At 34.2% G+C, this 144,179-nt stretch overlaps 6 protein-coding genes and 1 long non-coding RNA gene across 9 annotated transcripts; 2 read left to right on the top strand and 5 right to left on the bottom strand.

Moving 5' to 3' along the window:
- Positions 1 to 22,506: 22,506 nt before the first annotated feature.
- On the bottom strand, positions 22,507 to 24,813 carry LOC126713195 (NAC domain-containing protein 43-like). Its single transcript, XM_050412882.1, has 3 exons — positions 24,426 to 24,813; positions 24,007 to 24,275; positions 22,507 to 23,427 (listed from the first exon to the last, which is right to left on the bottom strand). The coding sequence occupies exons 1-3, from the start codon at positions 24,607 to 24,609 to the stop codon at positions 22,651 to 22,653; spliced, it is 1,230 nt and encodes a 409-aa protein (XP_050268839.1). The 5' UTR covers positions 24,610 to 24,813; the 3' UTR covers positions 22,507 to 22,650.
- A 32,596-nt stretch (positions 24,814 to 57,409) lies between these two features.
- LOC126713194 (uncharacterized) lies at positions 57,410 to 58,339 on the bottom strand. Its single transcript, XM_050412881.1, has one exon. It carries the CDS (start codon positions 58,155 to 58,157, stop codon positions 57,561 to 57,563), a length of 597 nt encoding a protein of 198 aa, XP_050268838.1. The 5' UTR covers positions 58,158 to 58,339; the 3' UTR covers positions 57,410 to 57,560.
- Positions 58,340 to 86,894: 28,555 nt separating this feature from the next.
- On the bottom strand, positions 86,895 to 87,692 carry LOC126706300 (uncharacterized). The gene has a single exon (XM_050405716.1). The coding sequence runs from the start codon at positions 87,589 to 87,591 to the stop codon at positions 87,082 to 87,084; it is 510 nt and encodes a 169-aa protein (XP_050261673.1). The 5' UTR covers positions 87,592 to 87,692; the 3' UTR covers positions 86,895 to 87,081.
- A 2,098-nt stretch (positions 87,693 to 89,790) lies between these two features.
- LOC126713193 (uncharacterized) lies at positions 89,791 to 92,947 on the top strand. Its single transcript, XR_007651298.1, has 4 exons — positions 89,791 to 90,125; positions 91,095 to 91,185; positions 92,270 to 92,367; positions 92,688 to 92,947. It is a non-coding gene; the product is annotated as an uncharacterized LOC126713193 (long non-coding RNA).
- Positions 92,948 to 118,721: 25,774 nt separating this feature from the next.
- LOC126713191 (alcohol dehydrogenase-like 4) lies at positions 118,722 to 123,331 on the top strand. The gene is made up of 10 exons (XM_050412880.1): positions 118,722 to 118,964; positions 119,065 to 119,201; positions 119,324 to 119,373; positions 119,790 to 120,118; positions 121,087 to 121,169; positions 121,511 to 121,586; positions 121,796 to 121,857; positions 122,033 to 122,128; positions 122,747 to 122,908; positions 123,007 to 123,331. Exons 1-10 carry the CDS (start codon positions 118,907 to 118,909, stop codon positions 123,115 to 123,117), a joined length of 1,164 nt encoding a protein of 387 aa, XP_050268837.1. The 5' UTR covers positions 118,722 to 118,906; the 3' UTR covers positions 123,118 to 123,331.
- A 511-nt stretch (positions 123,332 to 123,842) lies between these two features.
- On the bottom strand, positions 123,843 to 133,728 carry LOC126713190 (polyadenylate-binding protein-interacting protein 11-like). 3 transcript variants are annotated; one of them, XM_050412877.1, is made up of 12 exons: positions 133,462 to 133,728; positions 132,753 to 133,257; positions 132,407 to 132,514; positions 132,251 to 132,295; positions 132,074 to 132,146; positions 131,868 to 131,980; positions 131,715 to 131,774; positions 131,576 to 131,623; positions 131,413 to 131,481; positions 126,193 to 126,315; positions 124,310 to 124,371; positions 123,843 to 124,197 (listed from the first exon to the last, which is right to left on the bottom strand). In XM_050412877.1, exons 2-12 carry the CDS (start codon positions 133,227 to 133,229, stop codon positions 124,140 to 124,142), a joined length of 1,236 nt encoding a protein of 411 aa, XP_050268834.1. In that variant the 5' UTR covers positions 133,230 to 133,257; positions 133,462 to 133,728; the 3' UTR covers positions 123,843 to 124,139. The 3 variants fall into 3 exon arrangements, with proteins under 3 accessions (XP_050268834.1, XP_050268835.1, XP_050268836.1); XM_050412878.1 differs by having other exon boundaries at positions 132,407 to 132,511; positions 133,462 to 133,727; XM_050412879.1 differs by lacking the exon at positions 126,193 to 126,315 and having other exon boundaries at positions 133,462 to 133,725.
- A 4,446-nt stretch (positions 133,729 to 138,174) lies between these two features.
- LOC126697119 (uncharacterized) lies at positions 138,175 to 139,662 on the bottom strand. The gene has a single exon (XM_050393971.1). The coding sequence runs from the start codon at positions 139,660 to 139,662 to the stop codon at positions 138,175 to 138,177; it is 1,488 nt and encodes a 495-aa protein (XP_050249928.1).
- Between the last annotated feature and the right edge of the window lie 4,517 nt (positions 139,663 to 144,179).

Genomic DNA, 144,179 nt, shown 5'->3' with positions numbered 1-144,179 from the left:
TAAAAAATATATGATACTAAACCAAAGTCCTTATATAAAAAGACTTCACGCTCATTTTATAAAAATAAAATAAAACCCTTGCTGCCTTGTACTCTAGTAGCACACAACTTCGTAATTCAAGTATAATTAGGACTCACGTGTGACTTATTAGCCATGGCTCTTACAAGTTCATTAAAGAGCTTTGATTTCACATGGCTGGACTTTGGTGCCCACGTGCACGGTGCACCCAGCAGTTAAAGATCATCCAGAGACTTATGGGCCATAATGTAGGTTGCTTCAATATGAACATCTTGGAAGATGCTGACTCACCCTATCATGTGATGTGTGTGTGAGGGCCGAGGGAGAGAGAGAAATGAAAGTTGCTTATCTATAGCATTCACCATAATCCTGCTTGTTCTCCACACAATTGAAAATGTATTGGCTTGAGTATGTACAAAAATTTTACTAGCAATCTTTTAAGCAAAATCTTGATTTAAGGAATTAAAACAAGGTAAAAGCTCAGATAGACTCGAAATCTTGCTTGAACTTGAATTGGTATTCAACACAGTGGGATAGCTTTTTACTCTCAATGAAGAAAGCATCTGTCGTAGGAAATGCCTAGGATGAATGTACCATAAGAATTACTAATATCATATTGTCCTTTAACTTTTTGGTAGAGAGCCACCATTCAATTTTGCAAATACCACGTAATTTACCATTGTGGCTCGTGTGATTTGTTTATGGCATGGAATATCATTATGTTTTTAAACCCATACTAAACAAGCAGCAAAGTTAAACTTAAAACAAATGCAAACAGTAATCAGTAATGGATAATACAAGGATGATTAATTAATCCTTGAATTGGCTGAGAATTATTTCCCATTCAAGAATTGTTGTTCATATAGATGTGCACTTTTTGGTTGTGATCATACATACAAGCAATAAGGGATACAGAGCTGCAAGACTAATTTGATACCCATTTTTTTTAACACTACTGGGCCAGCGAATGAAGCTCCAGGCCCAGATGAGGATGCCCAAGAAGGACAAGAGAAAAAGGGACTGAAGGGCCCACCAGGCCCAAAAATGGCCGACACACATTAAGAAAGTGGAAGCTCACGAAAAAGAGCTTCAGCAGAACGGCCCAAGGAATTGAACCAAGCCCAAAAGGCCCAATACTTTTGATATAAAAGATTGGAGGCTCTGAGCACTCTCGAAAATAAAGGGAAAGAAGGAAGGACGAGCACGAGCACGAGCCACAGAACACAAAGAGGGTACATGAGCATCAAATTTAGTTATGGGCATCAAGCGGCGAAAAGAAAAGAGTATGTCCTGCTATTTCGCATCCCAGATTCGGAGAAATAAGAATTAGCGGGAAAAGAGTACAATCCTGGATTTGTGTACTTCAAGAATGGATTAATGTACCGTAAGAGGAAGAGAGAAGCTGAAAGGCTCTCCAATTTGTGAATAAATAAGGGTAGACCTCATTCATAAAAAACAACACAACAACAAGAGCTACACAACAATAGTGAGAATCATCAAGATTAGTAGAGAGAATTATTGAGGTCGAGCCAGGAATTTTTGTTTGGATATGGGCCAAGTTATGACACTAATATATTTATTAAGACAACTCCCACACATGTATATATACACAGTTTTTTATTATATATATATACACACACTTTTTTATTTGATTAGTTATATATATACATACACCCAACAAAAAAAAAAAAAAGCTTAATATTTTAAATCAAAATTATGTTTGATGGCAATTTTTCATAAAATAAAATTCATTTTTTCCATTTTCATAGTGAAATTCTTAAAAGTTTCATTTTAAATACAAATGATCAAATTTTATACTAAAGTAAGTAAAAAAATCTTTCAATTGAACTAATGAAATTTTCAAAAAACATGAATGATAAAAAACTTGGAGGAATAAGTTAGACTTCAAACATATTTGAAGTTATCTCGCTCGAACTCATTATGTGGCAACTAAAGACACATTTCATGTGTAGTTTTAGTGACAAGATTTTTTTAATGAGTTAATGACTTGTTAAATCACCACGTAACGGGTTGAAAAAGATAGATTCAAATATTTTTTATGCCAAACTTTATCAAATATTTAACAGATATAAGAGCACATTTTACAATAAAAAAATATAATTGCAAAAAATAAAGTTATATCTCTATAACTATTAGACCAATTATTTTTTTTAAGAGCATCATTGGACTAATTCAAATATTTGGGGGGACCAACTCTTATTTTGTAGACTAAATTTTGAAAACATTAAAATAATTATATATATTTAAAAATTTTTCAAAATTTGGGGGTGGGGGGTGGGGGGATGGCCCCCCACCCTTGTACATATCTCCGCCCCTTTCATAGCAGAGTAGTTTGGAAGAGTAGAGAAAAGAAAAACCCTTTGGCAGAATATCCTAGCATTCAATATGGTTAAGATTGACTCAAGTTCCAAACTGCATAATTTTGTGCTAACTCAAAGCAATAAGATTATGGGAGTTGGGGCTGAGTTTTTTCATGACTAACTCTCATTCTGCAAAGGGATATCTCTTTTACTTGTAGTACATGTATGTGTTAATGTATTCATTAGATACTTATTAAAAATATATGCTGACTCTGCTGTGAACCAACGATTATTGGACTGTACTGTTGTATTTTACTATCTGTGTCGGAGTGTTTGTTTTGCTACAGACTGATAGCAGAGCCCATTCTTCAGTACGTACCAGGCCCAATTCCAATAGGGCCTATTCTGTAGAACGAACTAGGCCCAATTCCCAACCCCACCACCCTTTGTCTAAAAAGTATTCACAGATATTCTGACAAGTGAATTTTGACAAAAAATGCCCCCTTCACTAATTAAGTACAGACATGCTGCTTAAGCAATAAAACCAGGGAAAAACCACCCACAAACAAAATATAAACACCACAAAGCAACAACAACAAAGACACAAGCTATTGCGTCCAATAAAAAATGCATCTCTACTCAGTTTTCTCTCCATTTTGGGTAGAAAACATTTTGGTGGGCTCAGAGAGAAAATACGTATTTTCCTTCTTCTCCCCCCAACCAAACATACTCCAAAAAAGTTTTCCTTCCCATTTTCTCTCCAAAGTTTTTCATCCACCCTATTTCACCTCTAAACAAACACACCCTAAAATTAGACTGAATAGTTTTTGAGACAAATTCATTACTAAAATTCATTGTTCAATAACTAAAGTCCAACATTGTCAAAAGAGACAGTAACGATCTAAACTATGATATTTATTTTGATATTGATTGTTTCAATATTTTTAAAATTAAAAATTTTAAAATACATTATATATATATATATATATATATATATGAAAATAGTCCAATTAATATATTTCTAATTCATATATCGCTTTATAAAATATTAAGTAATATTACATTTTACATTTGTGTCTAGCTCCAAAATGTGTTGAGTCAGCCATATATTAGGCCCTACTTTTGCGGACCATGAATTTGAGCAGATTTGAAAAGAATTTGTTTGAAATTGAATTGAGGTAATCAATAGAAATGACATTATTTAGAATTTAATTTTTTTATAAAAATTTATATTTAAAATACTCTACGTGTGTAAATTAATTTCATAGCAATGTGACCATGTTTTGCATAAAATGAATTTAACATGAAAATGTCATAGTTGATGTTTCACGATTTTATATGATCATAGTATTATTAGTACAAATAAGTCAATTCAATTGAGGCTAAAATTGTTTTAAAAAAAAAAATGTTAAATTGATGGTTTTGCAAGGAAGCGTTCAACAAGTATTATCTTTGGGATATTGGAAGAAACTAATTATCACTTTAAATTGTCACCTTAGGCTTAGGAAAAAAAATGTGTTGAGTTGATCCTAACATCGGTACATCCTCCACACGATGGTGGTGATGATGATGGGTTGAAGTTGGAAGGGAAGGGGAATGAAAATCCATTCAAATGACTGAAGTATGTAGAAGCGTGGAGGAGGAAGTAGAGTTTTGACAAAATAGACAAGTGCATGTAATGTATTATATTTTAGGGGGCCTTAGGCCATTGCCTAAATGACCTAATGGCTGAACCTCCCCTGAATGGTGTTGCCTCCACTTAATTCGATTCGTCTGAACTATAATTGGGACAAGTAAGCAAGAAGAAAAATGCAACAATGGCGCTGGAAATGAAAATCATTTCCAAAATCATTGTAGAGGAATAAATTCCAGGTGTACCAACCTAAGTTTGGTATCCCAAACCCAAATTTGAACACTTTTTGACTTTTAGTGAGAGAGAGAGAGAGAAATGTTAGGAAAGAGAGGGTTTTTTGATTTTTGAATTTGTGATTTTTTTTTTTTGCTGTTTAGTGTGTTTCTTTCTTCTTAAAAAAAAGTTAAACAATGTGTGGCTAACTAGGTATCCAGACTCATTCTCAAATACTGAAGATATGTGTGTGTTACACAAGACTATAACTCATGCACTATAAGAAATTATGTTAGAGATTATCCAAAAAGCCTACTCTAATATAATCAAGCTCATCAACTTTAACGATAAACCAATTCCATTTATAATTAGAGATGAAAATTTTGTAGAGGAGTTGCTAATTGAATCATATATGATTTATGACATATTATTTTGTCTACCTCGTTTTGTGTACCAAAATCTCACATTTTTTAGAAAATTGAAAGGTTTACCGTTTTAGTCATGGAATAATGGGAATGTTTAAAATGTTGGAATTCATCTGAATTGGACGACAAATTATCCAATTTTTCATGTTTAAGGTCAAAATGACCAAAATGCCTCTGTTGATCAATCTTTGAGCGAGTTGATCGATAGTCAATCTAAGTCAAATTTTTACCCAAATAATAAAATTCATTTTTTATGTTAAGATTAATTTTTCCAACCAATGTTCAAAATTTTGATTAAGTGTGACTGCAATTAACCCATATTTTGACCAAAAAAGATTTGATTATGATAATTTTTAGCTTATGTCATAGATAATTTAATTCCCTTCAATTTGACAAATTACGGGTCCAAATTGGAATTAAAACGAGCAAGATATCGTGATAAAACTAAAAAATTGCTTTCCCATTAAATTTGGCAACATGCCATTAATGTTTAATGGGAAATGTTAACAGATGCCCTAAGGGTAGGGACGGATTCAGGATTTCAAGCTAGGGGGGCTAGAGATGAGTGAAAAAAAAAAAAAAATTCAAATACATATCCATATAGTATTAAGAAACTTTCAACCAAGACAAATCACAAAAATCATTGTTTTTTAATGATAGGGATCAACACAAGTATCACTCGTCCTTAAGTTGTCGTCCATAATTTAACCATGCCCATATCAAGTCATCTGAGAACGAGAACCTATACAAACACTTGTCTATTGATAACCGAGTGATATGATGGAGTTCTTCATGGACGAGTTTATCTAGACGAACATACCCAAGGACGATAGAATTGTACTTAGTACATTCTACAAGAAATTCTCCAAAGGTTCTACATAAGCAAAACACGACACGTTGCTTAATACGTGGAAGGAATTCCATACACTTCGTTCCACATACCCCATTTTCTTCATTAACCACCAATATCACCCACAATGGTGATAGGTCCCAAACAAGTAGACCCACGTCAAACTCTCTATAAAAGGAGCAGGTCCCATCTCCTAAAGGTAAGTTCCAACTATTCATTATTTTCCATTTTTGTGTCTTAGAGAAAAAACTGACTTAACCGTCGAAGGGTTCTTGGCCGGTTCACATTGGTCACCTTTGATTGTTCTTTCTTTCTTTTCAAGATTCATAGCCATCATCATAGTTCGAAGCATTCCAACCTATTGATTTTCATGCATCATCATTTAATATACTAAGATGCAATCATCTACCAATAAAAACAAAAGACATAAAACACTATTGTTTCTGTCACTCACCTAGTCTCACTATCGACACTAAGAATTTATTATTCATTACCAATAAACACTTTTTCTAACTTTACCATTTTTAATCCTGTTGAATTATTGTTCCTCTTTCTGTCATTTGTCCCTATTATTGCCCAACTACCAAAAAGTCAACTCACAAAGCCAAAAAGCTATAAAATTAAAAAAAAAAAAAAAAAAAAAAAAAAAAAAAAAAAAAAACCACAAGCATAGATTCATATATTCAATTCACAATCACCATAATCACTCATCAGTAAAAACACAAACACCACAAGCATAGATTCTGAGATTCACAAACATTATATTAGGTTTTGAAGGATAGATTAAATACTTAATTGAGTGTGAAGTGTGAACTGTGAAGTCTGGAGCAACGAAGTTGAGCTGGGCAGATTGATCAACTAGCAGCAAGATGGGTCTCGCGTGGCAGTGTTAGTGTGGCCGCTTGGGTCTACGTCAGGGCAACGAAATGAGTCTCGCGTGGTGGTGGCGTGGGCAAGGAGATGGGTCTTCGGTCTTACGTGGTGGTGGAGTGGGCAGCGGCAAGATGGGTCTCGCCATCTCGAACTCTTGTTCTCTATCGCCTCTTAGTTTCTCTTTGTATCGCCTACTCTCTACTCTTTAGGTCTCTCTGGCCTTTTTCTCTTTGTCTTGCCTCTCAATTTATATATTTATTTTTCATTTGTTTTTCCATTTGGACTATTGGGTTTACAATTTTTTGGATTTGCATTTTTTTTTTAAAGATTTATATGGATTGGGTTAATAATTCATGATTTTGGAGGGGGCCAAAGCTACAAAATAAGGAGGGCCCAAGTCTTTTTTTTTTTTTTTTGGTGCTTGGGGGGGCTCGGGCCCCTGCCTGGGTCTGTCCATGCCTAAGGGCATTGGTTAACGAAGTATTTCTAAAAAATTTTGATTGGAAAAGAAAATGGTAATAGGTTTTTATTTTTATTTATTTTTATTTTGTTTTTACAGTTTTTTATATTTTCCATAAAAATGACATTAAAACTTTCTTAAAATTTTCGTTAACAGGATTACAAGACCCATGCTAAATATAGTTCAATTTATTGAATTATAAGTTTTTTTTTTTTTTTTTTTTTTTTTTTTTTTTTTTTTTTTTGTTGAGAATCTTATTGAATTATAAGTAAACAACCTTAGAATGACTCAAATAAAGTGTCGTTGAAAATGTCTTGTGATGAATTTCATTTTGGTGAGCTTAATTTGCTAAAATTCCATTTAATAAAAATCAATTTATTAAAAACCCCAAAAAATTTACTTTACTAATATTATTTATTAAACATCGCTTTCCACCTTTATTTATAAAACTTGATGCTCACTCAATTTGAAAGTTGGAGATAAAGTATCCTTAGAAAGTAGAAGTCATAAGCTTTCCAATGATGTCTAGTTTGATCAAAACATAGGTTGGAAAGTCTAAAAAGATTTAACGGAAAAATAGCCCGAAGTTAAGGAAAACGCATAAAAATGCACTTTTGGTACTAACTTTGCACGCAGATTCTTAATTGATCATGGATGTTGGACTGAAAAAGCACATACCTTCCTGAGTATTCCTTGACATCCCGGAACAACGGCTTGAAAAAAGGACTCCCGGAATGAAATCAGTGTGGGCAGCCAACTTTGGAGGCTAATAATTTTTAGCACGATGCTCCAAATGACTCGAGGTTGGAACCTATGAAAAGTACGCTGTGAGATCTTTCCGTAGACACCAGCTGCGCATGTGGTCCACAGCTTTTTATTTGAAAGCTCCCGCTCCTCCCACCCCTATCTGCAGCAAACCTCCCACACAAACGAACTTAAACCATAAGAGAAAATCTAGTACCGTAACTTATCTCACAAACCTTTAACCACTCCAGCCAACCCACTGTTTTGAGGCTTAAACCATCAATCCTAAGCCTAATCCGAAATCTAAGGGCCTTTGAAACCAAAAATCTCAAATCCAACGCTGACTTAAACCACAGGATTTCCCAAAACTATCCCTCAAGCCATGCTCCCACTTAACAATCAGTAAGCCAAACTGCCAATTAAGCCTAATTCGAAACCCAACCTACACTCATTCAACTAAAACTCAGCCCACTCCACTTTACGCTAAACCAAACTCAAAGCCCCAGTCCTTAAAAACTCCATCAGTCCACAATTTAGGAGAACTAGCTAGGATTCGAATCACCACTCTCTCGTTGTTTAAACTATTGAATTATTAAAAAAGAAGAAGTTATACATAAGATAATGCTTAAATGTATATTATCATAAGTGAAATTTCTAAATTTAACAAAAGAAAAAAAAAAGTGAGCTATGTATATCATCAAAGAAAAAACAAAAACTTGTGTGTGTTTGGTTTAACTACATTCTAAAACTTAATTAACTTATTTGTTTTTGTGCAATTTTTTAAAAACCTCACTTTTTATAATTGGATAAAATTTAAATACAGGTGTAGTTCATTAATTTCCTCAATTAAATTCAAACATCTAGTTGCATAGACTAATAAAATATAATCATTATTGTCTTTTCAAGTGATAATTGAATTCAATTCCCTAAGTGTTTAAATTTAATGGAGGTTTTTGGGCCAAATGACTAAATTTATAATAGGACACGTGCCGAGATAAGAGGAAGCCACATGGGAAGACTTTGCCAACAAAACTTACAACTTAGAAATAGTTTGATTAAAGATTAAAGCCAGAGAGGAGACAAGTCACATTAACCCATTGGAAATAGTGTGATCTTAAAGAGTGACAATTACTTTGAGCAGTTGCTTTAAGAAAGACACGTGCCAGACATATGGAGTATTAAGGTAGCAGTCACCTCGAAGTGGTTAGGAGAAGTTACTTAGCCTCAATATGTGCAGGATATTTAGCAAAAGAAAGGCATATATATATATATATATATATATATATATATAGCCTCAATATGTGCAGGATATTTAGCAAAAGAAAGGCATATATATATATATATACACTAAAATTAAATAAAAGTAGAAATTATATCTTGTATTTATATATATATATATATATATATATATATTTAGCAAAAGAAAGGCATATATATATATATATACACTAAAATTAAATAAAAGTAGAAATTATATCTTGTATTTATATATATATATATATATATATATATATATATATATATATATATATAAAAGGACACGTGGCAAGGAAGACAAAATTAAATGTTAAAGCCTCAAGTATAAATAGAAGAATTATTGTACAAGAAAGCACACAAAATCATACATAAAACTCTAGATATCATTCATAATTGTATCAAGTAGTTTGTGGGCAATTTGTAGGAGCATCATTTTGTTGCTTTACTCTCTAAATTTTGGTTTTAGAAAATTTGTTGGTGATGCTCTAAGAGGCTTTATACTTGTATCTTTGTATTCGTGTTCATAATTTAATTAGGTGTTAATCTTGTGAAGTAGACCGTTGCTTTTCCTATAGTTTATTTTACTTTAAGTAAGCTTGGTAACTTAGACTTGGTAGAATAGGCATCGTAATTTAGGCACTCAGCAAATTAGGACCGTCTCATTCTCATTACTAATTTGTGCATTCATAAAAAGTCCTTTTAAGTTAGGTGTTTTCGAACTCCAAACCTTAATCTTCAGAGTCAAATATTCACTTTGAGTTAGTATGAACCACTTCAAGTGATTTCAAATATAATTAAAAGACTGATATTAATATAAAAATTTGTTTCTATTCAAACAGAGGAATGTAATATATCACAGCTAAAATACTGTATTTAAGTTTTACTCTTTATAATTTAACTGTACCTATTTTCAGGTAAACAAACAAATAAAATCTACATTTTTTTTTTTTTTTTTGGCGGGCCTAGAAGGGCAGATGCAAAATGCACAGGTTTTGAGTGGGAGATGGACAAGCTTTCGTTATTTCTGCATTTGACATTGTTGCTTGATATAGCCAATAAATTATAATGAGCATTTTCAATCGGTTGGACGTGGACCCTTCAGTCATCTCAGATAATTGATAACCAGATTTAAGATTCCTATGACTGAAAACAAGTCCAATTCAACCTTGGATGCTGATAATTCGTAATTTAAGTAAGTAGTTGTCATTTCAGATGAACTCTTTCATTCAAGAATAGATTCCATTTTGTTGCTTTAATAATGCAATACATAATTGAATCCCCCAGCCAAAACCTGCAGTCACTGGTCCCAAACTTCGTTTCCTTGTCATCATTAAGTCAACTACAGGACAAAGGTATCTAGACTTTAATCACCATATGTAACACTTATACAATTGAATCCGTTGGTATGTTTTTCAAACGAGGGTTTAAACTTGGGTACACTTTCCAATCAATCCATCTTAAACTTCAATAATTATGGTACAAGGCCTCCATTCTTATCCCCCATTCACATGCCAAAAGAGACAAGTCTGCTCATGTTGTGTCCTAATTTCAACAGGAGTCTCCCTCAACAAAATATATTGTATTGGGAATGGACCATGAGAGAGACTGAGAGAGAGAGAGAGAGAGAGGATTGAAGGCCTCTCACATGAAAAAGAGTAATGGCCCTTGATTATGTGCTTAATGGTCATGATTGTAGCAAGGACATATTAATCATACCATGTTGAGACATTGAACATAAGTCTATTATAATATGGGTGTTTTACTCTATTGTGACACATCATTTTCTTCTTTTAATCCTTCCAAAGTAACTTAAGGTTAAATGAAAAAAAAAATTCAAGTACATGACATTTACGATGTCAATTGGTAAAGTAAAAAGTAAAGTAAAGCAATTCTAATGGAACATATGAGTTTTGTTTACTGAGACCCATATATGATATATGTCTATATTTAGGACCTTCGGCACTGCAGATGGCTCACTTGTTATGTTCTAATTCTAATACGAGTCTCCCTCGACAAATTATCGTGGGGTTGGGAGAGAGGTTAAGGCCTGACACATGAAAGTGACTAATGGCCCTTCATCATGAGTCATGTCACTAATGGTCCATGACTATAGCAAGGACGTCTTATCCGTATCACACTATACCACAATACACGGAAAATTATCTTGTGGAATGGTCTATAAAACACATTTGACAACATATAAGTGAGAAAGATGTCTCATGGACACTGTCCTATACTTTCTTGCATCAGACATACATATTTGGGGCCATTCAACGCTATTGTTGTGGGCTTGTGCCAGGTGGCAGCTCTAGAATATATATATATATATATATATATATATATATCTCTAAGATTGTCATTAGAAGCTTAAATTATACAAAATTTAAAAGGATAACTTGAATATATCGGAGTAAAAAAAAAAAAAATACACACACAAACACACAATTTCTTTCTACTAACAAAGAGGAAAAAAAATTGGACTAATAAGAAAAAAAATAAGAATTGAGAATGCTGAGATAAGAGTAATATAAAGTGAGAAAGAGAGTTTGAAATGGTAATAGGAGAGAGAGAGAGAGAGAGAGAGAGAGAGAGAGAGATGATATTTGCTACAGTTGCAAGCTAAGTCGCTAAAGAGAGCAAAATTATAGCAACTACAAAGCTAAAAAAAGCATAAATGCCGACATCGCTAAGAATAACTCACAACCACACTATTTCTCTCTGTAATCGTTTTAAGGAAAAATGAAATTAGAGATTATTTCTATGTAATGGATTGAATAAGTTACAAATTTAAATGATTAGAGATTTTTTTTTTTATAGGCATTTTGTTGAATAATTTGTTGACTTCTTGTTGTTTGGTTTAGTCTTGTTTTTGTTGTTATTTGGGCTAATTTTTTATTGTTATTATTTAAGCTTTTTTTTTTTTTTTTTTTTTTTTTGGTTTAAGGGGTTAAAGATTATGTTTGAAGAGACAGAATTATTTTTGGAGTAATGCTACGTTTATAACATTTTCATAAGAAATCTTATATGACAAACTGTTATCAGCGACTTAAAAAGTGATGTTAATATGATACCGAAACAAGAATTAATAACAGCTTATTACATAGGATTTATTGTGAAGTAATTGAGAAAATCTCATGAATGTAATATTATTCTTATTTTTGTTGAACCTAAATTCTTGTGATTTTTAAGTTAGGACGTTCAACATTTTTATTAAGTGATCAAAATAAATTAGTTTAGTATATAATTTTTTTTTTCAAGTATATATACATATTTTTACAAGTCAGGTGGTACCGACTTTTAAACATGAAGCTGCGCCCTTGCCTGTGGCTTACTTGGAGAACATGCCAGTGCCACAGTGAATTACAGTACTTTTCTGCTAGTACACGATAGCAATTTGATGTATCACTTTATTAGCTCCACTCTCTTCTGTTTGTATAATTATTTATGTGGAAATTTTTCCAAAGAACCATGATTAATAATAGCTCACAAAGATCTTACCAAAAAAGCATTTGGGTATTTTTTTTCCAGATAAGCATGATTATAATTTAGAAGGTTGCTAAAATCTTTCCCACTAATCATGTCTAAAAAATTAGCTAAGGGAAACAGGGGCCATACAAGGTTTGAACCGTCGGCTTTCTGGACCTACAAGTTGGAATAGGATGAATGATAACTCTCCATAACAAACCAATACATTCCCTTCTGTGTGATAGAGAGGAAAGTCGGTAAAACCTTTTTGGTCTTGCCCACCATCGAATAGTCGATTCATGCACGCTCACTTCAACAAATGAACTCATTAAGCTGTGGACATTGGTTATGGAAATTTGCATGAATTTTGTTTTTCATTCATATTATCCAAGAACTTAAAAAAACATATGGTGCATGTTTAGTTGAGCTTTAACATATATAATCTTCCAAATGTCAGAGACAAAATAATGTGTCTCCAATAGCAGCCACGTATAAATAATAAGATCATGAACAGAAGCCTAATAATACAAATATATATATATACAAGGACAAGAATAGATTTAGAACCTACGTACTTTGACTGTTTGAGATATACTCTACATATCTCTTCACTAGAGAGCAATAGAGGTCTAATCAAATATCAACACATTATTTCATATTTGTCTTCATATAGGAGTGTTGGTTGAAATTGTTTTGATTGCTTAATTTGGCACTTAATCCCATACTTTTGAAATTATAATATTTGTTGAACCATTTCCTTTTCTTTGTAAATTCATTTTTCTTGCTATTTAGGAATACCAAAAGTGTTCTTTTACCTAATGAGGGTTAACCATTATTGGCCTTTCGAAGGCAGTCATTTATTTTTATTTTTTTTAATTAATTTTTTTTTAATTTTTAAATGACAGAACCAGTCACATCTGATAGAGATATAATCACGAGCCATGGCATTTTCTTATTCTTTTTCATGCCAAGTCTATATCTTAATATCCTTTATAACACCATTAAAGAGCCTAATTTGTCTAGTACCTATAGTGTGGGAGTTATGTTACAATGTGATTCTATAGTGATGGAGACACATTTTGGACACTAGCGGGACAATTTGGCATGATATCAAAGATCACTATGTGGGACGCGTAATCCATTGATCCATTATACCCTATAACTTAAAAATTATACTTTATTGAGGTTTGTTTAGTAATTTGATATAAGATACACTTGCAAGAATAGTTTATAACCCTTTATATATATATATATATACTTGAAAAATGCTAAAAATGCTACATAAAACTTATAAATTAATGTGATAATGAACGTGATTGGTTGGTTTTAAATATCTTATAACTAAATTTTAAATTATATATTTCTAATTGATGACACATCAATTTATAAGTCCAGTGTAGTAAACTTGTAACATGTATAATACTACTCTATAGAATTACATAAAGAAAATAATAATTTTTAATGTAGTGTTTTTTTAATATTTTATATGTTTAGCTGCATGAATTTATATGTAATTTTTTTGATAAAAGAATGTATTTTGACACAAAATTTGAGTGCGTTTAGAAGGATGCTTAATATAAAATTGAAATATAGTTAGAATCTAAATGGGATTCTTGATTGAAAGTCCATAGATGTAAATTGATTTTAATTGACGTTTGTTTATTTAAAATTAGAACTTTTGTCCTTGCTCGGAAGTTGGCCGTTGATTCTCAATGAGTAGGGAGTTACAGAGATTGTATATTCTTTCAATCACATTACATTCCAAGATACATAACAATTTTTAAACAAGATAGCTTTCTTTTCATATGTTTTACCGTTTACGTGTTTCTAAATTCTATGGGGTCCGACTGGAGAAAGATTTGTTCTTGTCTTGTATTACTATTATAATAATACAATGGTGCATGAAACTCAATATTCCAAAACAAATTTTTAAAGACTAATTCTCTTGCAGATTGACCTTCTCATTATTAAATACCATAACAATAAAATCTCTCCAAGGTTTTTTATTTTATGATTATTTTTTTAAAATTTTTCGAAACCATGATGGCAATAAATTTACCTTAATTCCCATCTTGCACAATAATAACAAACACATGTAGGAAAACTATCAATAGATATATCACTCCCACATAAACTTTAGATGTTTCTCGTAATAATGATTTGCAAGTAAAATTAGTCTTCTCTTACCTCTCTATTATGACACTATGACATCATTGATGATAGGCAAGCTTGTTGCTGTCAAGGTTTTAAACAACAAAAATTTACCCAACATCAGTTTCATGTGTGATGTGTGGAAGCTGATAGTAAAAGCGGTTCGGTTGTGTCAATGACTTACCCGGAAAGGTAATCGAAATGGGCCCGCCCCACCAACAACTGCTAATTATAGATTATAGAAGTTATATTTACATATGGCCAATTATAAGACCATATCCTTTATCACGTTATTTTTTCACAAATATGATGTATGATAGATTATAATCGTTTGTCTGTTATTTTTGTATGAACTTATAAATTTTTTTTTTCACTATTTATAGTTTATCACATCAAAATTACGAAAAAAATTTGACACAAAATGATGTGATCATAGATTTTTTCTGTACGGACCTTAGAAATCAATTCATGGGTTGAAAACTTGCAATTGCTTGATGAAAATTAGGACGACCTGTCAACCGTGTGTATTAAAATAGTTATTTATAGACTTATAGTTGCAATCTGATGGAATGTACATGACAAAATTTTAAGAATCCCGTACACTAGTAGATTAAAAAGTTTTTTTATTTTATATTTTTTTAAATGTCAAAAAAAAATTCTTATTTGATTTGTCATGTTTGGGGCCAAATTGCGAATATTCTCGAGGAAAATAACATCATACCCAAATCCTAGCCCTGCCGGTGAATACAGACAAATATTCACAGCATCAAACATACTTTTTTTTTTCCTTTTTTTTTTCCTATTATTTTAATTACCGATGTAAATAACTAAAAAACAAATTCTTTAATTTCACATGTCCTACACCTATAATCATTTTGTATGTGTGTGTGTAAACTGTAAACTTCAAATTTTTTGAAAAAAGTACCACTGGACTATAAACCTATTATGCCATCACGGTGTGGTTTTAAACTTTAAAATTAATCTATAATCTATAGTGAAAAATATTAAAAGTAATACAAGTTTACTACATAAATTTTATAAAACTTACAAACTGATATGTCAATGAATGTAATTAATAGACATCAATCACCTTATAAATGAATATTTGATTCTCAAAAAAAAAAAAAAATATATATATATATATATATAAATAAATATTTAAATTGCATATGTACATATGATTGGTGATACATTAATTTGTAATCTCAATGTAGTAAAATTTGTAATATCTCTAACAGTATCTGTAGGGACAAAGTTTGGAGCCCAAGCCCAAATGTATGGAATCCTGGTCCAATAAGCTCAATACAATGAATTTTGTAGAGTATAGGTCAAAAAACTAAGTCTAAATGAGTTGGGCAACGGCTAGCATGGAGTTAAGAATCAATCAAATACAAATAAAAACTATTATGATCAGAGGACCTTCTGTCCGAGGAAACCAGAATTTCATGTGTATATATATATATATATATAGATCACAATATTAGGATTGTTTAGCATGCTACAGTACTCTCTCTCCCTCTTTTTTTGCCTCCTCACTTTATGGGGGCTCTTCCACATTATATAGGTCATTCCTGATCATCTGGACCTTACACTTATTGATCACCTAGATCCCCATTTGAGTACTCATCCCATCAGACACCCTTTTTAGCCTTTTGTAAGTTGCGGTAGCCAAGACAGCACTATTCAGGGGTCTTCTCCACATTAATGCGGTCAGAAAAGTAGCTGCAGTACATTTAATGTGGTGGTGACAGCTTTCCCTTAGATATTTTGAGTTTTCTTCCCTCTCACGTGTTCAAGAGATGTACTTCAATTGCTTGAGTATACACTTGGTCTGCGTTTATCGTGTCCGAGGAGGAGTTCCTCCTCGGACCTTCTTCCCTTTGTCTCCCACTGATAAGACTTGTAACGTAGATCATCTAAGCTGTGTTTCCCTCCTCGGACTTGTTAGTGTCCTCGGACATGGCCCAAGGCTCAATACATTATTGTGGATCCTAGCCCCCACAATATCCATCTATAATCTATAATATATGTATATATATATATGTTAGGTTTTAGATCCCTATAAACTAGATTGTTTAACCTAATTAATTAACCAAGTGAATACTTAGGTTTATTATTCAGATCTAGGTTAAAACAAAACAATCATATATATCATGCAAAGCAGCGAAAAAGTAAATAACACAATGATATGATGACCCAAGAAAACCAAACCGGTAAAAAACCTGGGGAGGATTTAACCTAATTGTCTTCAAGGTAAAAAAACAAATCCACTATAAAGAATCAAAGTTTACAATAAGACTTAGACCACTAATATCCTATTGCTACCATATGTAGAACTTACTGACACAACCACGTGCAAACTCCGAATCCACGGACTCCTTCTCTATTAGGCCTTTGCAACACAAACACCCACACTTGTGATAAAAAACACAAACTCTCCTGTTTGTGACTCCAACACCACCCTTGAAGGTTTAGATATTCAACTATTGTTGATCTTCATGCAGCAACTTCAGATCTACCGGTTTTAAAAATATGAAAGTGATATCCGGTAGTGATTTTGATAGTGAAAGACACAGAACCTTTTAGATCTCATAAGAGCACCTCCAAAGTCATAATAAAATATGCTTAGGGTTTCCTTTATATACTAGAAGAAGTAGATCTGAAACCCTAATCCTTTTTGGGCTAGAACTGTTGTTGGGCTGAACTTAAAATTCTGCAGACTTGTATTTCGATCGGTCAAGCCTGTTTTTCGATCAATTGAACCAGGAAAATTCTAAAATCTTCTTTCTACAGCTTACTTGTTCTTGAATCTTGACTTGAATCACCTTGAGTATTGTCTAATAATACCTATAGACTCTAGGATCTATATTTAATTTAGAAAAGTTTGTGTTTACGATTTGCCAATTGTTCTAAACTTTTAGAACCTAACAATATATATATATATATATATATATATATATATATATATATAACCAAAGACATTTGATTTTTTTATTGATCTCATAATATTTTGTTACATAAGTTTTTAGGACCTCGTAATTTTATACATCATTATTCTATTATTTATTTTTTAATTAATTTAAAATTTTATTCTATATTTAAACATTCCATTAAAATTTTTCCAAATAAATTTTTTCTATAAATGGTATAATAAATAGTTCTATATACAAATATGTGGGGGCCAAAAACAACCGCTAAGAAGATAGTGATAACAAAGATGACTTACACAATTGATTTATAAAAGTAAGGGCAAGAATTCCACAATAGGAGATTTAAACAATAGATTGTAAGATAATAAGGAACAAAAAGGTTTTTATTAATGTAGGAATATCTTTCTTGAGGTACAAGGAATAGGATTGAAAGCTAAAAACTCTTAGACCTATTCTGCTATCACAACTTTCTCTCTCTTGTTCTTCTCTAAGGCTTTTCTCTCAATTTTTCTAAATCCTCTTTCCTGTTGCCCCTCCTCTCTTTTTATAGACAATTTCCCCTTCTCTCTCTCCCCAGCTGTCTTGTTCTTAGCAGGATTTAGGGGATATTTGTCCCATCATCCCTCGATTCTGCCATTCATTCATCATGAAATAGGACTTTAGGGGTGTTTTCACATTTCAGGCCAATCAATCAGCATATAATGTGGAAGTGATTATGTGAAAACGACTCATTAGTATGGATGTAACTGCCCCAGTGGTTCTTATCTCTTCATAGCATTTTTCGAGGTGAGCTTGATGGAAGGTGGCATCTCAGTCTAGAGGGGAACTGGTCGCCCATGGTTCCTTGCATATTTGATAGTGGACCTTGGTAATAGTGGTTGGTCCAAACCTCCACGGGATCCGCCCCAGGGAGTTATCTTTCATTCCACAGACCTCTTTACTCATGTCCACACCTTTGGTCGGGCCCATCTTTTAAGAAATGATTTGTTGGGCCCTTGGCTTTCTCCCAGAGACTTGAACTCCGACCATTACCCCCCACACCTCATAAGCATTTATATTTGTAGAGTGACCATCGCATTAAGGGTGTGCAGTGGTATCAAATTTAATTTTTAGACAAAAATAAAAGAGAAAAAAAAAATCATGTTTTGTTAAAATTTTCTTTCACGGGTTATCTATTGATAACTACAATAATTATTAAATTTCATATTTTGATATTAAGAAAATAAGACTACTAATAAACATCGAAATCATTAAATTTCATATTTAGGCAAAAAGTTAAAGAAAAAAAAACATTATTTTGATAAATTTTTTCATACATTACATGGATTATTGACTAGTTTTTCTTATTTGCAAGACACATAAGTATATAATTTTGTTTTTCTAGGAACATCCAACGGGTATGTGCCACACCTTTGTTTGTTATTTACCTTCCGGCTAGCTACATTTATATAAAAGTTTTCTTGTGAGTTGTGCTTTGGGCATAATAGTTTCAAAATAATTTCACAACAAAATCTATGTGGCAAGTTTTTATTGGACCTTATATGAACCTACGATTAACATCACTTTTTTATTTATCACCAAGAATTTGTTGTAAAAATACTGTATCCCCTAGACCCTCAAGCACTTTGTATATGGGGAGGTGTCAATTCAGCTACAAGTGGTGGACAACTCACTCAACAATTAATAATTACATTATAACATTAAAAAAAAAAAAAAAAAAAAAAAAAACAATATCATAACATGAAATGAAGAATGGTATTCTTTATTTTTTTGATAAGCGAAGAATGGTATTCTCGAGAACAATATTTGTCGATGCGTTGAGTAACTAGAGTTCCTCATACGGAGTATTACATTAACAAGGTTAACACCTTTTCAAAATAAGTTAAAGGTCCTATGAGTTTCTACAGTTCAGAAGTTAATTCCTGTAATACAAGAATAATGTCACGAGTTTTTTTTTTTTTTTTGCTGAATAAAAAAGAGGATTTTCGGTGTGGACTCATCGACCTCACGCCACGTAACGGTAATGGATAATATCACGTGTACCACACAGGCCTTGCTGGAGCTATCGCTCGAACCGCTTCTATCCAATGAAAATCTTTCCATGATATATTTCTTAATCTTTGATATCTTTAATTTTAAAAATTATTGGATAACTCTACAAGAGTACACAATCTTAGTTCTATTTTAATATTATTATATAGTGTATAGCCTATTATGGTTCCAAGGCGCCCCCAAATTAAGGGAATCACCCTAACCACAAATTAAGGCGCCCCGAAAAATCCTTGATTGGATGCTTACATGACCACATATGGTGAAATATTCATTTCACTCTATATGAGATTTGAGACGCTGACTCTTGGACAAAGTGAACTATATTAAGGCAACCATAGGAAACTTCTCGTCAACATAGCTTAGGCATGTTAGCTTGATCTTAAATAGGAATTAGGGTGCCAAAAGGTGTATTCTTATATAAATGAAACGCCATTAGGATTTTAACCTAGAGGGATTAAAATAGTTGTTAAGTTGATAGGATAAGAATCAATGAACTGGCGCGCTTTCCCACTTGAACTTCACATTGTTTGTGAGGATTTTTAGTAATGAGTCTACTGCATGTGTGACACATCATATCAATAACCTTGCTTGGTTGTTTTTATTTATTTGTTTTATTTCATATATATATATATATATATATATATATGGTGATTGATCAAGATAAAATGATGCACAAAGGTATCATTGGTGCGTAGGTCGTCGACCATAACTCTTAATTAAGACTTGTGATAAAATTCCTATATATAATCATTCATCTGTATAAATTAATTTCTTGTAATTCTTAACTTTTGTTAAGCATCACAAATTCAATCAAAAAGGTTTCAATTACATACATCCTCACTCAGAGTGTTTGACAGCTAGCTACCCTGTGAAGTCATACAAATACAACATACCCATGATTATTATTTTATTATTTTCTTAGTATAATCTACAATGATGTTTTTGCTAGGTGAAAACTGATTAGCCCTTAGAGAGATTCTGGCTTCTAGTAGATGACAGCAATTTCCGCCTAGGAGATCCACAATTATTCTAAATAATTACGTTCTCATCATTGTGTTAAAACAAATATTGACTCCGAAAGGTGGTAAACACATGACTCCCACAAATTTGACCTAGTGCTAGTTCAACAATACTTAATTAGGTCCTCTTCTTCCTCATTTCTTCCATATATAGCAGGGCAACAGTATCAGTGCGATTAGGCAGGCTGAGTGAGTGTTGGGTGAAATTTTTTAAGATCAAATTGGTAAAAAAATATGTTCCACTATTTTGTATACCAAGTTGTATTCATACATACTATACGTTCCAGAATTGTTATTGCATGTAGTTTAGATTTGTGTTATGCAAACCTTCTTTACCCAAGGAAAAAAAAAAAAAGATTTGTGTAATACGGCCATCTTCATATGTATAAAAGCGTGAGATTTCACACGTAAAGCTAGGTTTTTGCACACGTAAAGCTAGGTTTTGTGGTAGCTAGTGCACAAACGAAACGAAGCATCCTACGCTAGATGACAAATTAATGTCACATTAATTAATTGACAATCCCTCTTTAAAGCTTATCTGCAAGTTAGAAGTGAACATACAATATTAGTCAAACTTAACATTCTACGCAACATCGATCTCTTCTCAAATTTGGGAAACTTCTAACCGACATATTTGTTACAATCGTTTGTTTGGGATCATATAATTACCTGCAACGTATTAAGGTGCAATCCTTAAAATGTGATTTAGTTTGTCTAATTAGAGCTTGTCACCTCAATTTTTTTTTAAAAAAAAAAATCCGACGCAGCTCTGCCTCACCTAATTACTACCCCAAACTCTATCTTCCTCTCTATTAACGCTGCTAATTCTCTCTCTCTCTCTCTCTTCTTTGTGTAGCTTGCTGGTCCACCTTTCAGCTTCAAGCAAGACTTCTCTTTCAGCTCTCCAACAGTTGGATTTGAATCGAGCTAATGTCACCGTGGCCAATCAAACCATCTCACACCAAACCATACCCCAGCTCCCTATCAAAACACAACAAATAAACCTCCCATCAAATTCATGCAAGCTTGTGGCCATCCTCAATCATCTCACACGCCAAGGGAGGATTAGGAAAATTCTATTGATATATTGCAGCTTTCTCTACACCTCAACTGCCACCCTATTTCTATTTGTCTAGATGTGATTCACTCGAGTTCAAGTGCTCGCAACATTGGTCTTGATAAACCCCAATTTATTACTTCGCCTCTATCAAGAATACCTAAGCCCTTTACTAAGGTGAAGTTGAGTTGGATTTTTGGTGTTTCCATATATAATTGGTTGAGGTGAAGCTGAGTTGGATTTTTAACTGAGATAACGAGCTATAATTAGACTAATTAGATCACATTGTAGAGATTGCACCTTAACACATTGCAATGATATATAACCTCTATTTTTATTGTCATTTTGGAATATAGCTCAGATATTGATTGTACACACATGATAAGCAAGCATTTATGCATTTAGGCAGGTACTCTGGGCAACTTTCATTAGATCGTAATCCATCAATCAAACTGCATCCTTAAAAGTAATTACTTTCTTGGTTATCATCAATTAATCTTGATAAAAAAAAAAAAAAAAAGTAAATAAAAAAAGGGGGGTTGGTTTCTTCTTGGACTCCCCTTCCCCCACAAAGTAGAAAATAAGATAAAGATACGATATGTCTCCTTATGATTCTCGTGCTTCAAATATACATGATGCATCTTATCTTACTTTTTATATTTTGATTTATTTTCCTTTCTTTTTGAGATGAGTATATCACATCTTACTTGGTAAAAGGTGGTCGCCTTTCCCACATCTTTTATTGGTACGCACGTTAGGTGAGACCCAAGGATCTCTCACTCTCGTTGTCGACACCACAATAACATATTGATCCTTTATGATGACTTCTTACCAATAGACCATGCCTAGTCGTCACAGATTTGTTGGCAGTGTTAATCGTGGGGGAGAGGAAACACCAAATCTGGCTTAAAAGTCAGCATAATGCCATAATTAACTTGTCAAGCTTTTCAATATAGTTAACGAATTATAGTTAGACTCCAACCACGGAGATATGATTAAAGGTAGAAAGAACATTTCACAGCACCTAAAACAGCTGACTTCTCTAAAAACAATAATAAAGCCACCACCTCTCAAATATGTCACCTTATTACTTATTTGAATACATGTTTTGCTGTTTATACTACGTACATATACCTAGACTTGGCAAATACCATTATAGTGATGTACTGATCAATAGTACGGTTATACAGACAAGTGGGACAAAGGGTCTGATGAAGATGGTGATGATGATTTTGTAAAGCTCCATATATCATTCTCGGTAGTATTGTAGACGGGTGAGATTTGACCTAGCCGACTGGTACGTAGGTCTGACAATTGTACATCATCATGATGAGGAGGACAAAAGCCCATGTTGGGGTCACTAAAGCAAGATAATTGCTTGGATGTCTCTTCTTGGCCATTAAGCTGAGAAGCTACCATTCGATCAAAGGCAACCCAATCACTGAGCCTAGTTTTTGGGTCATGATCATGAACTGGGGTCATGTGAGTATCACAGCCACTAGCTTGGTTGGTAGTAGAAGGTTCAGTTTCATTGAGCATTTCATCAAATGCTTGATAACAAGCTTTGAAATTATGGTCTTGATGATCAAAGGGAGAGTTATTGATGGGAAGTGAAGGAAGGTTTGGACTCTCCAGCCGTGGGAGATGCATGAACCTATCATGAAGCCCTTCACTGAAGTTGCTTGTTTGCTTTGCAGTCAGAAATCTCAAGGGGTTACTGTTGTCAGAGATGTTAATATTGTTGAATGACTCGTTTTCAAGCTTGCAAGTCCTTCCCATGTACATAAGTATTTGATCCAAGACCTCGTCATTTCTTGAAGCTAGTAGCTCATTGTTGGAGTCCATAGACATAGAGGAGGTTTTAGGACTCTCTAGGGCCTTCTGATAATTCTTCTTTTTGAATACACGGCAAACCACCCACCCATCTTCAGCCATTGACTCTCCTACTGAATTAGAAACCTGAAAGCACATAACATATTTTAATAATGGAAAAATATTTTTGTCTTTGACAAACAATACCCAGAAAGGGAAAAGGAGAAAGCAAAATCTTAAAATTGCTACCTAATTTACTACCAAAAAAAAAAAAAAAAATGGTTTACAAATTAAATTAAAGTAACAAGAATGTGACCTATGCCTCCCACAAAAAAGAAAAAAAAATGTCAATGTGACCTATGCCTCTTCAACAGTATAATAAATAAATATCTCAATTGATTTTTTTGTAATTTAGAAAAATACTAAAACTACTACAAATTAAATATTTATAAGTTGATGCGACAATTAATGTGATTGATAAATTTTAACAACCTAATACATTAATGTTTGAATTATATTTTTGTATTGAATGACGTATTTGTTTATGAGTATTACATGGTACAATTTTTAGTATCTTTACACGTTATTTTGTAAGAATTATATTATAAAATTTATAATATTCTTAACATTTCTTGAAGAAAATTCTTTCATGTAACCATGGGTATTTAGATGATCATAGAATTAGTACCATATATATTAAAAGGCATATGGAAGAGAATGGCTTACGTTAGTGTCATGGATGTTTTCATCTAGCCTGTACTCATGCATGATCCAATCTGATTTTTGTCCATGTGGAGCTCTTCCCTTGTAGAACACTAGGGTCTTCCTCAATCCAATTCTTTTAAAGCCGCTATAGATGATCTTATCTCGGCCTGTAGCCTTCCAAAACCCAGCTGCTGTAGCACGATTTGTTCGAGTCCCAGTCGGGTACTTTTTATCTTTGTGGCTAAAAAAGTACCAATCATTCTGTGGGGTGGATCCAATCTTGCATTTCTCTACAAAGTTCAAATGCAAAGAAGCAATGAAATTGTTAATCATTAAACAACAACTAAGTTTTAGTCTTAAATTAAAACAGGTCAATCAAAGTCGACTTCATGTACACTGCTAATAAATCAAGGAAGAAGAAGAAGAAGAAGAGGTAGTACCTTGAATATCCCATGGCTCGAGCTTGTTAAGATCAACTTCACGGATTACATCAAGGTCAATCTTCTCATAGGCAACTTTCTTCCTCAGATAGTAGTGAAGAAGTTCCTCTTCTGTGGGATGAAATCGAAAGCCTGGAGGGACCTGAGATTGACCATTTATGGACAGATTCATATCTTCTGCCATTAGCAGGAATTGTAGGACAATTCTAACAATGGAACAAGCAGGGGTCCAATTCTCCTACAACACTAAAGGCCTTGAAAACTAAATCTCTTCAAAAATTTAGACTAAGAAACAAAAGCATTGGTACAGAAAGGAAGAGAGAAAGTAATAGGAGGAGAAATAAAGTACAATAACTCGATGTGGGGATATGCGTAAAGGGTAATGCAGTCATGATAATTTATAATGGTAGTAGGACATGGGAAGGGTCCAAAAATGCATGAAAAGCTTTGGTATCATGGCCATTAGTGTACTTAGTGTGGGGTCCAAGTTCCTCGAGAAGAACCAACCACCAAAGACAAGAGACTAGAGAGAGAGAGGGGGGGAATTGTGGGTCCCAATGTATAGGTAGTAACAATAGAGCCACCCAAAAATGCGTTAGAGAGGCAACAAAATATATTGTGAGAGCAGGGGGCACGCCTCCATCTTAACTATGACCCTTGACCTTAATATCTGAATGAAAAGCACCTCTAAAACCACCACATTTCTAAAAGAATCTCTCTCTCTCTCTCTAGCTCTCCCTAGAGATTACTCGTTTTACTTGTGCAACCAACTCAACTCGAGGACAAGGGTCTAGAAAGAGAGAGATGATGGGGTCGGAGGCACTGAGCTTTCATGGTCCCGTGTGGAAAGAAAGACATGATGGGTTTTGTGGAGACTTACATGAGTTTTTATCTCCTACTATCACTTTATTTTACACTCTGATTGCACCCACCAAATGCTAGGGAGGGTACGTACGCACCATATACATTTTTTGTTAATTGGTACAAAAAAAAAAAAAAAAAATGAGTGTGTTAATCAATACTATTGCTAAAATTGGCACAATGAGTCCAAGGTACCAAACAAACTGTGGAAATTTATAGTAGATATATTGAGAAATCCTAGTTAGTATAATTGAAGCAAAAATGGAATGCACATGGCAAACCCTTCAGAGCTGCTTTTGCTAGAGTGACCCAAATGAAGTACAAGCACCCACTTAAAGGACCAATCTTTGCATAGTCTAGGTAATTTCTTTCCATGACTGTACATTGAAGCTGCTGAACCTTTCATTCGCTAAAAGAAACCATTTCAAAAAGTAGTGCAGCCAAAGCCAAATGATACATTATCTACCCGTTAGACTTGACCACTGAGACGTACTGTTTTCTAATACCCTCTCTTCTGTTAGGTGTACGGGATGAAAAGAAGAATTTAATCAAAGATTAGGCTTTGAGGGACGTTTTAATCAGTGACTTTAAGAGAGTTTCTTCTCTATACGAAACTTAAATGTCATCATCACTATTAATAAGTAATTTGTTTTTAATTTCTAGACTTTGCGCATGAAGCTCACCAGCAGCAGGTGATTCCTTAAAGCTAGTAAAGAGTTTGGTGTTAAGTAATAATATTGTGGGTGTGAATGGATAAAAGGGTCGAAAATGTAAGGCAATTTTGTTAGACCGAAAAATAATATGTACTTCAATTTTTCATCACCATTAAAATGAAATATAGCCCTCCCCACACATTCCTCATTCTCTCGCATGATTCATTTATGTATGTAGTTAAATTAGATTGACATCAGGATCAAATTATGTTTCCTCAAAGCAATGTGTATGCGTTGTAGCGATTTCAGTCGTCTTTTTTCTCAAAATGGAAGCTCAATATCGTGCCACCTGCACCCTTAAAAGGTAATCTAGACAAATGAACTTTGATCGTCAGGTCAAATAGAGAGGGGGGAGAGAGGAACTTTTTCTTTTTAGGCCTTTGCTTCTTCCATTTTTATATATTTTGCTAGGAAAAGAATAATGTAATTGACTTTGATTAATATGTTGAGAATTCTTTTTTTTTTTTTTTTTTTGAGAAATATAATTAGTGACCCCCTATTATATGAGAAGAAATGTGTAGATGGTGTTTGGAGACTTTTTAAAACATTCTACTAGGTTAAACTTGTCACCATAAAAAACTGTATATTTGCATGCAAATGTGTATCACATTGATATGATAACTTAACGATATACCCATATATGTTAGGTGTCGCCATTTGATTGATGTAATGAACAAATAAATAAAAAAGAAGGAATATTCACTGCTCGCTACAAGCACAATGGTGATGGGGTTTCGCTAGAACCATAATAAGAAAAACTGTTTGATTAACCTATGAGTGATGTCATATCTTGCCTATAACTTGCGCAAATTTGGGGTATTTCACTTTAAGGTTTCTTATATTGTTAATAGAAAGCTAAAATGACATGTTTGTCATGTAGAACCAAGTACGTACCAGCAATTAATTGAATAACTCTGTCTAGCTTAGGTCATTCTTTGCATCACGAACTAAATATAAGTCATTTAGCTTTTTATCTTTTTTTGGTGAAAAAAATAAATTAGTCATAAGATTTTTTTTTTGGGGTGAGAGTAATGGGCACCAAGAACTTCATAATTATCTGATTACATAGTACAGCAAATGAAAGAGCACCATGTGGGGTGTATCACTAATATATGTGTATGGTAGTCAATCCACGTTTTAACTACCTTAATCACAACAACTAGGTAGCATTCACCATGTGGCCAACACTCACTCATATTAGCACTGAGGAATGGGGGTTATCAAGTATTTGAGACTATAAGTTTTCACCGACATACTTTTAAGCCACTTGCCAATTATATTGGTGATGCTTGGGCTCTCTTTTTCTCTCATATTCAAGTAACGGTACCACTAAGCACTAAACATGTATATTCCGTTATAAGGTCTAGTGTCTTAACCCAAATCATGATGATGATCCTTATGCCCCCAAATTCTATGACTAATTATGGTTTTTTGGCGACAATTGATGGAACAACCACTTCTTACTAACCTGCACTCGACATCTCATCTTTCCTTATCATCTTACTTAAATGTTGTTGTAGTTGGTTGTAGTTGAAAATTATTTTATGTTTATCTAATAATTACCATTACATGTCTTCAAAATTTCATTTTTAACTCCAAAGTTGATCGAAATTAACCTATATGCTAATTTCCCATATAAAAAAAAAAAAAAAAAAAAAATAACCGTGTCACTATGGCTTTTGAATGACGTGTATTGTGACAACAAATATGAATTCCAGAGAGAGAGAGAGAGAGAGAGGTATGATGATTAGTGACATAAATAGACAAGCATTTTGTATAGTATAATTGTAAGGTAGACGATGTTGAAGTTTGCATGAGAAGCAATATGTTAAGTGTATCTTTAACAGTTAGGATGTCATGCTGTTGTTAAAAAAGCTTCGTGTTGTGTCATAATACGTGTATGTGAAAAGACGCAGAAATATCTCTCTCTCTCTCCATCATTTTTATTTTTATTTTATAGAGGTAAAAGAATAAAGAAAAAAGTTAATATGTATTATTTTGGAAATTATTTAAAAAAAATTATTAAAAAAGAAAAAAAGTAAATAATTTTTTATAAATTTTTCATATTTTTGTGGTATTAAAATTTTACTAAAATAGTTTATTTTAACAAATATCCTAAATGCATTCATTAACCAGAAAAAAAAAAAAAAAAAAACAAAAAAAAATTATCGATATTTTAATCACAAAGCCTTTGCTCTAAACATTTTGTTTCTACATTATAAGCATATATGGTGTTTGTTTTTGTTTATTTATTTATTTATTTTTTAATGTCAAGCGACACCTATCATAAAAGTTAATTTCATGATCAAATAATTGGTTAGGTCAACTCTTAACAATTTGATACAAAATTTATAGTATTCCTTAGCTTTTTTCTTAATTCCTTTTTTTACTCGGCTATTGAATAATCAGAGTTTCAAGAAGTGAACATGAAATGTTGATGCCTTAGGGAAAACATGAACATGCATGGACCCCATTGTTTCCATATATACCATATAAAATTAATCAATGAAAGACCGATGACTACAAGTATTGGGCCATGAAGTGTTACAAATATATAACACGACAAACCCTTGGTTCTTTTTCAGAAAGTGCATTGTGATTCCAATTTATAAATTGTTTCCAATCAGCCCAGCTGTCTTTGTGGTCTCTCTCTCCTTTAGGAAAAGTCAAGGGTTTAAACTTTAAACTTTGTTTAAGGGGTGAGGAGAGTTTAAGATTTGAGGGAAAACTATGAGTTTATTAGAAAGCTCATATTAATTGAAACAATTCTTTTACTAATTTAACAAAAGAAATCTAATATATATATACAATTAGAATCTCTGGATTTCTAAACAATCCCAAACATTAAGATAATTGCAAAGAGAAAACTGCCTTTTTAAAGCGAGGGTAACATCATAGCTTTCAATTTCAAACCAATGGAATCCTACTTTATCATGTTGCATAGGTAATTAGATAAATGTTGTGGAATTCACCTCCACGTAGTAATTGCTCTTGTCCCATCAGAGTTGAAAACTTCTGATGTTCATATAAAACAATAAATATTACTATCGAAGCATCCGAAGACGTATGTTTCTTACTGTACGTTACCTCAAGATCATGGCTGCTATTCTTTGAGTCATGTTGACGAGAGGCAGTAAATTAAGGTCATGGCCTCATGGGCGGCGCTAGCCATAGCTCAGGGGTTCAAATGAATCTCCAGTCTTGGCCAAACATATATATAATAAATTAAGGTCATGGCCTTATGGGCGGCGATAGCCATAGCTCAGGGGTTCAAATGAATCTTCTGACTTTGCCAAATATATATATATATATATATATATATATATATATATATATATATATATATAATTGTTATTTGTTTTGACCTTCTAAAATAAAAATTTGAACACTAATCACTTTTTTTTTTTCCTAAGCACAACTAAAATAACCTTAATATAATCCTCTTACCAATATCTTGGCATTTTTTAAATAAAAAAAAAAAAAAAAAGAGCCCAACAACAAATCAATTTAATCTAAAACCTTGAAAATAACAATGAGTTGTTGAATTTGAAGTGCTTTTAATTTGTTATTTGTTTTATATATATGTATATAAGATAATTTGTTATTTGTTGAGTGGGGGCTAGGTGCATGGGATGGGCCAAGAGTGATTGAGTGAAAAAAGAAAATGTTAACAAAATAAAAATTTTCTTAGTATCTATTTAGGAATAATTTATCTAATTTTTTGCTAAAAGTATAAAATAAGTATGAACTCACATGAGACCCGCAAATAATAAGAAAAAAGATGAAGTAATAAGTTGGCTTATAATCAAGACCCAAACACACTTAATACAATTACAAAGAATAATAGTTGTCAAAGTTGATTTGAATTGTTAAATATAAGAATTGTAAAGAGTTAAAACAAACTAATAGATAAAAGAATTTTGAGCAATAATAATTAAAGTTCACTTAGCGATAATAATTAATATGTTTACTGTATTTGAAAACAATGGATGATTTCCAAAATTTCATCTTTACAATAACAATTAGTATGTTCATTGTATTATGAAACTACATGCCAAATGAACTAATAGTTTATATTTTATTTTCTTGCTAATACTATGGACAAATTTGTAATAAAGAAACATCGTAGACCACAAGATTCATTTTTTTTTTTTTTTTATCTAAGATTTATCTTCTTATTAACCCTCTAGAAAAAAAAAAAAAAAAAAAATCCTAGAGCCTCCATTGATTAAGGTACATGCATTCATGTGTCCTATCATCAAATAAGCCAAAAGCACTAGGAGATTACAAGAAATGGAAACTATGAGGAGATTTCACTACTAATTAGGGATTAAGGGGCTTTTAGAAATTTACAAAAATGTAAGATTTATTTGACGAGCTTTTTCCCTACCTAACTTTTTGTGAATATTATACTATTTTTACTTTTTTGTTATATATGGATTTTGACAAATCAAATGTTGAATTACTTTCTCTCTATACCCTTCATACATGCAAAAAATTAAAGATCAATAATAATGAAATTTTTTTTTAGATCCATTTGTTAATTATGTATAAATTTAATGATTAAGTTCCAATTAAACAATTATGTGATCACATTTTTAGCAATTTAAATACCACAAACCAGCAAGTGACCAAAACATAAAGCAATGAATACAATGATATGTTGACAAAAAGGAAAACCCATAAAATAAGTTTTACTTAGAAATTATTTTGGAGTAGAAAATATGGGCAAAAGAACATCAAATCTTCCTCTTGAGCATATTAGAATTTTGTCATCTATGAGTGATTCCGACCTAGACTCAACCCACTTTTACAATGAATAAATAACACCAATAAACTTGAAATTTATTAAAGAAATATGTCAAGGAATGAGCCAACTTAAAAAAATAAATAAAAATTTAAAAAAAAAAAGCCTAAACAAGTAGACATTTTTTTTAGAAGAAAGCTAAACAAGTAGACATGGTTTCTAAAACTAGACCAAATCAGACCATTTGAGCTAATTAAGTTAAATGTGAATTGACCATCATGCTAGCCTTTTATTTTTGAAAACTGTAAAAATTTTAATCATTCTGAGAGAATCGCCTAAATTGAAACCGAGTGGGTGGTGGAAGGGGTGGGGAGGGGGGGTGTGGGTGTCAAACCAAAGACCCTAGCCATAAGAATTGATGTAGAATGGACAACACAATCTTTACTTGAGCATAGTGATTGTTAGAAGTCAACACGCAAGAAGTCTAGGAAGTAGCAAAGTACCAGTAAAGATCATTAGTACTGACATACAATAGAATCACATGAAATTTGGTGAGTTGAAAGGAATCATCATGTGGATAAAAATGCTTTAGGGTATTGGCAATGACCTATGTAGGGCTATCCATGATCGGGTCGGTTCGGGTTTGGGCTCAACTTGCAACCAACCCACCTAGATCGAGTGGAGCAAAAATAAACCTGCTGCCAATTGACACTAACCACAGGTCTAATCCTAAGAGAGAGAGAGGGGATGAAGGTTAGAGGGATGACATTTTTTGATGAGCTTGGATTTGGTTGGTACGAGTTTTGTCAAGTTTCAAAAACCAAAACAGTCACTCGACTTGCACCCCTCGATTTTTGATGTCGGAGACCCACCGTCGACTACTGGCTACTTGGATTGAGTCGATTTTGGCTAGGTGCTATGGGCACAAAGTAGTACGCCTCGGCCTTTGGAGTGGATTGTGGCGGAGCGTGAAAAATGGAGTCGTCACCTAGATTAAGCCTAGAAACCAAAAATGGGAAATAATTAAACACAATATATTAACCTAAATAGAGTCAAACAGAATCAAAGAACATGTGAAAAATGATTAAATAAATAAAAACAAGATTTTTGCCCTAATTTGGGTTCGGGGTGCATACGCAACTCAACTATGCGTATGCATGGTTGAACCATATGCACGCATACTCGATGATGCGTACGCATCCTTTAGCACAGAAACGAAAAATCACATTTTTATATATTTAATCAAAAAAAGATATAACACGTGAGATCAAACAAGCATGTTAGAAAACCTAAACAACTAAACTAACATGAAGCAAATAAAACAAACATCAAAATATACAAATAATCAAAAAACAAACCAAATAATATACTAAACTAACATAAAATAAATAAACATGTAAAACTTTACATAAAACCAAAATAATAAAACAAGAACAACTAAAATAGATTATAATCAACCCAAAATCATATTAACACATATCAAACGAATTAAGATCAACAAAAAAATCAAATAAAACAAATATAAAAATTATGTTAAGAAACTCAAGTGAATCCTACTAAACAAAGAAAGAACTCATGGGAAGAATACTTACCTTACTTAGGATTATGAGTTTGAGATTATTTAACTGACCTCTCAGTGCCTACAACACAAAGATTATATTGAGGGAACAAAGGAAATAAAGAAAACAATAGTTTTTAAGAATCACAACTCAAGAAAAAAGTTTAATTGAAAAAGGTTTTTGAAAAATCAAATTATTACATTAGTTTTTGTATTAAAACTAACAAAAGAGAGGTTTTGAATTTGTAAAAAAAAACGTGCTAAGGGGCTATGCTAGGGTTTTGAAAAGGGAAAATAGGGTTTTAGAAAATATAGAGGCCAAAAAATGACTCTCTCTAACTAGGGTTTTGATTGGAGACATAAGATGAGTATTTATAAGTTAAAATTAGGGTTTTTGGGGCTTTTTAATGGTCTTTGGATGTTCCCAAAGGTCTAAGGGCCGGCCCACATCAAAGCATGATGTTTTGAGCCCTTAAAATGGAGTTTTAAAATCCAGAAAATCAGACTGCTCAATTAGCCTAGCTTCAAATGGTCATAACTTACTTAATATAAGTCTAAATTAGGCAAAATTTGCATTCAAATTGAAGCCCAGGATGTCTACTTTCCAATGAAATAAATCTCACTCAAAACTTCTTTGTGAATAAAAAGTTATGGTCAAAATAGTTTACAAAGTTCATTTTTTAGTATCAATTTCAAAGCGATTTGAGCACTTTTAAGTTGTGATTTCTTCTAAACTATTGTGAGCTATTTAATTACCCTTGGTTGACATATGTCAAGCTCATCATTGGGGCCGGGGACCAAAATTGATTGACGGGTACAAATTGCGATGTTTACAAATGCCACTAGGTCAAATGGTTCCATTAGGTTGCAGGTTGGTCTAGATCTAAACAGCACTAGACCTATGCCACTTGTAGGGTAAATTCCTTTGTTTAGATCTTTAACTAGTCATTTTTACTATTTATACTAATTTTTCATTTTTGTTATAACTTTCAATTTGAAAGTCAGAATAACTTTTCTTATGTTTTGGGATGCGCTGAGATTGTAGAATTTGATTTTGCAATTTTTTTTTGTTCAAGCTTTCCTATGAGCACTTTAGGATTTTATAAAAACCCCTAGAAACCTTTTTAAGTGCATTGTAGCCACCATGGTAATTCATTTTTTTTTCTCATTAATAAGATTATAGAAGGCTTTCTCCATTATCTTCTAGTGAATTCCAAAGTTCTTCATGTGGATTCAATGAACCTTTTGTGAATTCCAGGGTTATCATCTTAAGGCAAACATGTTTTGTTTCTTGTGTCTTTCTACTACATCAAAAATAATGTCTAGTGTTATAACAGATAAATCACTTTGCTTAGTAGAGACATATTATTAACTATTATTATATTTATTGTGGTTTTAAATAATTAATAATTTTTACTTTTTATTGGGTCGGGTTCAAGTTACACCTGATTTAAACAATGTTACACACTCAATAACTTGTTATTAAATTCATATTGTAAAAATCCAACCGTTGGATTACATGTTCTATATGTTTTTAACATGCACACCAATTTTCATATCAATGGAATGTTATTTACCATTTGATCCATAATCTCATCTTTTATGAATTATTTTAAATTATAAAACTTGAATTTAAACAATTAATTGATGACACGACTATTAAACTTTGATCACCTTGAAATTCTGCAAGCATTTATAATATATGAAAATAATGTAATATAATGGTGAGATTTTTAAAATATAAATTCAATAAAAAATTATTAAGTGGTATAACATTTCTTAGATATCAACTCTCTTTCATTGTATTAAATATTATTGAATATAGTTTTAAAAAAAAAAAATTTATTTGTGATTCTAGAATTATATTTTTGTATGTGAATGTGTTAATTATGAATTTATTTTTAAAAAGTTTCTTCTATTTTAAATTAATATGTTTTATACTTTAAGGATTATTAAATGATGAGTGCAAAAATTGTCAGTGGTTAGGATCGTCCAGATGGTTTTGACGTAACCTGCAAAGCAGTAGAGAAAAGTAACAGATAGGTCACCAGCGTGGTGCTAGCTGAGGAGCCTCATGGTAAAGTTAGAAAGAGAGAGAGAAAGAGAGATAAAAGGAAAATTTTGGTTGATGGGAATATATTTCTAATCATGTCTCTTTACCTTTGGTTGGATGTGCCTTATATAGGCTTCTGCTTTCCTAGCCGTTGGAACCACCATTAATGGTGGTTTAATTTCATGTTTGGGTAACGTCTCTAACACTTAATGCCAAGATATGGAGATCTCTAAGTTGTTATCCTCTTTACTTCGTCCAATCGCAATGATTTAGGTATTAAAGGCCTCATTTATGGTTTGTTCCTCGTCCATCTCTATGCCTGGACGAACAATATCTTTGGGCTCATTAGTTGCCCCCCATTCCATGGTCGTCAAGCCTCTTGACGATCTAAGGGATGTGAAAGGTCGCCCCACGCTGGGCGTGGCTTTCGGAATTCCATTTCTGTCACATTTATGGCAATGTGACAGCGTTGTGGGCTAGTGGGCCACATGTCATGTTTTGGTTGGCTGGACGTGGGCACGTTCCTCGATGAAGCGCTTGGTTTTCCCGCGTCTTGGTTTTTTGGTGAAGGCTTTAAATACATTTTTCTTCTTACTTCCTTCCTCATTTTTGTTTTTTCTCCATTTCTACACTTTCTCCATTTTTGAGTCCTCTCCTTTCTCTGAATTCAAGCCGTTTTGCTTCTTTTCTTCTCAAGTAAAATCTTCCCCTTTTCTATGCCTGATTTTCTTTTGCTTTGTTTCGATTGGGGATTCCTACTTTTCTTTTCTTACCTTGATGTGTGACTATTCTGAGGTTAGGCGTCTTTGTCCTTCTGTCTCTTTCTTCTTCGCTCGTTTACAGGCGCTTCTTGGGTTTGTTGGAGGTTGCCCTGAGGTTAGGCCTTTTGTCTCTAGGGATAGTGCCTTAGGGTTAGTGTTGGCCGACCTTTCTCTGTTGTTGCTTCAATCTTTAGACTGGTTTCAGTTCATCCGAGAGATGTCGGTGGAAGTGAGGTCCAATGAGTTAGACATGGGCTTGCCGTCTACTGACAAAACTGTGGAAGTTGATACCGCCATTTCAGCGTTTTCATCATTAAACCCCTCATCCTCTTCTAAAACTGTGCTAAGAGCTTTCCATGCTCTTAACGAAGTGTGTTCCCCAGACGAGGACACTCTTTTTAGGTTCAGAGATAGATTCTAGCTTCCTGGCGAGACAAGGATTCTCCTTCCTTGCTCAGGTGAGAAGTCTTGCGCCTTTAACCCTAGAGAGATGAGTTTTTATAAGGCTACCTTCCTGAGTGGCCTCAAGTTCCCCATCCATCCTTTTATGATGGAGCTTCTCCATCATCTGGGCATAGCTCCTGGGTAACTTATGACAAATTCCTAGTAGATCGTTATTAGTTGTATGGAGGTTTGGATGATAGTAACTAAGGGTGATGTAATCTAGGTGGACGAACTTATGTATTTATATCTTCTGAAAGAGTCGAAAGAGTTTGGGTATTATGAGTTGGTGCCTTGGGATAGGAAAGCCAAGCTTATTAGGAATCTCCCTATATCATTCTGTTATTGGAAATCTAGATACTTTTTTTGTGTTTGGTGATGGTTGGGAGACCCCCTCAGAAGACTTCTGGGGCAATGTCCCCAGACTATAGCGTAGGTGGGGGACACCCAAACTTAGTGCGTTTTTCCTCTGTTCTTTTTCTTTGGGAAGTTCTCTTTTTGTTTCGTCCAGCTCTAACACTTGCTTTTTCTCCTTTCCTTTTAGCAAAGATTCGTTCTAAGTTGAAGAGTAGGTACAAGGGTTGTGTCAAGGGTGCTTTGGACTACGCGAAGACTATTGAGGATTTTGATGAGTTGATCGACCCTCGAACCTTGGCTCATCATTTCCTAGGTCCTGACCCTTCTCCTTACGTCTTGAGAGCAATAGCCAGGGAAGAAAAAAGTAAGCTTCTCCATTTATTTATTTATTTATTTTAGGAATCTAATGCTTATGTCTTCTCTATGTCGTTCCTTGCAAAGATGATGACAAAATTTAATCAGGAACTGTACGCCAAACTGAGGGCTACGAAGAACGAGCCTTTGTCCAACATCGGCCAAAATCGACCTAGGGTGACGAGGGAGGTTGTTGAGACTACTGTGTCCACTCCTGCTACTTTTAACCCCAAGGCGGCCTTGCCTGCTATTTCCATCAAGGAGATCACTCGTCCAAAGAGAGCTCATGGCGGTGATAAAGGGAAGGGTAAGATGGACTTTAGCGTCTGGAATGACGCTGCCACTGCCATGGGAAGAGTCCACAACGTCGTCACTCATAACAAGCTGAAAGGTTTGAGTGCCATACCTTCCCACAAGTTGGTGAGTCGTCATGTTCACAAGTTCATCCAGGTACTTCCTTTGTCCAAGTTTATTCCTGTCTTTAGACTTCTTCGTTTTTTGGAACAGTCCTTACCTTGTATATTTTTCTTTTAGGTGTTGGGAGAGATGCTCCATATTACCCCAGAGTATCTTGCCACCGAGGAGAGGGCCATCATGGCCAATTCTAAGGTGGACGCATTGGAGATAAAAAAGTCTACGTTGAGGAAGGAATTGATAATGGCAATGGACAATGGGAATCGATTAAAGGAGCAGGTTAAGGCTTTATCTAATGACCTGAAGGCGGAGAAACTGTTGACGGAGCAGAAATATGAGCAACTATGGGCGGCCAAGCGTGAGGCTTCTGTGGCTAGAGATGACGCAGTGCAAGCTTTCCAACTCACTGACAAGTATAATGGCATTCTCCTTAGCTGGTATTTCAAGGGTTTGGAGTTGCTGAAAAGGTATCTAGCAAAGCATAACCCTGGGGTGGATCTGGACAACTTGGACTTTGAGGTCGTGGACAAGGAAATGGAAGACGAGGAGGCCAATGCTACTGGAGATGCTATTCCTGTAGACGAGGAGGTTGTTGATGGTGATGACCCTACTACTTGATTCTTCCTACCAGAAAAATCTTTTTCTTTACATATATATATATATATATATATTTTTTTTTTTTTTTGGTGTGTGCCCTATGTGTTTTGGGGCTTTATGCTTTTGTTTCCGAACAATTTATGCTTTTGGTGCCCTATTTGTTTTGGGGTTTTGTGCTTCTAAACATTATCTTTATGCATGCTTCTCATTGTATTTCTATTTGTTCAGGTAACTGAGTGAAAGCACATTCTGTTTTTTTTTTTTTTTTTTTTTTTTTTTTTTTTTTTTTTTTTTTTTTTTTTTTTAAATTTCGCTAGTTGTCTTTCCCTTAAAAAGATAGTTTTAATGCTTAAGTGATAGTTTAGGCTCGTAATTTGTTGCGCTACCCTTTGGAGGATTTAAGTCACTGGTCTCGTTAAGTGAATTACATCCTTTGGAGGGTTTATGTCGTTAGTTTTGTCAAGTGACTTATATCATTTATAGGATTTATGTTGTTAGCCTCGTCAAGTGACGTATATCCTTTGAAGGATTTATGTCGTTGGCCTCATCATGTGACTTATATCCTTTGAAGGATTTATGTCATTTGGCATAATCCTATGTTAGTGCTTTTTGTAGAAGCTTAAGACTTGAATAACTCCTGAATAATTCCTTTATTGAACTGCTTTAGAGTAAAACAAGCACTTGGTCAATGATTACAAATGATTATACCCCTACTAATGATACCTCTTCAAGTGTTCAACATTCCAAGGATGGGGTAACCTGCTGTTGTCCATGGACTCCAGGTGGTAACTCCCTTGTCTCGAGTAGTGAGTGACTTTGTATGGGCCTTCCTAAGTTGGTCCAAACTTTCCATGAGTGGAGTCCTTTGTCGCAGGTGTAACCTTTCGTAAGACGAGATCTCCTATGTTGAATCTTCTGAGCTTTACTCTTTGGTCGTAGTATCCAATCATCTTTTATTGGTACCTTGCCATTCTTCTAGATGCTTCATCTCTCGTCTTGTCAAGGCAATCTAGATTTGTCCACAGTTGATCGTTGTTGGTCTCTTCATCAAAAAACTCTCTTCTTATGCTGGTGACTCCAACTTCGACAAGAATCACTGCTTCTGTACCATAGGTAATATTAAATGGCATCTTTCCTGTTAGGGTCTTGGTTGTGGTTCTGTAGGCCCAAAGGACATTTGGTAATTCTTCAGGCCATGCACCCTTTGCCCCCTTTAGTCGAACTTTGATGGCTTTTAGCAAGGTTCGATTGGTTACCTCCGTCTGTTCATTAGCTTGTGGGTGCCTACGTGACAAGGACTGATTTCGGATTTCAAGTTCTGAGCAGAATGAGCGGAATACCTGGTTGTCGAACTGCCTACCATTGTTTGATATGATCATCCTTAGTATGCCAAACCTACACACAATGTTCTTCCACACGAAGTTTTGTATCTTTGCCTCTGTGATTGTTGCCAAAGCCTCTGCTTCTACCTACTTTGTAAGGTAATCAATTGCTACAAGCAAAAAATTTACCTGTTTTTTACCTTGAGGCAAGGGACGTTCCCATACCTCTAGCACTTGTCACACCTTTTGACAAAGTTCTTGGCCTTCTTTTGCAGTGTTGGCCAGAAATAGCCTGCTTTAGTGATTTTTTATATCAAGGACCTCGAACCTGCGTGATCTCCGCAAATTCCTTCATGAACTTCTTCTAAGATATATCTCGCTTCATCCTCTTTGAAACATCTTAAGTAAGGGAGAGAAAATCCCCTTTTATAGAGCACGCCATTTAAGAGCGTGAATCTGGTAGCTAGCTTCTTTATCCTTCTTACCTCGTTTAGATCTGAAGGCAGGTAACCGTCCCTCAGGTAGGACATGATGGGTGTCGTCCAGCTTGTGCTTCCTTGTATTGCAAATGTATGGAATTACTTGATGTTAGGGAATTTCTGTAGCTCCAGTTTTACCCTAGCGGGTCGTCTTCGGCTTCTGACGATGCTTGTCTTGCTACTTCATCTGCTTTTGTGTTCAAACTCCGTGGAACTTGTGCAAATTTTACTTGTTCCTTGTCTTTGGTAAGTTAGTTTGTCAACTTCAAGTACTTCTACATTCTCTATTCCTTTTCATCATAATCCCCTTTGATTTGCCCGATTACTAACCTAGAGTCACTTTTCAAGAGTACATTTTTTGCTTCCATAGATTTTGCTAACCTGAGCCCTGTTAGTTTGGCTTCATACTCCGCCTTATTGTTGGTGGCTGGGAACTGGAGTTAGACCTTGTACTTCAGGATGTCCCCTTTCGGTGAGGTTATGACAACTCCAACCCCACCCCTTCCTTTTTCCGACGATCCGTCAGTTTGTATCGTCCATAACTCCGCTATGCTCGTCGAGCTATCTTCGGGCATGGTGAATTCGGCAATGAAGTCTGCTAACACCTGGGCCTTTATTGTTGTTCAAGGTTTGTACTCGATGTTGAATTGGCTTAGCTCAACTGCCTATTATACCATTCGACCTACTGCTTCTGGTTTGTTCATAGCCTTTTTGATTGGTTGGTCTGTCATGACAAGGATCAAATTTACTTGAAAGTAAGGGTGCAACTTCCGAGAAGCAACGATCAGAGTGAAAGTAATCTTTTCGATGCGTGGGTATTTCGCCTCTACTCCCTGAAAGGCTTGGTTGACGTAGTATACAGGGCGCTGGATTCTTGCTTCCTCTCAAATCAGGGCTGCGCTTACTGCTATGGCAGAGACAGCCAGATACAGGAACAGGTCTTCGCCTTCCTTAGACTGGCTCAATAGCGGCAGGTTACTCAAATATCATTTCAATTCCTAGAACGCCGCCTCGCATTCGTTGTTCCATGTGAAGGCTTGTTTGAGAGTCTTAAAGAAGGGGAGACATTTGTTCGTCACCCTTGAGACGAAGCGATTAGGGCTGCCACTCTTCTTGTCAACTTCTGTACTTCCTTAACGTTCCTAGATGAGGTCATTTCAAGTATGGCTTTTACTTTTTTAGGATTGGCTTCTATTCCTCGCTGCAATATCATGAAGCCAAGGAACTTTCTCGAAGAAACTCCAAATGCACACTTCGCTGGGTTCAATCTTATCTGGTACCGTCTTAAGGTCTTGAAGGTTTCCTCGAGGTCGTTCAAATGGCTTTCCACCTCTTTACTCTTGACGAGCATGTTGTCCACGTACGCCTCCATGTTTCTTCCAATTTGCGTATTGAACATTTGATTAACCAAACTCTAATAAGTAGCCCCTACATTCTTTAGCCCGAATGACATGACCCTATAACAATAGAGTCCTTGGTCGGTGATGAAAGCTATCTTCTCTTGATCTTCTTCTGACATTTGGATCTGATTATACCCTGAGAATGCATCCATAAATATTAGAAGCATGTGTCTTGCTATAAAATCAATGAGTTGGTTAATTCGTGGCAGAAGGAAGCTGTCCTTAGGGCAGGCCTGGTTTAGATCCGTGAAATCCACACACATCCTCCATTTTTTGTTTGCTTTTTTCACCATGATGACGTCAGCCAACCATTCTAGGTAGTATGCCTCTCGAATAAATTTGGCGGCCAGGAGCTTATTAACCTCATCTGTGATGGTCTTGTTTCTTTCAAGCGTGAAAACCCTTTTCTTTGATGGACAGGCTTTTTCTCTGGATCCACGTTTAGTCTGTGTTGAATGACGTCCTCTGAAATGCCAGCCATGTCCTCATGGCTCCACGCGAAGACATCTAGATTCCTTTTCAAGAATTCTGTTATCCCCTTCTTCATAGCAGGATCAAGGTTTGCTCCTATGTTTGTTACCTTTGTAGGTTCTCCCTTTACTAGTTCAACTGTCTCCAATGCCTCTACCGTCTCCGAGCTTTCTTCCTTAATCATCCATGTGTGGTTCTCCTTATATGTCATTACTGCTTAATAACATTTAAGAGCCAGGACTTGGTCTCCTTTGATCACTCATACCCCATTTTCTGGAGGGAATTTTACATTTAAGCAGTATGTTGAAGTTGCAACTTTCCATTGGTTGAGAGTTGGTTGTCTAATGATGATATTGTACGATGAGGGACAATCTACCACCAGGAAATCGAGTTGCCTTGTTATTTACTAGGGGTATGTGCTTGCTGTGACGGTCAGGGTTACTATCCCCTATGGATAAACCTTATCCCCACTGAAACTATCGAGGGGAGACTCAAATGGATGAAGCCTACTTGGTTCCATCTTCAACTATTGGAAGGTGAAGAGGTAAATGATATCGGCGGAGCTTCTATTGTCCACTAGAATTCTCTTGTTATTGAATCCTTCTATCATGAGCATGATGTCTAGAGGGTCGTCATGTGATTGCTTCATGCCTCGTGTGTCTTCTTCGAAGAAAACCATATCCATTGCCTCATTCCTCCTGTTTTTCATTGGTGGTATCATGTGGACACTATTGACCTGTCTTCGCTGTGACTTCTTGAGGGATCTAAAAGAGCCCCTTGTCATCGGACCACCGTTGATCATCCTTATCTCCCTTACAGTATTTTTTGGTCGTTCTTGCGACTTATCATCTTCTTTGGGCTTTTCTTCTGACCTAGTTCGATCTTCTTGCTTTGGTCGTCTGTACGTTTTCTTGACAAATTTTTGCAATCTTCCCTTCTAGATTAGCTCTTTTATCTGTTCTTTGAGATCACTGCATTCATCAGTGTAATGCCCATGGTCTCGGTGGAAACGACAATATTTTTTCTTGTGTCGGACATTGGGTGAACCACTCAATGGCTTTGGGCATCTAAGTTGGTGGTCGTCCTTAATCTGCATTAAAATTTGGTCAATGGGCATTACTAAGGGTGTCAAGTTTACCATTTTTCGGGTCTTGTCGTCCCTTCGCTTGCCCCTATCTGTGGGATGGGTGATCTTTTCTTTCCCTCTTCTAACCTTTCTGGTTATCCTGAAAACCCGCCTTGGATGTTCAAGGTCCATCTACCTCTATTATTGCCAAGATGTCTTCCGCATTCATGTACTTCTGAGCTTTTATAAGCAAATCTATCATTGATGCCGGAGGACTTTTAGTGAGTGCCACGATGAACTCTTTAGATCTCAACCGAGCTTTGAACAATGTCAATTGTACTTGGTCCTCAGCTTTGTCCGCTTCCAGCACTTCTCTGTTGAACCGCTTCATGTAAGATCTCAATGATTCTCCTTCTTCCTATCGGATCGTCAATAAATGATATGTTGGCCTCTTCTGGTGTTGTCCTCCTATGAAGTGATGCATGAATAGGCTGTTGAGTTGATCAAAATCATCAATGGAAGATTGTGCCAATTTACTAAACCACACTCGGCTGCTCCTTTGAGGGTGGTGGGGAAGGATTGACACACGATTTCATCCGGGGGTTGCTGTAGGCTTAAGGTCATCTTGAAGGTGGTGATGTGATCCAGCGGGTCCTTCAACCCGTCATATGATTCTAGCTACGATAGCCAAAATTTTGGTGGGAGGGGGCATTCGAGGACTTTCTGTGTAAATGGGGAATCAATTCTTCTCACCATCCCATCTAAATTTTTTGCTGTTTTCCCCTTCATTGTATTCCTAAGCTCGTCCATCTCTTTCCTCATACTCCTCAAGAGGTCATTGCTTGCTTCATCAGAATGCTTTGTTCTCCTTGAGCCATCTCCCCCTTGGCTGCCCTTCGGGTCTTGCGGTTCATCCTCATTCCTATTGTTTTTGGCTCTTCTCGGTGAACGGTTTTCTTCCTATTGCAACTACTGTCTCATCTCCTGGTTTTGTTTTGTCAGTTCTTCTACACTGGCCATGAGAGCTTGGACCTGCAGTGCCAAGGTAGCTGATTCTAGTTGCGCACCGAACTTCATCTGGATGACAATAAGGGTAGGGCAACGTAGGACTTAGAAAAAGAAGAAGTTTTTCCCCACAGATGGTGCCAAACTGATGAGTGCAAAAATCGTCAATGGTTAGGATCATCCAGATGGCTCCAACGTGACTTGCAAAGCAGTAGTGAAAAGTAACAGATAGGTCACTAGTGTGGTGCTAGCTGATGAGCCTTCGATGGTAAAGTTAGAGAGAGAGAGAGGGAGATAAAAGGAAAATTCTGGTTGATGGGAATATATTTCTGATCATGTCTCTTTACCTTTGGTTGGATGTGCCTTATATAGGCTTATGCTTTCCTAGCCGTTGGAACCACCATTAATGGTGGTTTAATTTCCTGTTTGGGTAATGTCTCTAACACTTAATGCCAAGATATGGAGATCTTTGAGTTGTTATCCTCTTTACTTTGCCCAGTCGAAACGGCTCAGGTATTGAAGGTCTCATTTATGGTTTGTTCCTCGTCCATCTCTGTGCCTAGACAAACAATATCTTCGAGCTCATCATTAAACAAAAAAATTATTCATATTTATACTTTATCAATTTCTGTTATCCTTGTAACAATCATGAAGATTTAATTGAAATTTTTTAAAATTTATTTAGATTTTTTTAGGTCAATTTTGATGTTGATTACCAAATTAAATATTTTTATTTGTATTTTAATTAATTAATTATTAATTAAGTCCGACATCATCAAGGTCCAACCATGGTCAAACCCTCATCGAACCTAAAAAAAAATTAACCTCTTCCTTTTTCCTGTTCTTTGAATATTCCACTTTAAAAAAACATTACAAATAACTATCTCATATATATATATATATATATATATATATATATATATATATAAATTAAAAAAACTCATTTTAATTTAGACACAAAATATGAATTTATTGATTGAATAATAAAAAACAAATAATATTTAATTAAAATGAAATTTGGATTGCATCTTAAAACATAAATAATGTGGAATGCAATTGTAGGATTTTCAAAATAATTATTAGCATGTATAGCCCCACCTCCTCTGCTTTATTCATGCTCAAAAGAAAGAATGATCCTCTAACTAGCATCTTGTGGCCGGAGAGAATTCGCATCTCTCTTTAAAAAAAAAAAAAAAAGTTTCGTTGTTACTAACGTTATACTTATTTATGGTCCTATATCATTTTAATTTGCTGAAGCCATGCCTTAGTTAAAAACAGTAAGCAAACTTCAAAAGTCTCAATTTGACTAAGTTTGTGAATGATCGTAGCTTGGGTTCGCGAACTTTTTTCAAAAGTGCATTTTGTAAAAGTGAGTTCAGAAAAATATTATTTTAAAATTACTTCTTCGATTCTTGTCTAGCTGGTGTTTTTTTTTTTTTTTTTTTTTTTTTTTTTTAAATGTTTGGGCAATTCTTTGTGTTCAAAGCATTTAAACATTCGCAAATCACTCTTCATACTCAGTGGGGGGAGCCATCTATATGGACGATGGGGTCCTCAGATTTTTATTTTTTTCCCCCAAATATTATATATATATATATATATATTTTTTTTTTTTTTTTTTTCTGTTTTAGGTTCCAGGAGAAAGGCTTCAAGCGCTTATTTGAATGCTCTCTCTCACCAAAAAGTTGTGCTTAATGTGCCTTGTAATGTATAGGAAGGTTTAGGTTAAGTACAAATATGTTTTATAAATCATATAATTCTAGTCCTACAAATTCAAAACAAATGCTTGAATCCCAAGTTTATATCCTAAAAAAGGACAGAAATAATTAAGTTTATCATTAATAGGAAAATCTTATTTTAAAGAACACTTGTTATGATTTTTGAAATAGCCTCTATATATATATATATAAACAAAGAAATAGAACGAGATCATAGGTGACCGCCAAATGGCATTCTGCTAGTGCAAGGTGCAGGCAAAAAATACGTACGTCAATTTTGACTATACTTCTGTTGATAAACGACTCTATTAGTGTTCAAAATGGGGTGCATTCCAAACCTCTTGACTTTCATGCCTTGAACCTTCAACCTTAAACCTCTGTTTTTGGAGAAGTTTATTAAAAATGCAGGTGCTTCCTATAATAATAATGCAGGTGCTTTATTGACAAGTTGATTCAAAATTATTTGCTTTAATAACTTTATTTAAACAATTATTATCAATTAAAGGATGCCTTCACGTTGCATAAAAAAATTGACAAAATTATGTGCAATGTGCCAATGTGTACACACTAATAATTCGAAAGCTTTTAAAGCGTGGCTGGCCCCCGTTTTTTTTGTTTAATATGAAAACTGTCACTCTGGATTAACATATCATATGTTTCTCCAAAAAAAAAAAAAAAGATTAACATATCATATATGATAAAATATGATATAGTAAATATTTATTGCATTCGAAGTGTTTATCTCTTTAACGGACGGTTTCCTCTTTTCTTGTACAAAATATAGCTTTTTATATCTATTTAAGCATTTCCTATTTCTTGTTATAAATATCTTATGTATCATGCCTATGCAATACTCTGCTCGAGACGGCCAGGTTCAGTCATTAAAAATAAAAGATATACATATATATATATATTGCAATCAACCATGCAAGATATAAATAGTTAAATAAAAAACCAGGCACACCTCCAACAATTCAATGAACGAACATGGTGTTATATTAAATGGTTTAATTTGCATTTGTAAGTCCCCTAGATATCCTTGACCTGATAAACACACACACATATATCTATATATACACTATGCAGTTTCTTTCCACATTATGCACGAAGGAAGAAGCACAAACCAAATTTATGTTTATCCACAATTCTTCTATTACGTTCATATATGATTGGACTTTAGGTGTCCTGAGACAAGGGTGCAAGCTAGCCCCATTTGACAGAGAAAGGATTAATTTGATTAAAGATGATTTAGCAACAACCCATGCTCCTGAAGTTTCTTATATTTAATCAAACAGTGAGTTTGTCTCAGACGAATCTTGATAAAGCAGCTTTACGCTAAAGTAACAGGACCATTATTAGTGAATGATTTAATCGAGGTCAAGATTTTATATCAGTAGGGACTGTCATTGAAGAGATATATGAAGCATGAAAGTTGCCCCAAAGGTTGGTACTGCCTAACATGCAACAGCTCGATCGATATAGCAAAGATGGGTCTTTGCAAGCACCAGTTGTGCTTCAAAATTTTTTGGATAAAATATTCACGTGGCTGGGGTTCCTCCATATCTCACGCAATATTATAAGACGGGGAAATTTTGCACCTTTCTTTTCGCTTTTGGCTTTTTTCTCGTTCCCATTGTGTTCTATAGAACTTTAGGTAAATACTAATTAATACCCAAAAGCATATTGGCATCACTTCAATCTTGATTGAATATCAATTCAGAGATATTGATACCACTAAAAGAGAGTTCTCATCTAACGTCAAAGATATAATATATATTATTTCATTTAAAAATTTTTAAAAAATAAAAAGGAGAAAGGAGAAAAGATTAGCATAAAAATATCTTAGGAATTCTTTTGGCCTATTCAATAATATTCTCTAGAAGGTGAAGGGCCACTTTAGATCAATCAAGCTTGATAGCCCTATTTCCTTCAATTTTTCTGACTGGTAAGGTTAAGCGCTATATATGGACTTTACCCTAGAAGTTATTCACTAGCCTATCTTCAACTTTTTCAATTGGCGAATATTAAAAAAATAAAAGAGAGAGAGAGAGGGAGAGACAATTAGACAATATACAACCATCTTCCTTGAGCCACTTTGCACTTTAATGACAAGTGAAAAATGCCAGTTGCTTAATTACTTTTTTTTTTTTTTTTTGGGTCATGTCGGCTAAAAATTTACTATATAAATCTCACAAAATATTAAGAGTTTTATAAGCCTATAATCTAACTGACATTTTTTAGTATTTCTAATAGAAATGTTAAGTTTCAAAATAATGTCACAAATTACAAAAAGTACTTCATATAATTATATATTATATTTTGTTGAAATGATAACAACACATTTATTATCATATCAATTTATAAGTTTATGTAGTAAAATCAATAGTAATTTTAGTATTTTTCATATTATTATGTTGTTGAAATAACACTGATCACATACATTCATTGTAAAGTGATCGAGTTTGCAAATTTATTGTAGTAAAATTCGTACATAGCCGGTTTAATATATTCTTTTTTGCTTTGGGTTTTAAATTTTGTAGTATCTATAATAAAAATGATAATGGGACGAGTTGAAATCGGATCATAGGTGTCTCTCATCCCCTATTTAAGGAGGGAAAAACTTGTGTAGAGAGAGAGCAAGTCAAGTTAGGAGCAGGGTCGGTTGGAAATATTTTGTCATCCCTAATAAGATAGCACTGACATTGATAAAGTAGGGATGAAAGAGAAATAAGAGAATATCAATTCAGAGATATTGATACCACACTAAAAAGAGAGTTCTCATCTAATGTCAAAGATATAATATATATTATTTCATTTTAAAATTTTAAAAAAATAAAAAGGAGAAAGGAGAAAAGATTAGCATAAAAATATCTTAGGAATTCTTTTGGCCTATTCAATAATATTCTCTTGAAGGTGAAGGGCCACTTTAGATCAATCAAGCTTAATAGCCCGTATTTCCTGCTATTTTTCTGACTGGTAAGGTTAAGCGCTATATATGGACTTTACCCTAGAAGTTATTCACTAGCCTATCTTCAACTTTTTCAATTGGCGAATATTAAAAAAATAAATAATAAAAAGAGAGAGAGGGAGAGAGAATTAGGCAATATAAAACCATCTTTCTTGAGCCACTTTGCACTTTAATGACAAGTGAAAAATGCCAGTTGCTTAAATACTTTTTTTTTTTTTTTAGTCATGTCAGCTAAAAATTTACTATATAAATTTTACAAAATATCAAGAGTTTTATAAGCTTATAATTCAACTGACACTTTTTAGTATTTCTAATGAAAATGTTTAAGTTTCAAAATAATGTGTCACAAATTACAAAAAGTACTTTATATAATTATATATTATATTTTTTGAAATGACAACAATACACTCATTATCACATCAATTTATAAGTTTATGTAGTAAAATCAATAATAGTTTTAGTATTTTTCATATTTATTATATTGTTGAAATGACACCAATCACATACATTCATAGTAAAGTAATCGAGTTTGCAAATTTATTGTAGTTAAATTAGTACATAGTAGGTTTAATATATTCTTTTTTGTTTTGGGTTCTAAATTTTATAGTATCTATAATAAAGATGATAATGGGATGAGTTGAAAATGGATCATAGGTGTCTCTCATCCCCTATTTAAGGAGGGAAAAACTTGTGTGGAGAGAGAGCAATTCTAGTTAGGAGTAGGGTCGGTTGGAAATATTTTGTCATCCCTAATGAGATGGCACTAACATTAATAAAATAGGGATGAAAGATAAATGAGAGAGGAAAGTATATTGATGGTTGTATATAAAATATAAAGAAATAAATTATAATTAGAATATGTACAAAACTATTAAATTATTTCTATATATACAAACATTGAAGATAGGATTCTACAAGTAAAATCCATCACTATTCTATCACCTCTTCAAAAAAGGAAAAACTCATTCAGAACGGAACGAACCGGAACAAGTAAGGTTGGACGGAATTTTTTTTGGCATCACTCAATATCTCTAGCCTCATAGAAGGTGAGAACGTTACCCCCAGACTTGACAGTGCCATACCAACTCATTAGGACAAACATTATGTCATTATGCATGAAAGACAAGACTTCTTGCATTTTTATGAACACCTTTGCAACAACGTGCATTATTGTTTGTTTCTCAGCAAATTGAAGGTCTATCTTTTTGTATATGTCAAAAAGCCTGCCCCGTCTTGTACCTATCAATGCCAACTAAAATTTGATATTTTTGAAGAATGTACGATTAAGGTCTAAAATCATTGCCTTTGTAGCCGCTATATGGCCCTCATGGCCTCATCCAATTTAACTTTATCCTTTGCCCTTTCATTTCTTTGTTTTCGAAGAGATTCTGCCAACTAATCATACCAATTAGCGATGCAAATTAAAGTTTTGTCAACAGGCACATGTTTAAGGTGGCAAAATATTCTTCGTACATTAAATTATTCACCAACAATATCAACAATAATAAATTAAACAAGTTCCAGAAGGACTATATGCCTAGCTAGCTAATTATCTTTCTAATCAATCAAGTTTCGTGCTAGCTATATGTAATATTGGCATTTGAGGTACAAACAAATTTGTTGTGGTTAATATTCAGCTGGGTAAAAAAAGGTATGGTGAACAATGGTAAAAACTTCTGAGTTAAGGCAATTTAAACCGATCAATATAGCAATGAAGAGTAAAGAATAAAAAAAATTTAATTTTTTTTTACCAATTGTCGTGGTTGCAGCCGCCAGCACAAGATAAACGATAAAATATATAAATTCATCAAATCAATGATTTGATATATCAGCAGAATTTTGAACATATTACATATGGGTTGGTGCCTTGGTGGTCGTCAATTTCACAGTGGTTATACGAATTAAGACTGTATCGTGCTTTTATTCCTTTCCGTATTTCCTTCTGTTTGGTGTGTTTTCTATATTTGCTTTTTTTTATCTGGTCGGACTCACATTATTTTTTTGAACTTTCAACACGCCATCATAAGTATCAATTACTCAAACCCATTCTTTCAATATTGTTTCATATATATATGGTTTCGTTCACGAAAAAATAAAAATTCATAAACTCGATTGAGTTTGTGTCGGCTGCCCACCGGTCACGAATTCCAGGCTATTAAAATTTTCCATCTTTATTTGTAGGATGCATGGTCAATTAATTTTGAAAGTAATGATCAAGAGGGTGATAAAGAAGTGTCAAATAATTAGTACCGATATTGATAATATATACATGTGCTCAAAAGTCAAGGTAATTAAACTTGGGTCCCTCGAATCTTAACTCATGAGGTAAGCTTTCTAGAGAAACTCAATCGGTTCAAACTTCAATATTAAACAAGCTGACAAACTAACGCAATGTTTGATTGGCATGAAAAGAATGGGAAATGGGGAAGGAATAAGAAAAGGCCAATGTGATTTTCCATATCTCTAGGTTGAAATGAAAAAGGAGCGAAGAAAATGAAAAAATCTTGTGTCACTTAGAGTAGCACAACATTAGCTACAATTCGTTTATGTGGCGAGATGTAACTGGTGAAGAGGTGATGGTAGGTTCATATAAGAACACTCCTCCACCAATCACAACTTACCACATAAGCGAGTTGTAACCAGTGTTGTGCCACTTTATGTGGCATAAGAATTACTCGAAGGAAATAGAATGGATAAAGTTTTCAACCCTAAGCTCACCATATTTTTTTTTTCCTTTCTAAATTAGGAAATAAAGACTAAAGTAAAGATAAAATGATAGAAAAAAATATTTAAGGGCTTAGTTAACGGGTACCCTTAGAACATTTATTAATTAAATATTTTAAGAAAGTTTTGATACCATTTTCATGAAAAATTTAAAAAACTATTATAAAATATTTTTTAAACCAATATCTTTAGGACATCTCATAATTTTTCCCAAAGTTTAAAATTACCCCACATATCCATCATTCTATTTTTAATAATAAAGATACAATGGTATTTTACTCTTTATTCTTCAATTTTTTTCATCCTCAATCTCTACCAAACATTTACTATGAAAAAAAAAAAATTCTATTCTTTCACATTTTCCATTCACTGTCTTTTTCAACCTACCAAACGAAGGAAAACTTTCATTTTTCATCCTCCATTTTCAAACGGGCTAGGAAGGCTTTTAGTACTGTTAAGAGAATAGGGTGTGACTCTTATCAGCTGAGCTGGTTGTTATTCATGCTATGAAACAAGCAAGTAAACATGTATATCATCGTGCCCAGAGATTGTACGTTGAGAATGACCAAGAAACAATGGAATACACAGGAATTCGTTGTTGTAAGAAATAGGGCATGTTATATTATTGGGGAACTTATTGAAGCGAAATTGAAAGGGGAACAGTACAGTTTAGTGGACTTGTGTACGTACTTATAGAGAAACGACAATGATAATGTCACACTTGTTGGATCTGGACAGAGTTCTCAAAAAATATAACCAAAAATCGACAAACGTGTGACCTGTAACAAACCTACAATTTCAGAATATGGGATACTATGTATGCTACATCAATTTTGTGTCCATTTAAAAACAAAAAAATTTTGTGTCCATTTCATGTGTCAAAGGGACTTATTTGTCCAATTTAGATAATATTAGGGACCATTATATATACTTTACGATATGACACTTCCATCGCATTAATGGTGATGCAGCACTTAGCATTATTATATATGGACCATGTACGTTCACCGGCATTCTACTTTTTATTATTTTTATTTTTATTTTTAAACTAAAGAAGTGAAGGAATATTCATTATATGCTTATAGTACCAAATTTATTAAAATTGCATGTCGGAGGGATCATATGATATTCAGTGACCCTACAATTTTTGGAAATTGATCTGATCGGTGCATAATCATTTGTATAAGAAAGTTGGAGGAAAGTTGCGTCTAGACTCTAGATAGTTCATGGAATTGTGTAGAATCTTGATTGATTCTAATACAACCCTAAATCATTATTTCTTTCAGTCCAAATACATATATAGCTACATCTTCTTCATATTTTGCTTCTCAAATAAGCCTAAAACTCAAAAACGAAACAAAACAAAAAAAAAAACAAAAACACGTATCACAATGACACATGCAAAGTTTCCATTTCACGAAAACAAAATATTAAAAAAAAAAAAAAAAATTGATAAAGATGGCACTCTTGATGGAGGGAGGGGTGGCCACAAACTGGGGTTGTTTGCTCTCTTCTGCTTCTTCCCTTTTTTATTTTTTATTTAGGGATATTGTCAGGTATACTTCATTTTTTCCAACATAAATATTATTTAATTTATATATATATATATATATATATATATATCTCTTGGGTTCCTTTTGCATGCTGGCACTTTTGAATCTTGACGACGACTCTTTCTCTCTCTTTTTTTTTTTTTTTTTTTTTTTAAAGAAAAAAATTAACTCAATTTCTTGTGTGTGGTTACAAACTTAAAAATAAGTCAAAATATTTTTTTATTGTTTAGCTTATATAGAAAATGATTAATATTTCCTTATAATTCTAATTAATTTAAGGAAAAATGTCAAGACACTCCCTTAAACTTTGAACTAGTAGCTAATACACTGCCTAAACTTTTATTTTAACTAATTTACTCCTTGAACTTTGTACACCTGCCAAATTGAACAATCCATTAATTTTGCCGTTTAAATCACTAACGTCCAACAAATTGAAGAAGAGAGAGAAACCACCACCAACCTTATCCTCCATTCTCACTATCAAAGACCCACTCACACTTAAAACAAAAACCTAGAGAAATAATTCTAGATGTTCTCAACAAATATTTAAACAGAAAACTTAAGAGATGGTTCAATTTGGCAGGTGTATAAAGTTCAAGGAGTAAATTGGCTAAAATAAAAGTTTAGGAAATGTATTGGCCACTAATCCAAGGTTTAAGGGGTGTCTTGGTATTTTTCCCATTAATTTATGACTCAAAACTTTCATTTATGAAAATAGACCCCAAAATAGATTTTTTTTTCCCTCAATTTTTTTGGACCATTTTTGAACTCTCAAATTGGAAAACATAATATTAAGTTGAAATGCAACTGGTTTAACAAAATTTAAATGTATATATGTATATTGTTTGGGAAAAAAAAGTTAACTATCAATTAACGATAATCAACAAATATTTTATATTTTGTTAGCTCAATTTGTAAAATTTCTAATGGTTGAATAATAAATTTAGTTTTATTATGATGTCTTTTACAGTGTGCCAAGTATCAATATATGACATATTATTTTATACAATTATCTGATAATTAGTTAATTACAAATTACATGATACTTTAGAGAAAGTTAATTGAAATAAATGAAATTTAAACCTTCCTATTTTGTGGCAACATTTGGATTTTATGTGGTTAATGGTAATCCCACATTTGAAGTGGAAGAATGAAGGCGACAAAGATTTATAGTTAAGCAAGTTGTCGCAGAGTCGAGCAAAGTGACATTCAATTAATTTCTCAAGTGAAGTATTGCATAAGGTCTAGAAAACTCTCTGTATGATGTTTTTTTAGGTTCGCTCTATGGTTCAGTTGAGTAAAAGGCAATTCGGTTGAGAGAAATGTCGAGAAAAATAATTTGTTAAAGAAATTACTCTTAATTTGGGTGGGGGGAAATATTATCTTAAAGATAATAAATCAACGAGCATAAAAAATAAAAAATAAAAACTTTTATTCTTCTTCTTGTTATAACTCCAAAAAAACGTATAATGCTAATTGCTTATTAGTTTAACTTTTAGGGTGCTTCTCAAAAAAAAAAAAAAAAAAAAGTTTAACTTTTAGGGTAATTTTTGGCGGAAAATTATATATATATATATATATTTCTTTAGTCAGCAGAGGTGTAGAAATTGAACTATATATATATACATACCACAATTACCAACTATTTTGTTTCATTCCCTTAATAATTTCCTAAACAATTTTAATCTTGATATGGATCTAAAATATTGTATTTCATTATTAAGAGTCTATTTGGATATTACTTATAAAATAATTTTAAAAATACAAAATACTATTGCTAAAAACTTAGGGCATGATTGGTAGATTGTAATAGACGCTGTAATGTAATAGTTATTCTTATGGTTTAGTTATTTTTTAGTTTGGTTATGTTTTTATTATAAGGAATAATCATTCCTTATAAATAGCTATTCTTCAAAATGAGGAAGAATTATTCCTCTTTAAAATGTTGTATTAACTATTCCTTAATAAATGCAATAATTTTAAAACTTAATATATTTCCAAGTAAAAAAACTTTCCATATACATCTAATAATTATAAAAATAAAAAAATCATAAAAAATAACACATATCTCTCTTAAATTTAAAAATAACAATTTTTAAGGAAATATAATTGTATGAGTAAGAAATTTCCTAAAATAAATATTAAGTTTCATTCTAATGTTATAACTTACAACCAAACTAATGAATAGGTTTAGTTATTACATTACAACACATTTTATTCTTAATAATAAAGATTATAATTCCTATCGTAATCTCATTCAGTATACCAAACGTACTTATTATGTTTTTTAGTTCATTGCTGATCCATAAATAGTACCTCTGCCAACGCATAACGTGCAAACATCCTCTCCCAAACCCACGCCAAGAAAGTTTTAAAAAATAATAAATAAATGAAATTTAAAAGCATGGGTGCCTCCTAAGGCCCCAACCCCTGCACCCGGTACAAAAGAATAATAATAATTGTGAGCCCACAGATTTTATAGCCCACGTATAAAAGAACAATAAGCTACAAGGTAGGTGTGGGCCCATTACATGTCCCAGCTGAAAAGCAGATTGGTGCCCTTATCTCTTCTTGTGTTGTATCTTTAAACCCAAAAGAAAACAATGGAAAAACAATGACCCCTTCATCTCCTCTAAACATTTAAAATAAAAAATAAAAACCAATTATCTACTTTTCTAGACACTTCGGCACAACTAATTTGTTGAGAAAAGGCCTAGGCCTGGGCCTGAGTCAGCCCCGCTCAGCCCGCACCATCGCTGCTGACTCCATATATGACGCCCCTGTAATAGTCCACTAGTACTCAGGCAATCAGGCTAACACTTTGAATATCATCTAATACTTTAGCCCAATCCAATAACTAGTTTGTGTGTATTATATTGTATTAAAGCAAAATAAAATCGTCACAGTTCAGTTTATTTAGAAGAAAGTGCTTGAGTAGCAAGAAATCAAATGGTTAAAGTGATGAATTGCCGGAAAATTTGCAATATGTTATTCTCAAAATTTCTTGAAACAAAATTGGAATGCATTAGACCTTTTTTAATGAGTTGCTGTACAAATGAGACTTCTACTCTGGTTAAGTACATGATAGTGAATATGAGATCATGAGTTTTAGTCAGCATTACATGTGATTCAATTCATCAAATGAAACATGCCACAATTCTACTAATATTTTTTTATTAGATGTTAATTTTGACAAACCCACCATTGGATTACATTTTTTTTTTTTCTTATATCTTTTATACTTGCAAAATTTCTATCAGGTCAAAGATCAATAACTTCAACATCAATTAAATGTTTAAATTTCAAATTCTTATAATATAAAATTATGTAAAAAAAATTAGTTTATGGGTTGAATAATAAATAATGTTTGGTTGACACAAAATTGAAATGTGTGTTAAGGACATAAAGAACATATAATCTGATAGTTAGATTTTCAAAATATGTAGTCATGTTATTTTTTTTTAATAGAAGTTGTAGACAATGGCTACAACTAAGTTTGTAGTCAAATTTTGTTCATATATTATTTAAACATGTTCTCATGAAACTTGAGGCCATTAAATTCAACCATGTGTTTCATTAGTTAATGTTTTATTAGTTAATATTATTATTATCACATGTTTCTTGAAAATTTGAAATATTTGTCTTAATTTGATGATTTTGTTGCTATTAAACAATAGAATCTGATATGGTTTATATTTTGTTTTGTTGGACTAAGGTTTACATGGTTGGTAGATTGGAGTCTCATGCATTCCATGATTTTTTTTTTCAAAAAAAAAAAAAATTTGAGATCCACTCACATTCCATGTGCCTTGTTTTTTATAAGATAATAGTATACTACTCTACACTTTTTTTCTCCATTTGGTTAATGAGAAATTGTGAGAAAAAAAAAAGAAAAAAAAAAAAAAAAAAAAAAAGAAGATTGGGTTTTTGGAATTTTAATGTTATTCAAAATTTGGGTCAATATTTTTGTAAAATTTTACTTAATTTGACAAGATAGTAGTCCATACCCCTAAATTTAAGGGGTTTTTTTTTCTTTGCTTGGTTTGTGTGGAAGTTCATGAAGGTAAAGAAGTATGATTTTGGCAATATTCTTTATTGTTGTGAACTTTGAGGTAGGTCTGTGACTTTGAAGCTTGAAAATTTTTCTAAGAAACTAATGCTGTTGGGTGGTTATTATAAGTTGATACTTGATGTGATACTTTTTGCACATAATATGTTATCAATTTTTTATGTCTTGATATGAAATAGGTATAAAATAAATTTTGAATTATTTGGATCGTGCATGTACTCTTGGATTAAAGGCCTATAGTACTAAAGCAATAAGTCTTAAATATGAGGTATGTTGACTGAATTCTAAGTTTGAAATTTTTTGGTATAAAATTTTCTTGTATATAGCACATGTTAACAACTAGTATACACATACTAGTCAAGACTGGAATAAAGGATTATCTTAGATCTACAATGAAATATTGATATGATTCCCTAATATCACAAAACATACTGTAATAAGGAAGGAAAAAAAAAACACAGGGAAAAAGCTACTTACTTTTAATGATGAAAGTGAATACTTTGTTTCCGAATTCTTTCATTCGGAATGAATCAAATATAAAAGGTAATTACATATTTAGCTTGCTCATTCCCTCGATTAATTTATGCTAATTTATGTCCGTAGAATGTTGCATTGGGCTTTGTTTAAAGTGTGACTTTGGGAGTAGCCAGGACTAGGAGCTTGAGCCATGGTCCAAAATTATAATATGGGCTTCAAACTCTATGAAGATTAATAAAAATATGAACTAACAAGAATCGTTGCAGTTGATCTCAAGTTGTCAACATAGAAGGACTGAAGCCCAGCCCAGGAGAGTCAATCCCAAGACCACCTCCTCTACTGGGCCGTGTAACCCGCCTCCAAAATAGTATATTCTTTTCAGTCGGTAAGTCCAAAACCGATTTGGATTTATACCATACAATTACCCCTTGATTGTAAAATGTAAAAGTTAAAATTATAAGAAAATAATAATAATAATAATAACATTTACCTCTCACAACAACATGTGGTTCTACATGACCTTATCTAATTCAACCAAATACATTATAGAATAACTTTTTTATATTATGAGAGAGAGAGAGTTGTTACAGACCATTTTTCTACCTATCTACTTCAAAGTTTACCTTGAATTACTATGATCACGAATAGTAAAGTTTCTGCCCAAAGAGAATGATGCGTGATCATTTTAGGGCATATGTTTTGTCCTTAATATTTAAGATAGACACTAGAACCCAAATCAAACTCGCCCACAAAAATCTCTTACAGAGGTTTGGGGTTTTGAATTGTTAGCTCAGTGGTATTGGTACCCGCTATTTAGGATTTGAACCCCACCCTTTTCATGTAGCAAAAATAAGTAAAACCAAAAACAAAAATGTCTTTCAAATGGAAAATCCGAAGAAGTCTACATCACATTACCCTGCGCGCATAAATACAATACAGTGAAGACATGACATACAAAAGCTAATTTTCATCTCTCAGAAATTTAAATAATAAAAAGAAGAAGAAGAAGAAGAAGAAGTAATTTCCACTAGAAGTCTAATAAACCATCTTTCTTAGAGGAAGCATTTCGACTGCTCGAGAGGCTCCATTGATCTGAAAACTCCACAGAAGACACTGCACTACCACACTTTGCCACGGTCCTCACACTCTCTATCAACTCTTGGGTACGAGCCTCTTGTGACAATATCTCTAACAATTGCTCAGGGCTTATCACAAGCTTCACTTTCCAAAACCTACCATGATTGTACCTAGAGAAAACTTCAGTGTATGACCTCTTTAGCGCACCTTGGTAATCAAATGACATCCTATATGGTGCAACCAACGATGCTGGTATACTATTAGATCGAATGTGACCTTGTCGAACAATCTGGCCTTGTTGTTGTGTGTCTGTTGTTGCATTGAGTGGGAGTAGATAGTATGACTGTCCTGCCACAAGTTCTTCATGGTGAGAGAGTGGTTTCCAGAAAAGATCATGACTTCTAAATATGCCATGGCTTGGAAACTCATTGGTGATGGAACCTACAGTAATTGGTGCATAAAACTCCATGATGCCTCCATTGGAAGTGACCACTTTGATTACACCACCATCAACATCTCCCAAGCCTCCAAAGATACAGTTTCCCATGATCTCTAGCTATCTAACACAATGAAACTTTAATTGTGGTGGGTTTTGGAGGACATAAAAAAAGAGGGAAAGTAATGGAGGGATAGGTAATCGTCGGTGGGATTCTTCTTTGTAGCTTTCATATTCCAACCACCGAAGAAAATAAAGTACCAACAAAAGATAGAAAAAGAAATGTGGGCAAGCCAAGCCACTAGTACCATTATATGACTAACAATATCTTGCACTGTTGAGTGGCCCAATAATTCATAGTTTGATACACGGAAAGACAAGTATTTTATTTTGGGAACATGGGCAATGGTTGAACCTAATTGATCCTTTGGGGCCCATATAGCCAGAGAATCCTAGACATTGATCTAAAAATTGTTACTCAGTCAACATTAGAATCAACTGGTCAATGAGCAAGCGTGACCGGAAGCTTAGCCTTAGGCTTCCTTTCCACTTTCTCTTTATCAAAAATCGAACTTTGGTCCCACATTTCTACAGCTACCAAAGTGAAGCGAGGAAAATAACCTTCAATTGTGTTCTTCACCATTTACATTATTCATAAAGTGTGTGTTTGGTTTCTGTTAGTTATATTGATGAAGGTTTTGTCTGATTTTATTTTCAAAAAGGTCGAAGAGTATATTAAGGGGTTAAAGCTAATTCACCTTAAATTGATGAAAGTTTGGCAAATTCATTAAAGATTTTTAGGGGATTTTACCATTTACAACAAAACAACTTTAATTAAAGGTAGGCTATGTTTGGTTCAACGGAAAATATTTTTTTTAAAGGAAAAATTTTTAAGTGTTTAGTTACGTTTCTAAAAATACTATAGGAAACCAATGGTGATGGAGAGTAGCAACGACCAAGGCCGGTGATGGCTGGCAACCAGAGATTGAGGACGTTAGTGGGGGGTGGTAGTTGGGTAGTTGACAATGTAGGGTGAAGATTTGGTTGATGAGTTTTAGGTGAGGCAGAAAATGATTTGTAGAAAATAAAAGTATAAACCAATTTTCGCCATAAATGCCTTTATTTTACCGTCATTCCGTCAACCAGCATTTTCAATCACTCCAAACACCCACAAATGTAGAAAATATTTTCTAAAAATCAAATTATGCTGAATCAAACACAACTAAAATTTGAATCTTTTAGTAAAAAGCTCTACAATTCGTTGTTTGTTTTTTTTTATCAATTCAAGATTTTAAAGCACTAATATTTTTGATAATTTATTGAACACTCAAAATTTGAAAGAGCTTTTTAGTGAAAACTATTATATCGCAAAATCTTTACTAAAAAAAAAGCCTAGAGAAAATTTTATCTCCTGCTTCAATGTCAAACGGAAATAAAGAAATTGAATAAAAAGATCTAAATTTGAAATAACCCGAACAAGTAGAAAAAAAAATATTTATTTTAAAATAAAAAATAATCCAAACACACTCTTAATCGATTTTTTTTTTAAAAAAATTAATTTAAGAAATGGCATTTGGTAGTCCAACAAAAAGAGAAAGGGGTGTATTGATGACCAAGCTATTCTTTATTTTCCATTCATGAACAGATTAACATCCAAGTTATATTAAGACGAGATGTTATTGGTTATCTTAAAGAACATATGGTGCTGCACCAGACTAAATCATTGCCATAAAGCGAAAGGTTTGCTCTCTTGTTTTTTTTTTTTTTTTTTCCACCTCTTTTGTTGTTAAGTCTAAAGCGAAAGATCTCTCTCTCTCTTTTTTTTTTTCTTTTTTGAATTAACATCTAAAGCGAAAGATTTCACACCTTTAGGTTTCAACTTTCAAGCTTTAGCCATATTGTGTTCTACTAATTTTTCAACAAATATATACATACATATATATATATATATATATGTTACAATTATATGATATGATATAGCATCACACTTCTTTATCAAATGTACGTATGAGGGTATATGTGATGTGATATATTAACTATCAAATCAGTTTTCAAAAACTGTTTTTGAAAATTTTGCGCACATACAAACGAAATAAAAACGGCACAAAGTTCACTATTATGTATTGGTTGCAAATGTCCATGAAATAGGTTATAGGTTTGACAAAAAGTGCCCTCTTATTACTGTTATTAGGAAAATTCTTAGGTATTCTCATAACATGGATAGATAATGCTCTCTTCTCTCATATTTATAATAGACTCTATCATAAATTTAAATAATAGACCTCATCATGAAAATGAGAGGAAGAAGCATCATTCTCTGTATTCTGGAAAAACTTAAGTATTGCTCCAGCAATAATACAATGCACACCTGTACGTGTGAACGGCATTTTGTTGACCACTGTATATATTAGCTTAGCTCAGCTTCATCATACTAGTTTTTAAGTTTGTCAAAGTGGTCCATGTACCATTTTCCACTTTTGTAGACACGTGGCTATCAATTTTTTAACCCTATGCCGCAAATTAAAGGTTAGTGAATAGTGAGCATGACATGAGTCATGAGAGCATCTTCATCGTGACCAAAGAAATAGAAAATTAACATCATCATGTAGTGGCAGCTCCACAAATAACCCAAAAAGATGAAGGAAAGAAAGCAAAATCAGAACATGAATATTTAAGAGGGAGACCATGCACAGAAATGCTGGGAGGGCCTTTGGTTGCACTTCTTGGAAGTTGCCCTCTTCGTGTACCATTAGGACATGGCCCTTTGCAATCTGCATCAACTGCTTGTCGAAGTACACAAGTTTTCTCATAAAGTAATGTGCTTTTTTTCATTTAATTAGAAGCCGAAACGGCAGAATAAGGGAGTGCGTATGCGTCAATTTGGGGTTTAACCCCTAATTAAATATTGAATTCAGTCAAAAACCACCAAGGAGAAACAAAAACATGGGAAACATCCCCATCCCCATCTCCATCCTGATAACAAAAACACTTGGTAGGAATAGACGATATGAGATTCTTTCCAAAATTATCATACAAAACAGTACACTTAGCTACATTGACGAGTGACAAGAGATGGAGCTAAACTTTGAAGGGAAAGGACTATATTTAGTGCAGCAAGGGGCAGAATTAAGAATTTTTATTTAAGGGCTTGAGTTATGGTAATCAAGACAAATTAAATTACGCGCAAGTGCGCACACATACATTTATAGAAGCAAATAAAAAGAATTAATCTATAATAATATTGTGGATCACATAATTGAGATACATTAATAATCAATTAAAAAATTTTGCTGCATATTTATCTTAGGGGTCTAAAAATTAAAGAAATTTTCAAAGAACATGCAATTGGGTTGGAGTCTTAAATATGATTTTGATGAAAATTTGAACATTATGCTTCGACATAAAGTTAGTGGGGAGGTTGAAAAACATTGATGTCATTATCCATATTATCACTAATTATGTTCTTAAAAGATTGAGTAGAAAAGACTATCCTGAAGATTTGGATGATCAGCTTAATTTTCTTAGCATGATACGTGACATATATGAATGTGAAAGGAAAGAGTAGATAATAATTGTTAGGAAAGTGTGGAAAATAATTGTTAATCATCCAGCACTTTGGTCAAAGATGCATTTTGTGACCTACACGTGACCTTCATGCGACTTGTCAGCTCGCAAGTGACATATGACAGAAGAAGAATGAAGGTTATCTAATTGTTGACACCCCCTTTTGCAACCTGCATTTAACCTCACATAGAGGGTAAAAGGGTAATTTCACCATGGAAATAGGCATCTTAATTGTAGCCATAAGATACTTAATTTCATTTCATAAAAATGATTTTGATGTTGTAGCGATCAAATCGACTGGTCATAAGCCCTAATCAGACAATCAGAATGAAAGTTATTGTCAAATCAAATTTTAATGGCCGAGATACACTATCACAAATTCAGTTCAACTATATGAGATTATAAACAATTGATTCTAATTGGTTATAATTACAATCAATTTGAGGTTAATGACGTGTCATAATTTGATTGGCTAAGACTGCATCTTATGGTAAGGTTGCACACACTTAATTAATTAGATAGTCAAACATTACGAAAGTTCACTTGGTGTGTAAAACACTAGTGAATGTTTAGACCCCTAATTACAAAAACACCAAAACAAGCTTATATTCAAACAATTGATGTGCGAAATGATAAATATAAGCAATACCCAAATTGGCAAAACACTCTAAACCGTAATTAATCACAAACACAACAACAATTAAAAAGAAAAGAGTAGGAAAGAGAGAAGCAAACACAAAGATAACACCGGCACGTGTTATAGAAGAGAAAACCAAAGAACTCGGCCAAAAACCTCTCCGCAGCCCTCCAAGCGGTAAAATAATCCACTAGAAAATTAGTTGGGATACATGAATAGCAATAGACCCTCCAAGCCTAATCTACCCGATGCACTTAAGCCCTCTAAGCTTCTTGCTCCAACAAAGTTAAGCCTAACCGTGTCTTCTCTAACTTTCCGAATCCCGCAATAAGTCCATTGCATCCACCATCCTTAGCATCTTCCAACGCTTCCCAAGCTCCAAAAACACTCTAAACACTTTGAATGGGTGTGGGTAGTGTTTGGGTACAAATCTCCTTTCAATGGGTATAACAATGGGAGAGGGATGGAGAAAAGACTATAAAGATTTCTCTCTAAAAATGAGTAGCTCTCTCTCTAAAAATGAGTAGCTCTCTCTCTAATAAGGTAGGTATGTTGTAGAAATCTTTCTTAGGGTTTTTCTCTCAATAGGCTTCTTAGCATTTCTATGAGTAATAAGGGTACATATAGTACGAGTAATGGGAATACGAAAAGTCACAATTTTCAATAAAATAGGGGAACTTCGCGGGTCACTCGCGACTAGTGCAAGTCGCGAATCCAAGTCACGAGTTACCTACCTAGATAGGCTGTATTGAGCTGGAACCTGGCCTGACTATTCACCTTCCTGCATGTGCTTCTCATGTGACCTTCAGTTGTCTTGATCAAATCTTCACTACTTCATGCTAAACCCATTACAAATAAATCTCATAAAAATACAAGGAAATAAATTTATGCAATTACAACACTTTTTGTCATGGAATAAGCCAATACTAATGTTATGAGAAAAATCATAACTTAACAATATCCCCTTTTGGCTATTTCGTGACAAAACACCCTAAAACGGACTCTAGACTTAAACGTGAGTTTGAGAATAGTGGCAAAACTCACTCACATCTAAATCTCGGAGCTGTGATGAACTTGGAACATATATATTTGTAACCTGAAACACTTGCACAAAACACATTAGACCCTCAAGATAAAGCAAATAATAAAAAGACAAGTATAGTGTAACAAGTAAATAGCGATTAAGTAAACATAATATAAAACATATGAGCAACTTGATCATACACCAAAATAGTCATAAATAAATGACTACAATGATTACATAGCAAAGCAAATGATCATCCGAACAAGCATTCAATGAAGTACAATAGCATAAGGATGTATGCATGTCTAACATACAAACACGATGCAATGAGAACAACAAAGCATAGATACTAAACATAACTCAAAGCACCATAAAGCAAACAAGAAAACAAATATAAAAAAATAAACAAAACAAAATTTTCTTATTAACACAATGTCTTCTCCCCCTTGGTATATACATCTTCCCTATGGAATATCTCTTCTCCTACAAATGTTTACAAGAAATAGAATTTTCCCCCCAAAAAATGTGCACAAGAGTCATATAAAAATGACAAAACTCTCTGGTATACTACTCTAGAGTATACTCTCCTCCTTTTTTTCATGAATAAACAAAGGGTCAAGGAGAAATTAGGGTAAGAGATGAAGGTATGAATAAGGATAATAATGCATGAGGGGTGCAAGATGAATGAGAAATGAAGCTCAAACAAAAGACAAAACAAAATGTTACAAAGCATAAGATAAACTTAACATGCTAAGATGAAGAAACAAGGTATAGACCAATGCATGACAAGGGTAGCAAAGGTATGTGTAAGAGATGACTATGTGCAATGCATGACCAAAGCATGGAAAATGCACATGTGGGGCAAAGTGTGTTAAATACACAACCAATGAACCAAACATGTTCTTAATGAGGAAATATGAGAAATCCCAAAATTTGGTACTCATCGGAGTCCAAACAAGTGAGAAAATGCCTAAAATGCATTTTATCAAACACTTAGCATGCACACTATGAACAACAATGTAAAACAATGCATGAACATCATGAAATCCACCCTTAATACATATTCCTTTTGTCACAAGGGGCCAACATCCAAAGCAAAATCATCAAAAGAAACAAATCTCATACAAAAAAAAATTTGACAAAAATTAAGTTTTCTCAACCCCTATGATGAAAATCTCAACCAAAAGCATAAAAACTCTCCAAAACATAATCTAAGGATCGAAATCAATAAAAAGAGTTTAGAATTACCTTAGAGATATTAATGGAATGAAAAAGCATTCAAATTGGTTGGGTTTTGATGTAAAAATATTGAAAAATGGGTTTTAGAGAGAATGAGAGAGGTTTAAAACAGGTTTCTCACGAAAAGCCCTTTAAAAAGCTGATTCTAGGCGTTTGGCAACTGGGCGAGTCGCCAGTGAGTCACAAAAGCCTCTAGATGAACTCGCGACTCGCGAATGAGTCACCAAAATGAGTGGCCAAAACTTGCTACTCGCAAGAGTAGCCAAAAACTCTGACAGTTGTTTTTCAACACAAAACATGCTTAAAACAATGAAACAAAATAAGCACTAAACATAAACACAAAGAGTGATAAAAATCACTTCCAACTATATATAAAATGATCAAAAATCTTTTTAGTTTGATCAACCATGTAGTTGAGCACATATACAACACATTTAATCAAGTACAATCAAATAAATGAATAAGACATTCATTGAATATAAGGCATGTGTGTTGTGTGAATATCAAATGTGGAATAGTCCTTAGTCTAGAGTGAAGCTTCAATTATCAATTCAATCAAGTCATACATAACTAGTACTAAGTCAAGTGGTCTATCTCAATTATAGAAATGAACATATATGACCCCTCACAAGAAAATGATTACATATCTTTGAAACTTTTCATTTGGTTTCTTACAATTCATAACATTTGATCATTTTTTATCTTTACATTTCTTTTCTTTTTTAGATTGATGCCTGAAATTTTTGATATTTCAATTTGATGAACAAGCTTTTGGCTTTTGGCACCATACATTTAAAATACATGTCGCTTTCCCCTTTTTCCTAGTCAAATACTAGTTTGTAAGACGATTTTTTCAGCTCATTATTTCTTTTCGAGATTTGACATTGGTTGAACTCTTAAGCAAAAAAGTAAATGAGTGGGAAGAGATATAGGCACAAGTCTATGCATGTATTAAGATCAACAAAATTATTGACTAATCATTTATAACAAGTTTGAAGATTGATTTACAACTATCACACATAGATGTCAAGATTTTTCCCACAAAGATAGATGTGCATATATAACAAGTTAAGCTCATAAATGCACTAAGCCATTAGTACAGAGGTACAAGGCTAAACTCACATGTGTATATGCTCAAAACTTATACAATCAAACTTTTTGAATTTTTCACTTTTTATGTGGTTTTGGATTTTTTACTCACACTAAAAAAAAAAAAAAACAATGTATACAAATAAATGTAAGATGCACAAATGCAAGAATATATAGCATCTAATGCATGAAGGACCCTACAAAGATTAAAAGAATTAAATCAATGACCAAAAAAGCAAAAGCTCAACCATAGGAACCCTTCCTCATCCAAACTAAACAATTGTTTGGAATAAGTGTCTCATGAGAAGAGAGACGAGGGTTGGAAGAATAAGAATCGGAGATGCACATAGACAATGAGTTAAGAGCATTAAACACTTTCTTTAACAACATGTTATTTTCACTCAAATCCGGTTTACCCTTTTTCGCACAACCTCCAAAAAGCTCAAGTTTTTCTTTTCTTTTGGTTCTTTTATTCTCTTCAACTTATGACATTGAGATCTTATATGACTAATCACACCACAATAGTGACAAGTTGGAATAAACTTAGATCCATCCAAAACTTTAGGTTGAAACCTAAACAAAGGCTTTGACTTAAGAGTCTTTCTCTCCACCTTTTGATTTCTTTTATGTGGAGGAATGTACACAATAGGCATAAAATCAAATACCACAATATGATTGCAACAAATATTTTCATCATTTTTAGTAATAGGTTCAGCAATCAAACACTTGGCATGCATCTTAAGATATTATTTTTCACATTTTAGCTCATTAACAAGTTTGTTAGACAAAACAAGTTTAGCATCCAAGTCCACATTCAAACATTCAAACTCTTTCAACTTTTCAAGAGAATCTTTAGTAAATTTCTTATATTTCTCAACCAATTTGTTGGATTCATTGAGCTTAGCAATCAAATCATCATTTTCACAAATAAACTTGCTCACATTCTTATGAAACTTTTTAGCTTCTTTCTTCAAGAATTTGATGTTTGGAATATCAACAACACCCAATGATTTAAGTAACATGTCATCACAATTATGAGGATAAATACTCATAGAGGCATTTTCACAAACACGTAGCATGCTACATTCATCATCAACCAAAACATGCATAGAAGCATACAAAGCACTATCCATGGCAAATAAACACAAGGGGACAAGGCTCACACTTAGGTATTTAAACCACAACAAATGTACCCGCTCTGATACCAATTGAAAATTCACTTGGTGTGTAAAACACTAGTGAATGTTTAGACCCTTAGTTACAAAAATACCAAAGCAAGCTTATATTCAAACAATTGATGTGCGGAATGATAAATATAAGCAATACCCAAATTGGCAAAACTCTCTAAACCTTAATTAATCACAAGCACAACAGCAATTAAAAAGAAAAGAGTAGGGAAAAGAGAAGTAAACAGAAAGATAACACCGGCATGTGTTATCGAAAAGGAAAACTAAAAACTCAGCGAAAAACTTCTCCGTCACCCTCTAAGCGGTAAAATGATCCACTAGAAAATTAGTTGGGATACATGAATAGCAATAGACTCTCCAAGCCTAATCTGCTTGATGCACCTAAGCCCTCCAAGCTTCTTGCTCCAAAAAAGTTAAGTCTAACCGTGTCTTCTCTAACTTTTCGGATCCTGCAATAAGCCCATTGCATCTACCATCCTTAGCATCTTCCAATGCTTCCAAAATTTCAAAAACACTCTCAACACTTTGAATGGGTGTGGGTAGTGTTTGGGTACAAATCTCCTCTCAATAGGTATAACAATGGGAGAGAGAAAGAGAAGAGATTACAAAGATTTCTCTCTAAGAATGAGTAGCTCTTTCTCTAATAAGGTGGGTGTGTTGTAAAAACCTTTCTTAAGGGTTTTCTCTCAATAGGCTCCTTAACATTTCTGTAGGTAATGAGGGTATATATAGTATAAGTAATGAGAATACGAAAAGTCACAATTTTCAATAAAATAGGGGAACTTTGCGGGTCACTCGCGACTGGTGCAAGTCGCGAATCCAAGTCACGAGTTACCTTCCTAGACAGGCTGTACTAAGATGGAACCTGGCCTGACTGTTCACCTTCCTGCATGTGCTTCTCATGTGACCTTCAGCTGTCTTGATCAAATTTTCACTACTTCATGCTAAACCCATTACAAATAAATCTCACAAAAATACAAAGAAATAAATTTATGTAATTACAACACTTTTTGTCATAGAATAAGCCAACACTAATGTTATGAGAAAAATCATAACTGAACACATTAATTATTAAATGAGTAATTTGTGTAATTATCTTTTTAATTAGGGTAAATTTGGAACTAATTAAGTCTAAAATGGAAGTGATTGGAGCCTATTAATGCTAATTGGAAACTAATTTGGGACCTAGTAATGTTAATTATACTGAAATTATTTTCTAACAAATGACATCTGCTCACCATTTCGTTGATATCTCTCTATATATTTTGTGAGTGAGGTTAATTGTTTCAAAAACTAGACATTCAGGACTTCAATTTGAGCACAAGAACAAGACAATTCCAATCAGAATTGAGTAAGATATGATATTTTGAATTTGGCTCTGTGGGCTGTTACAATAGTTGCGGGAAAAACCGAATTTTGCTTGCTCATCACTCCCACCAATCCCTAAATTTAATGCACCAGCTTTCCCCAAAGTTTGAAATAAGGTCTAGGTTCATGATTCCTTTTTATCCTTTGTCAATCCTCATTAAATGACCTTCCATTCATATTTTTTCCACTACAACTATATAAACTCCCCTCTCCTTCATTCCAAGGCACACAAAATCTCTCTCTTTTCCTAAGACTCAAGGTATTGAGTGAGACTCACGCACCCTCTCCTAGTTATTCTTTTCTACTCCACTCTTAGGACCTCCATCAAGAGTCTCCTCCTCCACTGTGTGGATCTTGCATACAGGTATAATCTCCATCCCTACCTTGTTGTTTATATTATTAAGATGAAATTAGGATTAGAGTATGCTAGTGTTTATTTAAATTCCTTGAATATGTTTGAAAGTTCTTAAATGTTTGTATGCGTTCTTCACATGTTCTTGGTTGTTCATCACATTTTTATGCATAACACTGGCTTTGATCGTAAATCTACATAAAAAATATGAAAAACATGTTTGTTTCATAATTCTCTCAAATCATTGAATTTAGGATATCACCATCCACACACATTCACTAGAATTTATTTTTCAATCCAAATGCAATGCTTAATAAATTGGATTATGGTTTATCACATGCACACACATTAAATTTAACATGCAAATTGATTGATAACATATTGGATGATATGATATGAATGTTAGCCACCATAGTCTAGAAGACTAGTTTCACCGAACAAGATGATTGTCTAACACCTTCTCATCTTGTAACATAGCCTCTGAGTTTAGATCAAGGGTTGATAGATTAATGTTTGTCCATGTAATTTTCAATTACTAGATTGTAATTAGGAAACAAGGTCATGTACGTTATCTTAAATTGTATCTAAGACCAAGCCATGTAATTTCTTATGATCAATGTAAATTCATTTGCAAATCAATAAAATAAGGAATTTTTCAATTTTGATTTTCTTATTTATTCCAATAATTAAATAAATGACAACTCCATTATAAAACCCTTAATCTAAAGGGAGAAATATAATTAGTCGAACCTTCATTTTGAGAGGTAATAATACGACCCCACTCATTCACGTGTGTTTGGCCCAACACTAAAAAACGGGCCGGGGGTGTGGTCTCTCGCATTTGATTTGAGCTTTTGTTGGTTTAATTCTATGCCAAATTTGCTAGTATTTGTTATCTTGTTTCAATGTATTTTTTCTACGAAAAATGTATTTTCAGTAGAATATATTTGAGTCTACACCTAACCTTCGTGTGACTTGTCAGCCCACGAGTAACACGTGGCAAAAGAAAGAAGAATGAATGTCATTCGATATGGCTGTTGTAGATCTCAACTAGATTGCGACATGCCAAGTCGTGTTTGCCATGTAGACAGAACAATTCATCAAACAAAAGTATCATGGGATACCACTCTGTACACTACATCATACTTCAAAATTGGTCTGGTATAGTTCTTTTACTGAATTATCAAGTTATAACAAATTAAGTGTTGTTTATTTCACTCTATGTAACTGAGATGAATTCTAGTATATTGGTTTAATTTGATAAAACTTGGCTGGGTACAATGATGTGCATCTTCCTATCAATCATTATGCGTTACCTGTTATCTTGTTTCAATGCTGGCAAAGATTAGTCTACATATTCCTGAAGGTCCTATCTACATGTTCTCTCATAACTTGTTTGAATTTCAAAGAAAATATTTATGGTCTCACATCATGAAGATATTTTTTATTTTGTCTGAGATTACGGTAATTAATATATATTTTTTGGCATCTCTATGTTTGAATTGCTATTTTAGTTTAAGAAAATGTAGAAATTATATATTGAAACTCATTCTTTTCTGTTGTAGCCATATCCATTGATTGAGGCCTTGGAGTCTGGTTGGTGGTTGCAATTTCTTAGATGGGAGATTACAAGCTTCTTTTTGGTTGTAGCCATATCCATTGATTGAAGCCTTGGAGTTAGATGGGAGATTACAAGCTTCTTTTTGGTTGTAGCCATATCCATTGATTGAAGCCTTGGAGCCTATGGTTGGTGTTTGTGATTTGTTAGACGGGAGATTACAATTAGAAACTGAGGTTATTGTTTTCATCCTTAGTAGGATTCTTTTTTTGAAGTTTTTTTCTTTACAATGAGTAGGAGCATTGATGCAAAGACAACTTTATTTAATTTTAAAAGTTGATTCTATCTTTACTGTTAGTCCATTGGATTTTATTTTAGGTGATTTAAACTAATTAGATTATTCTTTGTGTCAATTAGGACTAAGGTTTAGTTCTAGTAGTCTATATGATAGAGCTTGTAGCACTCCAATAAAGCGAATAAAATTATTTTAGGAACTTGGAAAAACTACATAATTGGTCCTTAACCCTTACACTATATCTCAATTTAATCCCTAACGTTTCAAATGTGTCAATTTGGTCTCTAACATTTTGGTATTGTATCTAACAACTCGAATTTGTGTGAAAACACAAGAGCTGTTTAGACCCCCAAATTAAAATTACAGCTCGGTTGATTTTACTATAACTTAAACTAAGTGCGGAATAAAGTAAATGCGAGCGGATAAACAATATAACTACTCTAAGCCATATTCATCAAATCACAGCAGTAAAATGAAAGCTAAAAGAGTAGGGAAGAAGAATGCAAACACAAAATAACACGCCAATGTGTTATCAAAGAGAAAACCGAAGAACTCAGCGAAAAACCTCTCCGCCACCCTCCAAGCAGTAAATCAATCCACTAGAGAATGAGTTGGAGTATATGAATAATAAAAGACCCTTCCAGCCTAGTCTACCCCATGTACTTAAGCCCTCCAAACCTAGTCTACCCCCATGTACTTGAGCCCTCCAAACTCCTGCTACTAACTGACTTGACGAAACCTTGTCTTCTCTAGCTCTCCAAATCACGCAATTCAGCCCGATTGCATCCACCAAACAAATGGCCTCTTTCAATGCTTCGCAGCAGCACCAAAACCTCACTTTACACTCAGGATGGGTGTGGTAAGTATTTGGGCTATCAACCTCTCAAGGATTTGGAAATGGAGAGGTAGGAGTTGAGGAAAACCACAATGGATTGTGTAGGAGATTGTGGGTATGACAATCTCTCACTCTCAAGGGTAATGGCTAGGGTTTTTCTCTCTGAAAAGCACTCATCTCAATATGTGGGTAATGTGGGTATATATAGTATAGGTAGAGACTTGGTATATCAGATATGACAAATTGGCAAAACAGAATGTTTCACGAGTAACTCATGGGAAGGTCTTACCTGTGAGACACTCGCGAAAACTAGCTGTCACCATTTGTCATGACTCTTCGCATTCTAGTCATGTGTTGAACACATGCTTCACTTCGCGAGAAGTCTACTCACGAGCAACCCGCAAAACACCTTTGATCTTCATTGAGTCTTGAGTCTTCACACTCTCTCTCACACACAAGCCTTACAATGAAATCCCACATAAAATATAGGGTACACAAGATTGAACAGAATTACAATCAAATTTGTCACGGAATTAAAGCCAATACAAAATAGTTGTAAATCACAACTTTACAATCTCCCCATTTGGCTATTCTGTAACAAAACCCCTAAAACAGACTCTAGATTTAAACGTGAGTTTGGGAACAGTGGTAAAACTCACTCACACCTAATCTATAAGCTATGAAGCACTTGCACGTATACACCTATAACCTGAAACACTCGTACACAAACAAAACTTTCATTAAACTTATGACAAGTTGAATACATGGTACGTATATGAGCAAGTAAAGTGCGATCAAGGTAATAAACACTATATAAACAATTAAGTATATCTTGATCAAACAAAGGCAGTCATAATAGAATGATTACAATGAATATTTAGCTAGTAAATGATCATCCAAAATCAATTGCATGTCCAACTCACAACCAATGCGAAATACAAGAAGTATTTGCATTAAGGATACAAGATCCAACAAGGGCACAAGTGTGTAGTACTAAAGATAATGTAGCAAGATCTAAAAGTACTTAAAAAATGCTACAAAGCAGGGATACAAAAACAAAGTACTAAATATAAACTGAAAGTTTTAAACCAAAGTACTTAAAACTTTAAAAGAAAGCAATGTCAATATCCAAGAGTTATAAAAACTATGAAAGTAAAAACCAAATTAAATCACTAAACCACCAAAATAAACCAATATCTATGATATGCTATGCTATGCTCCCCTTCAAACTGTGCAACTCCCCCACAAAACTTTCTCCCCCTTTTTGACCGGAATAACCAAAGGAGCTAGAACTGCTCAGATTCTAAGTCGGATCCCTCTTGTTGCTACCGCTGCTTCATCATCATGTCTTCAATCTGAGATGATAGTGCAGTAATCTAACCTTCGACATAGGTAAATTGTTCTGTGGTGTGGTGCACATGGGATTCTAACATAACATACATATGCTTAACCCTGGCAATGCGACGATCAAGACAATCGGGTCCTTGTGCTTGTGCTTGGGAAGATGGTTGTGCAAAGCCTTCTAGGGCTGAGGTGAACCTGTCAATCTCTTCCTCCGTGTCCCCACCTTCTTCCTCAATATTGTCTCTTGGGATTTGAGAGATGTCAATTTGTTGATTCGGTGATGTGGGCTTTGCTTCAGGTCACTGTATGAGCACCAATGGGATAGTCTCTTTGCACGATGGTAAGACTGCTTAGAATCTTCAGCTTGGTTTTTGCTATAAGACCCATAATGAGACTTGGGAATGGCAATATTGTCCTTGAGTTCCTCTTGGTGATGCTCTTGGTCAGGAGGTAGTATATATGACCGCATATGTCAATCTCCTTATGTGTGAAGAGATCATACAGGAAAATGGTTCTTGGTCCGGACAATGTTGTCAAATTCGTCATCGAGTAGAGGTTGTGGATCATTACATAAGCCAATGTCCTCATTTCCACGTTGAAAGGAATGGTGTTCATTGACTTCTTTTTGAGAAAGCCACCGAGAAGCTCCGCCATTGGCTCAAGAAAGTCCAATCTATCACCATATTGTATGGAGATTTGTTGAGATGCTGGACGAACTTCTAAGAACTCTTGAATGGAATCCCTTGTGAAAATGAATTCTTTTTGTCACACACAACCGTTGATGTGATCTCCTTCCATAGTGGCATTAGCGAAGAATTCCATTATGATTTCAGTAAAGACATTTCCACTTGGATTCAGCAACTTTGTCCAAGTTCTCTTCTTAAACACTTCAGGGATGGAAGTGTTTTCAAGGGTCTCCATTCGTACAACCATTTCCATGATGATTGTTGCCACTTTGTAGCAGTCATTGTAGGCCATGTCAGCCTCAATGGTTTAGAAATTCTCTGAGTCCGTGTGTGGAAGCTTTAAGGATTTCTTGGAAGCAAAGTGCTTAGTGGGAGACATCTGCACAAACAGACACAAAGCAAAGAAACAAGTGCAAAAACACAAAGCAAGAACACAAACTTGATTAGTACCAAGTTAATCCATAAAATAAACACAAAGTCCTAAAAAGAACATAAACACTGTCACACAATCATGTTATAAGTGCTAAAATATGTAATATCATTGAAAAGCAAAAACAATTGACAATTGTGCAAGTGTGTGCATGTGGTGTGCATATGTGATGCATATGCAAGGCATGACTAAGCACATTTGGGTCAAAGAATGTAAAACACACACCTAGTGTTCAAAACATGATAAACAAATCCAATCATGGTAATCCCCAAAGTTTGGAACTCATTGGAGTCCAAAACAACACCAAAATGTCATTTAGGTATTTTATCAAACACTTGATATGCACTTATAAAACTAACATGTGGGCAATGCATGAACATGAGTGAAACTTGCCTAAATACATGTTAAAATTGCCACAATTGGCCAACACAAACACAAATAGATCAAATGGGATAGAGCCTAATCAAGAAATTGAAAAAAAAAATTCACAAAATTATAGTTTCCCAACCCTTTTTCAAAAATAACCCAATTCAAGTAAAACCTAGAATTTTCTACATAATCTAAGGAAATAAAGAGAAAAGATTGTATGAACATACCTTAGAAATGATTTTGAAATGATTGCACTTGAAATTCGTTGGGTTTTTTTAGTGAAATTAAGTTTTGGGTTGTTTAAGGCTTAAGGGAGGCGAAGTGAGGGAAAACAAGTGTTTTTTGAAAAATTGTCTATGTAGGGACACATTTTGCAGCCGAAGCCCAAGATATATGGGATCTTGGCCTAATGAGCCCAGTACAATAAATTTGTAAAGAGTGGGTTGAAGAACTAGGCCTTAATGAATTTGACAATGGCTACTATGGATTTAAAAGTGATCAAGCAAGAACAAGGAAAATAAAGCTAAATGAATTCACTGTCCGATGAGGTATTTTTTCATACAAATCAATTACAATTATGTACAAGTATAGTTCTGATGGCTACAGTTTTCTTTCTCGATTTTTCCAATCCCCTCCTCGTGGAGGATTTCTTACATTATATAGCTCCCTTTGGACCATCTTGACCCTACACTTGTCGATCATTTAGGACCTTACTTGAGTATCTGTCACATCAGACACCCTCTTTGGTTTTCTATGAGTTGTGGTAGCCAAGACAGCACTGTTCAGGGGTCTTCTCCACATAAATGCAGCCAGAAAAGTAGCTGCAGTGCATTCAATGCGATGGTAGCAGCTTTTCCTTAGATATTTATGAGTTCCCATCATCCTTATACGTGTATAACGCACATCCTTATCGCTGGAGCTTCTTGGAAGGTCACCTTGATTGTTGGAATACAAATTTGAGCTGCATTATCATGTCCGAGGAGATATTCCTCCTCGGAACACCCTCTCATTCGTATTTTGCTCATTAAGTCCTAGGTCTGAACCATTCATTACCATTCGTTCGTCCTCGGACCACTGATGTTCTCGGCCAAGGCCCAATGCCCGATATATGATTTGGGCCCTTAACCCTACAATCTACATCAGCCCTTTAAAACTCAAAACACGCGTTTTTCGCGGGTTAGCTTCTAGTAAAGTTACTCGCGAAAAATGCCTCTGAAGCACAAAAATTTTCGCTGGAAGACTTTACTCATGAAACAGTAGCGAGACAATCGCGAAAATCTTTGTCTGAATTTTGTGTTTTCGTATTTTGCCTTAACCCATTTTCGTGGGAAGAGCTTAGTCGCGAGCTTCTCGCGAAAATGCCTCTGAAGGTGTTTTTGATGAAAATCATGAAAAAATGCAATTTAAACAAAAATTCAAAACACGAAAGCATAAAACACTTTCAAAAACATATAAAATACTCAAAAATCTTTTTGAGTTTGATCGACAAGCAATTGAGTATACACATCACATTTGAACATATACAATCACACAAATGAAATAAGCATTCATTGAACAAAAGTCTTGTGTGTTGTGTGTGAGTATCAAATGTGGAATAGTCCTTACTCCAGAGTGAAGCTTCAATGATCAATTCAATCAAATCATACACAACTAGTACTAAGTCAAGTGGTCTATCTCAATTATAGAAATGAACATACATAACCTCCCACAACAAAATGATTACATATCTTCGAAACTTTTCATTTAGCTTCTTTACAATTCATAACATTTGATCATTTTTTATATTTACATCTCTTTTTGAAATCGTATCCTGAAATTTTTGATATTTCATTTTGTGAGTAAGCCTTTGGCTTTTTGGGCACCATACATTTCAATACAAGTCGCTTTCCCTTTTTCCTAGTCAAATACTAGCATGTGCGACGGCTTTTGCAGCTCATTATCTCTTTTCAAGATTTGACATTTGTTGAGCTATAAAGCAAAAACATAAAAAAGTGTGGGAAGATATATAAGCACAAGTCTATGCATGTATCAAAACCATCAAGACTATTAACCAATCATTCATGACAAGCTTGAAGATCGATTTACAACAGTCACACATAGATTTCAAGATTTTCCTCGCAAAGATAGATGTGCATACATAACAAGCTAAGCTCGTAAATACACTAAACCATTAGTATGAAGGTACTAAGCCAAACTCACATGTGATATACACAACACAAGTGATCAAACTATTTAGAGATTTTTCAATTTTTATGGGTTTTTGAATTTTTCAACACACTCAAAAACAGAAAATGTAAAATAAGATCAACAAAAACAACAATTACAAAACATACTTGAAAAGAAACATGCTAAAATGTGAAACATACACAAACAACCAATCAAAGTCACAACATATAGGTAGAATTGATGCATAGACATGGTCTAATACTTATGCATGTGTACCCTTCTTCACCTACACGGCACGTGCATTTGAGGTGATATCCCTAGAGGATTAGGTATTAGAGTTGTGATTCTCAAACCTTTGGCTAAAGCTTGCCAAACAAGACATGATGATATCTATTATCTTTATCACATCACCAAAACCAGAATTAGCTTCTCGCCCTTTTGGTTGCTTGGTGTTCCAATTCCCCTTTCCTTATCCTCTTAGCCTTTGAGAATCTGCTTTCTTCAATGCGTGAAGTTTATAATAGTTAGGTCTTGTGTGTCCTCTAACTCCACAATGGTGGCAGAAGTGTTGAACTTGAGGACCTCTTTAAGGATTTGGAAGAGACTTCCCTTTAGCCTTGGGTTTAGCCACAAATGGATTTTAAGGTTTTGTCAAAACCTTTTAAGCAATTCCATTTGGCTTCTTCTCCACTTTTCCATTCTCAACACTTGGAGTTGCTACCATTGGTTCCTTAGCTTTAACAAACTTCATCTCCTTGGACACATTGGCACTTGAACTACTCTCTCCAGAATATCCTAATTCACTTTTATCAGAAAAAGGCTTTTGATGTGCAAGCACTTCGTCAAGTTTCTTGGAGTCAACACACTCCACTTTGGCATTAACTTGAATCAATTCAAACTCAAGAAACTTGAACTTGGAGTAGGCCTTGGTTAGTTCTCCATTCAGCGCCTCAACTTCACACTTCGTTTCCTTGTACCTTACAAGTATGCTCTTGTAGTCTTGTACAACTTTGAGGAAATTGAAGAACTCAGTGAAAAATCTCTCCGCCGCCCTCCAAGCGGTAAATCGATCCACTGGAGAATGAGTTGGAGTACACAAATAACAAAAGACCCTCCAATCCTAGTCTCCCTATGTACTTGAGCCCTCCAAGCTCCTGCTACCAACTGATTTGACGAAGCCTTGTCTTCTCTAGCTCTTCGGATCACGCAATTCAACTCAATTGCATCCACCGAACAAATGGTTCTTCCAATGCTTCCCAGCAACACCAAAACTTCACTTTACACCCTAGATAGGTGTGGTAAGTGTTTGGGCTATCAACCTCTAAAGGATTTAGAAATGGAAAGGTAAGAGTTGAGGAAAACCACAATGGATTGTGTAGGAGATTATGGGTATGATAATCTCTCACTCTCAAGGGTAATGGCTAGGGTTTTCTCTCTAAAAAGCACTCCTCTCAATATGTGGGTAATGTGGGTATATATAGTGTGGGTAGAGACCTGGTGTATAAGATATGACAAATTGGCAAAACAGAATGTTTCACGAGTATCTCGCGGGAAGGCCTTACCTGCGAGACACTCGCAAAAACTAGTTGTCACCATCTGTCATGACTCTTCGCATTCCAGTCATATGCTGAGCACATGCTTCACTTCACGAGAATTTTTCTCGCGAGCTACCCTCGAAAACACCTTTGATCTTCATTGAGTCTTGAGTTTTCACACTCTCTCTCACACACAACCCTTTCAATGAAATCCCACGTAAAATACAAGGTACACAAGATTGAACAGAATTACAATCAAATTTGGCACAGAATTAAAGCCAACACAAAATGTTGTAAATCACACCTTTACAGTGTTAAAATAGTCCCAACTGTTAAGTAATGGATGAAAAATGTTTATGTGGTTAATGATCAAAATAAAATATTATTTTTTGCCACATAGACTATCAAATGTATTGCCACATCAGCATAAACTTTAAAAAAAATTAGTGCCACGTGTCACATCAGCATAAACTTCAAATTGTTTTTCCTTTCATTTTCTTTTGCTTTGCTTTCTTGGAGAACAAACTGGATTATAAATCCATAATTGAAAAATTCAACTTCATTTTCCTTGCATTTTCCCAGCAACCAAACCAAGGAAAAAACAAAACTTTGAAGCACAAGCCATTCACCCAATTTCTTGTTCTTCTCACTTGTTGTCAACACTATCATGCTTATTGGAATCAAGATTTTCCTTTTCTTTAATCTCAACCAATGATCAAATCTTTTACCCTTGCTCTTCCTACATGCCGTCAAAGTGCTATGCTTGTTGTCATCATCTTATACATCTTCTTTAATCCCAAATCCCAATCCCACCCAAAGATTAAAATAGTCCATAAATTTCTTTAGTGTTACTAACAATTTGTTGTTAGGCCTAGTGTCAAAATTTATCAGCATCAATACAATTACACCTAAGAGCTTTGAAAATAATAGTGGACTCTGTGGAAGGCCTTTAAATTTCTGTAAGCAACATAAATATTGTGTGTTTGAAGTTTTTATTTTTATTTTTTATTTTATATATATATATTAGAAATGGGTTTGTAGTTAGTTTTGCAATTTTTGCTTTTTCATTAGTATTGCTTTTCCCTTGTTCTATTGCTGGGAAAATGGTAGGAAAATGAAGTCCAATTTTTCAATTATGGGTTTATAATCCCATTTCTTTCCCAAGAAACCAAAGCAAAAGAAAAATGTGTTAGTTTTTAGACCCCTTAAAACCACAATCAGATTAACCTAGGAAATTAGCCAAGTGATTACTTAGTCCAAATTACAAGTCTAGGTTATCACAATCAAACAATCATATCATGCATAGCAGCGGAAAGATAAATAACACAACGATATGATAACCCAGGAAAACCAAACCGGTAAAAAACCTGGGGAGAATTTAACCCAACTATCCTCAAGGTAAAAAGCAAATCCACTAGAAAGAATCGAAGTTCATACAATAAGACTTACAAGCCCCCACTCTCGACTTCTTATTGCTACCCACCAGTAGAACTTACTGACACGACTACGTGCAAGCTCCGAATCCACGAACTCCTTCTTTCTTTGGCCTTTGCAAAACACAAACACTCACGTTTGTGACTTTGAGATCCCACTCAAAGGTTTAACAACACAAGCTCTCTTGTTTGTGACTCCAAGACCACCCTTGAAGGTTTAGATCATCAGCACATTTGATGACTAGAGAAGGCAGCAACTTCTACAACACTGAATCTTGAGATTCTTCAAGGAATAATACCAATAGAAGACATAAGAGAGCTTTTTAGGAACAAAACCCTAAATACAAAAGAGGCACCCACTTTTCTCTCTAAAAAAACCCCATAAAAACGTGTTTAGGGTTTCCTTTATATACTAGGAGAAGTAGATTAGAAATCCTAATCCTTAATGGGCTTGAACTGCTGTTTGGATTTAATTAAAATTCTGTAGATACGACTTTCGATCGATCAAACCTGTCTTTCAATCGATCAAACCAGACAGATTATGAAATCTTCTTCCTGCAGCTTGTATGTTCTTGAATCTTGACTTGAATCACCTTGAGCATTGTCTAATAATACCTATAGACTCTAAGATCTATATCTAGACAAGTTTGTGTTCACGATTTGCCAATTGTTCTAAACATTTAGAACCTAACAAACTCCCCATTTGGCAATTCGTGACAAAACTTTCATACAAAATGAAATGCTCAAATACAAAAACAACCCAACACAATAAAATGCCCAATTACATCACAAATTCCAATCTAAGACTCCTAACCTAGAAGTTGCAAGAAGAGGTAGAAGGTCTTGATCAGAATGCACCTGTCTTTCCTGAAACACTCAACAAACACATCATCGCATGTGTGGAAAGAAAGACATATATACAATAATACGAAACAGAATATAAAAAACAGAAGTAAATTCTAACTCTCCCCCTAAGTTAGATACTTTAAAAAGTTTTTTATATTCTCCCCCTTTCAAAAAACAATTTCAACTCCCCTAAAATAAACAGAATTCCCACAGATTTTCATCTAAATCTCTCTCCCCCTTTTTGTCACATATTGACAAAGACAACTCAATAAAGAGTAAACATACGCAACAAAGAATAAGAAAAAATAGAAAAATAAGGGAACACAAAACAATTCAACTCTATAGAAAATAGAGACAACTCCCCCCATGAACAACACAGGTTAAAAACAAGCTTCTCCCCCTATAAAAATAGGAAAAACAAAACAAGTTTTGGGGAAAAATAAAGGGGTTGGAGATAAATAAAAAGACACAAACCAAGTTTTTTTTTTTTTTTTAAAAAAAAAAAAACTAAGTTGAGGATACACATGAAGAGAAAAATATTCTCTCTTTCAATAAAATGCAAACATGGCACTATGTGACCCATAAACAGTTGCATGAGTAGAGAAAATATTTGCACATTGATTATCCTTCATATCTCTTAAGAAAATAATTTTCGACAATTCACACATAAAAAATAGCATATACTAAAATGTACAAAGGACTCAAAAATTAATCAATCAATTTTTAAATCAAGTTGAGTACCTAATTTAGCAAAGTGTATGCATGCTATGTGTGAAAACAATAAGAGATATGACTGCAAAACTGCAAGATGGATACAAAAACAATACAATGCATGTGAATCCTAAACATAAATGATGCACGGAAAAATCAAATTTTTGAAAAACAGAGCAATTTAATGTAGAAACTCCTCAAAGCACAATATTTCATAAATGAAATGCATGAGTATGAGATTAAAAGTTTTTCAAAAACACTAAAATTTAACCCAGATCTTCCAAAAACAAGATTATCAATCAATTTGTCCTCAAAGCGCAAACATTAAACACACTTTGCATTAAAATCAAGGAACTTTTAATCTTGAATGGCCACAACAAGATTACACACAATATAATGTACCAAGTTTAGCAAAGAGTAACTTGTGTAGTGTGTGCAACTAGCGAAAGCTTGAGATACATGTAAGGTGATATGTAAATCAAAATCAATCACAATTTCTACAAAATTCATCACATAGAATTTGAAAGAAACTATCACCAAAAGAGTTACATCATATAACTCCCACATCTCCTAGAAAACAAGCTTGCAATCATGTAAGTTTCTTGATTTGCCTCATATTGTACACACCAATTTTATTTGTTTGATTTAACATTAAGTCCAATAATGTACACACCAATTTTAACATTTAAACTGAGGCTACACCTTTTGTTCTTTTTGTGCATGTGCTACATTTTCTCGAGCACAAAATCTTACGATATGCACTAAGGTGTTCATGATTGGCTAATAAACAGTGGTGAGATGGTTATTTATGCCTTTCTCTAAAGGTTCAAGTCCGACAGTCAAAGACATGTGACTTCAAGATCAAGACAAAGTGATCAAAACCATAAACATCTTTCCCACACAACATGCACTACAAAGCTTCAACTAGTAAAGTGTAATAAGTAAGCTCATCAAAGCTAAACAAGGTATATAAACTTGTTATGTAAAGATAATATGGCCAATCCTTGATTATAAATCCAAAATGTGAAATACAAAACACAAAAATCTTTTTGGTTTTTTTTAAAAATTTATGACCAAAAACAAAAAACACACATTATGCTAAATGAACAATGCAAATGCAATGCATGACAGTGCTTAACTAAGCTATAGAGGGTACACAAATAAGAAATATTAATTTCTTAATTAACCCGTGAGTACATGTACAAACTAGTACATACTCACACAAAATCAGAAATAGCTTAGCACTTATTTAACACATATTATTCAAGTTTCTCCACAATGTCAAGCATGTTCTAAATCAAGAAAGAGATATCATAACTCATGTAATCCTCAAGAAAAATAAAACTAGACACAAAATAAAATATTTTTGTCTTTTTGAAATTTTCAATGTTTTTGGATTTTTTTATTTAAAAAAAAAAAACTAAAAAACAAAACAACCAAAAACAAAAAACAAAACATGTCCACAAATAATTGAAAGAATTAAATCAGGGACAAGTCTGCAACACTCACCTTAGAGAATCTTTTCTCACCCATCTAGCAAGAATCTTCGGCTTTGTAGGTGAAAATCCATGTGAAGCAGAGTGTATTTGAGACATTATACCAATTTTCTGAGAAAGACTGAAATCCTGCAAATTCCTTTCACAAGCCAACAAGCTTAAATTTTTCAAAAGAATATGAAACAATTTATATGGACTTATAGTAGAAGAAATATCATCACATATCCTAGACTAAGACACAGAATGCTTAAATTTCAATTTATGACAATTAGGACGAATGTGACCACGGACACCACAAAAGTGACAAACAGGAACAAATTTAGGAACATCAGTATTCCTAACAACAAATCTAGTCTCAGATTTTGGTTTTTGCCTCAATAAAGAACAATTTGGCCTAATATGACCAACAACACCACAAAAGTGACAAGTAGGCACAAAAACTGATTTATTATGCTCTCTAACAGTAGGTTTAGACTTAGGTTTAGAAACTTCAGCGCCTACATTAGAACTTTTACCTTTGTCTAACCTAGTAAAATAAGTCTTTTCTTTATTATTCCTCTTAAAAGGAGGGATATAAACTTTCTCAATTTTAGGCTTAAGAGAAACAGAAACACTTCTGTTATCAGCAGCAGGCTTGATACTAGACAAATTTTCAATTTTAGCTATAGATTCAACTAACTCTTGTTCCAAGCTTTTCATCTTCTCATCTTGAGAGGAAATTTGATTTCTCAAAAATTCATTCTTTTTATTAGATTCATCTAATCTAACAACCAATTCCTCTTTCTTAAGATTAGCCAATTTTAACTCTTCCTTGAATTTCTTAGCAATTTTCATAAATTTCAATAATTTCTTATGAAGAGTTTCACAGGCATCAATAAAATCAACAGTATGAGCAAAAACATGATCAGAAAGAAACTTCAAATTATCCATAACAACAGGAGTCAAAGATCAGCTCTTAGATCAAAAGATCTAAAACAAAAGAGCAACCTGCTCTGATACCACTTGTTAGTTTTTAGACCCCTTAAAACCACAATCAAATTAACTTAGAAAATTAGCCAAGTGATTACTTAGTCCAAATTACAAGTTTAGGTTATCACAATCAAACAATCATATCATGCATAGCAGCGGAAAAATAAATAACACAACAATATGATAACCCAGAAAAACCAAACCGGTAAAAAATCTGGGGAGGATTTAACCTAGCTATCCTCAAGGTAAAAAGCAAATCCACTAGAAAGAATCGAAGTTCATACAATAAGACTTACAAACCCCCACGCTCGACTTCTTATTGCTACCCACCAGTAGAACTTACTGACACGACCACGTGCAAGCTCCGAATCCACGGACTCCTTCTTTCTTTGGCCTTTGCAAAACACAAACACTCATATTTGTGACTTTAAGATCTCACTCAAAGGTTTAGCAACACAAACTCTCCTGTTTGTGACTCCAAAACCACCCTTGAAGGTTTAGATCATCAGCACCTTTGATGACTAGAGAAGGCAGCAACTTCTACAATACCGGATCTTGAGATTCTTCAAGGAATAATACCTGTAGAAGACATAAGAGAGCTTTTTAGGAACAAAACCCTAAATACAAAAGAGGCACCCCCTTTTTCTCTCTAAAAAAGCCTCATAAAAACGTGCTTAGGGTTTCCTTTATATACTGGGAGAAGTAGATTAGAAACCCTAATCCTTAATGAGCTTGAACTACTGTTTGGGTTTAATTAAAATTCTGCAGATACGACTTTCGATCGATCGAGCCTATCTTTTGATCGATTGAACCAAACAGATTATGAAATCTTTTTCCTGCAGCTTGTATGTTCTTGAATCTTAACTTGAGTCACCTTAAGCATTGTCTAATAATACCTATAGACTCTAAGATCTATATCTAGACAAGTTTGTGTTCACGATTTGCCAATTGTTCTAAACATTTAAAACCTAACAAAATGAAAGGGGAAAAAAAAAATGAAAGGCACGTGGCACTAGTTTTTTTAAGTTTATGCTGATGTGACAATACATGTGACAGTCGATGTGACAAAAAATAATATTTTATTTTGACCGTTAATCATGTCACCATTTTTCATCCATTACTTAATAGTTAAGACCATTTGACATGATACCAAAAAGTTAAAGACCAAATTGATACATTTAAAATGTTTAAGATTAAATTGAAATATAGTGTAAAGATTAAGGAAGAATGGTGTAGTTTATCCTAGAAACTTTTATTGTTTTAGGAATTTTTATGTGGCTTGGTGCTGAGACAATTTTTATATTTAAAATCTTACTTGCTGCTGTTCCACTTTCGGTTTATCAAAAATCAAACGATGGTCCCACATTTCTACAGCCAAAATGATGTGAAGGAATTAACCTTCTATTGTGGTTTTCACCATTTACACCATTCATAAAGTGTATGTAAAGTGTGTGTTTGATGGTGTGTTTTAGTAAGTTCAATTAATAACGGAGTTTTGTCTGATTCTGTTTTTAGACGGGTCAGATATTATTTTAAGGAGTTAAGGTTCATTTACTTGAAAATTAACGGCAGTTTCACTAAGAAATTTCTGGGATCTTTGGAGCTTAAAACAACTTTAAAGTTAAAGCTAAAATTTTTATTTTCTAGAAAAAAAAAGGTTTATAATTCATTTTTCATATTTTATAAATTTAAAACTTTAAAGCACTATTTATTGTAATATGCTAAACACAAAATACTAAAAGTGCTTTCGGTGAAAGCTCTTGTAGACTGTTTGGATTGAGGGAGAGAAATGAGGAATAGAATAGATTTTACCCAAAATTAGTCTATTTTCAGCCAACTTTACTCTACTCCCTTTCATTCCACATTTTTCCCCCTCATTTTAAATGGGCCCTTAAATATCACAAAAGCTCCATTACATAAAATTTTATAGTTAAAATAATTCTATTTCCTACGTCTATGTCAAATGGACACAACAACTTTTATCATTGAATAAAAGATCTAGATTTGCACTTATTTTACAAAACCAAGCTATTCCTGGGGTAGGGCGAATACTTATGCAAAAAAAAGTAAAGGGTGTATTCATAACCAAGATATTCCTTCTTTTACATTCATGAACAGATTAACATCCAAGTTTTAGGGTATCTTTTACAGTCATGCAACAGACTAGATCATTGCCTTCAAGCGAAAGATTAGGGGGCACACCTTTGGGTTTCAAGTTTTAGCCATATTGTGTTCTACTAGTTTTCAACACATACGTTTACAATTACATGATATGATATAGCATCACAATTCTTATCAAATGTATGAAGGGTATATGTGAACATTGTGAAGTGATATATAACTATCAAATCGGTTTTCAAAAACTGTTTTTTTAAAATTTTCCACATGTACAAACGAAATCAAATCGGTCCTCCACACAAAGTTCACTATTATGTATTGGTCGCAAATGTCCATGAAATAGGTTTGACCAGGAGTGCACTCTTATTACTGCAATGGACACCTGTTTGTGTGAACGGCATTTTGATGACCACTATATATATATATATATATATATATATCAGCTTAGCTTTGCCTAATCATACTGGTTTTAAAGTTTGTCAAAGTGGTCCATATATGGACCATTTCCACTTCTGTAGACATGTGGCTATCAATTTTTTTATCCTAGGCGGCAAAGGTTGGTGACTTGTGAGCATGACATGAGAGCATCTTCCTTGTGATCAAAAGAAATAGAAAATTAACATCTTCATGTGTAGTGGCAATTCCACAAATAACCCAAAAAGATGAAGGAAAGAAAGCAAAATCAGAACATGAAAATTTAAGTGGGAGACCACGCACAGAAATGCTGGGAGGGCCTTTGGTTGCACTTCTTGGAAGTTGCAATCTACATCAACTGCTTGTTGAAGTACACAAGTTTTCTCTTAAAGTAATGTTCTTTTTATTCATTTAGTACCCGAAATGGCAGAACATGGGCGTCTGTGTATACGTTAATTTGGGGTTTTAACACCACTAATGATCAATCCATATAGAAATTTAAATTAGCTTCTTGACAAGTTCCCCCCTCAATCAAAACCCACCAAGGCGAAACAAAAACATGCGAAACATCCCCATCTCCATCCTGATAACAAAATTATCATACAAAACAATCCACTTAGCTACATTGACAAGTGACAAGAGATGGAGCTCTAAAGGGGAAGGATTATATTTAGTGCACCAAAGGGTAGAATTAGGAATTTTTATTTAAGGGGCTGAGTTATGATAATCAAGACAAAGTAGTGCGCGCGCGTGCATGCACACACACATACATACATATATATATATATATATATAAGAGCAAATAAAAAAGAATTAGTCTATAATAATATTGTGAATCACATAATTGAGATTCATTAATAATCAATTAAAAATTCTGCTGCATATTTATCTAAGGGGTCTAAAAATGAAATTTTCAAATAGGGTTCATAGTTAATTCACTTGCCTTAGGAGTAAACCATACTGCTTTGGGGAGGATGTTTGCTAGTTGCTATGTTGCTACCTTTGTTCTCAAGTTTTGAATCTCATTTTAGTGTTTTGTAAGAGAAATTTTGTTGGGAGTAATCCGTAGCACACAAAAAATTTTATAATCTTTTTCACAATAGTTGAGTTGGTAAGTTTTTACTAGTTCTATTTTGGGTGCACCTCTTACAGAATTCTTTCTTACCACTAGCAATCTTTAACACACAATTGTGGGGCCAAGTGTAAGCGTGGATTTGATGATTTGACCCCAATTATTGAATGAAGTTTTTTTCTTTGTTTAGAGAAATGTATGAGTAATCTCTTTCTAGTCCTCTGGAGTAGATTACAATAATGGTAAGCTTTTAACATAGAAGCATAATTTCCTACTTATCAAAAGTAACATAAATTTCCTAAACAACAAAAAAACTGCATGCCTGCTCACTTCCTTCAGGGATGGTCTCCAGCACTGGTCTCCACCTTGACATAGACTCTTTCTGAATCTCCAAGAGCTTCTCCTCCACTGATATTTTCTTGGACAGCAATTCCTCAAGCTGTTGCTTTGTAATAATCACTTTTATTCTCTTTGTACCACTACTTGTGCCCTCCATGCCTAGTGAAGAAGAAGAGTAATCTGAACGAGATAGTGGAAGAAGATAATAAACATGACCAACCTTTAACTCATAATTCAATGGAAGTTGCCGCAATGGTCTTTTTGATAGGCCAATTCCATAACCTGGGAAGTTCATCAAGACATTCTTAACAAGCATAGGCCTTGTGTACTCTAAAATCTTGCCATCAGTTTTCATGACACGTAAAACCTCTTGGTGGTTACACTTGCACATAGGTTTTGGTCCTTTAGGAGCACAAGACATAATGATAGACTTTCTTTTGGGTTTGCCAAGTGCTGAGCAATTTCCCATTGCTGTTGAATGGTTTTAGATGGAGAGGAAGAGGAGGGGATGTAAATAAAGTAAAGTGGGGACGTTATATATTGGGGGGAAATTAATGTGAGAAGTTTTAAGGGAAATGTGATGTGAGCCATCGGCCATATATATATTGGCATTTAGTATATGTAAGGTTTGTTTGTTATGACGTGTGAGTAGACAATGACCTTTCGATTACAATAAAAGGTATAATTATTTACGTGACTCGTTGCAATTATAATAAAATAGTTAAGATGAATGAATGTGAACATAACGTTATTCTAATCAAAACTTATCATTTTAATAAATTGTGAAATTTTATAGTTCTTGAATCCTAACATCGATAAAAATATCGACTTTGATCCATTAAGAGAAAGAACTTGCAACACGCATGGAAAGGGTGAGGAAGAGTTAGTCCAAGTGAAGTCTAAGCTTTGCTTATTTGGTTAATTCCTCTATACAAATTGGCTATACATCAATTCATTCTTTCTTCACTTTTCCCAATTGGTCGTAGTGTGCAAGTTTTAATATTAGGTTATTTTGACTTGATTAGTATATGAATTGCAAATCATGGACCATAAATAGACCCCTTGTGTACTCAATGAGCTAGCCTTACAAAATGTCCACAAGGCGGAATATATTATCTATGGGCTATCTTTTTTGTTTAGGATGACGTACACAAAGCATAAGCAAAACGTAAGTGAAATTAATGAATTCATTCACTGTATATATCCAGATTGTTAGATTTGTAATTGGATTAAATTTTATTTACTCTTTTTTTTTTTTTTTAATATCTTCGATTTTGAATTAGAAAATTAACAATTAACAGTATATATAAATGGCGTGCATGCACTTTGTCACCATCAATTTTAGGGTCAATTGCAATGTTCCTTCAAAGGATCAAATCAAGCAATTTATAAATGATCTTATTGAAAAATACTATCTATTGAATTTGACCACCGCACACCCTTGATGTGATGGTCACTCCACAAGTATAAGTATTTGTAACGTGTAGAGGGAAAAGGCCGGTATTCAAGTCTCCAAGAAGGAGCTTTCACTCATATATACACTTAGATTCGATTAGACTAGAGTAGAATTTCTATGTTAAAATAAAAATAAATAAAAAATAAAACTATCGATTCAACTTGTGCTCCAAATTCACTCATTAAGGGCCCAAATTATTACTCCTATAAATGTTTGCTAACTATTTATTGCCCCAAAAATATTAAAGTGAAATGTTCCGGTTTGCAAACTTGCTTGACATGATCAAAGATCAACCACCAACTGGATTGGCTTGCCTGTACTGTACGCAACTTCCTTGAAGTAGTAAATGACAAAAACTATGAAAGAATTGTATAGCTCGATATTGGGTCCACTCTAATAAGTTTTTAGGACGCTTAGGCTAAAGAATTGTCTTTGATTATTTACTATGATTATGATTATGCCCACCTTAAAAGATTTCGTACACGGTACATAAATAATTTGAAATTTATGGTCTACTTTATAATGATTACCGCCAAATTATTAATAGATATTTTGGCAAAAGGTTAGGATATATATGGCGTCAAGTTGGACTTGACTGACCTGGAGTTGAGAATTGAGACTGATTAGCTCAAGCATAGGGCCTCTACTAAGGTCACCCAAAGATCGGCCCAATTCATCTTAATTAAAACATGACATAGCCTATTTAGGCTCAAAGATTAACAGAGTATATATGTTTTTAAAAATGGTCATGCTAACGAGTGTCCTTAGGGCACTTGTTAACAATCCATTTTAAGAAAATTTTGACATTAATTTTATGAGAAATGAAAAAAGTTGTTAAAACATTAATTGTCATATGATAAGTGAAAATCAAGATTTGAAGCATTTGTCATATGATAAGTATCTTGCTAATTGTCTTAAATGATGGTCTGTGTACATCATCATTGGCCTTGTTTACTTACTTATTTACTCATACGAGTCAGTTGTTTAATTATGACAATGAAGTTATTTGTTTACTGTCTTTTGGATTTGAATTTTGTACCTATATAAAAGAGGGTCATTCTCCAGTACCCCATCTTTTTTTTAGGGGGTACGGTACCCACCTCAATTTTAGCCATTAGATTTATTTGTTTTAATCTTAGCCATTTGTATCATTTTAACAGGATATCAGTTACCGGTCAGTCAGGTTAACATATAAAACCAAAAATAGAAAGAAAAAAAAAATATAGTTCTTCTCTTTCGCATCGCATCTAATCTGAAGCAAGTTCTTCTCTTTCGCCGTCTCTTCTTTCTAACCTTCATCGCTGATGTTCTTGGGTAAATCACTGAATCTATTTGCTGGCATCCTGTTTGGATCTTTGGATTTTGATTTGAGGGGCCAAATCCAAATCCTTTGTTTGGATATCTTAAAAAGAGATGGATTTGGATTTGATCCAAATCCATCCAGGATTTGAGGCATCCAAATACCTTGATTTCAAAGCCTATCATGTTCTTCTTCAAGGAAACGCTCTCTTCTACGTTCTGAAACTGTAGCCACCATCGTTCCCAGGGTTTGTCTCTCTCAATTCATCTTGTCCTCTTAAACGTCTCTATTTGTCTCTTCCATCGATTGTAAATCTGAATCACAAAATATTGATAGGATTGTCTAGGTTTATCTATGCCTCTGTGGGTTCCGTTTGATTTGTTTGTGGGTTTTGTTTGATTTGCTTCTTATTTTTTGTGGGCTTGTATCTACTGGTAAGGATGGGAACTGGGTTGGTTTAGTTTTGTTAAGAAATTGTTGAAATGCAAAGTGTTTGATGAAATGCTTCTATGAGCTGGAATTTCTAGGAGATACTTGTATGAGTCAGTGACACAAATTTTAAAAGTTGTAGCTATAAAAATATTAAAAATACAGACTATAACATGTTTTTTCTTTTCTTTTATTAGACCAAGAAATTATCAAACTCTTAAATTTTGTTATCAATAGTTAATTTAATGTCCAGGTTACATATTCAAAGCATCAATATAACCATTCCATTCAAACTGCATTGCAAATTTTTCAAACTGAATTTATGCGAAGTAAATGATGCAGTCCAACTTGCCACCCCTTTCTCTGACTATAATTTGTATCCATCTAAGTGCTCCATAGTCATAATTTATCATATTCTTAGTTGTTTACAATCTTCATGATGATAATGTAAAGGTGGTACACCATTGTGATTGAATCTTAATCTTGACTGAAGGCAGACATCAGGTAATTTTGTTACTAGCCTGGTCACAAACTCACAATGAGGGATATTCAGAATAAGCTTGTGACAATTAACTCAAAGCCAAAACACGCAAATACTAAAATAACAAGGAGAACTTACCACTACAAAATATAGATAGTTTTCCCATTAAGCTTGCTAAGGTTGAAAGTGGTACTAAATTTCTATTTTTTTATTTTATTTTTTTTCATTTTTCAATGCTTTTGCTTTTATGTGTGTGTGTGTTGGTTGTTTCTTAGATTTGGTTGGTTTCTGTATCAAATTTTACAGGCTCCAGGTATGCTAGGTCGTAGGCTTGGACCTTGGTTAGCTTCAAACTCCTTTGGTTTGTTGTAGAACACTGCAGAGTCATACAGGCAAGGTATACACATATACATGTACATATATTCTTTGTGTTTGTGTTTGACTGTTTTGGTTAGGTTGTATCAGTTGTATAATTGTATTGCTGGAAATGGTGATTAAATTACTAGAATGAGTTAGAAATGGTTTACTGTACTTTGCACTTTCAATTTTGAAGTATCAATTTTATCCCTTGGTCAATCAACAAGTAGTTGTCCCTATTATTAGTGGATTGGATTGTTGTCACTCTTCTAAAGGTACTGAGAAATTCTGAGGAAAATAAAATGCAATCTTTATTGTAGAGTGGCTTGAGTGGAAATTATTTCTTGGATTTTCTAGTTGTGGAAATTCTGTAATTCAAAGTTGTAGAAAAAATAAAAATAAAAAATTTCTCATTTTTCCAAGAGATAATTTCTGGAACCATTTTGGTTATATCTTTTTTTTTTTTTTTTTTGCACAAATTTTGGTTATATCTTTAATGAGACATCTTTGTGTAATATACCTTGGATTTAGAAATCTTTCTCTTTTGATAAGTAAAATGTAATAGCCACTCCTTGGCATATAAAATTTATGAAACATTGAGATGGTATAGTGACTACTCTATTGGCAAGACATTGTAGATTTACAAAGCACGTTGCCATGCATTTACAAATATTATCTTGTTTTAGTTGATTAAGCCAGATATTTTTATGTACAGATTAATATTTGCTAATTAGGATTCTTAGTTGTCCTTGTTATTATTCAGTTGAAGTGACATTAGTTTCTAAGATTGCTATAGTGACATTACATGCATGATTTTTTTTTTTTTTTTTAATTATTAGCTATAGATTCTTATAGTTTGTATTTAAAAAAAACGTAGTAGAGAGGAGATGGAAGTATATGAGGAAGAGGTAATGAGGTGAATTCTCCTAATGCACACCAACCATGTCAACATTCAGTATAAACAAGTTATGTAGCTGAGCCTCATAAAAAATAAAAAAATAAAAAATAAAAAAAGGAGTAGGAAAGATTCATGTCAACATTCCCTAAATACCCTTCCTCCTACCTATATAGTTAGTTGTTCATGTAGTGGCTACATTAATTTTTCTTTTTTATTTAACGTGCAGAGTTCAAGTTCCTAGCCATCAAACCTGGTTCATTCCTTGTCATATCAGCATCCGCTATAGTACCATTGCAAGCACCCTTCCTCAATCCACAAATGGAGGTATGGTAGAAAGGATTTAGTCCCATTATGATTATTTTAATTTATATCCTAAAGTCACTTGCTTTGTTTCTCTTTTGACATAGTGTTTGCAAAGTTCTCAAGAGAATACTAAATTACTAATGTTGGTTATTCATTAGTACCTGGCCTAATTATAGGTCCAAAACAATTTTCCATGCCGAAACAATCATCAAGCTTTTGTATAAGCAACAAATCCAACCAATTGTTTTTTCTTTTAGGTTTGCATTATTAGTTGACTCTGTCCGTATTCACATTACTTGGAAATTTTTTAATATTTTTTCCTTTGCTTTATCAATTTACAGGAGCTAAATTTGGCAATGGAGAGCTTTCTTCAAACCAAATCTCAGTGCATTATAAGTTTCTATAGCTTCTGAGCAACTATTTGAGCTAATTGGCTACAACTATGATCTTTATTTGTAAAATTACCAAGTAGTTGACGAGAAAATTGTTGCAGAAATATTGAATGTAATTTTTAAGTATTGATAGCATCGCATTTTGGCAGACTTCGAAATCTAAAATTATTTTGAAATGCAGTCATAACTTGCGGCTGGTTTGGTGTGTTTTTGCTTTTGCTTGGCTGCTTCATTTTGTTATTTCCTAACAAGAATATCATTAACTATTTTCATTAGAATGCATAATTTATTTGCTTCTCAATTTTACTCTTTCTTTTCCTTCATATTTTGGATATCAAGTTCTTCAAGAACACGCTCTGAGGCCTAAATTTATTTTAGGTTTCAATTTCAAGTTCTTCGAGAAAACACACTAAGGCCTAAATCGTTTTCTTCTTTAGAGTTCATAGCTACAGCATTGTATGGTCTAAATATATAGCTTGTTTGGAATCATTTAAAGGAGCAAATGTTTCCTAACAAATAACGTTTGCTTTGGGTCACCTTTTTTTTCATTGAGAAAATTTAACACCATAAAGGCTCCAAAAAAGCTAAGATGTGTTTGATTAAAATATCAATGAGATGTCAAAAATCATCAAGTTGTCTTGAAAACCTCTAACATGACTGAAATATCTTTACAATCACTAAAAAAAATCCAAGATATCACTCTAACATGGCCAAATTGAGTGGTTTTGATGCAATTTTCAAAATATTTAGTATTTTAATCATTCTAGGTATTTTTAGCGCTACTTTGTTTATTTTCAATATTTTTTTATTATTAATTTTGAAAGTTTAAAAAAGTATTTTAGTCATTTTATAGGTTAATGAAGGTATTTTGGTAATATTTGAGGCATTGGGGTATCTTAGTAATTTTATATATTTATAGGCCTATTTTTTGAAATCCTTAATTTCGATGGTATTTTTGTTAATTTTCAAGTTTATAACTATTTTGGAAAAATTCATTGTTAACATTTTAGTTATTACCAAGATTGTTATGAATCGACAAAAGTACAGTCATATGTGATGTTGGTACTGCCTAATGTGACTAAAAAATAATAAAACTATTGAATATAACAAAAGTATGATCATATGTGATTTGGTACTACCCAATGTAACATTAGAACCAACAAATGTGAGAAAAAAATAAAGGTACCACCAAATATGAAAAAAGTATAATCAGATGTGATGTTAATACTACTCAATGTGATGTTGGTACTGCCTAGTGTGACAATAAAACTATCAAATATGAGAAAAAAATTAGGGAACCATCGAATGTGACAAAAGTACAGTCAGATCTGATGTTAGTATTGCCTAATGTAATATTGGAACTGTCAAATGTGAGAAATTTTTTTTCAAATATGACAAAAGTATTGTCAAATGTGATGTTGGAACTGCACAATGTGAGGATGGAACTGTCAAATGTGACAAAATAATGGTTACATGTGATGTTGGAACTACACAATGTGAGGATGGAACGATCAAATATGAGAAAAAATAAGAGAACTGCCAAATGTGACAAAAGAACTGTCACATGTGATGTTGGAACTACATAATGTGAGGATGTGAAACTGTCAAATGTGAGAAAAAAAATAAGCGAACCACCAAATGTGATAAAAGAACTGTCACATGTGATATTGGAACTACACAATATGAGAATGGAACCATCAAATGTGAGGATTTGGTAACCTGATATAATTCATTGTTAACATTTTAATTATTATCAAGATTTTTATGAATTGATAAAAGTACAGTCATATGTGATGTTGGTACTGCTTAATGTGACTAAAAAGTAATAGGACTATTTTTTTTTTTTTTTTGAGAAGAAAATAATAGTACTATTGAATATAACAAAATGATGATCATATGTGATTTGGTACTGCCCAATGTGATGTTAGAACTATCAAATGTGAGAAAAGAATAATAGTACCACCAAATGTGACAAAAGTACAATCAGATGTGATGTTGGTACTGCCAAATGTGACAATAAAACTCTTAAATGTAAGAAAAAAAAATTAGAGTACCACCGAATGTAATAAAAGTACGGTCATTTTTTTAGGTTCTAAGTATATTTAAGTGATTTTTTAGGTTATGGGGTCATTTCAGTCATTTTTTAAGTTTCAATATCATTAAGTTATTTTTTTGGTTTAAAGGGTCTTGGTAGTTTTAAAGGGTTTCGAATGTATTTTGGTCATTTTCAAGTAGTATGGGGTATTTTTGGTCATTGTTTTAGGTTTTTTTGTTATTTTGATCATTTTTATGTTTTAGGGTAATTTCTTAAATTTTTGTAGGTTTTAGGGTCATTCGGTCATTTTTTAGGTTCTAAAGGTATTTGGATCATTTTTTAGGTTCTAAGGGTATTCTGGTAATTGTTGAGGGTTTCGGTGGTATTTTGGTCATTTTCAAATTTAATGAGGTATTTTGGTCATTTAAGTTTCATTGGTATTTCAAGATTTTTTTAAGGTTTCATGGTCATTTCGGTAATTTTTAAGGTTCAATGGGTATTTCAGTAAATTTTTAGGTTTAAGCTGCATTACGGTTGTTTTTTAGGTTCTAAGGGCATTATTGTCACTTTTTAAGTTACAAGGTTATTTTAGTCATTTTTTAGATTTCATTGTCATCTAGGTAATTTTATTTAGTATCCAAGGGTATTTTGATAATTTTTTAGGTTTAGAGGGTATTTCAGTCATTTTTTAGATTTTAGGGTCATTTCGGTCACTTTTTAGGTTTTAAGGATATCCCTATAATTTTTTAGAGTTTCGTGGTTATTTTGGTAATTTTCAATTATTAGAATGTGTTTTGGTTATTTTAGTATATTTAAGGGTATTTTGGAATTTTAGAAACTTTAGGAGTATATTTGTTAGATATATTTGTTAATTATTAGGTAATTTGGTGGGGTTGGGTTGGGTTGGCTACGCCCATATGTAATGTTGGTACGGCTTAATGTGACAATGGAACTGTCAAATGTAAGTAAAAAAAAAGAGAACCACCGAATGTGACAAAAGTACAGTTATATGTAATATTGGTATTGCTTAATATGATGATGGAACTGTCAAATATGAGAAAAAAATTAGGATATCACCAAATGTGACAAAAGTACGGGTAAAAGTGATCTTGGTACTACACAATGTGAGGATAGAATCATCAAATGTGAGAAAAAAATAAATGAACCTTCAAATATGACAAGAGAACTGTCACATATGATGTTGGAACTGCACAATGTGAGGATGAAACTGTCAAATGTAAGGAAAAAAAAAAAACCACCGAATGTAACAAAAGAACCGTCACATATGATGTTAGAACTGCACAATGTGAGAATGGAACCATCAAATACGAGAAAAAAATATAGGAACCACCAAATGTGACAAAAGAACTGTCACATGTGATGTTGGAACTGCACAATGTGAAGATGAAACCATCAAATGTGAGAAAAAAGTAAGAGAACCACCGAATATGACAAAAGAACTGTTACATGTGATGTTAGAACTGCACAATGTGAGGATGGAACCGTCAAATGTGAGGAAAAAGTAAGGGAAACGTCAAATGTGACAAAAGAACTGTCACAAGTGACATTGGAACTGCACAATGTGAGGATAAAACCATCAAATGTGAGAAAAAAGTAAGGGAACCGCCAAATGTGACAAAAGAACTATCATAAGTGACATTGGAACTGCACAATGTGAAGATGAAACCATCAAATGTGAGAAAAAAATAACCTGATATAGCAGGTTACCTAGTAGTGGGTACCGTACCCCCTTTTTTTTAGGGGGTACGGTAGAATTACCCTTGTATTAGTTGATGCAGAAATCGAGTAATCAAATACATTATTTCATAAAAAGATTAGCTGATGCAGAAATCGAGTAATCAAATACATTATTTCAAGGTTTGACCATTTATTAGTATGAATTATACACAGCCATAGGGGAATGCTTAAGGAAAACTAAGGTTAGAAAAACCCCGTAGGACTTTGTCAATGTTTCCAATGCTTAAGCCTAAGCCAAATTGTTATAATCTAATATCACACACTTTTATATACACTTTATTACAATTATTTAACGTGATACATTGTGAGTAGTGGAAAAAAATGTAAATTCGCGTGATAGTGACAGACAACAATCAATCACAACCTACCACGTTAAAAAAAAAAAAAAAAAAAAAAAAATTGTGGCAAAAGAGTATGTTATTAACATTATTTATCGGAGCAAGACTTAAGTACAGTATTTAGTTGCTATTTCTTAAATTTCTCTCTTAATATTCTGTCATGTGGCTTTTTTCTCATGAATAGAAATGTATTTTTTAAGTTAAGTAACCACATAACAGAATTTTAAAATGAGATCCTAAGAAACAAAATAACACATAAGATATTGTATTTGTACATAAATTTGGTCCAATTTACCGAGACGTCCATTGCATTTAAAGTTCAGTGGAGAGCAATAATGTCCTAGCCCCACAGGCCACCGACTATAAAGAAAACGATAGTTGACAAGCTTTTCTAACAGTGATTGGCATTTGGCATTAAATTTAATCATTTATTCATGGATCTTTTGTTTTTCTACAAGTGACGAAAATGTTTTAGCCCAGTGAGCCTAACCTTCTCTGATCTCCTTGACTTGATTTGTGACCAGAGATTGTTTGGGTCCATTTCTCTCCATTTTTGTTCACTAATGAAGCTGTTATTTGGCCCCAAAATAAAAAATCCAATTATTATGCTTTATTCGTCATCGTCCCAAAAAATGTTTAAAAAATTATTTTTATATTCATCATATCCCATTCAATTATTTTTATTTCTTTTAGTTTAAGAAAATTAATTTGGTTTTGTAATTGTTATTCCTTAACCTACATAATTAACTATTAAAAATTTCTCCTCCTTGTAAAAGCTCTTTTTCTCATAAAGATGAGCCCTTCTTACCACACTGCACTCTTGGTGGTGGTGGACATGGATTTCAAATCCTTAGAAAGACTACAGAAGATCTCCTTAACAGAGGAGGAGGAACTTGAAATCAAGATACGAGTGCACCATCGCAAAGAAATTTTGGAAGAGTGCACCCTTAGCATTCTAGGACGCTTTTTGAGCGATAAACCGGTCAATCTTAGAGCGGCAAAAAACTTGCTTCAAACAGTATGGCGAATGGGCAACGACCTAAAGATAGTGGAAATGGGGGAAGGACTTCTCCAATTCAAGTTCTCGTTGGAAAGCCAGTTGAAGTGGGTTATCGAGAACGGCCTTTGGTGTTTTGATAACCACTTACTTGTCCTTAGGAGATGGGAGAAAGGAATGACTGCAATGAACGTTTCTTTCCCCAAGATTCAACTATGGGTTCAAGTATAGGGTTCGCCTTTTGACTTGATGAACGCATAGGCAAGTAAGGTGATAGGTGAGGGGCTTGGGGACGTTTTGGACGTGGATGTCAAGGCATTTACCTCAGACCAATCACGCTTCCTTTGAGTAAGGGTTGATCTACCACTGGATAAAACCGTTGTGACACGGAGCCCTGGTGATTAGCCCGAAAAGAGATAGGGCATGGGTAGGACTCAAATATGAGAGAATTGTGGGATTATGCTACTCATGTGGACGATTGGGACATGAAATGAAAGCTTGCACTCACAGACAACCAAGCGATAACGCCGCAGCCAACGCTGAGACCCCATATAGGGAGTGGCTGGAAATAGGTGGCCGACGGCGCATGGAGGAACCCTCTCAAGGCAGTGGCGGCACACAGTCTAGGGCTTCACCCCAAGAAGAAAACCCTAGTAAGCTAGCTACAACGACGGTTACAAACTTGGCAACCCCAGCGGATATTGCGATACCAAAATTAAACCGCGACAAAAAAGGAAAAGATGGAGTAAAGACGGAAACGGAAACGTAGTTAATGTGCGTGGACCAATTTCAAAATTCTGATATTGAATGCACTGATAAGGTAACCAATGAGTATGAGGGATACAATCCCATGAATTTAGCACAAGCCCAGGTCGAAAGGAAGGACATGCATGAGCAATCTGACATGGCTTTGGAGGTGGAGTCAGACCTTAATATCCACAAGAGTCCCCATGTGACTAGCATGAGTCCTAACTACACCAGGCAACCTAAGTGGACTAGAATTGTATGCCCACAAAACTATGACAACTTTGATATTGATGGGAAATCAAAAGCAACAGAGGGCCGAAAGAGAGAACATGCAGACTGCAGACTAGCAACTGAACTTGACGAAACCAAGGATGGGAAATGGATCAAAACTGTGGTGGACCTTCCTTACCCAATTATCTCAACGGTGGAGGCTGCGTTGCGACTCCGCCAACCACAATGATCATCATAAGCTGGAACTATCAGGGGCTTGGAAACCAATGGGCAATGGATGTACTCACTAATTTGGTGAGAAGTAAAGCTCTCACCATTCTGTTTCTTATGGAAACAAAGCAGTCGATTGTAAAGATGACGAAAATTTGTGGTGGTCGAAATTTCCAGTTGGTTTTTGCAGTACCTAGTGATGGAAAGTTTGGGCATGTTTTGGAAAGCGAACTGTAACCTCCACATACAAACTTTCTCTCCTAACCATATTGATGCACATATTTTGAATGAGAACCAACAACCATGGCGATTAATTGGTTTTTACGGTTACCAAAAAAGTAGTCGCTAGCATGAATCTTGGAGATTGCTTAAACACTTGCAGGCTAGGTCTTCATTGCCATGGGTTTGCATTGGTGATTTTAATGATATACTCCACTCAGATGAGAAGCAGGGCTGACTACCCAAGCCTTTTGCACCAATGTTAGCCTTCAAAGAGACACTCCTGCAATGTGGGTTGGAAGATCTAGGGTACCAAGGATATACTTTCACTTGCCGTAATGGCCGACCAGGCAATGCTTTTGTTGAACAAAGATTAGACTAAGTGTGCACTACCGCGAAGTGGCAAGACCACTTTATCCATGCCAAAGTTTTCCATCTGTAGGTAGTATCTTTTGATCATGATCCAATTCTCTTGAACACTCACTATCTTACCCAGCAGGTTCGGTCTCAACGAAAACGACTCCAATGTTTTGAAGAACGGTGGGCGTCACATGAAGGTTGTGAAAACATAATAAGGGAAGCTTGGACACAACACCATCCGGTGGGTAGCCTAATGTTCCAATCTTTCAAAAAGATTAAGTTTTGCCAAGGGCAGCTGGTAGCTTGGAGCCGGGACATCTATGGCAACACAAAACATAGGTTGGAAGCGAAGCAAAGTGCACTTAAGGAATTGGCTGGTAGGGGGTACGGCGACAACTTGGAGGAGATCAATAAGGTGAGGGGGGAGATAAATGAGATACTCCATCAAGATGAAGTCTCAACGGCAACGGAAAAACCAGATTAATGGATGATAATAGGTTGTGGATAACGGAGGAACCAAATATTAGGAGGGTGGCAGAGGATTATTTCCAAAGAATTTTCTCCACCTCTCACTCGAGCAACATGGATGAGATTCTTGAGGTAGTGGACAAGGTAGTAACGGATGGGATGAACTAGGACTTGCTTCGGCCTTTTGTTGGGGAGGAGGTACGTTGGGCCTTGTTTCAGATGCACCCGTCGAAATCGCCAGGCCCGGATGGGATGTCACCTTTCTTCTTTCAGAAATTTTGGCATATTATTGAAGTTACGGAGTTAGTGCTGTCAATTCTAAATTCAGGTCATGTCCTTAACAAGATGAACTACACACATATCCTACTCATCCCCACGAAGACAGACCCTCAATGTATGGCAAATTACCGACCCATCAATTTAAGCAACATGGTGAGTAGAATAGTTTCAAAATTTTTGGCTAATCGAGTTAAGCCTATTCTACCTAACATCATTTCAGATTCCTAAAGCGCTTTCGTACCAAATAGACTGATCTCAAATAACATCTCAGTAGCGTAAGAGATGCTGCATAGATTAAGGAATAGAAGACAGGGCAAGGTTGGCCACATGGCAATTAAGCTCAACATCAGTAAAGCATACGACCAAGTTGAATGTAAATTTTTGCGCAAGATAATGCTCAAAATGGGGTTCTCGGACAAGTGGGTAAATCTGGCCATGCAAGGTGTATCCTCAACAAGCTATTCGGTGCTCATCAATGGAGAGCCTCAAGGTTTTATCCATCCAACACAAGGAATAAAATAGGGTGACCCGCTGTCACCATATTTATTCCTGTTTTGTGTGGAGGGACTTTCGAGAATGCGCCGCAAGTCCATTGAAGCACAGCACACACAGGGCATCATGTCTTGCCAAAACGAAGTTACAATCTCTCACTTACTTTTCGCCGATGATAGCCTACTCTTCTACCCAGCCACCTCGACTGAATGGCGTCGTCTACTCCACATACTAGGCACATATGAGAGAGCTTCTGGCCAAGCCATAAATCAACAAAAAATGGCATTATTCTTCAGCCCAAATACAAATAAAGGAATACGAGAAAGGATTCGGAACATGCTCAATGCTCAGATAGTGACTGATTTTGAGAAATACTTGGGCTTGCCAATGGTGGGAGGAAAGAACAAGGTGAATACATTCAAAGAACTGAGAGAGAGAATAGCAAAGCGAGTCATTGGATGGAAAGAAAAAACCATTTCGAAAGCAGGAAGAAAGGTCTTCATCAAATCCGTTGCGCAAGCCATACCGACATATTCGATGAGCCTCTTTAAATTGCCAAAGAACCTTTGCAATGATATTAACTCTATTATTGCAAAATAATAGTGAGTACAAACGAGTGACGAGAAGAAAGTACATTGGATAAACTGGAAAAGGTTATGCAACCCAAAGCAAAAAGGGAGGACGGGTTTTCGGTATATATATGCTTTCAACTTAGCCATGCTATCCAAGCAAGCGTGGAGGCTAATAAACCAACCAAACTCTCTATTATGTAAAGTATACAAAGCTAGATACTTCCCTGCATGCTCATTCTTGGAGGCAGAACTGGGGTGCAACCAGTCATACATGTGGCGGAGCCTATTGCAAGCACGTGATGTAATACTGGAAGGGTCAAGATGGAGAGTAGGGAGTGGAACCTACATAGACATTGTGAACCATCAATTACTGCCTTGAACTACAAGCTTTCGTCGAGATGGACCTCGACCAGTGAAGGTTAGAAAACTAGTGGATGAAGACACAAAGCAATAGGACAGGAATAAACTAGCCTACTGGTTTGAGGACCACACAATTGTAGATATTTTATGCGTCCCAGTGACAAATTTGCATGCAAATGATGTACTGGAATGAAAAGAAAATAAATCTCAGGTATTCTCAGTAAAGTCAACATATGGAGTAGCACTGAGGTTGCTTAACCTGTTAAATGGGGAGTACTCTTTGGCTGCTGCAGATGAACACTTGTGGAAGTCAGTGTGGTCCCTAAATACCCCGCCAAAGGTGAGAAATTTTCTGTGGAGAGAATGCTCGAACATTTTGCAAACCCAACACAACCTGCAAAAGAAGAAAATGCAAATAGACCCTATTTGTGCAGTGTGCCAACAGCAGAGTGAAACAATGAAGCATATATTATGGGAATGCCCCCTGGCCAAGAAAGTATGGGCACTAGTTAGGGGACATGTCCAAAAGAGTAATACTCAGATCTCAGACTTCTTCATGCTAACATGAAGTATGCTCGTGAGGCTCACGTGTACGAAGATGGAACAATGGGCTATGAGCCTATGATAGCATGGAACATATGGAATTCACGTAACAAAATTTGTTTTCAAAACACCCACACTCGCCCAGATATTATTCTTTATGGTGCCACATCTCTTCTACATGAGTACCAAACTCTAGTAGCTACCCAACAGACACATTAGGCCATGGATGGGCTATTTTGCTATAGTGTAGTCACATGTATTGTTTTTTATCATCTCCTTTCGACTGCTTTGTTGTAGGGTAGTTTAGATGGAGTGTTTTTTTTTTTTTTTTTTTTGGGGTCAGTTTCTCTAGCTTGTCCTGCTGCGAGGCTAGGGTGTAGCCTTCTGTGGCTGCAGGACCCATTATTATACTTCTTGTACCTTTTTCTTTATTTAAATATACCGATTCTATCATCTTAGTTGAAAAATAAAATTAATTACAACTAGCTTTTTCACATGCGCTTCACACTTGCTGAAGGAAACCCTTTTTTTTTCTTTTTTTAAACATATAAGTGCTTGTGGGGTATGAGGGATGAGGGTCGGGGTTCAAATCTCCAGGAGAGAGTTTCACACACATATACACTTAAATTAGGTTAGAGTTAAATTTCTATCTTATATATAAAAAAAAATTATTAAAAAAAAAAAAACACTAATGTTATAAACATGTAATAAATCATGGGAGATTCTAAAATATACATTTAGTAATGAATTCATGGACAAATTAAAATTGTTCAATTTACTTATATGTCCTCTTTATTATTTGCATCAATCCTTGTATAATAAAAAAGTGCCACATTTTAGCCAAATAAGTCAAAAATTTACCTACCTTAGATCAGTGACGGAGCCACTTGAAGATCGAGAGGGGGACTTGGCCCCTTCAAAAAAAAAAAAAAATTAAATGGAAATATCCTAAATAGTTTGAAAATTTTTAAATAACCTTATCATTTTGGCCCCCTATACCTGATAATTTACATATTTAAGAAAGTTTAAAAATAAACATAATTTTCATTTAAATAAAATACAATCCATAAATACATATGTTAACAAATTACAATAATTAAACCTTCAGCATCTTTAAAATTAATACATAAGTATTTTTAACAATTACCTCAACAAATAAAAGGGAAAAAATTCTAATTTTCATCCCAACACATCTAGGGCTTACTTGTACCATAGCAGTAGAATAATTGAAAAATCAGAAGTTTTGTTGATGTGCCACACCACCAAGTCCCCCACACAGTTGTAGAAACATTTTGCCTCATACATGTGACTCTCTCTCTCTCTCTCTCTCTCTCTCTCTCTCTCTCTCTCTCTCTCTCTCTGTTGGCCTTGACGTTTGCCTTTTCCTTCTTCTTTTTTTTCTTTTCAGTTCTTTCCTTTTCCCTCCCATTGGTGCTGTAGTTTGTTTACAATATAAAAAGTAAAAGTTTTGTACTATGTGACTAAACTAGACAAGAAAGAATGAAAGATTAAACCTTCTATGGGCCTCTCATCCCTAACTGTGCAATGCTCCGTGCCCCTAATTGATTGGGACCCCTTGTTTTTAACTCTTTCTCAGGTACTTTGCATTTGCTTTCTTTTGATTTTTTTTTTTTTTTTTTTTTTTTTTTGAGAAATGCTATGTCCACAACATTTTCACAACAAAATCTAAGTGGCAAGTTGTTACAGGTTGTTATTGGTGAAGGCAAAAAAGTAATCTTAGTGATAGATTCAAATAATAACCAATAAGAACTAACCACCTATGATTTGTTGTGAAAATATTGTGGACATAACACTTCTCTTTTACTTTACTTTTTATTTGCTTTCTTTTTTATATTCCTTATAATATATTATTTATTATTATTGATGATGGTGGAAAATCAGTATGCTGAATACTCTAGGCTTCAACGACCAAGGACCCTCCTATAGTTAAGTCAATTTTCTCTCTATGACTTAAGTTTAGTGAGTGGATGAATAGTCGAACATACCTTGGTTTAGTGAGGATTGATCCCTTTTATAGAGAGTTTGGAGTGGGTCTACTTGTTAGGTGCCACTAACATCGTGGGAGATGTGTAGACTTAATGGGAAGAGTTGAGCGAATTTTAAGGGATTCACCCCACATTCCGAGATGAAAGATAGTGGTCTAACCATTTGAGATTATGGAAAAAGTTCAAAAATTTACTAAGTGTTTACTGGTCATCCATATCTTCCCATGGTGTGGACAACCATAATCTCTTTGGACAATTGGTGACATGTTTGGACGTTACTGGTCTTGGAGGACCATTAGGAACGAAGAATATTTGTTGTAGATCACTGTCAATTATAATAATCAATATATTATATACCGAATGGCATTATAAATTATAAATGTACTTGATTAGTTTATTAAAATATACAGTATATATTAATATATTAACATTTCATGGTTGATTAAAGATATTAAATTGTTATGCCAATCTTGTCTCATGATTGTTTAATTTTAATTAAATACACTTTTGTTTATAGCACATATTGAGTTATGAAGTATTGTACATTACTATTTTACATTTCATACACACACACACACACACAAAAATTATATATGCCCCCCCAAGATAAATTCCTAGCTTCGCCACTGATTTTTTTTTTTTCTCAAGTTGCACGATTTAAAAATAATTTAAAACAAATTTAAATTCTATTCATACTAAAAGTATATTATAAAAAACTTCCAAACTTAAATCCCACACATGACACAACCCAAGTTTTTGTTTCTGTTTTTTTTTTTTTTTTTTTTTTTCCTCAAGTTACATCTTATTAAATTAATATTTTATTAGAATATTAAGCTACAAAGCTCTTGACTAACAAATCCATCTTACTTATTGTTTTTTGCTTCTGAATTTGCATACAGGATATTATGCCAAAGGAAGTTTACTATAAAGAAGCAAAACAATACACTTATTTAAGTTCTTAGTTCTCTTATGTAAATTTTTATTTATTTTTTTATATTCTCAAATCTTGAACTCTTTTGTGTATGTTTTGATTTTCAATTTTGGTTATTATATTTAATTTGTGAATGTGTTAATTTTTTCAATTAGATTATCACTAGGAAAAAATTGATATTGAGGAATTATTTTGTTTTTTTTTGTTTGTGTTGTTTTTTTTTTTTTTTTTTTTGTGCTAATATTGTTTGTGCTGGTTAGGACATAGATTAAACATAACCCAAATAGGAATGATCAAACTCATTTCATATCTTATATTAATAAATTAACACAAAATACAAAAAGAATTTTAAATTATAAAAATAGATAAACACTGATAAGGTCTAAACTCTAAATAATCAAAACTTAAAGTAATTCTTTTTAGGCTAAATTTCAAAATTCATCCTCTAAATTTCACTACCTTTCATTTCAGGCTTCTAAGTTTTCCATCTGTCATTTAAGTCCTTTAAGTTTCAAAACACCTCAATTTAGACTTCCGTTATCTTGTTATCCACTCCAACCGGTAAATTACCAAAACTACATCGTTTTGCCCTTAATTAAAATTTTTATTCTTATTTTATTATTTATTATTTATTTCCTAAAAAACATTAATTTAAAAAAAATCCAGAAACTAGAAACAAAAATATTCAATAAACCCACCCTTCCAGTAAAATCAATAAATAAAAATTTAAAAAAAAAAAACCCACCCCCAAAATCGCACCCTAACCCGAAAATTGAGAGAAGAAGAATGAGAAGTAGACTGAGATTAAGAGGGAGAAGGAGAATGAGATTGAGTTGTATAACTCCTCCATGAACGACAGCTACCATAGGATCCATGGTGAAGTTCCCACTCACGAAGTTGTCTGGAAACTTGCCTGTGATGATGAGTCTGGCAATGAGTTCACTCCACTGACATTATCTACAAGAAAGCCCTTGGAGAAGGGACAGCAAAGGTCAAGCCTTTTATGGAATTGAATTTTCAAATATGTTACTGTCTCACAGTGCTTAATGGGTTCTACCTGGCAAAAGATTGGGAATGGGGGTGGGGTTTCTTTTTTTCAATTTTACGGAGGTGGTGGGTTTACCGAATAGTTTTTTGTTTTTAATTTTTTATTTTAGGAAATAAATAATAAAATAAAAATTAAATTTCTAATGAAGGGCAAAATAACGTAGTTTTGGTAATTTAACAACAAGAGTGGATGGCAAGATAACGGAAGTCTAAATTGGGGTGTTTTGAAACTTAGAGGACTTAAATAACAAATGTCAAGTTTAGAAGACTGAAATGAAAGGTAGTGAGACTTAGAGAGTCAATTTTGAAATTTAGCCTTCTTTTTATTAAAATTATTTACTTATTTTATAATTTATTATTACTATTTATTAAATAATTTAGTTTTAATTTTTTTTAAATTTTTTTGAACTTACACAAAAAAATTCCACAATAAAAATGCTCTAAGAGCATTCACATCAGTTCTTCTATAATACAAAAAGCTATGAAATTTACACAATCGTGCTCCAAAACCTCCCACACTAGTGGATGTATAAATGTGCATATTTGCACATTTGCTACAGTAACTGTATATATATACACAGTTACTGTAGTTTTGCATTATTTTTTTCTTTTCTTCTCCCACGTTTGATCTGCTGTCTCTCTCATTTTCTTCTTTATTTCTCTATCTTCTTTCTTCCTTGTTCTGCTGATACAAGTTGACCACCACAAGTAAATATGATGTAGGCCCGTCGGTATGTCAGGAGCTCAAAATCATAGCCAATCAAGCCTATCGGTGGATAGGGTTGCTTCGGTTTTTGAGCATCTAGTTGTGGAAGGATTTTGGCTCAGTTGATTTGTGCAATGGGTTGATTTGTGTAATGGAGTGGATCAAGCTATGGAGAGAGAGAGAGAGAGAGAGAGAGAGTTGGGTTTGGAAAGGAAGAAGAGAATGGTAGTGGAAGAGGAAAGAAGAGTCCTGGGATTGCATTCGAATGAACCTATTTTCTAAGTGTTAAGGGGGAAATTGATGTCCTCGAATGAAATTTGGGGAGGCCAAGCCGAAACTCAATGTTGGGCTCTAAGATGAAACCCAAAGGGGTTATTTGGCATGGTGATTAGCAAGAATCCAAAAATGTAGGGCTGGCCAGGAGGCAAAATGGCAGACTGCTCATCCTAGGATTTGGCTATAAAGGGAAAATTTTCTCTTAGGGCTGCCTCGCTTCTTTGGGCAATATGACACATGGATGAATATTTGGGTAATCTCGCATTAAATGCTAAGATTTCTGAGGTTGTGTTGAGCCAATAGGATTAAGGCAAGTATTAAGGAAGAATCTTGGTGCCGCAACTAAGATTTGGGTCCTAGGAAGTAGGATTTAGCACCCCAAGCCAGGTTTCAAATTTTGGTCCTACTGTAGAGGATTCCACTGGAGATCCCTTTATACGCTCCAAACCACATTTTCCCAAATTTTTCCCTTTAGGATTCATGGGCTTGGCACATGAACCAATTCTTGAACATTTTTGGCTTTTATAGAATTGATTTGTTGAGATTTGAGTAACTTGGTTATGGCTTCCTTCCATTGGAGATAGAGCTTTGAGGAAGATGATGAAATCCCATTACCCATTAGATTTTAGCTATTAGTACAACATCTGGACATTGTTCATGTTAGGGAGACAAGGGCAAAAAGTTGATGGGACAGCCCGTAGTCCATTCTTAGAGATTTGGTTGTCCCTTGAGGAAATCTCCAACTGAACCTTAGTCAAGGCTGAACAAGAAGGAAGCTGGCTGGCTGGTTCAGTCCTCTGCCTTGGCTGGAACTTTGGATTGGGCTTGTTCACGTGGGTTGGACCCTTTGGCTGGGCTGTGCTTATGTCCTTTTTCTCTAGGCTTGTTCTCCTTCTATCACATATTTGGACCTACAAAATGGACATCATTGACACAATTGCCATGGGTTTTCATCCCTCATGGACTCTTATTGTTAAAGGATATTAAATGTAGTTTGGGTTTTGATAGATATTTGTAATGTATCTTTGGGCAATGATTTGTAATATTTAAAATGATAGCATAAGCTTAATTATTTCAAAATGCTTTGTAAATAATATTTATTATTTTGAAATGATGAATTTCATATCATAAGTAATGTTTATGGTTCCCAATAATCATGTCATAATTTAAATGATGAGCTTGTAGGATGAATAATTATCATGGAATTATGAATAATGACCGTAGAATAATCATAATTTCCCATGAATTTGGAAACATATGAGCATTCAAGCTTTTTCAAAACAATTGTGGTTATGGGTATAGGTAATTCAATCATATGGTATTTCCCAAGTATTAACAATATTGGATTTTTCACTAAATAGTACTAATATGAGTCAGGCTTTTAAACATCACCAATGAGAACTGATCTCTTAACGTTGCCAATGAGAATTGGGTTTTTTGATATTGACAGTAAGAACTAGGCTTTTAATGTTACCAATGAGAATTTGGTTTTTTAATATTGTCAGTGAGAACTGGGCTTTTAATGTTATCAATGAGAATTTAGCTTTTTGATATTGTCAGTGAGAACTGAGTTTTTTGATATTGCCAGCGAAAACTGAGCTTTTAATGTTGCTAATGAGAATTGAGTTTTTTGATAAATAATTTACCATGAGATTGAACCATGGATTTTGATTATGGATTTGAATTCCATTGATAAAATTGTTTTGCCATGGCCTTGAATCATGGGCTTTTAAAATATTGTCAAGCATAAGTTTTTTTGGGCTTTAAAGAGAATGAGATTTTAACTCGCTTAATAAAATAATTTGGGGATGAGTCTAAATTATAGGTTTTACAAAAAATATTGGGTCTTATAACATTTTATATTTGTAGCCCAATTTTGTGGTGGAAGGAAGAATAGTTGTGGGCTAGCATAATAATAGGCAAAAATATTTAGAGAAATCCTATAATTTGTTGGTGATGTTTAAAAACAAATAGGTAGTATTTAAACAAAAATAGGTGTTAAAAAAAAAAAAAGAAAAAAAAAAAGAAAGGTACCCTAACATTGAGGAAAGAAGAGTCCTTGTTTATCAAACTCTTCGTGGTATTCCAAGCCAAGTACAAATCAAATGAAAGGCAAAGTTTGAAAAGCTAGCCAATCACGTGGGGTAGGAAAATTCTAGGAAGATTCCTATTTTACAAATACCCCAACATCTATGTTTATTTACAGAAGAACCAAATTGTTTTAGTTTTTACTAACTAATCTAATTAGTCTATTAGGAATTTTCTTAAATGTTTATATTGAAATCATTAAATTAAAAAATATGACCATTATATTTGAATTTTCCGCATTGTAATCCAGTCACTTGAACCGTCATTCTGGTTATCGGAGACACCGTGTTGGCAACTGATACCAGAGGTCCAATAACCAAAACTGTCGTTTCAACCATTGATGCAAGCGGTCCAATCACCGGAGACACCACTCTAGCAGTGGTCATCTGAGCAACTATTCCAATGGTCCAGTTATCGGACCTCCGGCACCAGTGGCTCCGCTACTAGAGCCACTAGTTTTGGTGGTTGCTTGAAAATAAGTTTAAATTAAAAAAGTATAATCATTAGATAAAATAATAAAAAATAAATGAAGAATGAGTATTTTATTGAAATTCCTTTTAAAATAAATAATTTGATATAAGTGTTTTGAAAAAATTATTGTGTAAAATAAAATAAAATAAATTTTTATACTAAAATAGATGGAAAAATCTTACACGGACTAATATAAATGTTCTAATATTACGACGCCCATGGAACTTACCAAATGGGGCCACTCTAGCATTGCGTGTAGCCAAAATACTGCAGTTTACATTATCCAATTACCCAAAATTTCACTGCGTATTGATGATGCACACAAACTTTCGTAGGTGGTAGATCAGCCAGGTCTTGTCAATTGATTGCTTCATGCCATCAACGATGTGCCAGCTTTTTCTAGTTAGCAAATTGCGACTTGTTCATGACCTCCAGAATGGAAAATTGAGCAATAAATTTCAGGAACTCACCCCTCTATAAATGTTATTTTATTACCCATTATCCGGTGCAAGACACAGCGCAAGAAACAAGAATCGGAAAATGATAGATATATTATGGAAATTATGCAAAAGTGAAATTCCAATTTCCAATAACCAAAAGATGAAGAAACTGTCTTTAAAAAAAAAAAAAAAAAACACAATGACAAGGATCCCATGACTCTTATATATAAATTGCATGTAACAAGCAAAGATCAACCAAAGTGTTTCTCAAAAAACTTATGCAAGGAGGTTATACAGCAGTCCAATCTAATTGAAAGTTGTCCAAATCAGAAAATTTGCAATCAAATTTAGATCTTCATTTTGTAGAAATTAGAGAAGGATATATTTAAAAAACAAAACCATGCAATATAGTAAATCAGGTCACATTAACTCTTGTCATTGTCAAATCACATGTCCCTCGTCTCAATCTGGAAAATTGAGATGACACAACTAATTTTATCTTTTTGAATTTTTCCTGTTATAGATCTTTTCCAACCCACAGAAAGGTCGACAGAATAATTTTGTTTTTCACTAAATATGGAATGTTTTTTGAGCAAGCACAACTTGATCAACCTATCTATAATGACATGCAACATGTGACTTGGCCAAAGGTCGACAGATTTGGCGTTTGGTTTCTGAAGATAAACCTACCTATTCCTTTATTTAATGGCAAGCCAGCCATAGAAGGCAGAGGTGTAGTCAGTGAGTGCTAGTTCCATTGCACATTGCAATGTAGGAATTTTGTAACTACAAATGGAAGGTTGCTTCAATTTGTTTTGATTTTATCAATTATGTGGGACGAGAAAGCATGTGCAAGGTGCTACAAAAGAAAGAAATAGAGTATTTTTGTCTTTGGAATTTCAGATAATGTTTTTTGTACACTTCTTATCCATATTTACTGCGTATTATTTTCATTTACATTTACTATCATGTCCAATTATATGCACTTGCATGGATTTTAATGCAAATAAATGATATGGGAGAGAGGGAAAATTATTGTACAGCGCCGGACTATACTCCTTCTCTCAGTCTCAATCACGTAGAGGCGAGCCCCATACAGTAGAGATACAATGTCAATTTTTCAGTATTAATTCTTAGGTGTGTACCTATATCTATATGGCTATATCCACTGGCAGAGCCGGGGGGATATAAATAATGCTTAAAAGCAATTTGCCCCCTCTCAATTTGCCTTCATCTCGATTTTACCCCTCACACAAATGAGAAAGTCTCTCCATTGTTTATGAAAAGCCCATATGTGAATGCCAAAAAAAAAAAAAACCCATATGTCCATATAGTACACATTACTTTTACGTCATTTTAAAGCTAAAAGTAAGTGGGTCCCACTTAAAACTCAAAGTTTTGTACGTTTGACAGCTTTCATCCCTTTTTAATATTTTGACATTTTTTTATCACAATTCAGCAATAAATAAAGCTACCTACACAACATTTTTCATAATAAATTTTACAATTATTAAAATATTACATATATGCCACCACCATACATTTTTAGTGCGATGGTCACTCCACAAGTAGAGTATGGAGAGTAAGGGTTAGAGTTCAAATCTCCAGAAATGAGTTTCACACATATGCACTTAGATTAAGTGAAAATAAAATTTCTACCTTGTATAAAAAATAAAAATAAAAATATTACCTACAATATTTAGTCGCAACAAATTTTGCTAAGGTTTATTTTTTAAGTTGTTTCGCTTACCACCGATATTATTTTATTGTTTATCATTTACAACTTGTCAATTTAGTAATGAGAAGTGTTACTTCTACTATGTTTTCATAATATTTATACAACAAATTATAGTGGTAAGTTGTTATTAATTCTAATTTAAATTTACCACTAACATTCATTTTTTTCCTATCAATAATAACCTGCCACGTATGATTTATAGTGGATATATATATATATATAATTAAAGTAATTTAAAAGCAGTAGTAAGGCAATAGAACCAATCAAATAGTATATATGAAAGCAATTAAAATTTAGAACCGTCCAAGATGGCGGTAGCAACAAGTAGTATGTTGAAAGTAATTTTTAGAAAATCATGGGAATAATAATCATGGGAAACAACAATTCTAACTTTTGTAAACCATTTTGGAGGAAGTACTTTATTAACAACATTAAGTTGAGAATTATCAACAATACCTTTATCAGAAAGAAGAGCCTGTTGACTGGATTCATCTCTATCTTTGTGCTCATCTTGTTCATCTTGTTCATTATCATATTTATTAAGATTTTTATCAATTTTTAACAATAACAATTCTTGTTTAAGGTCATTATTATCACTTTTAATACTTTTGCTATGATTGATTCCAGTGCAGATATGAACTGTATCCAAGAAGGATTAGTTCCTTCAAAATATTTTGAAAAATCAACTGAAAGATTAGTTTCTGCTAATGGTAGTCAAATGAAGATTAAATATGAATTGAATAATGCTCATGTTTGTCATGGTAATGTCTGTTTCAAGATTCCTTCTGTCCTTATTAAAAACATAACTGACAAAGTGATTCTTGGTCTGCCATTTATAAATGCTTTGTATCTTTTTCTTGTTGAACATAATGGAATTACTACTGATCCTTTTGGACAGAAAGTAAAATTCAAATTTGCTTCAAAGTTTGAAATTGATGTTGATGCTTTAAATTTGATTCATGCTAAAACCAAACATCTTAACTTCCTTCAACAAGAAGTAAGACACAAGAAAATTGCTGAACAACTTTCTGATAAATTATTGCAATAAAAAATTGATAATTTTCAGAAAATCCTGATTGATGATGTTTGCTCTGATGTTCCTAATGCTTTTTGGCATAAAAGAAAACATACTGTTGACTTGCCTTATGTTAAAGATTTTGATAAAAATAATATTCCTACTAAAGCTCGTCCTATTCAAATGAATGCTGAAACAGTTGAGTTTTGCAAAAAAGAAATCAATGATTTACTTCAAAAAAAAAGCTCATAAGGAAAAGCAAGTCCCCATGGTCTTGTGCTGCTTTCTATGTTCAAAGTTTCGGGTAGACACAGATAAGAAAAAAAGACACAACAACACTATCACCGGCCAGAAAAGAGTGGCTCTGATACCAAAATGGGGAGAAGGGACACCAAGCTGAAGGCGAAAGCACAGTAATATTATGTTGAAAGTAATATTAAAGCAAAGTAGAACCAGCCAAGAAGGTGGTATTGCAGTTATAATTAAAGTAATTTAAAAGCAGTAGTAAGGCGGTAGAATCAGCCAAGCAATATATATGAAAGCAATTAAAATTTAGAACCGTTCAAGATGGCGGTAGCAACAAGTTGTTTCCTGATTTCCAGAAATGGAATATCCCCAAGATTGATACTAAAACTGTTTACAAAACTAGTTTGACTGAAAATGCTTTTCATTTTGCTTACAAAGCTAGAACTGTTGAACAAGTATTCTCTATTTCAAAAACTCATGAAAAATGTTGCTTGTTTTCCAAGAGAAATATTAGTGAATTTATTGCCGCTAAAAAATTCAGTTATTTGCATATTGGTATGGTTCAAGTTGCTCTTAAACCACTTACTAGAAAAGAAATAAATGCTTCTGTTCTCATGTTTTTAAAGATGTTAGATTTAAGAACTTTAAAGATAGCATTCTTGGAATGATTACTGCTTCTATGTATGAAGGTCCTGTATATTTTAACTGTTATCCTGATATTACTCTTGCTTTGGATAATCCCAATATTGTTAAAGCTTTAACTTTGAATATTGCCTCATCTGGTTATCACATGGAAGAAGGTAGTAAACCTTTTGCTTTGATTTATCGCATTTATTACAGATTGTTGGGTACTCAATTGAACCCTGGTGCTAAGATTAATAGAGAACCTTCTGGTAAAACCATGTTAATTCAATGTTCAACCCCTGATGCTAAAGTTCAAGTTCCAAAAATGATTCAATGGCAAGATGTTAAGCTTCCTACTGAATGGTTGTTGGAACAAGAATCCCCTCTTGCTAAACCTGCTTTTGATGAGCTAGATCTCACTCATATTCAGGAATATCTTGATGGTACTGTTAAAATAAGTTTTCAAAACAATCAACCTTTGAGGATCAACGAAGGAAGACATTCCTTTACTGGATCTGAAAGTATTTCAAAAAGAGATCAAGATCTCAACAAATTTTTGCAAAAGAGTTTTGAAAAACCCACTAATTTAAAGTTAAAAGGTGTTTCAAGTGATAAATCTCAAATTAGCTTTGTTTACTATTCCACTAAACCTAAAGCTTCCTCTCCATATAGCAGAACTGCTAATGAAGAAGAAGATGACACTAAATCTGTTTGTCCATCTGATTCTGATTTTCCTCCTATTGAAAATCCTGTTTTCCAAAATCAATTAAGAGTTTTGAATGTTTTGGATGAAAGTTTTGAAATTGATATGGTTTCCCTGTATGATGAATTTATGCTTGCTAAAAACAGAAATAAAAGAAAATACTACCAAAATAATTTTGCTCAGTCTGAAAAAGACTGTGTTAAAAGAAAATGGTTAGAAAAGATGAATCAATTGAAAAAACATATTTTGTTTTTTGATTTTCTTGAAAACCATTATGTTCCAAAAGATGAAATTTCAAAAAATCATTTGAATGTGATAAAAAAATCAAATTTTGTTAAAGAAGATAAAACCATTGTTAGGTCTAGTCATCCTCCTTTTGAGACAATTTTGATAACCACTAAGAAGAATAATGTTAAGGCCCCCCCTTTCAAAATTGCTGATGATCAAACTCCCATTGTTAGTCTTATTGAACAAAACAATTTTACTAATAAATATTTGCATATTATTGGTTAACAGCTTGACCACATTGAAGAAAAAATTGTTGAAAAAACTCCTGTTTCAAAAACTGAGAAACCTTTAATTGATTTACCTAGTCAAGATAAAAAAATTGAAGTTTAAAACTTCTCAAGCCAAAACTCTTGACATGTTGAGAAAATGCTTTCTGATTTAAAGGTAAAAACTGAAAGTACTTCTACAAGTACTCCTGCTGCTTGCACTATTTCAAAAAATGAAAAAGAAATTGTTTCTAAAGAAAATACAAATTCTGATACTGTTTCTTTTGTTTATGCAAAAAAGGTTTTTGATGATGATCTACCAGAAATCAAAAGATTTGTTGGAAATTCCAAACCCATGTCTTTTACAAAAAATTGGTATTCAAAACCTACTCCTCCTGATATGCAGTTTGAAGAAAGACCTTTTCAAACCCAGTTTTCTGTTTCTGCTGATAAAATTTATGAATGGAATATTGATGGTTTGTCTAAACAAGAAATCATTAATAAAATGAGTCATATGTCTATGGTTGGAATTGCTTATATTAATAATCATAATCTTGATCATCTTGAAATTGTTGACCTCCTTGCTACTGGTTTTTTTGGTACTCTTCGTGGATAGTGGGATTCATATCTCACAGAAGATTCTAAAGAGTCTATTAAACATGCTGTTAAAAAGAATTCTTTCTTCAGAACTTCTTTCTTTTAGAAGTCTTTCTCTAGAGAGAGTTCCTTGTTTCCAACTTAGGATTTCCTACTACCATCCCTACAACCTTGTAACTAGAACTAGTTCCAAGCCTTGTAACTATTAAGCTATTAAACTGTTTCAATCTTGTAACCACTACTACTACTGTAAGTGTTTTATTCTATTTTCAATAACAAGTATTTTCAATTTTCAGTTTATTATACTACTTGTTGCTACTGTCATATTAGATGGTTCTAAATTTTAATTGCTTTCATATATACTGCTTAGCTGGTTCTACCGCCTTACTACTGCTTTTAAATTACTTTAATTATAACTACAATAACGCATTCTTGGCTGGTTCTACTTTGCTTTAATATTACTTTCAACATAATATTACTGTGCTTCCGTATATATATAGATCTACGGTTCAGTATTTAATTAGCATGTCGCTTTTGAAGTTGTAGTTTCAGTTCGTCATTGTTACCACTTGCCTGCAAGCTTTTTATTTTAATTCTGTTTGACTAAATAAAAAATATTTCGAAAATTACATTCTTTCAAATAAATCGTGCAAAATTGTCATATAAATTACTATATGAAAACTCTATTTGTTCAATAAAACCGAGATTATGTTCCATCAAGTTAATATAATAAATTCTTCTAAAAAAATGTTACCATACTAAATGGGAGAAGCGTGTACGGTTTCTTTATCTTTTTTATATGGCCTGCTTCTCCATGAAATTACGGAGCATTGACTTTTTTTTTTTTTTTTGGGAGAAAACTACGGAGCATTGACTTAATAATTAAAGATATATATATATATATATATATATATATATATATATATATATTTTTTTTTTTTTTTTTTGGGAGAAAACTACGGAGCATTGACTTAATAATTAAAGATATATATATATATATATATTTAAGATCATGCAAACAAGTGTACTTTGGTTAACAATTTAATTAAATAAAGTTTTAATGAAAAAAAAAATTAATATTTTGATAACTTTTTTTATTTTCCATAAAAGTAATGTCAAAACTTTCTTAAAATGGATTATTAACTAATACCCTAAGGGCACTCATTAGCATTTCTTTTTTCTTTTTTCTTTTTTCTTTTTTCTTTTTTTTAATGGGAATTATAGATAGATTAGCACCATTTGTTTTGGACAAAATGACATAGTTGAAAATGAAGGAAGGAGTAAACAAAAAGGAGTCAATGACAGGGAAATATCGCTGCTAAAATTTAGGCACAGTTAATTATTGTAACTTGGATTTCTTAATTAAATCAATTATGTAATTACATTGATCAATATGTTATAATCTATCTTTAATTAACAATAATTAAATTTAACCATATGATCTATTTAAATTTAACTAGATAATCTAATGTACAATACCTAAAAAAAATCTATAATATATAAAACTAAAGTCGTTTGACTTTTAGTGTTCATTTGGGATACGTTTATTTTGTTAAAACTGAAAAATTTTTGTTAAAAGTACTGTAAATAAAAGTAAGAGTTAGCTGAAATTGTTCAGTGGGACCCATGAATAGTATTAAAAATTGCAATGTGACTCATTAATAGTAACAAAAATAAGCTAAACCCATTAATAGTAACAAAAATAAGCTGAATAATAAAATAAGTTGGAAAAAAAATTTTGCCAAACGCACACTTAATTAACTTCATAATTAATAGTATGTCACATATTTGGTGTGTGAGTGTGTGTATATATATTTATTTATTTATTGTGTCACATAAGCTTTTGAGAAGGTATCATAATTTAATGTCATTATTCTAAAATATTTTTTTATTGAATTTAAATTTAATTATACATTTAAACTCATCATTAAAATCTCCATACGACATATTTTCTTTATATGGTAGACTACATAATTCCATATACAGACATAATGATAATAAGGGTTCTTTTTAACGGATGTCTTTAGGGCATTTGTTAATGAAACATTTTAGAAAACTTTTAATACCATTTTTATGAAAAATATAAAATTCTATCAAAAAAATCAGTAAATTTTTTCTTTTCCCATAAAAAATTTTAAAAATATTTAAGAAATCAATGCTCTTAAAGTATTCATTAACTTTTTCCTAATAATAAATGCATAATGTAGAATTATAGTTTCATATATAAACACAATCTATATATATTATTAAAGTCAAAGCTTAAAAGGAATTCAATTAGATTCCAAATTAGAATTCAATTGTCAACTAATTTTGTGTCATGTTTCCACCTAAGTTTTTTAATCTTTATGTCTAGTGAATTAATTAGTGCAAAACACTAAGAGTCTAATATTGATAAACTATAAATTTTAAATAAATAAATAATCAATCACATATATTCAATAAAAATCACCACACAACAAAAATCACCACACGTTATATCTTATTAAAAATTAGAAAAAAAAATTATCATAAATAATATTAAATTTGGGTAAGAATTTTAACATGTGACTACTTACCTTTACCTTTTTAAAAAATAATTTGACTACTTATTTATATTTTTATGAAAAAAAATTTGTTTAATTTTAAATGTATTCATGTGTATGCACAGGTTACACATTAGTTAGTATAATAAATATTTATTAATAACTAAGGTAATTATTAAATTTCACATTTAGAAAAAAATTAAAATTGACAAAAAATTATATTATTTTAAATTTTTCTATGCACGTATTACCGATCCATTAGTTAGAAATAAATTTAATATTAGGCCTACTCTGCTGCGCCCTCCCATGCCGTACCCGTATGTGATATGTCACCGAAAGCTTCTTGCTGCTCTCATCTTTATTTTTTATAATTTAAAAAAAAAAAAAAAAAAAAAAAAAAACCTTTAAATATTATCGGTCAATATTGCCCCTACTGGTAATGTAATTCACAAGCTCGACCGACTCTATCGTAACCTAGTGGATTCATTTCTTGATATTAATTATAAAATCAGAGTCAGGGATAGTGGTGTTGGTGCCACAAGAATTCAAGGAACAAATTAATAAGCAAAACAAAGAGCCAGAAGAAGCATCATACAAATTCCTGTGCAAGCTGGTGATCAGCAATATTAGCTAATACTACAACATTGAGAGAAAGATGGAAAATGGTTTGCGCAACCCAAGTGAGACAACAGGGAAGGTCATCACCTGCAAAGGTAAGAGGTTCAGCTATTATTCGTGTTCTCTCTTTCTCTTTGCACAATCATTATTGATTTATAATAGTGCTCATTTTCATTTTGTATGGTGGGTTTGAAGCTGCTATTACATGGGGTCCGGGTGAGCCATTTGTGATAGAAGAAGTGAGAGTGGATCCCCCTCAGAAAATGGAGGTTCGGATCAAGATCCTCTTTACTTCAATATGTCATACAGATCTCGGCGCTTGGCAAGGGGAGGTATGTATTAGTATATACATGTCAAACCGACATTCAACAACTTTATCTATAATATAATTTGAATGCACCAATTTAGATTAATTCTCTCTGACTTCTGGCACAAACTTCGTTATTTGTTGAAGAATGAAGCTCAGCGAGCGTACCCTCGAATTCTTGGCCATGAAGCTTCCGGGTAAGACACCATGATCTCATGGCTTCAACAATCAACATGCTATATATTATCCATATTCATTGTATAAGAAATCACTTTGAAAACTTTTTGCCTATCTAGCCTCCTGTGTTTTATGATTAGTTTAAAATAAGGAAAATAAAAATCCACTGTCCAGTTTTATTATTCAAGTTTTATCAATGGTAACTATCATACATGAATTTTTATATTTGACATGTTATAAATACTAGATTGAAAAGAGGATTTTTATTTGGATAATGGGTAAATTATTAAATTAATCTCTTAACAACTTAAGGTTTAAAGAATAAGTGATAATTTATCATAATATCTATCAAAGCATGTGATCTGAGTTTGCATCCGGTCAACTTTTGGACAAGTACAACTAGATCAACTTTTTTGGACACAATCTTTGGTTGCAGGATTGTTGAGAGCGTAGGTGAAGGTGTAATGGACATAAAAAAAGGGGACCATGTTGTTCCAATTTTCAACGGAGAGTGTGGGGATTGCCTGTACTGCAAGTGTGAGAAAACTAACATGTGTGAGAGAGCTGGAGTAAACCCATTCATGACTGTGATGGTCCATGATGGCAAGAGTAGGTTTTCGTGTAAAGAAGGAAAACCCATCTTCCATTTTCTCAACACCTCAACTTTCAGTGAGTACACAGTGGTTGAGTCTGCTTGCGTCGTCAAGATTGACCCTGATGCTTCTCTCAAAACGATGACATTGCTAAGCTGCGGTGTTTCTACAGGTAAGAACTAAGAATCACACCTCTATGTGTGTGTGTTTATGTGTGGTGGCTTTGTATAATAGTTGCCACGTGCCTTTTATGAGACTCGAGGATCTTCCCATTTATGATAATTGATAAACATCAATTTGTCTCCAATGTCAAGATACATACGATATCACCTCTTTTAAAATCTTATTTTATGAATAATAATTAATATAAGTGTACGATATTATGTATACCTCTATGCTATACGTACATATTAATAAATAAATAAATAAGTTTCATCATAAAATCAAGTTATCTCCATTTAAAACAACATGACGTAATGTGCAGCTTTAAATTAATAAAGAAATTAAATCATTGTACAATAATACTAGTATGCATATGTAAGTGAAAAATTTATGTAAAAGAAAAAATAAATAAAAAGTTTAAAAATATATTTAATATTAAAAAAAAAAGACGTTTTGGGCAACTTTAAATGAATAAAGAAATTAAATCTTTGTATAATAATACTAGGTATACATATGTGTGAAATTTTTACATAAAGAAAAAAATAAAAAAGTTATATATATAGAGAGAGAGAAGGTCTTATAATATCCAATCCAATAAATAATAAAGAAAATACATTTTTATAATAATGCTAGATATACATATGTGAGTAAAAATCTCACATAAAGAAAAAGTAAAAAAAGTTGAAGAATTAATATCACATAACTAGGTTTCACAAAAAGTTAAATCTCACAAGTTCTAGCAGTGTAAAAGAATTTAAAATTTCTTGTCACTATTAAAATATTTACATAAGTACCATTCAGTATTCATTATAAGTTATAAAAAAAAAAATACAAGTAATTATTCGAAACTTTGGTAATCTAAATATTATTCAGTAATATATTCATAGCCTGCAATTAGGCTTACAAACCAGAAGTTTGAAATCTCTCACTTCTGCTGTGATTTGTTTTGACATGCGAAATTCTTGGAACTTGATCAAGGAGTTGGAGCAGCATGGAATATTGCCAATGTTAAGGCTGGGTCAACCGTGGCAATTTTTGGTTTAGGTGCCGTGGGACTCGCTGTAAGTTACACTTTTTTTTTATGGGAGTAAGTTACATATTAATATGAATCAAAATTGCATCATTAGATGAATAATAATTTTTCACTTAATGAGGCACATTTTACTAAAAGACACTCCTCCATTGCTGTCCAAAAAACAAGTTCTTTATTACTAGCTATAACTGCATCTGCCATACAAACATTTTTTTATTTTTATAATATTAATTTATGAACAATTTGATTTTATATCTTAAATATATAAAAGAGCATCTAATAATAAGATATTAAATGCATGTCAATTTGTACTTTTATGAAACTCATTAACAAAATCCTAAAACTAATACAATTAAAAATATGGTGCAGGTTGCTGAAGGAGCACGAGCACGAGGAGCAACAAAAATAATTGGGGTTGATATCAATCCCAACAAATTCACCAAAGGTGCTTACTAACTTGAATGCTTTCTTGGTACAAACATAGTTTGTATCTCACTACTTTGTTATTCACGAAGTGATTTGCTGATTGCTCTATGTTTTGTGCTTAATTGTACAAATAATGATGATGGTGTTTTATCATAATAATCGATTAATCGTGGAAAGTTTCATCCCAACAAATTTGTAGTTTACGTTGTGTATGCATGTGATGTATAGGGCGAGCCATGGGAATCACAGACACTATTAATCCAAGGGATTTTGAGAAGCCAGTTCATGAGGTTAGTGAATTACTATAATCACAAACTAAATTTTCTATCTTAATTATTTCTTGAGTTAAGTGTAGATTTCAAGACCACAAACTTGTACTTCATCACCATCCAAAAACGAACCAACAAAAGAGTATGAGAAGTTCAATAAAAATTAAAAAATGAGAATGCTTGATTGTGGTCGCAGTGTATAAGGGAAATGACAGGTGGAGGCGTTGACTACAGCTTCGAGTGTGCAGGAATCTCGGAGGTTTTGCGGGAGGCCTTCTTTTCTACACATGAGGTGCCTTTTATTAAACTTCCTTTTTGTTTTATTCCACTCAATTGTTTGACTAAAACATAAAACTTATCACCATTTGTACTGCTAATTTGGATCTCGTTTTCAATTTGTCTTTTAGCAATGCTCACACCTTTCCTTTTTCTTTTCTTTTTTCTTTTTTTTTTGTTCTTTTTTCAGAAAACAGTTTCTTTATGTGTACAAAATGGGACACAGAACTGACACGTGTTCATTTCAAAATATGTGTCAAGATCATGTCATTTTTGTGCCCAAAAGCACTAAAGGAAAGCCAAACCTTTTATGTTCACAACTTATTCAAAACTTGTCAACGTACACTACTTTTTGTCCCCTCCACAACACCCAAGTGGTGGATTTGATGAACTTAAAAAATGTCATAAATCCAAAATTCTCAAGTTTCATTCACCACACTATCGATTCATTGGGTTTTCAAAATATTTCAAATAGGACACTACTTATATAAATTTTAAAAAAATAATAATAAATACACTACTTTTTTTTTATACCAATCATATCAACATAGTAAAAAAGAATCTTGAAAAAAATGTGTATCCCTAAGTTAATAAAATTCTTTCACTAAGCAAATATTGGCCCATGAATGAGCAGGGCTGGGGATTGACTGTGATATTGGGGATTCATACAAGCCCAAAAATGCTTCCCCTACATCCAATGGAGTTGTTTACTGGTCGCGTAATAATCGCATCAGTCTTCGGAGGTTTCAAAGGGAAGACCCAGCTGCCTAATTTTGCCAAAGAGTGCATGCAAGGGGTCAGTAGCTCTTTGTGTCTATGAATGTTAATGCTTAATAATTTTTTTTTATGATTATAGCATCAATCTTAACGTTTGTGCTATGGGGTCAATTTCAGGTGGTGAATTTAGAAGAGTTTATTACACATGAGCTTCCATTTGAGAAGATAAACGAAGCATTTCAGTTGCTTATAGATGGCAAATCAGTGAGATGCATGCTACACCTTTAAGCCTTCCATAGAATCCCTACACGCCATGGATGAAGAGCAATAAGCTAAACTCCTCTTGGAACAGAGTTATATCATATATGTATGCAGACAGATTTCGAAATCGTGCCTACACATTCTAGACTACTACTTTATTTTGTTTTTGTGAGAAGAAGACTACCACCTTGAATAGACCTTAAAAGTATAATAATATAATCATATGGATGTATTATCAATAGTACTACGCTTTATTTCAATAGCTTATGCTTGGCTAAACTTATTTTCTAACTCTTTTGACTAGGTACAGCTTCTTAAAACCTCATCATTTCATAAGTAGAAACACTACTTTATCCTTAACTTTTAAGCTAAATAAGCTATCCAAAAATTGGTTTAATTGCACAGAAAGTGTTCCCACAATATCCTAATTACTCGAATTTGGCAAATCAATATGTTCTGAAGAGACAATTGACAGCTAGTTACAAGGGCATACCATTCTACTAAATGGGCAGCACAAGATAGGCTTAAAGCAACATAATGCAGAATCAGTATGACAAGAATTCTCAAACAACAATCAGAGAGAGTACCGAATGTGAATCACCTTGTGTAAAATCAAAAACTTATAGACTAATGTGTTAGCGTGTTTGTTTGCACACCGAGCCAGCCATGTGACTGGCAAGCTATCTTTGAAATATATCTTCAAATAACTTTGCAGAAAAAAAGGGACCATTTCAATAGTGTCACAAAAAGACTTTCATGAGTAATAAACTTCTTAGCATTGCTTAATCTACGGAAAATCCAAATCCATATTAACGAGCAAATACATGAAATCTTTTTAAGCCTCAGAGATTCTATCCAACTCTATATATGCTAGAATAAACAAAATATAAACCCTATGATAACAAAAGATATCATAGCATGGCCGCAGTGGACAAGTATATATATTAAACAGACAACCAGAGATGGAAATCTTTACATGATGTGTGTGTGTATTTAAATATATTTAAACTGGAACGGTAAATCATTCTTGGGTGCCAAAGATGATTGATTTAATGCATGGGAAGACGAGGAGCACGAGGGCGCACAGGTGTCTTTGATGGGCTAACCCTGATCATACACAACACCAAAAATCAATTAGATAAACAAAGCAAAAGGTATGATACAAAAAATTCTCTAAAAGTAAATTCAGGATGAGTAACAAAGGAGAAAGCAGTCCAACCTAATCGGCAATGAACCTAGAACAACACCACTACAGTTGAGAGCAGCAATTGCACTTTCAGCCTGAAGGAAGAAAAATATATTCCGGTCACATCTCAATACATTGCAGCATACAGAGATCAAGGCAAATTGAGACTAGATGTTACATGTGATAAAACCCCAATTAGATAATCAATTTTATGGTCACTAGCACTACAAGCCTTACAAGGCAAGCAGCAGATCCTGAATCAGCACTCTCAAACCACAAAAAAGATGTTGAAGAAGATTCTAGGGGGTCATGTACATGAAAAACAATCAGGAAAACTGCAAACAATATGACTTGTGCATATGATCCAACCCACTTCAAATCCTTCCATTCTAGTCAAATATTAAATCATTATCAGTCTAATATGCCAACATGCAACTACATTTTCACTTCAAAACTGTTCAACCTTATTTTATTCGAGGTAAATATAACCCCCAGGACACCACTTTAAGTGGGATCGGATTGCGTAACCACCCATTTTAAATATAACTCACACTCCGAATGGGATTAAACCTCTGACCTCACTATTCATGATCCACCCCTTGTTCATGCAAAGGGGAGATGCCATTTGGTTCAAAAACCTTTTCTCTCTTTTCCATAGATTTTAGATCCCAATTGGAAGGGAAATGCAATAAACTAGTGACCTCCACTTTATGAGTAGCAGTTTCCAGTTTATTGTGCTACCCCTTTGGGGTACCATTGGTCCAAAAAGTATAGGCAAAAATATTATCTAAAAGTAAAAGGTAACACCAAAAAGAAAATCATTACTCATTTATGGCCAGAGTGCAATTCAATTAGTACAAGAGCTAATCAATTAGTAGGAACATATAATCACTTTTCTGGGTTTTGTTTGAACCAGACTAAAAATAAAGCAAAGTTCTGCATAATCAACCCTTCCACTACTATTTGCCCAAAAAGAACCAGAGATAAGACAACCAACTAAAAAACAAGTCCCATGTTATCAAAGAAAACTGTATAGCCTTGTCTGCAAGCTAAAGTCAGCACAGCTTAGTATATAGCTTCCTTGTAACTAATATAAACACTTGTACAAAATATAAATTGATTTCCAGTTTTAATTTTATTGAAATTTTCATACTTTCAAAAGTGGCACATAGTAGTATCTCACTTCTAGAGAGGTAGTATAATTGGAAATCTTCAACTGGTCTATACAAAGCTAAAAACCTCTAAATATCATATCCGTCTAACAAAGATTAGAAATATTGCAATGAACATTGGGCACTTTAAAAACCAAAAAAGGAATGGAGACAAAAGTTTACAAACAATAGCTTTCTGAAGTTAAACAAATCTTCTATTTATTCTAAGAAGTAAACACTTAAGTAGACTTCAATTGAAAAAAAAAAAAAAAAGACTTTAAGAAAATTGTGGATGGCATTCTTGGTACACATACTATAACCTACTGAAAAGGTATTATAAAGCAACCTTCAGCCCAATTCCTCCACTATAAAATTCAACATCTCTCTAGAATTATACAGTCCAAGCCCTACTCTCATCTCCCAAGACAATCATCTTAAGCGAAGTTATCAATACCATACATGAGGCCCTTTCAGCTTGGCCAGGAAAATAGCTTATTTTGGTACCGAACGGTACCTACACACCGTTTCGAAATTACTGCCATATACAATATATCATAAATTTAAAAATATATACACAGGCTTGTGTGTGTGTGTATAACAAACTCTTATGTTGACCCAAATCTGATCAAAGGAAAAAAAAAAAAAATTGCACAATAAAAGATTGCAGTTGTGCTCCTTGAGCTTTGACACAGGTGCTAATTTGAAAAAAAAAAGACAAATAATACATGTGGTGCCTTATTACACATGCCTTACCACTTCTCTTACCAGTGACATGGGCCTAAGTCTATGTCTGACACAACACGACCAATCAACAAAAGAAGAATCGTGGGGGATGAAGGGAGCTGCAAAAGTGGTGCCAATCCAAAGAAGAAGGTGCCGGAGGAGAAGCTAACACCAACAACGAAGAAATCAAAGCTGATGACAGTATTGCAAGATTTTTATTTTTTTATTTTTAAAATAAAAATAATAAATATTTTTATTTAAAATTAAAAATAAATAATAATAATAATAAAATTATAAATTAAAAAATTAAAAATAAAAAAGAGCTTCAGTTTGGAACGGTTGATACCGGCTGATACACACGTTTTAACTATTAAAGACTATTAAAGGAGCTTCACCATACCAATTTGGTCAACAGTACAAACTTTTTTGGTCCTACCAGCCTAAATGGTACGATTTTCAAAACTTTTTTCCTTAAGGCATTTGGCCTTTTCAAATTGGGGCACAATACATTATGTTTGCCTCATTAATATCATAACAACATTTTATAATCCAGTTTAAGAGGAGATTAAGAACACCACATGTGTCTGTGCTTAGTGCCATACATTTTCTTCATGGTAAGGCCCAAGCCACAAGGTGGGTTGCAATAGATTAACGGCCTACGTAAGATATGGTCACGCTACTATGGATGGGCTGTCGACCCCAATAATCTGGAACTAATGCTAGGTTGTTGTTATTGTTGACACAACGACAAATAATGTGGTGAATAAGGATGTTCTTCAAGTTTAGAAATATGGTGTTTTTAAGAAGTAATGTTTTATAGAACCAAGTAAGAAAAAAAGCAAGGGAGAGAATATGCAAGCTGTTGAACCTATGGTAGCTAAAGTGGCTCACATCTTGCCAACTCATGAATGAAACTCAGTGCATAAGTAGGACAAAGTTTTATTGCACATAACATTACATTTACCTCCTGTCTTCCTCAATTCTGGACTGAGCACCCATTAACTTTTATCAAATATCCACCAAAGTCTCAAATCGGATTACTCTTATCTTGGTCTAAATTTATTCACCACTGTAATTGGGCTAGAGCTCATATCATTTATACGACCCACTAAATTAAAGCACGACTTAGCCTAAACCAACCCATAGTATCACCCTACTGTGAGTCAAAAAAAATTTAAATTTTCCTCTTATACTCATTGAGATAGCTGATACACTATTCCGTGTGCATGTGTTTGGGGGGAGGGTGAAAGAACGGTAGTAACATTTGTACTTAAGCCTTCAAAAATTCCAAAAAAAAAAAAAAAATTATCTGACAGCTTGTAGCTAGTCGTGTTATGGCAAGAATAGATTATGGGTGTAGGCAGTACTTTTCTATTTTTTAGTAAGTAACCTGCTTCATGTAAAAGGAAAAATGTACAGAGAGTAGCCTACAGAAAACATCTCCACAACATCCTTTAGAATCTTGACACCAATTAGAATAGTCCTCTTTTTTTATAATTCTATAATTACAATGGGGAGGGAAGATTTGAACCATAGACATCTCTTTAGGAAACACAAGGAGGTGCCAGTTGAGCTACAAGGCAATTGGCCCAATTAGAATAATCCTCCCAACAATACAAAGGGAAACCATACAAACAAACCTTAATCCCAAATTATGGGGTCAAGTATGGATTCTCAATAGACTAGTTAGGGTCACCCACGTATATTCTTTTCTGTCATTCTATTTTATTCAAAATGACATTCTTTGTTACTTAATTGACATGTACTTTTCTGCTACTTTTATAATTTTGGTCTTTCTATACCTTTTTTCACTCTCAACTTGAATCAACTCTCCTCTTAATATGACCAAACCATTTCAAGCGGTCTCCTACGCTCCCTCATCTTTTCATCAATAAGGGCAACCCCCCATCTTTAAGCAAATTTCCTCATATCGAATCCTATCTTTTCTTGTATGTTCACTTATCCATCTTAACTTTCTCATTTTAGCTACACACTTTATAAATAAGTTGCTTCCTAACAATCTAACATTTAGTACCATAAAACATAGCTGATCTTATAGGAATCTTATAAAATGTTCCCTTTAATTTAAAGATATTCTATTACACACTCCCGATGCACTTCTCCACTTGATCCACCTTCCACTCTACTCTTGTCCTATTGTTCACATAATAACATCCTCTTAAATCTCCATCTTTATGAATTATTGATCCAATATATCAAAAGCTCTAGGTTTTGGTATCTCTTGACTATCAAGTCTTTCAACTCATTTATCTTTGTTTCTACTTTGCTAAACTTTTTTTTTGATAGATAGTAAAAGTTTTATTGATAGCAAAAATGCAATGTGTTTACAATTGTAAACACACGGCAAAGAAAGAATACAAACAAATCAAATAGCAGATCTAACAGAAATAAGGAAATCAGACAAGGAAATACAATGCGTGAGGCCTCAAATACGAGACCACTCAAAAAAAGTCCCAGCTAACGATGTCTTCAACAGTTCAATAGGTCTCTCAATGCCCTCAAAAGTTCGGGCATTGCGTTCCTTCCATACTAACCACATAAGACACACTGGTACCATATTCCAAACATTTGAAGAATAATTCCCCAACCAATTCCTCCAAGCAAAAAGAAGAGAGACAACTGTATACGGCACCACCCATTGAACCCCAAACATAAGGAAAACCTCGCTCCTCGAAGTTTGAGCAAACTTACAATGGAGTAAAAGGTGATCCACAGTTTCCTCATCACACCGACAAAGACAACAGCAACTAACAAGAGGCAAGTTCTTCATGTACTTACATTTCATGTACTTTTTTTTAGTCCTACTTAGCTGAAAACCTTTAGTTCTAAAGCATTTCATAAAATTTCTAACTTGACATTAACTTCATATCTAGTTTCATCCACTAAAACTATATTATCTACAAAAAGCATACAACAAGGGACGTCCTCCTAAATTGATTAAGTGAGCTCATCCATTGCTAGTGCAAAAAAATGTGGACTTAAAACGATCCTTGATGCAAACCTAGAGTTATAGTAAAGTAAACTCACTTGTGATGACTCTACTTGTACTTTTTTTGATAAGTATGACTCTACTTGTATTTGTTCTCACACTAATTACAACTCTGTCATACATATCATAAATAAACTTATATACTTTAGATAAATTCATTTCTTTTCCAAAGTATTCAAAGGAGAGACATACTTTTTAAAATCAGCAGATATACAAAAAGTCTAAGTAGGAAAACATACAATGCAAATCTGGGAAAGAGGAATGGTGACTTAAATAAAAGAGCTTACCATCCTAACTCTAGGAGAACAACAGTACAACTTTTATTTCAATCAACATTTTATTTCAATCAAGAAATCAACTCAACAGTACAACATTTTATTTCAATCAAGAAATCAACTCAACGGTACAACTTATCCACAAAAAAAAAAAAAAAAAAAAAGGCAATCAACATGTTTTTTTTAATCACTTCAATCACCTGACAGATAAAATTTTATTTTAAAGAAATGAAGTTAATAATTCTGAGTGTCTGACACTATTGTGGACTTCTTCTTTTTAACTTACCACTGTCATTTCCAAAACCAATCACGTGGCTCACACTAGAGGAAGCAAAAGTGAAACGTTGAAACTTGAAAACAATAAAAGATGACAACTAATAAGATAAGACTAGACTCTAGAGGACAGAAAATAAAGAGCAAAAACCAGTCACCCAGTGGATACAAAACAGAGAGGAAATAATAAAAAAAAAGGGAAGAAGTGGGCTGGGTTCAATAAGGCAAACAACAACCGGCAACTTGAGATTGATGGGTTTGCAATTTTTCTTTTCTTTTTTTTAAGCCAAAATCTGATACGGGATGGCAGGAACATCCAGCCGTATCATATTTTAAAATAAATAAATAAATCGTTTGGGACGCACACGCAGCTGTTTCCCAGTTTTTTATCAACAAAGCTCCCAAGTATCAAATCTGATTACTCCTCTTGGTCTAAATTTATGCACCACTGTTGGCCTAGAACATGTAATTACATTTGTACTAACCCTAAAAAAAATTCTAGATAATATTTATCATCTAACAGCTTATAGCTAATCATGTTATGACAAGAATATATGGGTGCAAACGGTCATATGAAAACATCCCCACAACCACCTTTTAGAATCTTGACACAAATTAGAACAAAAAATTCCTCCAAAAATACAAAGGGAAGTCATACATTTTAAAATCTAAGCAGCAGATATACAAAAAGTATAAGTAGGAAACCATACAATGACCATACAATGCAAATCTGGGAAAGGGAAAATAGTGACTTAAATAAAAGATCTTATCATCCTAACTCTAGGAGAACAATCTATCCATCCTACAACAGGATAATACTTAAGCTTAAGATCATCTCAATTAAGAGTTATAGGGATATCCTCAAAGTTATACGATTGTTGATAGCATCATCAACATGACCCTTGTGGACTACAAAATCATGCACAACACGTTGATAGGATACACAACACAAAAGATTAGTCAATCAACAATTTCTGTTCAACCTTGATTTTTCCATTCAATAAACAAGAGACATACGTGCAATACACGCAGTCAATAAATGTCATTCTTGGCAGCCAATAAAATAATAATAATCCTTACGATAGAATTTTCAATGCAATCCCAATTGACTCAAAGCTTATTGTCATTAAGATAAAAACTACCCTCATGACCAGTAAAATTCTTACATAATAAACAATAAAAATGACCCATAAGTTTTGAACGGGCTCTTTTTTTTTATATATAAGTAGATAAGTTAGGGTAAGATAATTTGTATTAGTTTTAAATGGGTTGGAAGTATACTCTCACTCCAATCTCAATATAATCAAGATCAATCCAAGTGGCCCAATGGGCCAATGGTATGAGAGAGTAGCCACCTACATTATCAAGCGCAAACCTGACAGTTTTCTCATCAGCATAAAATTAAAATCTCTTCTTTTTTTATGTTGGGGATAACTATAACTCAATATAACCTCCTAATGAGACTATACCATAACCTTACCGTCCACCAGAGCCTTTTTTCCTCAATAATTGACAGGACTAGACCTACATTAGAGGACCTAGAACTAAATCTTAGCTGCTAGAATTTCCCTTCCAAAAGCTGGTTATTTGAAAACACTTTGCTTAAGCTCCCCTAGATTTACATCTTTTAACCCTTTAAAGGGAAAAAATACATGTGGAAACAAGCAATTTAGCAAGCATGAATAAAGAGAAAATGGCAATTACCATTACAAACTCAACAAAGGCAATACGAGTGGAATGGTGATAGTCCCCAAGTAGCCTCAAGCGATAAACCTGCTTCAAAACAAAATTTCTCATTTGTGCATTCCTTACAAATGTTAGTCAAAACATTAAGAAGAAATAAAAGTTTCAGAATATAATCTCGAACCTCTCCACAGACTGATTCGAAAAAGAGTTTGACATCAGCTTGAGTAACCTGCACAAAACAAACCAAATAAATAAGTAATAAGGGTTTTATAGGCCATACCATGGACCATATTCAATGATAAACTACCAAAAAAAGTCACCTTCTTGTCAATATTTGTACAATAGATAGTTCTCGCACACATCTCACGTTCATCTTCAGTCTGAAATCCAAAGAACCATTGAAAAATCAACACATATTCAAAATACTGCAGATAACAAGAAATACAATGGTCATAATAGCTTGGCTCTCTCACCCTAGGCAAAAAGGTTGGGTTAACTGGTGCAATAGCTGTTTTAGAAGGCAGCACCTTCACAGGGTAGAATCCAAGCATAGTCCCCCCCAGACTTAAAGCAGCCCTTGCACCTTCTGCATAGCCAACAGAGCAATTGATCAAGGAACCATTATATTTCATTGCAACTACCAAAAACTATTGAACTATGTACCACAACTTCAAATTACCTTCATCAGTAAACTCAACAAAGGCAAAACGAAGTACGGAATTGGGGTCACCACATATACGGCAGTCAACAACCTTCACACAAAAATAGAACTTGTTCAAGACCAAAATTTAAACCACCTCATCAGAAAACCATTTATTAAAATTTAAAAAAAAATAAATAAAATAAAATCCATTACCTGTCCACAATTGACAAACAGAGCTGCAAGCTGTTCTTCAGTGACCTATGCTCCAAATAAACAAACACATCAGTCCCACACACAGCCAGTCACACAAAACATAACCCACCAAAGTCATATAATAATAGCAACCAAGAACGTTTTGATTTTATATACCTGTTGATCAATGTCAGACACATACACAGTTCTCCTAATTGACTCTTCTCGCTGAGCCAAACTTGTCCTGGCATTCATTCTTCGTTTCCCTTGATTAAAATTCTTCTTCTAACACAAACACCCACCAAGAAACAGCCACACATAAATCCCCGTTTATAAGCTTAAAAAAAAAGGCAAAATTTAAACAAACTAAAACCCAGAATCATAATTCATAAACCCTTCAAAAACCAAAATTTTCACCAAAGCTACAATTTTTCTATCGTTTACATTCAATTTCTCAGCCTCCAAACAAAGGGGTCAAAAAGAAAATCAAAAGAAAACATATATATAAACCATATTATCATACCCTTCTGCCAGTGTTGCTGCCATTAACAAATCCATTTCTGTTGTTGCTTTGCATTACCAAGTTGTTAGGGTAAAACCCAGCATTCAAATTGAAACCTTGGTTGTTATTAGCTAACGAAGGAGGCACAAACTCTTCAGCCATAGGGTTCAACTTAGAGAAGAGTTCTTGTAACTCTCTCATATCCCGATTGTAGCTCTCAACGGCGGAGACAGTCGCTGAGTCACCACCGCCGCCGTTGGATCGGTGGGCCCCGATCTGCTGTGCCGATGTGGGAGTAATGTACAGCGCCTGATCGTGGTGGGACATCACAATCGGACCACCACCACCGTCACCGTTGATGATGTGGTGGTTGTGGTTGAGTCGCACGTGGGTGTGCTTGCTGTTGTTGGGCTGCTGATCGTGACCGTTGGATGATTCCTGTGATGGCGTCTCGAAGTTTCGGCTTGAAACAACCCCTCCATTTTCAACCACGGCCATGGTTTTTTTTTTCGTTGTTGTTTATTCTCTGAATCGTTGATCAAAGAAAAAAAAAATTGGTCAGAAATGTCCTTTGAATAATAAAAATTGATTCAAAAGTTGAATGGTTTTAAATACAACAAACACGTCGAAATCACCATCCACAAAACGAAATGGAAAAATAATATATAGAGAACAAAGTACTGAAGAAAGAAAGCAAAAGCAGCAATTTTTTCTTGTTTCATTTTCTTACAGTGTGTCTGTTTGTTGGGTTTTTGTTTTGTTTTTTAAGGATTTGTTTATTGCGAGAGAGAGACCAAAGAGGTTCTTCGAATCGAAGTTGAGAGTGTGGATCTGGTTCACATAATGGCGCTGATGTTCTACCCAAAAAAAAAAAAAAAAATGGCGATGATGAGGGTCTCAGACACTGCGTTTGATTTTATTTTTGCTTTCAGAGTGTTTGATTGATTGTAGCAAAAATCGAAAAATATACTAATAAAAAACCTACAAATGACAGTGTGTTTTTTTTTTGACATGTACATGTATTGTTGTTGCTAGACTACATGGGATGGTGGTCACTGTAGAATCGATGACGTGGCATGTTATTATTGGGTAATCAATATGGCGTAGGATGGGTGATACAACTAATTGATGATACTGAGATACTTCTGAGTTGCTTCTCCAAAAAAAAAAAAAAAGAGATACTACTGGTTTGTCTTTTACTTTTTACGGTTTTACTTTTACCCGTACTGTTTGGATAGGCACGAGCTCAGCTGTCTGTGGCCTTTTTTTTTTTTTTTTTTTTTTTTTTTTGATAACCAACACAGAAGGAACTTTCATTAATCTAAAACAACGTTCAAGTTAATTACATCATTCAGAATTTGGTTTTCTATTACAGGGGGAGTATCCTCAACCCAAACCAAACAATCCTCTATCCGATTGGCATATTTTGCCATTAAGTGAGCAGCCATGTTGCTGCCCCTGTTGATGTGAGAAGTCTTCCAAGCTCTGAACTGCCTCAGAGTCATTCCAATGCCTTCCATGACCTTCCTAATAGAGCAGGGAGAAGGACCCTTCCCCCTTAAGACATTCACCAAACTCATCGAGTCACTCTCAATTATAACATCTCTGAGGCCAAGATCCCAAGCCAATTGAACACCTTCTTCCACAGCCTTTGCTTCAGCCTCCAACGCACCCAGCGGCAGCAGCAATTTTTTGCTCATCGACCCCATTAAATGACCATTCTCATTTCTAATCACGACTCCCACACCGCTGCATCCAATGTCTCTGAAGACAGCCCCATCTGTATTAATTTTATACCAACCTCGGTTTGGAGGAGACCATGAGAGCTTGCCTGTGGTGGAGGGAAGGACTTGGACTTGAGGAGAATGCTTGACTTCCTTTGCGTATTCTGCTGCCCTCCGAACTATTTCAGCAGCAGGTTTGCCTTTGCCTTCATGTCTTATTGAATTCCGATTGTTCCACAAGCTCCATGCCGTGATTGCAAACAACTCCCAATCTACCAACGGGCATCTCACCTTAATTTCCCATACTATATCCACAAACTCCAGATGGGTTTCAGGCAGAAAAGGAAGCTTAACCTTGGAAGCACTCCAAACCTCTGCAGCTGTTTTACAGTCCCAAAGGATGTGAGTTGTAATTTCCTCCCTACCACACACATCACAGTTTGGTTCCACATCCACGCCCTTGGACTTTAGACGACTCTTTGATGGCAAAATGTTTCTACAAGCCCTCCACATAAAGTGTTTTATCTTGTTTGGGCAATCTAGATTCCATACAAGCTTCCAAATGGCACTAGCCTTTGACCCATCTGAGCTTTCCCCCCTTTCACCCTGCTGGTTTAGCTTTGGCAGCAGTTTTTGAGCGGCTCTATATGCACTTCTGACTGAGAAACTGCCATTTGGAGTCCAAGCCCAAACCAGGGAGTCATCCGGAAGCCGAGGGCTTATTGGGATACCCAGCACAATATCAGCTTCATGAGGGAGGAAGGTACTCCTTACCAAATCAACATCCCAACCCCTAGTCTCCCTATTGATAAGACACGAAACCAGCTCAAGGTTAGCCATTTGACCCCTCGGACTGACCACTTTGAAAGAGTCCGGCCTTGGGATCCATCTATCATCCCAAATGTGGACCTTTTCCCCATTTCCAATGATCCATCTAGATCCCCTTACAATTAGGTCCTTTGCTGCCATGATACTTCTCCACACGTAGGATGGTCTATAGCCCAATTGCGCCTCCCTAAAAGAGCTTCCCGCAAAATACTTTGCCTTAAAAACTCTATGGACAAGGGAATAAGGATTTTGTTGGATCCTCCAACCTTGCTTTGCTAAGAGTGCAAGGTTGAAAGTAGTTAAATCTCTAAATCCCATCCCCCCTTCCATCTTAGGCATACAAAGTTTCTCCCACGAAATCCACGCCATTTTCCGCTCTTTATCCTTCTGCCCCCACCAAAATTTGCAAACCATGGAGTTTAACTCTTTGCATAAGGTCACCGGAAGCTTGAAACAACTCATGGTGTAGGTAGGAGTGGCTTGGGCCACGGCCTTAATAAGAATCTCCCTCCCCGCATTGGAAAGGAGCTTGCCTTTCCACCCCGCAATTTTTCTGCCCACCATATCTTTAATGCGGTTAAAGGCTTTCCTTTTCCCTCTACCCACTAGTGGAGGAAGACCAAGGTACCTCTCATGATGCCTTATAATTTGAGCTCCAAACAAAGACTTCACTTGGGCTTGGACTTCACTACTAGTATTCTTGCTAAAGAATAGGGAAGTTTTCTCCTTATTAAGCCTTTGCCCCGAGTCACCTTCATAGTCTTCAAGCACCTTCATAACCCGTCGAGCTTCTTCTAAAGAGGCCCTACAAAAAACAATACTATCATCCGCGAATAGGAGATGGGAAATTCTAGGAGCACCCCTACACACCGCAACCCCTTTTATAAAGCCATTAGACTCTTCCTTTTTCAACATTGCCGTCAATCCCTCCGCACAAAGAAGGAAAAGATAAGGTGATATTGGGTCACCTTGTCTAAGCCCTCTCGATGGGATAATTCTACCTTTGGGCTCACCATTAATCAAAACCGAATAAGACACCGAGGTCACACACATCATCGTAAGGGCCACCCACCTATCATGGAATCCCAACCTCCTCATAATAGCTTCCAAATAGACCCATTCTACCCTATCATAGGCTTTGCTCATATCGAGCTTTATAGCCATAAGAGCCTCCTTTCCTTTCTTTCTTTGGTCTATACAATGCATTGTTTCAAACGCCACTAAGACGTTATCGGTTATTAGCCTCCCCGGGACAAAAGCACTTTGGGCTTCATCAATCACAGCAGCAAGAACTTTTTTCAACCGATTAGCTAGAACCTTTGCAATAATTTTGTAGAGTACATTACAAAGGCTAATCGGTCTAAATTCGGTGATTCTTTGGGGATTTTTGACTTTTGGGATTAGACAAATGTAAGTTTCATTAAGACCACTAGGCAGGACACCAACATTCAGAATATTTAAGACACAATTTATCACATCAAATCCAACCAAATCCCAATATTTTTGATAGAAGATCGGGGACATACCGTCTGGACCTGGAGACTTTGTAGGATGCATTTGATTGATTGCTCGCGTCACCTCATCCGCCTTGAACTCTACTAACAGTTCATCATTCATTTCAGGAGTGACACGGGTATTGATTGCACTCAAACTAGCTTCAAAGGACGTTGGGGAATCTGATTTGAAAATGGCAGCAAAATACTCCAGCACTATCTCCTCAATTCTCCCCTGATCCTCCTGCCGAACCCCCTCAGCATCAAGCAGCCCCAATATCCTGTTCTGTCTTCGTCTTTGACTAGCTGTGGCGTGAAAGAACTTTGTGTTTCGGTCTCCCCACTTGATCCATAACGCTCTAGACCTTTGGTTCCACATCATCTCCTCTCTAAGCAAAGACTCATTTATTTCTGCCCTTATCTTCCTAATCTCCTCTGACTTCTCATTCCCGAGTTCCGTGGCTTCAAGCTGTTGGAGTTTTGATTGTTTCTGCCTCAGCACCTTGTTCACGTGCCCAAAAACTCTCCAATTCCATCTCTGCAAATGCTCTTGACATTGCCTCAATTTTCCCGTGATTGATAATCCCGAATCACCACTAAGAGGGTCCCAGACTGATTCTATAATTTCCCTACATCCTTCCTCTCTCGTCCACATAGCCTCAAACATGAACCTTTTTTTCACTGGTTTTCTTGGCTGGCTTCGTTTCAAGGCTAGAACCAACATGCAATGGTCTGAAGTGGACAAAGAGACATGGTACACACTTGCTTCCGGGTATAACCTCATCCACTCTTCATTTGCTACCATTCTATCCAGTCTGAGTTTGGTTCTCTGCTCTCCATGCCGCCCGTTACACCAAGTGAAGCTCTGACCCACGTAGCCTAAATCCGTTAAACCACACCTATCTAAGCAGTCCCTAAAGTTTGCCATCTGTTTACCATCTCTAGCCAAGCCCCCTGCTTTTTCATGAGAGTATATAATCTCATTAAAATCGCCGAAGACAATCCATGGCATATCACACTGATTCCGTAAAGCTTCCAACAACTGCCACGAAATATACCTTTTCTCTGATTCCGGTTGACCATAAAAACCGGTAGCTCTCCACGGAGGTGATGAAGGACTCTCTCGCACAACCACATCTATGTGAGCGTTTGAACAACTTTTAAAACTCACCTCCGCTCCTTCCTTCCACAACAGAGCAAGGCCGCCGCTCCTGCCATCACTAGGAACGATGATGCCCTGCGTGTAGTTCAGTTTTGCTTGTAACCCTTTTATTCTACTTACCCTGGCCTTAGTTTCCACCAGAAAGACCAACAGGGGTTCGCGATTCCTCACCTCATCGGTGAGATTACGAACTGCCAAGGTGGACCCCATACCTCGGCAGTTCCAAGCTATCACGTTCATTGGGCTCGGCGGGGCTGCAGCGCAGCCTCCGCCTCTCCGCCAGCCATCTCTACTTCATTCTCTGTTTTGAGCTTCCTTTGGTTCGTTCCTTTTCTTTTTTTCTGATCAATTGCATTTGGATCCAGCTCTTGTAAAGGAGTTGGTCCATTTCTTTTTTTCCCTTCTGGGCCAGACTCAACACTTTCTCTTTTGCCCTTTGACTCCCTAGCCAACCGTTTCCAGTGTTTGCTATGTGGGCCAAGAACTTCCGCAGTCCAGCCCACTTTGCCATCGTACACCATCGCAACTGGGCTCTGTGACACATCAGCTGAGTCCGTGCTTGTCGCGTGCTCCTTCAAACTTTGCACCGACTCATTTTCAAATTTGAAAGTGGGATCTTCCACTTGCCGTGTACTCCTGTCCCACTGCATTTCAACAGAGGCCTCGGGTTGTGCTGCTTTCCCATCAGTAGCCTCTACTCTATTTTGTGCTATCACATCTTTTGCTTTACCTTCCTTCAGATTGACTTTGCCTTCTTCGTGAAGATTTTCTGTCAGAGGCATTGAGGAAACCACTTTTGGTTCATCCCATGTAAGGCTATCATCACCCCTAGCTTCAATCCTAGGCACGTGAGTGTTACTGGCCTCACCAACCGCACCTGCTTCAGCAGGTTGTGGTCTCTCCTTTTCCGATCTAACTCCGGTAACACCCCTCCCTGCTGCACCCCCTTCCATGCCCGTATTGAGAAAATCCTTATTGCCTCTCCTCATAGGCTCTCCTCTCATCCAAGCCCCATATTGGAGCTCCCCCTTATTCTGTATAACACTTGCTGAACTATCATTGCACTCCTTTAGACTATGATTGAGCAAACCACAGCTGTAACAAAAGTTTGGAAGCCGTTCGTATCTGAAGTTGACCCACCGGCTCTCCCCACCTTCAATGGAAACCCGTTTACCCCTCAGTAGACGTTTTGTCACGTCTATTCGAATTCTCACCCTCAAGCACTTCCCCCAATGGACTCCTGAATCGGGGACATCCACATCCAAGACCTCTCCAAGTTTTGAACCTATTGCCATCCCCGTCTCCCTTGTCATACACTTCAAAGGCAAGTTGAAAATTTGGACCCAAAAGGGTGACCATTTCAACTCTATCTCCTTTGGGATCAGTTCAGCTTCAAACTCTTGTATTATTACAAGTTGTTTCTCATAGCTCCACGGACTCATGTCAATAACTTTCTTTTTGTCTTTCTCATCTCCAAATTCCACCAAGAACAGATCCTCCTCAATTTCTGACATTTTCATTTCCTTTTTTAGTTTCCACATCATTCTCAGGTTCTTCCTCAGCGCGTCTAGGCTAACGCTTCTGCTTGTGAGCACCTTTAGGACAGCACAAAATCTCCCTCTTTCTATTGCCGCCTTCATACTGCCACTCCCAAGCTCGACATCATCAGTCTCTTCCTCCGTAAACGATAGCTTCTTCCACAACACTTCAAGTTCTTCTGCCATGAAACTTCAATACTGCAGCCTTTTTGATTTTGAACAAAGAGACACGAACCTCTACCTCACACCACCCACCCTACCAGTGACCTTACTAAAAGAAGGTCAGACTAACTCTCGCAATAGGATGCGAGACACTCACCTGCTTCTACAAGCCCGAGAGCCAGAGAGCACTATGGCATAGCTGTCTGTGGCCTGTGTGTGGGTGTTTTGGTAATGTTGGTATATTAATAGGCAGAGCTGAGTGTGAGAACTGTCTGTCACTCTGTCCTTTTTTTCGCAGCGACTCCCCTGGGCTTCTGCTAATTGCTATAAATAATTTGGCAATGTTACCATTTTATTTCTATTGAAAATATCTAGAATTGTTAAAATGTTAAACTATAACCCTATGTTTGGTTTTTTTTTTTTTCTTTTTTTGAGAAAAACCCTATGTTTGGTTTGAAGGAAGAGAATGGAAGATAAGAGAAAATGAATTAGGGGGAAGGGAAAATGTGGGTCCAAGTGATAAATTTCTTAACAAAATTAGTTCATTTCATTTTCTATCATGCTATCTAAATAGTGAAAAATATTTACTTTCTCTTCCTTTCCCTCCTCTTCCTCTCAAACCAAACAAAGGGTAAGACATTTGACTGTAGTGTTACAATGGCGATTGTTGAAGAAAACTTATTCAGACTCTTTGAGTTTTCAAATCTCATGTACTTTCCAAATTCATCTTCTCTAGATGTTTCAGGACTCTTTTATCATTCTTGAAATGGTAGTTTTGCTTCAAAAGCATAGTGAAAACGGCATTAAATAATAGCCTAAGATGGAGAGTTAGTAAAGGAGATAAAAGTGGAATTTGACAAGATCGTTGGTTGCCTATCCACACCTTTTTTAAGGTCATCTCTCGTTGTATATTGCTCTCTCCAACAGCAAAGGTTGAGAACCTAAGGGCTGTTTGGTTTTTAAAAAACCATCACTTAATTTTCATCACTCATCACTCTATAACTCATCAATTATCACTGAAAATACTACAACTCCTAAGGTGGCATGTTTGGCACTTGTTTCCAATTTTGATAACTCAAAAAAATTTACTTTTTGTGGGACCCACGGATTGACTTGGTACAGCTTTTAAATTTTTTTTTCCTTCAACCCCCAATACCCAAACTCACCAAACCCAGTGAAAAAAAAAATAAAAAAATAAAAAGGAAGAAGACCACCCAGCGTGAAAGGAAAAATAAAAAAAGAAGAAGATCACCCAGCGTGAAAGGAAAAAGAAAAAAGACCAAATTTGACTACTTACATGCTGTGGGTCCCTCAAATATGTGTGTATTTACCAAAATGTCATCATAACTCTATTTTCATAACTTTAAAACGCCTAAAATGTGTTTTCAGTTTCCATAATTCATCACTCAAAAATCAGAGAATTAAGTGATGGAACCAAAAACTGAAAACACATCCAAACAAACTACTCAGCCATGGGACCCACCAATTTTGAGTTATGAGTGATGGAAACAGAATTATGGGTGATGGAAACTAAAAATCCAAACAGCCCCAAATTGATCTTGATACTTGCTATTGGAAGGTATCCCTCACTGATCATTTTATTTCCTTATGAAATTGTTGTCTTCAAAAAGTTTCCATTAAGCAATGGAGGTTCTAATGATGTCATGATTTGGTCAAGTAATGATTTGAAGCAAAATTTTGTTAAAATTGCTAATGATATGCTTTGTGTTGAACATTCACGGTATTCAAACAATTTGCAATCCCACACTTATGGAATCAAATTTGGAAATTTCGAGTACCCAACAAAATAAAGTTGTTTCTATGAAAGGCGTGCAGAGACTAGCTTCCTACAAAAATAAATATGTTATGACGCAAAATAATCTCCAACTTAACTTTTGATGTTTGTGGGGGATGAGCAAGAAGATTTGACCCATACTTTATGGTCTTGCTTAGCTGTTGATGAAACTTAACGTAAGAGTTGGGTGAAGCCTACTTAAGGCCACTGTTTTAAAAACCAAACCGGATTGACTAGTTGAACAGGGAAAACCAACAGTTCAATCGATCAAAATTGAGAATTGGACCTATTTTCATTTCTTTGACCATTCCGATTTAAAAAATCATGCTTAAAGCCTTTTGATATGGGTATTTTCGTTCGTAAAAAATCATTAGTACATTTTGATCCGTCGAGGTGGAAGTCACTCCTACCAACCCCATGAACCAAGGACCCGTCAAGATAAGCTCCCTATTCAAAGGCCTCAACATCCTAACGGATTAGTAGTTCGCTATTCTCGAAGACTTGTTGGGTTGCTCGCGTATGTACCTGATAGACTATTCACACTCCATTCTTTACATGGATACCGATGGTTGAAGTTTCATCCTGACAAATGGGTGAGTACACTGACAGATGGAGGATCATCTTGACGGGCCCACTGACGGTTGATGTGCTGGGTCCCACAAGCCTTTTATGTAACCTCCACTCATATGTCCCTACATGGAAATAGCTTGCAAACCACGCATAAAGACCCTACTACACGTTTATATCTTCCATATATGGGAAGAGAAGCCCTAAGATCTCAAAGTTTTAACTCTAAATCTTCCGTACAAGGAAAGCCCCTACGTTCAAGGGATCTTGGTCAGCTCTACGCCATTATATAAGTACCAAGTCTCCTCTCCTTAGAGGTACGTGCAATTTCCTAACTCTTACACTTTTTCAGTTATTGAAGAATCTTCTATCACTAACTTAACATTCGGAGGGTCTTTGGCCGGCACCTCACCAGTGCTCTCTGTAGGCTTTTCATCTTCTTTGTTCTTCAGATACCCCATTCGACACATGTGTGGACGATCAACTCACCGACGATATTTGTGCATCATCACCTTTCAATCTTCCTTATTTTAATGTAAATGTATATATGTTAGACCAATTAAGCATACCAAACTTAGAGATCTTTTGCATAACATGTTGGCTTTTATGGAACCAAAGAAATGAGACATGCATCGGGCTTTTGTACATCATTTTCATTCATAGATGATTTGGTAAAAAAAATGTTGATTTTGCTAGTCATTTCTCGGCGCTAAATGTTGGCAACAAGAATGAAAGTAGAATTCCTATTCCTTAACTTTGTATTAAAGTGTTTTTGTTTTAGGGCTACAAGGTAAAACTTATCTTATCTTAAATGGAGGTAAACCTTCCGTGTCTTTTGTGGATTTTTTTTTAGAAAAAGTTTGGTTACAAACTTAGTTGTAGTTATTGGCTACAACTCTACTCAATTTTTTTTTTTATTGGATTTGAGTTTTAACAAATCTACCATTGAATTACATTTTATTTGTATATCCTCCATACTTGCAAAATTTTCATAAGATCAATAGCAATGTTATCAATCAAATGTTTAAATTTCAAGTTTTTTGTATTTTAAAGTTATGCATATTAAAAAATAATTTTATTGATCGAATAGTAAATAACATATGATTGGCAGAAAGTTTGACATGCGTGTTAAGAACATAAAGAACATACAATTCAATAGTTAAATTTTCAAATTATGTAACCATATTAATTTTTTTAGTGAGAATTGTAACCATTGGTTACAACTAATTTTGTAACCAAAATTTGTCTTTTCTTTTTGCTTAAGTTGTACATGTGATATATTTCTTCTTCAATAATATTTCTACAAGTTTTTCTCACAAAAAATACAGGATTAGTATGCCTAAAATTTGTGTTACGGTTGTCTACAAAATGTTATAGGGTCTTGGGATGGAAGACAATTCATGAATCTAGGGCGAATTCTAGGGGTTGGTTGAGCAGTTTACAATGTCCTATTAGATAAATTAGGTTCTAGGTTCAAAATTCTTACACTCCCATCTTGGGGCCACTCTGAAAAAGGTTCTCTACGTATTTACCTAATGTGTGTGGAATGAGAAGACTACAAACATCCAAGAGAATGGTTACTAAAAAATCATGGGCACCTTCATTAGTAAAAAAAAAAAATGAAAGTATTGTTTCTTATGGACACTTTTTTTTTTTTTTTTTTTTTTGAGAGAGATTTTCTACCAATGGCATCCGCTCCTTATAAAGTTTATGAACACTCATTCTAAAGTTATCTACCATTCCATTAAGTTGGTGTTAATATTAAACAATTTTAAAATTAGAATAAAATTAATCGGAGACACATAAATAAATAAATAAAAACTAGTCAAGTTAAGGTCTCTTAAGGAGATTGAAATCCTCTGCGCCGCAAATTTCACAAACCATTATTGTAATGCTGAAACGATTCTCATTATAAATTTTACAGTCTCAACAGTACTAATTAAAAAAATAAAAATAAAAAACAAAAGGAAGAAATAATGAAGATCGTGGAAAGGTATATAAACTCATGGTTGTGAATCGGGAAAGTTCAAAAGTATTTTGGAGTTTGTATAAATTAAGGGCACGATCAAATAGAGGTAGTTGAAATCGAAATCGCAAAAGGGAGAAGATTAACGATTTTGTTAGTTATTGAATGATCACCATCGCTATAAAAGGAGAAGGAAATATTATGCTTTTCATC

This window comes from Quercus robur, chromosome 2, assembly GCF_932294415.1.
Source record: "Quercus robur chromosome 2, dhQueRobu3.1, whole genome shotgun sequence".
Taxonomy (NCBI): domain Eukaryota; kingdom Viridiplantae; phylum Streptophyta; class Magnoliopsida; order Fagales; family Fagaceae; genus Quercus; species Quercus robur.
Note: the sequence above shows the minus strand (reverse complement) of the source record. Positions and strands in the feature narration are given on the sequence as shown.

Coding starts and splice junctions, on each gene's coding strand:
- LOC126713190 (XM_050412877.1), bottom strand. CDS start 133,229: ATGGCCGTGGTTGAAAATGGAGGGGTTGTTTCAAGCCGAAACTTCGAG. Junction 131,981..132,073: donor TGTTGAGTTTACTGATGAAG/GTAATTTGAAGT, acceptor TTGGCTATGCAG/AAGGTGCAAGGGCTGCTTTA. Junction 124,198..124,309: donor CTAGGTTCATTGCCGATTAG/GTTGGACTGCTT, acceptor GTGTATGATCAG/GGTTAGCCCATCAAAGACAC.
- LOC126706300 (XM_050405716.1), bottom strand. CDS start 87,591: ATGGGAAATTGCTCAGCACTTGGCAAACCCAAAAGAAAGTCTATCATT.
- LOC126697119 (XM_050393971.1), bottom strand. CDS start 139,662: ATGGCAGAAGAACTTGAAGTGTTGTGGAAGAAGCTATCGTTTACGGAG.
- LOC126713194 (XM_050412881.1), bottom strand. CDS start 58,157: ATGGGAAACTGTATCTTTGGAGGCTTGGGAGATGTTGATGGTGGTGTA.
- LOC126713191 (XM_050412880.1), top strand. CDS start 118,907: ATGGAAAATGGTTTGCGCAACCCAAGTGAGACAACAGGGAAGGTCATC. Junction 118,965..119,064: donor GAAGGTCATCACCTGCAAAG/GTAAGAGGTTCA, acceptor GTGGGTTTGAAG/CTGCTATTACATGGGGTCCG. Junction 122,129..122,746: donor CCTTCTTTTCTACACATGAG/GTGCCTTTTATT, acceptor ATGAATGAGCAG/GGCTGGGGATTGACTGTGAT.
- LOC126713195 (XM_050412882.1), bottom strand. CDS start 24,609: ATGGCAGAAGATATGAATCTGTCCATAAATGGTCAATCTCAGGTCCCT. Junction 24,276..24,425: donor CGAGCCATGGGATATTCAAG/GTACTACCTCTT, acceptor TGAACTTTGTAG/AGAAATGCAAGATTGGATCC. Junction 23,428..24,006: donor AAAACATCCATGACACTAAC/GTAAGCCATTCT, acceptor ATGTGCTTTCAG/GTTTCTAATTCAGTAGGAGA.